Source organism: Cavia porcellus, unplaced genomic scaffold (assembly GCF_034190915.1).
Source record: "Cavia porcellus strain 051 isolate PalLab524CR breed Dunkin Hartley unplaced genomic scaffold, mCavPor4.1 scaffold_5, whole genome shotgun sequence".
NCBI lineage: Eukaryota > Metazoa > Chordata > Mammalia > Rodentia > Caviidae > Cavia > Cavia porcellus.
This window is the reverse complement of record NW_026947488.1, coordinates 40,050,242-40,178,444: the sequence shown is the minus strand read 5'-3', so window position 1 is coordinate 40,178,444 and position 128,203 is coordinate 40,050,242. Positions and strand designations below refer to the sequence as shown.

The following is a 128,203-nucleotide window of genomic DNA, read 5'->3' as shown; positions in this document are numbered from 1 at the left end:
TCTTTTGTTTTAGTTATTATATTTAGGGGGGTTATTACCTTCCCTTTGAATATGGGGACAGTAGTGACTCTTTCCAATAGATGAATGTGGAGGTGAGGTGGTATCTTCAAGACACAGCAGTAAAAGACATTGCTTCTTCCTTGCTCTTGTCTCAAGTCATTCACTCTAAAGAAAGCTACTTGTTGTATTGTAAGGCCACTAACTAGCTCTCTGGAGTAGTCCTAGGGATAAGGAAAGGTCTCTGGTCAAAAGTGATGTGGGGGAATCATCCTGAAAACCAATCCTCCAATCCCAGGGCAACTTTAGATGACTGAAGTCCCGGCCAACATTTGACCACCACTTCAGAGAGACCCTGAGCCAGATCCACAGAAAATGAGAAAGTAAATATCTGTTGTTCAAGTCAGCGCCAATTGAAATGTTACAGAAAATGAGACAATAATTGTTGCTTAATAGTTTTAGAATAGTTTGTTACAAAGAATGGACAACTAACACATTCTTTCTAGGAAAAGTTTAGTGCCCAGAGCATGTTGAGTTGTTACTATAGGAGTGAAACACTCACTAAAATTGGGTAAGATTAACAGATATCCCTTTAGGGGCTGGGGATTTAGCTCAGCGGCATAAGCGCCTGCCTTGCAAGCAGGCAGTCATGAGTTCGATCCCCGGTACCGATAAAAAGGAAAAAGACAAAAAAAAAAAAAAAGAAAACATCCCTTTGATTCATTACCAGAGAATATCATGTCTGAGATATTCTTGCCTGAAGGTTTGATTCCATGGTATCAGTAGAATTTAACTTCACAATGTATGGTTAGTAGGCTTCAAATTTCACTTCCTAGGACTGTTAGGATCAATATTCTGGAAGTGTGAATGTGGCTATTTCCAAAGTGAAAGTAGGCAATTTGGGAGGACTCTGACCTTAAGAATTCAGTGAGCTACACAGCTGCACATGGGCTCCTCAGTCAGTTCCTTTTTTCTTAGCTGTTGAGCTGCTGACAGCTTGTTATCAGGATGGCCTGTTGATGCAACATACTTGTTAACAGCTTCTCAAAGAGCACAGTGCTGTGGAAATAGTATGGGTTTTCAAAAGGGCAGGCTTGATTCTGTATGCCTAGTCATTGTTAAAACCAAGCAAAGGTTAGCTGCCTGCCCTTCCAAAGTGGCCAGTGTAACCAGCCTGTCTCCAGAATGTTCTTGCAGGAATTGTCTGTGTGTGTGTGTGTGTGTGTGTGTGTGTGTGTGTGTGTAGCCCCTTGCTAGTCTGTGAGAGCCAGCTAGGCAGACGAATCACCAGAAGCACCAGGTCTGATTGTGAGAGAGAGGGAGAAGATGCTACAAGATTTGCCCATTGTCACAAAGGACTGAAAGTGGAAGACAAGGCAGGGCTTAGGATTAGGATCCTGGTCCTGCTTGTTCTTAATATTTAGAAAATTTCATCTCTGACTAAAAGGTTTTAATCTATAAAATTAGAGGATCTGCCTTTTGTAGGACAAAACTTAAGAGCTTCCAGCCATTCTCTGTAGATCTTCTTCCCTGGCTGCTATAGAATGTCCCCAGAGGCCCACAGGTTGTGGGCTTGGTCCAGCTGTTGGGAAACTATAGAACCTTTGCAAGTTGGGACCTAGTGGAAGAAAGTTGGATCTTAGAGGATGTCCTATTTGAAGGGAATACTGGACCCTGCCCCTTTCTATTTCTCTGCTTTAGATGGTGAGCAGCTTCCCTTGCCTCTCAGTCTTTGTCATATGTTGGTGTCATTGGCCCAGAGGCAACAAGGCCATGCAGCAAAGGACTGAAATCTCTTTTGAAAGCTGATGAAAAGAAGCCTTTCATTCTTACAAGTTAATTCTGCAGGTTATCATTTCTGTTAGCCACAGTGACGGAAAGCTTTGCACACCCAGCCAGCAGTATATTAAAACCAATGAGATGGTTTTACCCCCTAACTCCAACACATACTTAGCCCAATCCCTACATAGCTGCCCTCCCTCCAAAGTCTTCTAGATGAGTCCTTTCCACTTAAAGGTTCAGCTCAAGTTCATTTTGCTTTTCTCAAAGCATCTTGAGCTTTCATTCCATCTCTTTAGCACTTATACATTGTTTCCTGGCCATGAATTTTACCTCTTCAGCCAATGTTCAGCTCCTTGAGCATTGGCACTTCCGCAGTCAGAGAAGTTCTAGATGGAGTCACAATGGTCTCTGAGCACAGAAAATAGAAGGGGCCTATCAGGACAGGGAGTAGGAAGCACAAGCACACTAAGTTTCAGGTTTCAAGGCTCAGCTCTTGGATTTCAGACGACAATCTTACATCAGAAATCTGGGGGCCACGGAAAATGAACATGGCCAGTGAAGGCAGAAGTACAGTTGCTGGGACTGAGAGGGCAGGATCTATCCCTAATAAACAAAAGTTGCACCATGATGTGAGGTGAAAGCAGAGTCTGAGATATCACTGAAACCAAGCTGGGTTCCAATTCCAGACAACATGGCTGGCTGTCATTAGAGTGGTAGTTCTAAAATCAGGCCTCCCCATTACAGCTCCTTTCTATCACTAATTGGGTTATTTTTTGTAAATTATTCAAATACTGTAAAGGAATCTTAAAAGCATTAATACAACACTTAGCAAAGAATAAGTATCAGACTACGCATAGAAACCAAGCTCATTAGTGTCTGGTGCAATAACTCGGTTACAGAATGTTAATAAGTTTTAACAAAGAGATGAGAATTGAAACAGCAGAGTTTGTAGGGGTAAATATGGTCAAGAATGCTGAGAATTAAGTAGATCTTCTTTCCTGTAAACTACTCAGAAACTAGTTTTAATTGGTTATCTCCCCTCCAAAGAGCCTATTTTAATGGCATTTGTGAGACTTTCTAGCCCAGTAACACTTTTATCAAGGGTCATCTTGTAAGACCTTGAACCTGTTTGGGGAAATACAATACTAGGTGATATAGAAGCTTGTTAAATAATATGAATAATTCTGAAAAAGTCAACATTAAGTTTACAGAATTTATTCACTTACAGAGTTGTTTATGAACTTTCTCAAGGTAGTCAGCACAGTGATTAAATCCTGGCTCAGTGACCTTGAGTAAGTTACTTGACCTCAGTTTCTTTTTCTGTAAAAGATGGATGATATTGTAATATTCTCTCAGGAAGTTGGTTGTGAAGATTAAGTGAGTAACAGTACATTGAATTAGAACAGTGCCAGGCACACAGTAACCATGATACATTCACTATTTATTCTAGACAGGACTTTAGAGAACCTTTCAAAAATAAATTGACTGCTTGTGTGATGTTAGCTTACCATCTGTCCCACATAAAATTGTCTCATTTTAGGTGACTGATAAACAGGTATTGTTTAAAAATCATTGTCCATTTTTGAAAAAGTAACTCACATGACCTCATCTATATTGCTTCTAGGCAAAATCCAAATAGAACTCTTAAGAGATTTAATGTAATGCTCTACTAGTTGAGAAAATGTTTCTTATTATAGAGGCATTTCGTCTTCACCTCAAAATTGTTTTCACTCTGGAAGATGGAGGCAGGAGTTTGATGGTTTGATTACAACTTCAAACCCAACCTGGGCAACTTAGTGAAACTTTAAAAAACAAAACAAAAATATGTTTTTTCCTGAATAATAAATTGCAAGTTAGAATAAATAATCTCACACAGGCACATATCACAAAATAGGAAGTAAATAATAGTGTAATGTGTTTATATCAAAAAGTACAAATTCAGCATCTCTGATAAGTCCTCTTACCATAATGTTCTGCCTTGCTGCATGGATTTCTATCATGGATTGAAATCTTTGAGACTGTGAGTTGAAATAAACTTATCCTTTTTACAAGTTACCTTGAGCATTTTGTTATAGTAACAGAAAACTAAGTATGTAGTAAGTACCTAATACATAAGCACACTGGACACCTGAAGTAAGAAGGACCTAATTGCTGTCTTCGCAGAGGTCAAAGCCCAGATGATTAGAGACCATGGTGAAGCTGACGTTGTGTCTGGAACTAAAACTACCTCAGTGGATGTTCTGGTTAGGGGTTGTGCAGAGAACAATTAGACTCAGGACATGAAGTTCATATATTTTTTATAATGGTCACCTGGAATTAACACAAGAAAATGCAGGAAATCTATCCACAACTCTAAGTTGCCCAGGCTGGTTTTGAAGTTGTAATCAAACAATCAAACTCTTGCTTCCATCTCCCAGAGTGAAAACAATTTCGAGGTAAAGACGAAATGCCTCTACAATAAGTCAAGAGCCTAAATCCCACAGCAATGTCCCACATGAGTCCAGATGAAGCTCTGGCTCATGACAATGACTCCTCAAGTCCAACTGGAGGTCCAGAACCCAAAAACAAGGACTCAGCCAGTCTTTTACGGATCCATGACGGGAAGGCCCAAAGATCAGCAGTGGAGCCAGCAAATCTATGCCAGCTAGGTGAAGGAGCTGTGCTCTTGGGATGAGGATTCTACGCTGGAGCTGAGAAGTCACATAACAAAGATCAGGGCTGTTCTGAAAAGCACCACAGCCATCCTCAGCGACATGGAGACCCCGAGCTCCTCCAACAAGCACAGTTGGGTACATGCCAGGAAGCCAATGTGATGAGTTCATCCTGGAGACCAAGCAGCACACGTCTTACCCTCCGGAGCCAGGAAGCAATGTTCAATGTGAGGACCAGAGCTTCACCAGGAGAACCAACAGCTCGAACAGCAACACATAGGAGAACCCACAATGCCTCCATGTAACAACGCCTTAAGACCTTAATGCCTCAACACCTCCCTTCTCCACCTATTTGTCCCGGCAACTTTCCTCAGGTGGAATATCTTTGCTCAATGCCATGCTGATGTAATCAAGCTGGCGTAAAGTTGACCACCAGTTCTTAATCCATAACAGTGGAGGTCCACTAACTGACGACTATGCAGGATAAACACATGGGGAACCCTAGATAAGACAGGCAGGAACCCTGTGCTTGTCTCAGAGACGTAAGGTAATACCATATTCAAAGTTAGAGTGACCAGGTGCCTAAGGAGAATAAAGGAGAGTGAATACTTGTGGTCTGTATGCAGTGCAGGGAATAGTTTCAGGGAAAGCTTACCCCTTTTTTTTTCATTCATTCTTCCCAGTCCCGAGCACCGCTTTACCCCAGGCACTGTGCCTTGTGCTATGAAGATGGAGGGCTGGCCAGTCAACCTTCATCAGGTGGAGTGGCACAACAATAAACAGCAGTATTTCTTAAATCTGTGTGCCTTTGATTTTGAGTTGTAACCAGATTTTGGAGATGTTCAAATTTGGGAAAAGATGTATTTTATAATGATTGACATAAAATAGTCATAGCTAGTCTAAGCACTGACAGTGCACTATCCTAGATGCTTACATGTATCGTTTATTTAATAAAAGGCAATTATATGCATTAAAATGTAGCTTGCTCTGAGTGGTTCCTAGGAAATATGGTGAATAAATGAGGTGAATAAATATGGTGAATAATATGAATGAATGAATCTTGGAAGGATAAATCCACCATCCTCTAGCCCTAGCCATCTGGAGAAGACTGTTCCTTGCCTAAAGATACGTACAAATGGTAATTTCAAAATCTTCATGTTGTCAAGGAAACCACTCAGAGATGGGTAGCTGGGGGATGAACTCATTTCTAGCAAGTCCTAAGAGCCAGAATTTTAAAAGATTTGGAGGGGAGGTGGAGAGAGAAGCAGCAAAGAATGGAAAAATCTATAACCCTTTTAAATTATTGCCCAGGGTGTTAATTTCTTTTTGAAAGGGGTTGGCATTGAAATTTGTGGGTAGCTTAGAAAAATATGACCCACTAATTACAGTTACAGTTTGATTATAGGGTCTGCAGATAATTGGAATTTTTTTTCTCCTTTTGAGAACGTCTCACTTTGTAGTTAGGCTGGGCTTGAACTCACTTTGTAGCCCAGGGTGGCCTCGATCTCGAAGGGAACCTCTTGCCTCAGCCTCTTCTGGAGTGCTGGAATTATGGGCATGCACCATCATGCCCGGCAGTAATTGGAATTCTTGTGGTGAAACCAAAATCCTTTTTCAAGAACAGCTCTGGGTGATCTCTTACCATATATTTTGAGAATTACTGTTTTAGACCTCTCTCTGAAAATAAAGAGTTCTATTTGCAGCACAGTAGTGGAGACCTATTAGGGACTGGGATTGAGGGCTCACACAGCTTTATGGGTTATGACTGCTAATCTTGTAAATTTGACTGGATTGAGAGGTACACTTCTGGGTGTGTCTGTGGTAATGGTTACAGAATAGATTAGCATGTGTGCCACAGAACTTTGGAGTGAACTCTGCTGTCATCATGGGTGACATCATGCAGTCGGCTTGCAGCCTGGATGGAATGGAAAAGGCAAAGAAGGAGGAAGTTAGCCGCCATTGTCTGTGGACACTGGACTCCAGCTTCCTCAGCCTTTTCATGATGAACTTGCATGAACTGCTCTTTAGGAGCCTTCCAAGTCTTCAGCCTCAGTCTGGGGCTACATCCCTGATTCCTACCATTGTGAGGCCTCCAACTTCTTATTTTATTTTTCCTTGAGACAAGTTTTAACTATGCGATTCGGGCTTGCCTTGAACTCACTTTGTAACCCAGGCTTGTCTTGAACTCTGCAAGGATCCTGTTGCCTCAGCTTCCTGAGTGTTGGGATTAGAGGAATGTGCCACTATGTCCATTTAGAGGCTTCTAACTTCTTGGATTGAGGACCTGCTGGGTCTTCTGGCTTGCTAGTGTGCAGCCATTGTAAACTATCCAGCCTCTGATCCTATAAGACAGTCTAATAAATCCCCTGCATAATTGTGGTGCTATAAAATTGAATATGCATGGATCACTGTAATGCAATGTCTTAACTGTTTGGGGAAGATACCTGGAAGGAGAAGAGTTGAGTAAACTGGAATTTCTAGTTTTATTTTATTTATTTATTTTGAAGAATCTCAGCACTAAATTCCAAGATGGTTGTACTAGTTTACATTCCCACCAACAATGCAGAAGGATTTCTTGTCCCACATGGCCTTGCTGGTATTTGTTATTTGATTTCTTGATGCTAACCATTCTTTCTGGAGGGAGATGGAGCCTCAGAATTTTAATTTGCATTTCTCTAATGGTGAGAGAGCTGAAGAGCTTTAATTAAAGTAATAGCATACAGTTTCTTTTTGAAGAAAGATCATTCTGCATGCAGTGTGGAATAGAAAAGAGTGGAGGAGATAGTAATAATTATGGTAGCATTAGCCTGTAATCCCAGCACTTAGAAGGCTGAATCAGGAAAAGCAAAAGTTCAAAGCCATTGGGTCTACATAGTGAGACCCTGTCTGAAACAAAAAAACACTCCCAAACTTCTAGGATTGAGGAAATGTAACCTTTATGATAGCAAGAGATCAAATGAGAGGCAGAGGCAGCGTGGACAGGGATGAGGACAGTGACTATGGATTTCACGGGAAAAAGTCAGTAGGACCTCATTATTAACTGTTTAACGTGCAGGTTGGGGGAGACTAGGGCGCACAGGATCCAACCATCCAAGGAAAATGTGGATAATAGGAAGACAGTGCAACGGAAGTGGTCTTCCGTCCTGTTAGAAATGGCCCTTGGAAGAGAGCTAGGACTTTTAAAAAAGCATGTTTCCTAAGCGTTCTTCTCTCATCCAGCACTGTTACTATGAAAGTTGTATATAATGGAGCAGAGTGTGGGTCAGTTGGTAAATCTCTTGCCAAGCATGTGTGCATCCTTGCATTCGATCCCAAACACCACACACACACACACACACACACACACACACACACACACACACGTACGTGTTTATTGTGCAAGTTTTGGAAAACAAATTTAACACTATAATCTTATACATTTCTATTAAGTTTCATTATATATCTCTCCAGTATTTTAGTAACAGCTACCTAAATAATAAAACCAATTTATATTACACACTATCTGGTATCCTGCTTTATTCACATAGTATTTTATTGTGGGCATTTTCCTGTTCTTTTAAAAAATTCTAATTATATTACAGTATTGGGAAGCAAACCCCAGGGCCTCTCACGTGCTTGTCAGCCACTGTACCACAAAGCTACACCTCTAGCTCCAAAATGTGATTTTATACTTGGTCTAGCCAAAAGGCTGAGAGTGATAAAAACATGATTTTTAACAGCAACATACTATGTGAAAGTACCATAATAATCTAAAGTTTTCTGTGGGTAGGATTTTGTCTTTTTCAACCTTCTTTTTCCTTTATAGATACTATGTAATGAATAGAATAAACTACAAAGAGTGAAAGTACTACTTGTATTTAGGGATTTTGATAATAAGTGCCAAAGTACACTGTAGAAGAACTATGTCCTACTAGTTGGGTAAGAGAGCTCCAGGAGGTTAGGAAGTTAGGTCTATGTTACTCATTGCCATTGCCCTGGCTCCTAGAGATGGTTATGATGGTTTGTGCTTTAAATGACCATCAGAGGTTCATGTGTTGAAGTGGTGGTCTCCACTTACAATGTTGTTGGAAGATAGAAGAATCTTTAGGAAGCAGGGCCTAATAAAAGGAAGTGAGGTCACTGGGGCCATGCCCTGGAAGAGGATGTTCCTGGCCCCTTCTGGTCTCTCTCTACTTCCTGGTCACCTGGTAAACAGCTTTGCCTCTTCCACACTCTTCCCAACATGATGTTTTGCCACTCCGTGGGCCCAAAAGCCACAAGAACTGCCCAAAGACTGAAACTTTTGAACCTGCACCAAAATAAAACTTTCTTTTAAGTTGGTTTTCTTGTGTATTTTGTCACAGTGACTGAAAGTTTATATATGTTCAATTATTTCCTTATAAATTATACTATTTCATATTATAATATGTAGCCAATTGTGACTGGCTTCTTTCATGTACACGATGATTTTAAGGTTTGTTGGTATTGTCATGTGTATCAATATTTTCCTTGTTTAACTGATGAATAATATTTCATTATATGGAGATATCACTTTTGTCTCTATCTTTGGACATTTAAGTTTTTATTTTTTGACTGTCATGGATAATTTTCCTATCAACATTTGTATATGAGTTTTTGTTTAAACATGTTTCTAATTTTTGTGGGAGTATACTAACAGTAGACTTACTGAGTCCAATGGTAACTTTATGTTTAATATGTTGAGAAACCACCAAAGTATTTTCTATACAGTGCATTCTGTTGTTGAACGGAATGTTTTATAGATACGTTGGTCTAGTTAGTTTGTGCTGTTATTCAAGTCTTCTATTTCCTACTGATCTTTTGAGTAGTTATTCTACCTACTATTGAAAATGAGATGTTGAACAATTATTATTGATAGATTTTCTATTTCTGTTTCTTCCTTCAGTGCTGCCAGTTTTGCTACTTGCATTTTTGTATTCCTTTGTTATGTGCATATGTATCTATAATTGTCCAGCCTTTCTGATGAATGGCCCGTTTTTGTTATAAAATGCTTTTCTTTTTCTCTAATAATAATTTTTGCTTTTAAGCTTATTTTATCTGATATTAGCATAGCCACTTTACTTTTTGGTTTATTTTAAAGTGCAAGGAATTGAACCCTGAGCCTTGTGCTTGCTAGGTAAGTACTTTACCACTGAGCTGCACAACAGGCCTGCTTTTACTCTTCTGGTTAGTATTTGCATGGAGTATCTTCTAACCTCTGACTTTATGTGTCTTTAAAGTGTTTATTTATTAAATAAATTTGATTTCTTATATTGAAATCTTTGCCTTTCTAGGATTTATTTTAATATAACTTGTGATGTAAGAATTTGATCCACCCCCTGGGAGGATACTCCATTCTACAGTACAAAAAGTTAGTTTTATTTTTAAATAGTTCAATCATTTCTGGAGGCTTTGTTCTATTAAGATTTATTTAAATGACTTATTATTGCTTTCTATTTTATTGGCTTATGTATTTCCTAAGTATTTATGTATTACTCTCCTTTGCCAAATTATCCTATTTGTGTTTAATTTGCCTTAAACATTTTGGAATCCACTGGCATAGTCTAAAATGTATTCTGTTGGTATTTTTATTCAAAATGTTGTTAGTCTGTTTCCTAGAATAACTATAATAAATTCTTGAGGGTAATTTGGGTAATTTGTAAAGCATAAAGAATTATTTAGTTTGTACTTCTGAGAACATGGCACCAGCTTCTGTTTAGCTGCAATGAGAGCTTCATGGCAAATGGCATCACGTGGGTGGGAGTATGTGGGAGAGCAAATGTATGGGAAGATAAGCCAGAAAGTAATCCAGGATGATGCCCCCAGGCTCTGATTCCTTCCACCAGACCAGTCTCTTAAGAGTGCCCACCTTCTCTTGTTACTACCATACTGGGGACCAAGGCTTTAACATATGAGCCTTTGAAGAACAAACCACATCCATGCAAGTTTATTCTACACTAACATCTCTCTATCTTGGCATTTTCCTACTTAAACACAAGATATGCATTTTTTAATTCAAAACTTACAGGTGATTATTTAAATTACTACTTCATGTGCCATATGTACCTGTTTGTTATTTGTGCCCAGTTCCTGACAGATACCTCCTAAAACCTGTGTAATTTCCTAAGTGATAAGAATGCTACAAGCATCTTTTGTTCTAATATTTGGTCTTTGACCTCTGAACTTGCTCCTGATATGGGGCTTCTAAATCTTCAAATAGGAATGTCTTTTTTTTTTTTTTTAATAAAGTGTCTTGTAATGGGTTTTCAGATAGCTGTAGGGTGGGGAGCTGACCACTAGAAAGGCCAAATCATGAGAAATTTTAGTTAACTCCCTCTACATCTTCCAGAAAGAGTAAAGGGGCCAGGGATTGAGTTAATAGTCAATCATACCTGATGTATCTTCCATAAAGAACCTCTTAAAGAAGTTTGACCTGTAAGTTAAACTGAGAGGCTGGGGCAGGAAGATCACAAGTGAGAGACCAGCCTGTGCAAATTAGCATGACCTTAAAGTTAAATAAAAATAAAAGGATATCTGGCTGAGGCTCTGGATTCAACCCCCTGAACCATGAAACAACAAACACACACACAACCACAAAAAATACCCTAAGAGATAGGGTTCAAAGATTTTTTTTTTGGACTGCTAAACACGTCTACATGCTGGGAGGATGACACCCCCCAGCTTTATTGGAAGAGAAGCTTCTGCATTTAGGACCCTTGCATCCTTTGCCGTATGTACCCCTGCTTCTGGCTGTTTCTTTAATTACATCCTTTAATAATTGGTAAATATAAATGTTTACCTGAGTTTTGTGAGCCATTATAGTGTGTGTGCTGGTTGGGGGATGGGTGGATAAGAATCTCTGATTTGAAGCCAAGATGAACAGAAGGGTAGGTAATTTGAGGATCTAGTATTTATGTCTGGTACCAGAAGGAGGGTGCAGTCTCGTAAACTAAGCCTTTGGTAAATAGTGCTAGAATTGAATTGGGTTGTAGAGCACCTAGTTAACATCCAGAGAGTTAAGAGAATTAGTTGCTGTGTGATCTGTGAGAGTAAAGAAAATGAGTTTTCCTTCTTTTTAAATTTTGGGCATTATTTAGATATCTTGTCATTTTAATATTAGAAAGCTATGAGTCTTGGTCTTTTTTTTTTACTGATTTATTCATTCACTTGCACATTTAAAAAGTATTTGAGACCACTTATGCATGGACACAGCTTTGGGTGCCGACAACACACGGATGTCAAATCAGAAACTGGCCCCTGATCCCAGAATGTATGATGCAGTGGGTATGTAAATAGACACTGCTTTTATTTGCAACTTGATTATCTGTGGTCCTCTGATATGTTTAACATGATCTTCTCTTAAACATGCTCTTGGTTTGAGCGCCTTTAGAACTATATCCTGAAACAAAGATTTGAGTACAAGCTAGTTTACTTGGTGATGAAATGGGAAGGTGAAGGAGTGAGGAAGTAGAATGAAAGAAAGCAATACAGTGTTTTAATGAGCAGATAGTACAGTGGACAGCTGGGCTCAGTCCTGCCAGGCACCTTCTGGGCAGCTCTATGGAATGTAGTGTGAATCAGCCTGTACTGAGGTACAAGGACATTTGGGAACCCATGTCCCTCCTTAGTGGATAGTTGTTCCTGGCAGATTTCTGTTCTGCATTTCTTGTGGTGAGCAGTACTCCTACAACCAGAAAGCCCCCTCACATGGAAGGGTGCAGGTGCTAAGCTAAGAAGCTAAATGTGACAGAAAGATACCAGGTATCTTAGTCACTTCATTTCTTGCTGGAATAAAAACCTGATACTCACAATTTAAAAAGGAGTCAAATTTTATTGTGGTTTATGGTTTCAGAAGTTTCAGTCCATGTTTAGCAGGGTCAAGCACTGAAAATGGCATGGTGGAAGGACTTGTGACCTACTTCCTCTGACTGGAGCCTGCCTTCTAATAGAGAGACAGCTTTGTGGCCACTCTGACTCAGTCACCTTCCAAAAGCCTTGCCTATGAGTGCACAAGGCTTGTATGGGACATTCCCTGCTATCTTTCCCTGAAAGTAATACCTCACCAGAAAATAATCCCTTGTGTGAGTTTTCATGGTGCTCACATTATAGGCTAAGCCCCAGTTAAGATTGTCGGCCAGAGGGATGCATTTAGTGAGTTGCAAAATGATGTAAGTATTAAATTATAAAATCATAATTTATAACTAAATATATTAATACCTAAAATAAACAATAGTATAAAGTATTTGAAATTAAACAAGTGGATATGTTTGGATGAGGGGTGAATACCTACGTAAACAGATGAACTCAGGACTTATGCCAAATAACCAGAGTACAGACACAACACATGAGTGATGTGTGCACTTGATAATCAATGAATGTGGTTGTGTTTAATATGAGTCTTCAGAATTCGAAATGTTTTGTGTGTAGTGGATGTACTTAATGCACTTGTGGGAAATTAAATGTTTTCTAAACTTTGGTGCTGTGTAATTTTTTGCTGCTTTTGTGTGGACCATCATTCTTAACTGTCATCATTTTTGTTGCCACTGTTGTTTCATAAGTTTTCAGTTAACACTTGATTTAATGTAAACTTTGTAAACCCTACCCTGCAAGAGGTGATGACTTAGGTACAGAATTCATGGGATAAAATCACTGACAGCTGTGTTGCCCATGTATAGTGTGAGCAGGCTGCATGTACAAAGAGTGCTCACTTAAGGAGAGTCCTATTGTTCCACATGAGAGATTGGTACCAATGATTCTATGTGAAATGGAATCATAAGAATTTCAGGCTAGGATTTGGGGTTTGGAGTGTTATGGTGATATTCCAAAAGAAAATGACTATATTTGAGTAAATGTAGTTTTTGTACATGAATAAATGTAGATTGTTGTATAAGAATAAATGTAGATGGTTGCACGTTAATAAAGTAAGGTATCCCCTGAAAATAAGCTCTATTGCATCTTTTGGAGTAAAAATTAGTATAAAACCCAGTCTTATTTTGGGAAAATACAGTATCTGAACCATAGCATTCTGCTCCAGGTCCCCAAAAGAGTTATATACATCTGTTTATATAAAATGCATTTAGTCTGTCTCTAAGAGTTGTCCAAAATCTTAAGTTTTAGCAGTACTGGAAACCCCAAGCCCAAAGTCTCCTAATACTGAAAGCAAACCCTTATCTGTGAGCCCCTATAAAAATAAAAAAGAAAGTTAGACACTGCTAATATATAATGACATGGGATAAATATTCCCTATCCAAAAGGAGATAGAAATGAAAAAAAAAGCAAGACTGAAAACCAGTAGGGAAAACATTAAATCTTGTGGTTCCATGGCCAGCACCTGGAGAGATGGAGAGATATGATCTGCAGAGGGTTTAGCTGGCACTGATATTACAGCATTGCCTATTGTAGCCTACATGCCTTCTCTCTTGAGCCTTTTTTCCCCACTGACTTTAGCTTTCTTCAGATGTTCAGTGTTCCTGGGTTCTCTAACTTCTGGAGTCTTGATTGCACTTTTAGCTTTTCATTCTCACAGCTTCACTCTCAGTCCATTCAGAGGCAAACAACATGGTCTCCTGAAATCTGGGTGGAAGTCTCCCTGACTGCACAACTCGTACATTTTATATGTTCATAAAAGTAGTATAATAAGGATGATGCCGGTGTCTGCTGCCAGCTTGGGCAGTAAGCAAACCCCATTAGATCATGGCTTTAGGGGCCTCTAAGTGCTGTGAATCAAATCCCAGGGAACCAATTCCCTGGGAAGTTCTCTTCAGCAGCACATCATGAGGCTTTTTCTCAAAACAAAGTATCTCACTTTTGAACCTGAAATAGGTGAGGTCTTGTATATTTCTGAAATGCCCTTAAGGCATCTTTTCTGTTTTCCTGATGCGAACTACTTGGCTTCTTTTTAATACTAATCATTTCAGCACCAAGCTCTTCTTGGCAAAAACTTTACAAGTGACAATATTACAGGCACTTCCTTTCTGGACACCAGCAAAAATTTTCAAATTATTCAGCTCCACTTTTTGCCCTACCTCTCAGGATAGATATGACTAAAAGCTTCCAGAAGTACTCATACCACAATCTCAACATTGGGCTGCCTTGAAATTTACTTTACCAGATTAATTAGGGTACCACTAGTCTCCTATAGTCTCAGGGCATCAAGAAAATGGAGAATAATTTTCTACCAGACCATTCTACACCTGGTCTCAGTTGCCAGTGGAGCCCTTATTTCCAACTGAAACTCCTTGAGACTGGCCTTTACTGTTTGCATGTCTTTTGCATTCTGGTCTTCTGAGCTTATAGGTGGCATCTCCAAACTTTTCTAAACTCCTCTTGCAAATCAGTTTCAAAGGTTTCTTAACCACAAGATTAAGTATAATCACATCAATGATTTTGCTTCTCTGGTACTAAAATCTGTCTTAGTCACTTCCCTATTCACTGGGACAAATATAAAATCCTACAATTTAAAGAAAAAAAGGTTTATTTTTGGCTCACAATTTCAGAATTTTCAGTCCATATGTGGCAGGCTCAAACACAGAAAATGGCACTGATGAAGGGTCTGTGCAGAGCAAACCTGCTCACATAATTGTGATCGCGAAACAGAGCAAAAGAAAAAGCCAAGGAAGGAGGTACAAAGTTACTCCTCCACTGACTCACTCCTAACCAAACCCTACCTCCTAATCAGTCACCTTCCAAAAAGCGCACAAGAACTTTAGGGGACATTCTTTATTTAATCCTTATTAGCGGTCTCAAAACTGCCCATTGAGCACATGGGTAGGGTGCTGATAGTACCCATAACACATACCATCCATCGGGAAAAGAGTTATCTTTGGAAAGCATATTTACACAGTGTAGTAGAAGGGAAGAAAATAGAGTGAAAATAATGTGGATTGTCAGTGACACAGGACAATGACTATAGTATTAGTCAATGGTATTGACTACAATCAATATTTTATATTTCATTCTGTGTTGTGGTGCCCAGCAGAACTGAATCGGAGTGGTGCTGACAGTGGATGGCATATCTGAGGATTGTTTCCAACAGCATAAAATAGAACTGGAGAGGAAGATGGTGTGCTGCTGATTCTTCTGGAGAAGCTTGTTAGGCTGGCTTTCTTGATATAAACTCAGCTGCTAGGGGCTGGGGGTTTAGCTCAGCGGCATAAGTGCCTGCCTTGAAAGCAGGCAGTCGTGAGTTCGATCCCTGGTACCGATAAAAAGGAAAAAGACAAAAACAAAACAAAACAAAACAAAAAAAACTCAGCTGCTCGCGGTGGAGGAGTTCAGGTCCTGGATGTCGCTGAAGATGGCTGCAGTTCTTTTTAGGGGATCTCTGGTTCTTACTTTGAGCATTGCTTCTTATGCCAGTGCAGATCCCTTAACCTGCTGGCCAGATCCTTCATCGTGCTAATGTAGACTGTCTTGCTTCCACCACTGACCTTTGTTCTTTCCCAGTATAGATCTTCGATACAGACTTTCATGAGACACTGTCATGGGCTTTTGGTATCCAATTGGATTCGTGGAGGTCATCAGATGGTCTTGTGCAGTACATTGCCATGGGATCCAGACCCTCAGCTGGATTTTTTGGATCTCTAGTATGTGGATGCACCACTCTCTTTCTTCTGCATTTGATTCTTTGGGCAAATATAAAATAATCCTATAAATTATGTGTCCTGTATTAAATCTTTTTCCCTTGTAAGTCCTGGCTATAGCAGTTGTTAATTAATCACATAGCAAAATTAATGACTTCATATATAGTAATATCTCATTTCATGAGCACCTCTGTTCACAAACAATTCAGTTCACAAACAGTAGTGTTTGGTGAAATTTTGCTTTGTGAGCTCTGCATTGGGTGATGAACTGTGGCTATCCCCTCATGAGCCCAAGAGCAGCCATCCTTTCTAGAGTCCTGGAATGAATTAAGATCATAAACTGAGATACTATTGTATTTTGTATGTTGGTCAGGTTTTTGCTATAATGCTGTGAAAAAAAGTTCTTAAAATAGAGATTTTTCCAAAGAAGTTTGAGACTTAATTTTCATCCATTTTAATACTTTTAATGGAAAAAAGTGAGAAATAATAGATATGACAGTAAAAACTATTTTTGACAATAAGATAGAAAAACATGGAGGAGAATAGAATTGAAGACAGAGCACTGATTTGGAGATTGATCCTGAGTTTGAATCCCAAATCTACTAAATAGCTATGTAGCCTTAGTCAGATCTGCTCTCTGAACTAGTGTGTGCTTATCTGGAAAATGTGACAACGCTGTATCAAATCATTTCGTTTTGGCTTCCCTAGCAGCAGACCTTGAGAGATGCTGTTGAAACTCAGGAGTTTTGATAATTTAAAGCTTGTTATAGTGTGATTCTAGAAATGCATAGTAAGCATGTGAGTGTTTTCCCTTGTTACCTTTAGTGGAATCACTATTTTTAGTTTTATGATCTTTCTTGTTAATAACAAACTGTTGTTTGAATGACATGATTATTTTTGCTGCAGGTTAGTATCTTTTCTTGTAAAAAGCATGTCTGAGAGGCAATGAAGAGTTTTTCTATATTCAACCTGTACAAGCAAAATACTCTAGGGAAAAAAATTTCATTCTGGCCAACTAAGGAATAAAGGAAAGACAGAATTGGTAGGGGAAACTCCCTATATGGAGCAAAATTTAATGTGAAATCCCGTTTAATTGTCCTTTTCCATCATCTTTTCATTTTTTTTTCTTTCCTTTTTTTGCTCCCTCTCTTCTTTTCCTCCTCTTTTGTCTGTCCTCTCATTGGTTACTTCTAATTTTTAAAAATTTGAGTTTCCTTTCTAATGCCTAAGATATTTTTAAGACTATATATAGAATTGGCAGTCAGTATTTTTATGAACCCATTACAAACTTACATGCAGATTTTTAGGCAGAGTACAAACATCTACTCTTTGGTTTTATGCAGACTTTTCTCTCCAACCTGTCTTGAATAAAGAGTCTCTTCTTAGTTCTGAAGTTGCACATATGTATGCTGTTTGCAGTTTTATGGCTTTGAAATTGTAGACTCACTCAACATTTCATTTTCCTAAGAGAAAGACTTGGGAAGCTGGAGAGAAGGGACCTTTGCCCCAGCATTGTTCTGGTACACCCAAGGTTGGAGCTACTCCTTGCTGCTTAGTCTAGAACACACACTTTCATAATGAAATTGTTAAGGCTTTCTGGACAATAAAATAGGAGTCTTTGAGCCTTGGTTTGGGCTAAAGCCAAAAGAGTCTGAGATTTTATAAGCCAGGAGCCTAGATGTTCTGACCCATTTGCCGATGAATAAAGATTTAAGGTAAGGTGTTTAGGGGTTGAAGTGGGAGGGCATAGGCAAAGTTTTCTTGAGAGTTTCTGACTTCTGTAGCATTTCCTACAGGGTAAAGAAAGATATAATTCTCCTTTCAACTTCAGCCAAAGGACCAGGGGTGGAGGGAGCCATTGTGGAGGACCTCATCCAAGGTCCCTGTTGTGGGTGGTGGTCATAATGATTGGGGTGTGACTAGTGGGAAGAGGTTGAGGTTACTTGTCTAAGGAGGGAATGAGAATTAAAGCAAGAAAAATTGGGCTGCACTTGGAGCTAGCCACACATCTACCAGCAGCAGGGACAAAAAATATATTTCTCAATGGCCAGATAATGGACTTAAGAAAAAGCCTGCCTAGAGATACCCAGGTAAGAGGTGACATGTTAGTTTTCTATTGTTGGTGTAAAAAATTATCATAAAATTGTGGATTAAGACAGCAGGCATTTATTCACTCACAGTTCTGGTCATCAGAAGTCTGATATTGAGGAGTCAGTAGGTTCATATGGAGGCTCTTGAAGAGAATCCATTCCTTGCATTTTCCAATCTCTACTAGTTGCTGATGTTCCTTGAATTGTGGCTCTATCACTCCTATCCCTGCTTCTGTGGTCACATTACCTTCTCTTCTGTCTTTGTCAAGTTTCCTTTTGCCTCTGTTTTCTAAAGACACTTGTGATTATACCTGGACAACCACAATAATCTCTTCATCTCAAAATTTATAAATGACTTCTTCAAAGTACTTTTTTTTGACTCATGGAGTCAACTACAGACTGCATCAGAGAGTTAATTGGATGGACCAATATATGCCAAGGGTATTGAAGCTCAGGAAGCCTCCCACATGAAGTGAAGGCTTAAATAACTCTGATTTCACCTATAGCTGCCAGAGACCCTCCCTGGAAGTGTTAGACAGCTGTGTCTAACACTAAAAGACAGCATGATCTTTTTTTCTGTCTCAGAGACTTGCCCAAAGCTCCTTTTCAGGAGCCTGAAGGAAGGAAGGTATAGTAATTTCATCCTAGGGTCAACCATCAAGTAACAGAAAAGGGATCAGCTTGCTGCCTTTCAACCAAACAGTTCTGAGAGGTGTGGTTAATTTTTCAGACCCTGCTAAAATGGAAGCCCCTTTGCTTACAGCATTGATCTCAATAATGCATCTTTTTTAAAAAATGACTTTTCAACTTTTCTTTCCCTTATATCTGAGTGTGGAGATCACCTTCCAAAGAGGCTACCAATGTTCAAATGCTTTGCTCAATATGCTTTGAGAGATGATAAAAACAGAAAGCTCTCAGAAGCCACAAAAATGCACCATAGAAGTCAATATACCCAGTGGTCATCTTCGCAGGATGACTTCTGTACTAGTTTAGTCAAATCTTTCCTTTTCCTTAAACCATGCTCACACCACACCCCATTCCCTTCAATCATGCAGAATCCAGAGCTAGGCAGAGCCGAGAAAGGAGAGAAAGCAGCACAGTTCACCATCTCCACACTACGTCCCCCTTACTCTTGGGGGTCTATGTTGAAGCAAGCCAACTGCCACTGACTTACTGTATCTGGTCCTTTGATATCCTACTTATTGTTTGTCAACCAATTTCCTTTGCTAGGTCCTCTTTTTTCCTAGAGGTAAAAACTGTTCATTAGCTGGCATCATAATACTATATTTCTGCTTCAAGTTCCCCTGCAAATGGTTATAGTACCAGAAGAAGTAACCAGAGCATTGAACTGCATGTCTAGAAAATAGGAGGAAGAATTCTGCACCCACAAAGTATCTGGGAAGATGAAATGAGCAGCCCTAGAAAATGACTGGAACATAGTGGATGCCCTAATAATGGGGTCTTCTCTCCTGATGCTCTATGGCTACTGGGACTGCATTGGGCTTATTTTTATTACCCAAATTCCTGGCTGAATGCCTGGGACATAGTAAATCCTCAGTGACTGGTGGGTGGAGAAACGAAGGATCTGGAAAGCACTCCTTAATCATGGCCCCAGATACTACAGGTGCCCTGCCCCTACCTCCTCAGGCCTTCCCAGAGCTGTTGGCAGGCAAAGCTACTAACTGAAAGCATCTGCATCTATTTGTCCAAGGGCTTTCTTTGCTGGTTCCCCCTGGGTATGTGTAGGTTGGAAGTGCAAAGAATGAGAGTATCAAATTATTGCCAAGAGTTGTGTGTACCAGCTTTCTTGTCCCTTGGGTGGAGTAACTATGAGGTACAAGTTCTATCTGCACTACAGAGACCCTCAACAAGGTTGAGCTATAGTGATCCCCAGGAGTAATGACCTTGCACTGGCTTTCTGCCTGCTTATACATCTTGAGATCCCTTACCAGATAAACTACTCACGCTCAATCCTTGTATTATGGCCAGCTTATAAAGGAAACTAAAAAAAAAATCACATAACTTACATTTAGAATGTTTGTGAGGCTCTCTGGAGTGAGGCCCTTTCCTTCCCTTTCCTCTTTCTCTTTGGTTCAGATTTTTTTAAATGAGTAAATTACTTGGTGTGACAGTTAAGCTTGGTTGTCAACTTGACCAGATTAAGAGATCCCTGGAGGGGAAACGGCGTGCTGTAGTCATTATGGATTAATCCATGGATGTTCATAGATGAATGTGCTATTAGAAGATGGGGTCCAGCTGGAAGTGGGTCACCAGAGGTTTGCCTTGGGAGGGACACCTCACACTAATGCTATCCCCTGTGCTCTGCTTCCTAGCCACCATGGAATTAACAACTTTACTCCATTATGCCTTTCTACCAAGACACTTCTGCCTTGCACCCTGAACTAAAACCTCTGAAACTATGAGCCTAATTAAACCTCCCCTTTTCTTGATCTTAGCCGAAAGGCTAAGAGAAAACCTGCAGCTGTTGGGTATTGTGTCCCTCTGTCAGGAAAGCTGACCAGTGTACTTGGCCTAACTCACATTCACAGTGGGCTGTACACTGTAGAGGAAGGGGAGGGAGAGGAGAGTGAGCCAGGACTGCAGTAGCCCGGTAGCTGCTGTAGGAATATGAGACTCTGTTTTCTTTTCATGGCTATGTCCTTAACTTGCTCAGAAGTCACTATCCTGGTCTGATTTGCCTGCTACTGCAAAAAAGCCACTAAATATTGTTACTTTTCTTTTTGTTTCTATTAGGAGTGAATCTCTTTGGGGACTGTCTGTACATTTGCTGTGGGTCAATGTGTTCTTTGCCAAATGATGTGGGGAACAGTACAAGATGGTATTTTGTCATAACCAGGACACATCAGTGGTTACAGGTAGGAGGCTCTTCCCACTTTTGTCACTCACCTCTAGCTGCTCTCATGATGAAAACTGCCACAGAGGAAGCACTGGATAAAAGGCCCAGAAATGGGCATTTTAATCACTGAAACCTCTGAAACCTTTCAAAACCTTTTAGGCTTTGAAACCTGCTTTCAAAGCCTAAAAATTCCTCCAAGGTCTTCCAGATTCTCTTGCTATATTTTACCATTCCCCACATCATTTTAAAAAATTAACACTTTACGTACTTAAGTTGGATTTTTAAGGAGGCAAATATGATCTTTTCCTACCAGATCACTCAGCATTTTAGTTGGAAAATTAACTTCAGGGCATAGAAGTCACACAGATTATCAGCCCAGTCATCCTCTCATTCCAACTGATGAGCATGAATTTTTAAAGGCTATTCAAAGCTACCAATTGTGATATTCATTCTGGGTGCCAGGCCCTGAACTACTCCCCTAATGGACATTATTTAATCTTCACATTAACTCTCTGAAATAGGTCTTGTTCTTCTGGGTTTTCAGCTCAACAAAACGAATTTGTAGAAATCAAATAGCTAGAAGTTTGTAGAGCTGGAATCCAGCCTGGCCCACAAGGTTAGGTCATGGCCCTCTTGCATGCACCTTGTCCATCGATCCACCCTTTATCCCCAACCTCTGATTTGGCTGTCAAGGGAACCAGAGAATCTAAACATTTTACCTTCTGTCTTAGGAGGCTGCTATCTTCTACCTCTCTCTGTGGGTTCTAAGGGAAATTTCCCAGAGCAGTAGGCTGCTGGTGAAGGATGGGGAAGGTTTACAGTACTGTGAAGACCCCAAATGGCTTTTTAAAGTACCTAGCAACTAAAGTACCTAGCTTCAGTACAAAGATCATCCTTGGTGAGGAGCCTGGATCAGTCCTGTTCCTTCATTTCCTGGCATGGCAAGCTGTGGTATGTTGCTGGTCACTAAGGATGAAGTATGCGTCACAGGATCTTTCCTAAAAGTTTTATTTGTGCAAATTCTGTTTGAATTTTTGTCCTTATGGTCTTCTGAGGGGTCCTGCCTACCCTAAATGCCCCTTTCTCCCCAGCTCCAATGTCTGTAGGAGCTAAAAAAATCCCAGTTCATCTTGAAAGGGGAACCTTTGGGAGAAGCCACCTTTATTAACTCAGGAATTGGTCACTATGATGACAAGTTTGTAACAAAGTTTGAGTGACCAGTCACCAGCATCTCCTATGTGGTCCCCTCAACTAAGCAGAAACTGTGAGATTGTTTTCTAGGACAGATCTGTAGCTTTGCCCACTTTCTATCACAGGCATAAGTGGAAAATCTGCAGCAGGCTCTTGATCTGGCTGAGGAAATTCTTTATTAAGTGAGGCTATCTTAGCATGAAACCACGAGCAGATTTTTCTGGTGATCAAGATCCTATCCATGGCGACTTTGAAGCAAGAAGATCAATATGGCAACAATTAGGCCAATCACAAGTAAATCCCAGTATGGCCCAAGGGTGCTCTCCAATTTCATCCATTTCCATCTTGTAAACTGCTGGCAAGAGAGATTTAGTTAGCCTCAGACTTCACTTAGAACTATTATCTCCTCCCAAACCTACACCACCAGCACCTGACAAAACCTTGCTTCCGTTAGGGGCTGGGGATTTAGCTCAGCGGCATAAGCGCCTGCCTTCAAGCAGGCAGTCGTGAGTTTGATCCCTGGTACCAATAAAAAAGACAAAAAAAAAAAAACTTGCTTCCCTCAGTCTTAGAAGATGCATTTTTTATGACTTAATGCTCTCACAAGGGCTACCACCTTGAGAATAACCTAAAAGATTTATAAAATTTTATTTCTACTTTTTTCAAAGTATAGCTCTTTGTCATACCACCTGCCATCTGCTTACTCGTCTCAGATTTTGATGGCAAGAACTATGTTTTTAACAAGTATATATAGCACATGTTACTTTGCTTAAGGCTTTGTACAAAGCATGTGCTGAAAATAATATCTGCCGAATGAATTCACTGGTTGTACTACAAAGTGTCAACACATACTCAATATAACCAGCAGAATTGCTGTGTACTTCTGTACTGTGTGATTGTACTAAGGCTTTGAATTCCACTTATCAAAAGAAAATCAGTCCACAGAAATATTTCCCTGGTGGATCTCATTACTTTGTTCCTAACAGTGACTCATTGGAATCTTCAGATTCAGGGCCTATTTGAGACAAACTTACATTAAAAAACAGGATCTCTCTGATCAGAAGCATAGTTTCCAATTTCATGAGGGCAAGGAACACAGGTACGTGAGCATCTGGACTCGTTTGAGCAGCCATGTCATACAATCTCCTGGCCAAGTGAATGTCCTAGAAACAGAAGAATGGTCCACTCTCATTAGGCACAGATCCTGAAGGAATGCATAGATAGAAATATCATAATTTACCCAATGACCTCACCATAAAGTGTCCATTCCCTGATCCCGAGAGCCTGGGACTATGTCATGCTATATACAAAGGGTACTTTGCAAACATAATAAAGTTCCAGACTTTGAAATAGATTATCCTGGACTCCCCATTTGAACTGGTATCATCATAAGAGCCTTGAACATGGGCCTAAAGTCAGATTAAAGTGAGAGACATGTGGCAGGAAGAGAAGTCAAAGAGATTCAAAGCATGCAAGGAACTCAACTTGCTGAGAAGGGCCCATGTATAATGAAGAGAAAGAATCCTGATGCTTGCAAGGAAGCAGGGACCACCACCCTACAACTTAAAGGACCTGAATTCACCCAACAACCTGAATGAGTCTGGAATGAATCTTCCTTAGAGCCTTCAATAAAGAACTTACCCTTGATTTTAGCCTGTGAAAAGGACCCAGGCAAGCCATCTGAAATTTTAACCATGAGATACAGAAACTATGAGATAAAAAAAAATGCATGTTGTTTTAAGGAATATGTTATGGTAGTCAGAGAAAACACAATTTTCAAAACCTATCACGGACCAGCTCATATCTGTGATTCCCATGAAAGGGGCAGAGACTAGATACTAAGTCCCCTAAAATACAGACGGTAAATAAAAATCATTATGATTATCTTCCAAATACTTGAAGTTAAAAAATTTGTTTATTCACTAGTCTGCCTCCAGACTTCTGAGGACAAGGCATTAAACTCTCTGTTTACCCTCATATTTCCAGGGTGAAGTAAGTGGCTACTACCGAATGAATGAATAAACTACTTTGGTTCTCAGGTTAGAATTTAATTCCTCAAGTGGCCGTACTACTATATTTTCAGGGACTGTCTTCATTAAGTTACACCGTGGCAGATAAATTTTATTTCTTTAATTTTTATCTACTTATGGCTTATTTTGTTTGCTTTATCCTTGCTTTGTTGCCCAAAGAGTAATGGAAAGGATAAGAAATATTACTTTCAAAGTATGAAGCGTCCCGAGCATATCCCAGAATTGTGTTTCGCTTGAGTGCCCATGGATTATTTTCAAAGAAAGGAAAGATGAAGAGAGACTTTTCAAAAAAAATTTCCATACAAATATATATATATATTATCTTTTCTGCTCTATCACCTAAGCTTCAGCAGTTGTGAATCCTTCAGGGCATTTGCTAAACCCGTTTCTTGGGAGGTGTCTTCTCTCAGCTGTGTTCTGCTTGTCACTACTTAAATTTTTCAAGGCCTTGAGATTCTTTGGAGAAAGAAGAATGTTCCTGCTTAAAATATTTAAAATTTGGGAGGTTGTTTGGAATGAATCTTCCTAGCAACACAGAAAATAGATGCTGCAGAAACTCTAATTTATGTCTCTGGTTCCAACTCCTTAGCCGGCGTTGCTATGATAGCACCCTGCAGATTGTGATGGCTGCATCAACACCACATGGGGATGGCATACTGACTAGAACAAGGTCATTTAGGGAAAAACAGGTTTTGTCAATAGCTCAGACATTCATTCTTAAATTAATAGTTACTAATTTATTTCTTGAAGCACAAATATCACCATCCAGTCACCTAGTTTATAATAAAAAGTAGCAAGAAGTACCATTAAAATGGGATGGGATATGAAAAATACTTCTTTAAAATTCTCAAAGAAAAAAATTCCTGAATGCTCCTGGCCAGCTAGGGCAGCTCGCAAAGAGAAGACTCTATAGCTAAGCTTCAGAGGAGATTCCTCGTTCTTTGACCCTATATAGTAAAAAACTCGAATCCATTCAACACAAAATTTCTTCTTGGTAAATAGGAAATGCTGTTTTGAGGAGGTCCAATTTCAGTAAATAAGAAGTCCAGGGGCTGGAGATTTAGCTCAGCGGCATAAGCGCCTGCCTTGCAAGCAGGCATTAGTGAGTTCGATCCCCGGTACTGATAAAAAGGAAAAAGACAAAAAAAAAAAAAAAAAGTCCACTGATAGCTAAACTACTTAGATATAATTTATCTGTGGTATATTTAAATTTATTTTGCTTTCAATTCAGTGTTTTAAGAGGTTGTGTAAACCAATTTGCAGACTTCTAAAATAACCTGTCTACCTGAAATGTCAGGAGTGCCACAGTTCTGCTTCATGTTCAGATGTTCACAACAGCTTCTTACAATTCACAGATGCATGATTTGCCAGCAATAAAGTGAGATACAGGATTTTCACAAGCCCAATTTCTTGGATGTCATAAAAAAGTCTTATACTTGGAGTGAACATGTGAATGGAAAGGTAATTATTTGAGCGACTTACTTTTTATTTTGCCATTTTTTCTATGCTGGTGACTGGAGTCAGGGTCTTGTACATGGCAGACAAGTGCTCTGTCTCAAGCTATACACCCCAACCCTATTTTCTAAGAATGTGTCATATGTTGATTAGAGAAGATTGAAGATACAGAACTGAACCAATAGGAAAAAAGGCTATCCGCAAGCCCATGTGTATACAGGAAACTACTGATAACATTTATACACATTCTTTATGTATATATGCTCGATATATATATATATATATATATATATATATCTCCTTTAATTTAGAAATTTTGAAATTCCACATAATATTTTATCTTCTGCCAATCTAACAATACATTTTAGAAATATGTCATGTTATAGTATGTCCTTCTAATGAATAGTATTTTTATTAACTATATGATATAATGACTAATATTCATTATGTACTATGTATAAATAAGTCACCAATATCTTTTAATCATTGTGGTAATTCTTTAGTGCAACTGATAGTAACAACTTCATTTTAAAGATGAATATACTGAGGCATAGAGAAATTAGGTCAGCTACCCAAATTCCTGACTTTTTGTGGAACTGAGATTCAAATCCAGAGAATCTGCTTGTAGCTTGCTCATTTAAACAATAGGCATAAAATGCGAACCATTGCATAATAATCTGTATAACATGTCTTCTATTTTGGAGCAGTTTGGTTTTAAAGTGTTTCCTGTTAAAAAAATCCCATATATATACATATATGAAATGTATGTATACATATAATTTTTCATATATTTTTTATTATTAGCTAATAGACATTTCTTTATGAAAGATTATGACTGATTCTATTAAGTATGTGCCCTACCCTGCCTCATTTGTGGATGACCATTTTAACTATATCATTTTAGCTTATTCTTTCTGCACAATAATATCATTTTAGTGCCTAAAACTTTAGCTGTAACATTCCATAGGTGGCCAGACTAGACAAATGGGAAATATAAAATCTTTGTGCCATAATTAATTTTTACTTTTGACACATCTATTTACAATGTATTAGAAGTGTAGTTTCATTTTCTCTGCAGGACTTGTCAAAAATATATTTTATCCAGTAGGTCTAAATACATATTTGAAATTCATCTCCAAACCCTCACTTTATGTCTTTCTTTACTCATACTCTATATCACAAAAATATTTTAGAGAATGACTTAAGAGTCCTAATTCCTTATCCTATGAAATGATTTTTTCCTCTTGTAAATGTTTATAGTTCTTACTTTTAATTCTTTTCGTGTGTATGTGTGTGTGTGTGTGTGTGTGTGTGTGTGTGTGTGTGTGTACCAGTTTGGTCTTTCACTATAGCTATGGACATATTTCTCCCATAGGATACTATAAAATCTTTGAAGACTGTCTTATTCTGCTCATGTCCCCAGTACAAAGCATAGTTCAAGTTAGTAAATGAAGGAATGAAAAGCAGAGCATAGTTTAATGGGAGTTTAGAAGTAGGTATTTTTTAGAATTTTTTAAAAGAAAACAAAATAAAGCAGAATAAAGCAAATCGGAACAGAACTATGCAAGCGATACAGAACTTCAAAACAAGACAACAGGAAATCAACAATGGTTACCATGTCTCTTGATGTCTTCAAAATAGCTGCCCATACCATCACATACAATAGACTAAAACAAAACAAAACAGAACAAAACTAATCAAAACAAAAGAATGAAAACATTACATAAGATAATAGGAAATGAACGATGAATAATGAAAATGAGGCATTATGGTAACCATTGTTGATTTTCTGTCATCCTGTTTTGAAGCCCTGTAATGCTTTCATTCTTTTGTTTTGATTGGTTTTAGTCTATTTGTATTCTTTGATTTTATAATGTGTGAAGGTATGGGTATAAGTAGATATACTTTAAATCTTGGGGTTCATTGAAAGATTCATAGAGGTGATGCCATTGGAGCTGTTTCTTGAGAAGTTTGCTGGTCTTTTATGGGAAATATCATAAATATGGGAAATCATCATTCCAACAAAAGGAATGATATGAGCCAGATGTGGTGGCATACACTCATAATCCCAGCCTTTGGAGGCTGAGGCAGGAGGGTTGCTATGAGTTCAAGGCCAGCCTGGGCTATGTAGTTCAAGGCCAGTCTAAACTGCTTAATGAGACCCTGTGTAAAAAAATAAAAATGATACAAAATGAAAGTCAAGAAAGCTCAGTTTAAGATCTTTGGAGGGAAGAAATGATGCATAGCTGAGAGAGTATAACAGGAGAAAAGTAGCATATTATTATTATTATCGTGATAGGTTAGGTCAAAGAAGGTTTTGAATTTGAAGAATTCCGGGCTTATGTCTCCAATAAGAATATAAAGCCAATATAATATAAATTGATAAATTACTATCAATTTATCTATATCTGTCATCTATCTATCTATCTATCTATCTATCTATTTATATTTTTGTTTCCTTCCTGCCTGCATAGGTAGACAGGATAACAGTACCAGAGTTGTATTTTGTCAAGAAACACATGGTAGTGCTTTGTTAGATGAATTATCTGTAAGGTAATGCTAATATCTGAAACAACCCCCCAGATTTCAATAGCCTAACTCCATAGAAGTCTGTTTCTCCCTCATTCAGCATTCCGACCTAGATGTTTCTGGTTGGTGATAAAGTTTTTACACAGCATAGAATGCTTTCCTAATCATCCTGTGTTTCTCAGACTGTTTCCACCGTGTGGTTCTGTAATTCCCTAAAGCCTCTGTGCCCTCTGCTGTGTGGAAGGGGAAAGAGATGAGGCAGGGGATCCATTTACTTTTTAGCGGCTTTCATCTACAAATGACATCCTCCTTTTTTTAAATTGCCATATCACTGCCAAGAACTAGGATGCAGAGTACTGGGAAATGTAGTCTTTGAGTAGGCTGGCACACGCCACCAACTATCTTAAGGATTGGCATTTCCAAACCTGGTGGGCAAAGCCATCTCTGTTACAGAGTTAAAGGAAGAACACTAGAACAGGAAACTCCAAAGTAGCATTTGCAACAAACCTTGGTGAGAAGAAATTGAAACCTGAAACAAGTTATACACAGAAGGAATGGCTAAGAAGGATGTGCAGCAAGTTCTCTTCATGGTTACATTTTTGAACTAATTCTGTAACAATGACGGATTAAAGAAGAATTTCACAAAAGTTTGTGAGTTGGACGCTGATAATTCTAAACTAGTCTATGTTGTCTCTTTTTTCCTCTCCAGGCGTTATTGTTTTGTGTTCCCAGAACAAGGATGCAGGCAGTAATGGTCCTCAGTTTAGGCTAAGCTGCTAACTGGGCTGAGATAATGCTTAGTGAAGTTATTCAGACTCATCCTCATCTTTAAGCCCTAGCTTTCTTTCTGTTTGTTTGTTTTTGGTCCTGGGGACTGAGCTCATGATCTCATGCTTACTAGGCAGGCACTTATGCTACTGAGCTATATTCCCAGCCCCTAGCTGTTTTTCTTAAAGATGGATGAGAACAACAGTGATCTGTATTTTTACATCGACTTATCAAGAGTTTCTTCTCCAGAGGTCTTAAATGCAGAGTTTATAAAGCATAATTTTACCAACCTTCTTTGATTTTTCAGAGAAACTCTAGTAATGATATGATGCTCATCATTCTCACTGGTGATTAACTGACAAGGATTGCTAAGTGCCTTGCTGAGGAAATGCTTACTTACACAATGACAAATGCTAGGAAAGTCTGTTGTCTTAACCTCTTTGCTCTTGTTGGAACAAGCTTTGGGATTTTAATTATCAGGATATTTATTTTAAGATTTAGAATCTCCTTGTTAATTTAAATGTGAGGTGGCAAGATTTTAATAAATTTTGCCCCTGGGCACTCATGATTATTTTTCTAATTGCCAAACAAAAGAAATTTGTGAAGACAAAAAACAATAGTCCTTCATTAGCTTAATCTGAAATGCTAATATCCATATCTGAGATTAAGAGCAGCCTCTGTTTTTTTTAATGTAGAGACTTTCTGTAGGAAAAAAAAATTTTGACCAAGAAGACTGATCAAAGTGAACTACCCATGATTTAACAGGAACCCTAGCAGAACAGAATAAAAAATGGCCAGAGGGAAACTTCAAAGATTTTTCTTCTGAATGTATGAAATGGAAGCCTTGACAGCTGCTATTTGATACTGTGAATAAAGTGTCTAGCAGAGAGGTGACATTAAGCAGGAAATCCAGAGCCTCTGACAGGACAGAGTCCCCTCTTTCACCATTTGCCCAGTGTTCTGAGAGGATGTCCCTTCCTGCCCTTGGCGACTCAGGGCAAAATGACCTCACTGTGGTGAGAATGTCACTGTTTTTTTGAATCACGCAGGTGGGAGAGCTAATTTGAATTAACATGGACTGTGGTTGTTTGTGTCCTTTCTACAAATGATTTTCCTTGCAGGTTATCATATTTTGCATAGGGAGTGATTAGTAAAAGCTTTTATCTTATTGAAGACAATTTTTCAGTTGCTCTAATTTCCTTCTGATTTAAATGACAGTCATTCCATACCCTGTTGAACTACAAAGCCCTTTCACACAGGTTTATTCATGTTACCTTGGAGCTGGGGGCAGACTAGGTATTATTAACCTTGTTTTAGTGGTGTGGATGACAGTGGGGAAGAGCGAGTCACCAAGTAACACTGAAAGAATCACTCAGTGTAGCTACTTGGTTTGGTCCAGGCTTCCTCGAGTTTTACAAACACGGATAGTTCATACCTGCTAGGAATGGGACAATGAGCTGAATTTCAATTTAACATACTTTCCACTGCATAAGGTAACAAAGCTGATGAAAAATGATCGGCCAAAAGGTAGGAGGACAAGACAGCAGGGATCTGTACTGCTGGTTGATAGGTACCTCAATAAGAAGCCTTTTGCTACCTGTGCACATTTTTCATCAGTTCTCAAGTAGATAATTTCCTACCAGTAATTCTCAATTACTAGCACAACTGGTAGGAAGAAGAGAGCATTAAGAAGCCGATAATCTCCATACTATTCAGCTCTAGAAATGCAGCCAGGAATATAAACAGAAAAGAGAAACACATGTTTGAGCACTCAGAATGACTCAGTATAGCCTCATCTGCTTAAGATCAGATAGGCCTGAACCAAAATTCTGGTTCTACCACTGATGAGCTTTGCAAGCTCGGCCAAGCAACTTAACCTCTTGCACTATGGTTTCCTGATGCACACATCGAGGAGAATTATAGGGTTAACTTCATCAAGTGGCTGTGATTTAAGAGTCATAGTGCACATAACACCTAATCCAACACCGGGCTGACTGGAGACCCAGTGCTGTCTTCTACCTGGTTATACTGGCTAAGGGCTGGGTGGGAAGGGAATATTTACAAATGTTTTGCCCACTAGCAAGCACATTGTAGTGATAACTCTTTTCATAATGCCTCAAAGCAAATGTAATCATAAATAGAAGACTAGGTCCATTCTCTCAGACCTTTCTGGAGTGTCCAGTACTGTGTATGGACACAATGTGTGCACAATTCATTAGACATTTGTGGATCAATGGCTTTGGTCTCCAGCATTAGAATCATTTCATTTTGTTTTTGTTACTGAAAGCTTGAGGATCAGTGAAAATTTCAATGGAAAAAAATAGAGGAAAAAATATGTACTAGAAAAAGAAGAAACACGTGAATCAAATTGGGCTAGATGGCTTTTCTTCTCAATAATTATTTCCTTGGAACAAATGAATAAAATAGTATAACCCTCACAGAATTCCTATTATGGTTAAATAATATGTGTTGGAGTATGGAAAGAACTCAGCAAACTCTACATCTTTCCCTTCCTCCCTCTCCATTGATGACATCAATGAATTTAAGAACATTTATAAATTTTCCCTTCCCACATAGCCCTCTCTACTAGGTTTGAATGAATGCAATTACCTTTACAATACCTAGGCCGTGTTCATACATATAGGCCAGATTGAACATGGCTTGTGCGTTGTGATATTTGTTGACTGCAATGCTGTAGTGCATGGCTGCGGTTTGATAATTTTTCTTAGTCCCATAGCCATAGTAATGGTAATCTCCAATTTTTACTCTAGCAAATGCATTACCTGGTAGAAATAGTAGAAAGAAAAAAAAATAAGTCCAGTGATCCCATGTGTAGTTTCCAGAAAGTCTAATAATCCTGAAGTATATATATACATACAAATTACGTATTATGTAAAATATATGCAATTCTCACTCAGAATATTGGAATCAGGATTAGATATACTCTATGGAATGCACTCAATGCTAGTTAGTTGTCTTCTTTGTATGATAATATAAATGTTCTTAAGAAACAATAAATAATTTTACCCTTTAAATTCATTTTTTGGAGGTAGATAAACTCTAGGGAAACTGAATCCCATCAGCATCATTCTCAGTTTTCCCTTTCTTCTTCCCTCTCTCCCTTCCTTTTTATTTTCTTTTTCTCTCTTTTCTTTTTCTTTTTTTCTGGGCTGGGATAACACCCAAGCACTCAGATACATTAGGCCTACTTCAGACTTCATTTCTGAAGTTCTATTCTCCTGAACTGAAACTCTGTCCCTCTGCCCCAGATAGGTCCCATCAGCCATTCACAGGGGCTCTGTATTGCTGATGAATAAAACCAGCCCTCTCTTTATCACACAGTGTTTCCTTCTAGCTACTGCCCCACTTCTCTGTTTCTCTGTACACTCAACATTTTCAGAAGTGTGCTTTACACCCACTATCTCCAGAGCTTCACCTCCCAGGTACGCGTCAACCCACTTGAATCTGGCTGTGATCTTTCCCCCATGGAAGTGCTAGTTTAAGGCAGCTGGTCGGCTCCAGGCAACCAAATCTATTGGCCACATCTTTGTCCTCGTTTTCCCAGAGCCCCAGGCAGCACAGGTGTCTCTGGACCCATCTGCTCAAGCACTTGCCTTTCTTGCCATATGCAACGTGGCATTCTCTTGATTCCACTGCCCCACAGACCTCTTTTTTCTGTCTCGTTCCTGAATTCTTGTTGCCTGTCTCCTCCTCTCCCCAATTTCTAATGCTGGCCTGCCCAGGGCTTATTCCGAACTCATTTTCCCTCTTCTTTGCTTTCTCTCCCTCTCTCACTCCTTTATCTCAGCTTCTTCAGCAGGTGACCTTATCTAATCTTGTGGCTTTCTCTATGTTAAATATTTTTACATTTATAACTATAGTAATATCTCACCCAGATGTTCATAATTGCCTTCTCAATTGTTTAGATATCAAATTTAAAATGTCCAGTTGAGATTTTGTAACACCTTATGCCCCCTCCTCCAAATAAAATCATTAGTGTCTTATTTCAGTAGGAGTAGCACCACGGTTCAGACTTTAAGTCTAGAGAAAGTATTTGTAGTTTTTCTTTTTCTCTCATTTCCATCATCCAATTATCATCATATCCTGTTGATTCTACCCCCAAAACACACTTCTCTCTTGACATCTCCATTTCATTAAGCCTAGCTTACTACAACAGCCTTCAAAATATTCTTCTATCTCTGCCTTTCAGTTCATTCTCCACACAAGATTCAGGGTCATCTTTTTAAAATGTGAAGTATAATGATGTTATTTCCCTGTGTAAAATCCTTCAATGGTTTTGCTTTGCATATGGAATAAATCTGACTCTTCGTCTGACCTGTAAGTCCCGCCTGGCCACCTCCTCTGACTGCCTGACTAAGCTTACTACATCACTTTCTCTGCTCAACACTCCTGGCCTTCTTTATTCTCCTTTGACATACCAAACTCCTTCTTGCCTCTGGATCCCTGAACAGGATCCCTGCATTCATATCCTGCAAGGTCCTTCTGCCTGGCATGTTTGGAACTCCTCCAGTTCTTCATGCAGTCTGTTTCCCCAGTCTTAGCACAAATGCGCTTCTGCACTGGAGGTTCTTTCTGTCTCCCCTGTCTATGTACGCCCTCGTTCCCCAGCATTCCTAGTTATTAATCCTGTCTCCACGCTTTACTGCCTTTACAGCACATATCACTGTGGTCTTCCTTGTTTCCTAGTTTATTTTCTTTCTGTCTCAAGGTATTGACTCCATGAGGGCAGGAAATACAAAACTCCTCCTCCTTAATATTGTCACAGGACCTAGAATGGTACTTAATAAATATTTAGGGAATGAATGGGTAGACATGGTGAGAAACTTTTTTTAGAAAAAATGTTTTAGTCAGAGGTGAATTTCAAATATTATGTTGCAAAACATATGTATATGTCAAGAATAAAATGTCATATGACTTTTAAAGATATATGACATCAGTTTTTTGAAGGCCACTTAGGGATGACTCCTAAGCGGGGAGTGGGTTCATCTTTTATTCCTGTAAAAATGTTGATTGAAAAGATGAAGGGAGGGGGGCTGGGGATTTATCTCAGCAGCATAAGTGCCTGCCTTGCAAGCAGTCAGTTGTGAGTTCGATCCCCGGTACCGAAAAAGACAGGAAAAAAAAAAAAAAAAAGAAAAGAAAAGATGAAGGGAAATACATCTGGGATATCTCTGTCAGTGTGATCAATACATGACATAGTTTAGGCTTATTTAGATAAAAAAGGAGTAGCCTGTATAGTATGGTTTATTGTGCATTATTAAGTGATATAAGACTCCTTCAAAAATTCCTTCCGAATTTGCTCTGGTTAAGTGTCTAAATCCTTTGAAACATATTCCTTTGCTTAACAAAGTTTCTTTAATCTTCTAAAATCTCCTATTAAAATGTAGATACCTTTAAAAGAAGTAATATCATGAACCACCCAGTTTTATCTGAATAGGGCTAGTATTATAAAATTCTTAAGCTAACAATGACATTAGTTATCAGGGTTTGCTTCAAAATGTATAGGTAACTGGGAGGCTTACAGGAATGGCACCCAGGCAAGAGCCATGGACAGATCTGGAGAGACCCATAGAGCCCTAAAGAGAAAAGCCTGCTCCATCTCTAAGTTTGTCCAAAAGCTACCTTCCTTTGACCCCAAGGCTCTGGCTGGGCCAGACCCTACAAAGGGATAGGACACTTCTGAGCTCATTCAAGTGTTACTAGCTGGAAGTAAGGTCACTACAGTCTCTGAGAATGGAAGGCAGTGAACAAGCTGGATTCTGAGGATTCAGCTCCACCCTAAAGAAGGGGGTGCACTGGGGACCTGTGGAGTCCTGACAGGCTCCTGGGGATCACTCAACAGTAGCAAGATTCCCACTTTAATTTCACATTTATAGGGTAGTTATTGAGTCTTGACTGCCGCCTTCTTCACATGAAACAACTGCTAGAAGAGGCATAACTAGTGACTAATAGGAAAATTTCATTATTAACATTCCAACCTCAACTGAACCACTCAGCACTGCATCTTTGGGGATATTTATCCCTGATTTTTCTTGTGACACATAATTATTTTTAACAGTTGACTTTTTCATATTGGGTGATTCTGTTTAATATTAATATCCTCTCATTTTCAGTGTTTCTTTTCCTTGGTCCAATTTCCACACCATTTTATGGCTTTGCATAAACTGTATTTATTACAACTGAGCAGATTTGCCATGGTTGAGAGATTGCCAGAGTTGTTATCCCACGCCAAATAAGGTCTTTATTGCATTTTAGAAGACACTGACTTTTTAAAAGGGAATTTCTCACTAAAATTGCATTGATGGCTTACTGCTGTGCTCCCAGCTCAACCAGCTCTGAGAAGGCATCACTGTGACTTTTTCTTTTGCCTCATACTAACATCAGCTAAGAATCATTTTTTATCCTATTCACTTCCTATAAATGAGATGATTTGGCTTTACCATGAGATGATTTTAAGAAACTTAATAGAAGCAAAATTGCTCTCTTATTGAAAGAGTTCCTCACATATCCAAATGCCAATTCTGACAGCTTCACAGTATCTCTTTGCTCTTAATAATGTAATTTTAGGAGAAAAAAATGGAGGATACATGGTGACACAAATTCTACCTGCTAGTGCTATTCCTAAACGGTATTTGATATTCTTTATCACTTGTGAAACCAATAAACAGGAGGGACATGAGATCTCCAGGTAAGAGGAGAGGATCTTCCCATTCATCTCTGCTTTGTTTTGCTTTAACATATTAATGGTTATAGTAAAGATCTGGAATTTTTAGTAATTATCTATACGATATTTTGGTAGCCAAATGAGTCCTTGATATATAATTAGTTTTGCTTATAAACTTATAGACAAATAGGTCAGATCTCTGATTATTTTAGTAGATAACAAATGAACGATTGAAGCTAGACGGAGAAAAGTGGTTTCTTGTATAAAATTACATGTTTCAAACAAACTGTTCTGGTGCCATGGAGACAGAGCTATAGAAAAATTCCTCGGGTTTGCTAAACAAAGGGACTTTGAGAATAATGAAAAAAATTCCTGAAAATGACCTGTGAAGTGCCCACTTACTTGATATTCTGTACCTTTCTGCTTATGCACTCAAGAACACAGCTGAATAAATCAGATGAATAAAAATGGACAGAGATCAGGTACACACTTATTTTTATCTAGGTTTTATACCTTGAACAGCAGCTCGATTCCATAAGAGTAGTGCCATTGGATACATCTTCTCTTTTTCTAGAATGTTAGCCTTTTCTAAAAAAAAAAAAATAAATAAACATGTATTAAGAAAATTTAAAATGTCTCTATAGTAAAGTAATATATGCATGTTTGGAGAATTTCAGAGAATTTTAACTTATCTTACTAGATTCCAAAATGAAGGCTGAATTGCTTTGAGCTACTTCATACCCCATTTCTGCAAGCAGTGCATACTGAACAAGAGACGAATCTATATCACCATCCTTATATGCAAAGTAAGCTGTCAGGAATCTCTCAGCCCAGTGGCCCAGCTCACAGACACCTTTATAGAGCTGCATATGGGAAGAGATCAAGTAGACTAGTTAATCAATATACTTCATTCCAGACAATTGATCGATAAATCAGTCTTCAGCGCCTGCTGGCTGGTCAGGCAAGAATTTGAGGTTTAACATGCATGGTTTTTGGTAATTATTTAGAGTGAAGAATTGATATATTTTATAGGCACAAAGATTACAAGTGTTTATTTTATTTTTATTTGTCTTGAGTTAAACTTCCTCAGGCTTATTTTAAATTTGTATCAAAAATTTTCTTGGCTTGGGGGCTATTTGGCAAGACAAGAATGTATCATCAATTTTGGGAGTTTCTTCCAAGGACCTTTCTGGACACTGCTGCTTTGTGTGGGCAAGGTACAAGGCCACAGCTGATGTGGAAAGGAGAGAATGAAGGAAAGCCAGTGCCTGCGGGTACAGGTGACACAACCGCAAGGAAGGAGTGCACATATCCGTGGGGACAAATGTCAACTTAGCTGAATAGCCCTTATGTAACCAAAAGAGGTTAGCCATACATAATTCATTAGGAAGTTGGCAAAGGAACAAATCTAAAAATAGATTATTAGCTGGCAGCTTTTGAAATGAATTTGAGGGACCAGATTGCAACATGGAGATATTTGTATTGGTATAGCAGACATATTTAATAAATCAATGAAGGGCATTAAAGTCCTAAAAGCATTCTCTTGAAAATACATTACTGGTTCAAGTTGAAAGAACTCACTTTCACAATTGACTTTTAAATCATCCAAAACCTATGGTCCCTGCTTTTTGGGTTATATTTTCTAGGCTAAATCCAGCCTTTCGTTTTCTGAGTAGTAATTCCCAGTCCCACTAGAAGTACCAAATTGCACTAGTGATCTGAAACACAGCTCCTTAACTGAATTCTAAGGCAATCTCTGAAAAACCAAATGCAAAGGAGGAGGGATCATTTCACTTTTGCCTTTCCCCAGTCTGAGTCACATCACTGTTTCTTCTCTCTGGCAAACATCAGTGTTTTAGTTGTCAATGAGAAGAAAACAGGTACAACCCGTAAACCCACATGCCCAACAATTTAAGGACAGTATCACCTCCTCTGTGTGTCAAATGAAAAGGAATTTAAAAACAGCTCAGTATTTACCTTCACAGCAGTTGTGCATGATCTTAACACCCCTGTTCCTGTTGCATACATCTCGGCCAGATAATAAATGGCAAGGGGCTGCCCACTCTGAGATGCCAAGTAAAAATATTTGAAGGCAATTTTATAATCCTTCCAAACTCCAGAGCCAGCTGAAAAATTAAGTTGCTTTAAGATACCACTCTTTTATTTATTTTTCATTATGCATTATAATCTGTCGGTATACATAATAGTCATAGTGATGCTTGTTAGCTTAAATAGGTAGAGAACACTTGACCAAAGGTCAAATTCCTTTAAATCTACTATTTAGGAGTGGGTGGGTAGAGAGTTTGATTATAAATAAGAATATGAAAATATAAGATCTTGGCCCATTTGGAAAACAAAGATCTATTTAGTCTCATTGGAGCATCTTAATATAGTGTAATGTGAACTAATGAAACAGAGACCAAGTGAAGAAGCTGCACCATGATCTTTTCATCATCCTTGTCATCCTTTCATGCCAGGACACCAGTATAGCTCTTACAGACATGGTAATAGAGCCTGGAGTAGTAATTCCCAGCTCCAGAAAGGTCTAATCCAACTCAGACTTAGAGAAAAGAGAGGCAACTGGGAGGGGGCAGAGAATCAGCAGATTTCCAGCAACAAGTAATTCTTGTCCTGGCAGTCACTCTATTTTTTGAGTTGAGTACATCTAGATATTTTACATGCAAACAGAAGGAGCTAACCCTAGAAGGTCTTTAAATTCCATTGTAGCTCTAACATTTCATGACCTTTATGGGCAGTGCCATGTAGCAATTAAAAACAAAAGCTCTGAAAGTAGATTTCTAAAATTTAATCCCACATCCACTACCCATGTGGTCTTTGATAAGATCTCTGAATTCACTATAGCTCAGTTTGCTCATCTGTAAACTGTGGGATACTCCCATACATGTTGAGTGGGTTAAATGAATTCAAACATACAAAATTTAATGTATCGTTGTTATTACTCATTCTAGAAGCTTGGAAAATCAGACAAATTTTAAGCTGAGGACTTGGAATGAACTAGGAACAAAGCCTCTATTTCACATAAAAAGGCAGGCCTCCTGCTGAGTTACCATGGAAGATGCCAGATGACCTCCTGGTCAGATTTGACCTCCTTGGTCATCACTGTCCTGGTTCCTCCATGACTTGAAGGGCTTGGTGGGGCTATGTGCAGATCTCCTGGTCCTTGTTCTCACCACCTCCTTTCTTGGTACCTCTAGGGTTTATAACAAACCTTTATGGCGTCTGAAAACCTTCTATCCAACCTCTCTGCCTCTTTTCCACGAGGCAATACTTTACCTCCTACGTGGGAGAAAACTTTCCTCACTTGCCTCTCCTTCCCTCCCCATATTTACGTCATGTCTGTGCCTTCCTCGTTTCAATCTTTAAGGATGAGAAATTCCACTTCTCTGTCAAGGTGAAAGAGGCCTCCACCAACCTGGATCCTAATACCATTGGTTTTTTCCTAGGATTTCATTTCTTCAATTATAATTATGTCTGAGCCTTTCATTGTCTAAAACCAAGGCACACTTCTTGCAAGATTTTTTTTTTTTTTTGGTACTAAGGATTGAAGTTAGGCCATTGCATTGAGCTTCATTCCCATGTCTTCTTGAGACAGAGTTTTTCTAAGTTGCCAAGTGTGGGTCTGAACGTGTGTCCTCCTGCCTTAACCTCTAGGGGGGCTGAGATTACAGCTCTCGTAGGGATATTTTCACTCTCTACTTCCTCACCTTCCATTCACACACTAACTCATTGTCACCTGACTTCCACCCCCACCAGTCCAGTAATATCAATCAACATTATCGGTATTGCCAAGTCTCTTTTTTTTCTAACTCATCCTCCTACTTCTTTTTCTTCAAATAAGACTTCTCTCTGTACCTCCCAGGGCTGCTATTCATTAATTTATTCTTTCTGGAAAGTTCTTCCCTTTAACTCCCTTTTATATCAGTTTTTCTCTGTTCCTCTGGCCATGCATTTGTGGTTCTTCTTGGTGCTGTTTCCCTCTCCCTATCCTTGCAGAATGGTACAGAAGGGCGCCAGAATTCTGACCATTGCCATTTCTTCTTTTCCTCACTCTTTTTTTTTTAATCTCAGCTACCTTTCACTCACACCTGTAGGGTGATATCTTCAAAATATTTCTCTCTAATTTTGACATTTCTTCAGAGTTGCATGCTTGTTTCTTTTTTTTTTTTTTTTTTTTTTTTTTTTTTTTTTTTTTTTGTCTTTTTCATTTTTATCGGTACCGGGGATTGAACTCGCGACTGCCTGCTTGCAAGGCAGGCGCTTATGCCGCTGAGCTAAATCCCCAGCCCCATGCTTGTTTCTAGATATATGTGCTGGCTATCACAAGAACCTCAAACTTAACAACATTGAAGATGAACTTCCCGAATCTATATTTCCTTGCCACCTCCCCAACCGATGTTCTTTCTTTTAGTCTTCCTTGAGTTTGATTGAACTGTTGCCTGAATATTATTTTTTAAACCATTCATGTTACCTTTAATTTTTGTTATAAGAGAGGCAGGTTTACTAAGATGCACATCATTCTAAATAAAGCAGACATAGCTGTAGTACCTACAGTAGTACATGAAGCCGAGCTGGAACTGTGCATTGGGCCATCCTTTCTCTGCAGCTTTCTGAAAGTACTTAAGTGCTTCAGCATAATTCTGGAAGATAATTACACTCTTATTCATAGCTATATGCATAACTGCATGGTAACAATTGCCTTTTATGTTTTTTTTTAGAGTACAATCAGTGCTTTATGTGAGTTAGGCTAATTAGAATAGTATCAGACATATAATGTTTTATTTTATTATGTAAGATACTACTAGGAAAGAATTATTTTTTTGTGAATTATATAGTTTTGTACATTGACAAGTTTTGTTAAATATCGAGAAAAGGTCATTTGAAAGACAGATAAAGCAGATAAATTTCTCTATCAAAATAATCTTCAAGAGACAGCTATTTCCAAGGCTATTTAGAATCTATGATTCTAAGATATTATTAGAGCTGCCATTCTTGTCACCAAGCTTGTTCTTTTATATCTCTGTGGCAAACAAAGGTTTTACTGAATTATTTTATTCTCTATTATCAGATATAATAGTTTGGCCAATCAGGTAATAGAGACTCATTCCTACAAATTAATGAACAATCATGAATTTTATCCTATAAATTGCCAGAAGCATGTTGAAAAGCTAATAAAATTATTTGACTTACCACTGGAACTCCTTTTCCGTAAAAATAAAGGAGACCAAGTCCATGAAGACCAATGGCATTGCCCTAGAAGAATTTTAAAATCCCAGTCAAGTCCCAGAGAATTCATGATAAGGAAAATTACTTCAAAAGCATTTACAATATTTGAAATGACCCTAATCAGGCAGGTTAATCAGGCAGTTGACAGATTATTTTGATCCTCTCTAGTTTATCATTCCACACTTATAGTCCCCTGTGACAAGAAAAGGGAAAGGGAAATGAAAGTCAAATCTTTGCTTGATTCTTTCAGTCCGCACTCATTTAGTGTTTGCTTTGTGTATGATTCCATAATAGGCCTCGAGCTGAAGTAAGAGAGGTGAATGGTGAATGAGCCAGCAAACAAGTGGGCTCTGAGCCACATTAAAGGGTGGTCAGATTTCTTCAAGCCATGTCAAATGTGCTAAATCTTAAAATGAAGTAGGGCACACAATCACTTGGTTGAGGCTAGGAAAGGAACAGAACTGTAAGGACATTAGACTAGCTGGGACAAATTGTTTTCCTTTTGTGAGAAAGTCCCTGGGAAACCAGAAGCTCATTGGAGTGGTCATCAACAGTTGAAAACCCAGAATACCTGTTCACTTTCATGTAACTCCAGAAGCCAGGCCAGTAATATAGGTCCAGAGATGGAGAAAGAGGTAGAGGCCAAGACAAACCAGAGTGCACCTATCCTGTCTAAACACAGCAGAGCTTCCAACTCCAGCCACTTGTTGCCATGTGAATGACAGTCCTATGTGGTCAGCTTTTGCCATTTTCCAAGAAAAGCAGAATGCACATTTTTTCCCCATGTGAAGTTTTACACTGTGGCATGAAACACCCAGTCGTCACACCAAAGAACCAAGAAAAGATCTGAATGTTCACATCTTGCTGTGAAGTTTTCTGAGCCAAATACAACATATGTTTAGGAAGCCCCCAGTGTGTAGCTTCCACTCTAAGGCTTAATGGTCTTCCTTAGGCTGATGGAAGTCTGAGAGCAGTACTTATTTGCCAAATATTTAAATGAGCTCAACTGTTGACTAGGAACTTGTCCTCCTTGAAATGAGGAAACTTGGGACCAGACAGTAGGAATAAAGTCAGAAAGCAGAAGGCTGTGGAATAGTGAATATGGCAAATTTAGAAGGAAGCCACTATGTTACCCAAAGCCGGTAGGGTGGCTTTGTGGGGAAAGAGGACATAAGACTGAGCTTTACTCTGGTGCTGAGTAGAGAGTTTCAACTGTGGGACTCTTGAAGATATAACAAATGTGTGGGAAAAGGATTGGGTCTGATGTGTTCAGAGCTGTGAGATAGAGAACCAGAGGAATATGATCTAAGATGGGCTCAATATTACACAAATATTTTGGTTTTACATACATTTTTTTTACATAGACTTTTTTTTTTACTTAAATGTTTGTAAGTAATAAGGGGTCTGGGGATATAACTCAGTAGCATAAGCACCTGCGTGGTGAGTCCAAGGTCCTAAGTTCAATTCCCGGTACCAAAAAAAAAAAAAGTTTGTAAGTAATAAGACAAAAGAGGTTATAAAATTGGTAATTTTGTATCCTGATACTGGAATAAATGTCACACAAAATTGAAAAGCAGGAGTCTATGTCTATGCCTGCCTCATGCCATTCAAAATAATTAAGTACAATTTTAGATTTCCTTTGTTAAAATAGTAAGCTCAGATTTAGAACACGTATAACCCAGATCAATGCTAGTTACTAAGGCCTGAGTATTTCTGACACCCAACTTCTGACATTCTTTTGGACTGACAAATCAACATTATTTGCCAGATTAGAAGAGATTTTCTTAGATACCTCTTTTTTTGGTCTGTTCTTCTTGGTTCTCCTACTCTATTGGAACTCCAAATAATTTTTTTGCTGAGCAATAGTTTTGCATCAATTACAGGGGGAGGCAGTATTAGCCTTCCCAGTAATTTATATCACAAGAGCAACTCTGAGGTTCCACTCGTTTATAAACAGGCTTCTAAATAGCATGTAGGCTTCTAAAAACTAAGAACAGATGAAAATATTCCTCAATTTGAAAACATTTTTACTACAAGTGTTGAACTCCAAAATTCTAAGAGAACAAAATGCTTCCCTATTCTTGGGGATAGAAAACATATCAAGGCCAGCTGCCAAAACCTAGTTGATGAGATGTTGGGATGAGAATGTTGTTTAGGCATTAAAAGGGTTCAGAGTAGTTTATTACATTTTATCTGATACCAGCCTCAAAGGAAAATATTTTAACACAGGGAAAAGATTTTAACAGGGTATATAAGGGGCCATGGCCAGCACTCCTCACATAACCAAATTCTCAAATGTTCAAGTCCCTTATATAATATTACATTGTATTTGTATGTCATCTACACATATTTTCCTGTATTATTTTATTTTTTTGTCTTTTTGAGACAGAGTTTCACTATGTGGTTCAGGTTGGCCTTGAGCTCACTTTGTAGCCCAGGCTGGTCTTGAACTTGCAACGATTCTCCTGCCTCAGCCTGCCAAGTGCTGGAATTACAGGTGTATGCCACAATGTTTGGGGCATTTCTTTATTCTTGAAACAATCTGTCAATATAAAGGCTGTATAAATAGTTGTTATATGCAATCATTTAGGAAATAAAGACAAGAAAAAGTCGGCAGGTGTTCAGTACAGATGTACTGTTTTATTAAACTTTTTGATTCATAGTTGGTTGAACCCATGGAGGTAGAGCCTTGGGTATGGAGGGCTGACTCTTACACCATTTCTGTACTCACTCATAGTTTCAACCCTTTCTGCCTTGCATCTGTTTTGATGCTCAGTCCACCTTAAATCCAGGCAACATCATAGCCAAATCTTATATTCTCACTTGATAGATGGAGAAAATGAGGCACAGAAAGGCTAAGTATCCATGTCAGGTAGGCAGGTGATTGTAGAGCTGGCATTTAATCCCGGGATTCTGTCCCCAGGACCTTGTTTTTAATCCCCTTGCCTTGGCCAACTGCCTTACCTCCTGCCTGGGCCAAGTGGAACTCAGATATGACTGGAGAAAACCAGACATTTCTTTGTGGTCTTTGTCCTGAGCTGATTGCCATTAGTTTTCCATTCTTCTCTTTTGTTTCCTGTTCCTAAGCTATATGGCTTCCACCACTGCACAGGAGAGAGGCAAACTGAGTTGCTGCCTGGCCTCCTGCTGGCTCTGCTAGGGCAACACACATCACTGCCCTTCTTTCTTTATCAGGAACACGTGATCACATCTCCCTCCCTTTTAACTCTGTGGTTTATTGTCAAAGATCCTGTATTTCTCTATGACATAGAAATCCTTCTAGGTCCATTATTTAGGCTTGGGACTTTGAATCTGCATGTAAAAGCCAATTATTTTTATGTGTTCATAGTAGTGGGTTGAGGTCATACCTTATTGGCTGCCATGGAAAAGTATTTGAAGGCAGTAGCGTTATTTTGTGGTGCAGCAGCATTCCCCTCCAAGTACATCTAGAAAAAATGATGAAAGGGGAGTGTGAAAAACAGAAAAATCTGGGGCAGATGGAAGTATTCTAAAGCTAAATAGAACCATTGTAGATGCACACCACTGTAGATGTAATAAACAATAAATGCCAAAAGTATACATTTAAAAATAGTAAATTTTAAGTTATTTGACTTTTATCTCAAAAAACCAAAAACAGCTAACGATGAAATATACGTATATTCTGAACTGACTTGCAGATGGACAAAGAAGTGGACCATATTTGGGTTTTCTCCTGTTTCTTGAATCTAAATTACTATTTGTGGCACTTCCAGAAGCAAGGCACTAAACGTCATGGTTGCTGGAATGCACTGGCTCCAGGGAGTCATGGACCTCAGCAGGAAGTGGGCAGGCAGTGGTCTTTACAGGAGAAAGAGCATCCTTCGCTGGAGGAATCTTCTACAAGGCTGCTCAGCAGTCACAGGGGACTTCCTATCAAAAGTGGTGTAAGGGTGGACCTTGGTCAACCTTAGAGCTGGTTCTCATTCCTGGGTACAGGAAAGAGGCACCTGACTGGCCTGGGGACTGTACCAGTTGTCAGTGCACCTGGCTCTCCTGTTAGCTGTGGAGACTGTGGGGGAGCTCGGGGCTCGTCGACACACACCAGAGGAGCCTGTGCAGTGCTTTTTTAAGGCTGTTTTTGATGCCTCACAGTAATGCATGTTGTGTGGTGTTCCTTCCTGACCTGTTAAATCAAGAATACTACCCTCAGTGGCAGACAAATGCCTCTCCGGTTGCTTCCATGAAAGAGATCTCCAGTCTTGTCACCCTGAATTCAGTTAACTGGTGCTGTTCATTTCCTTTCCTTCCTCCTTCTTCCCTTCCTTTTTTCCTTCCCTCTTCCTTTTGTTCCTTTTTCCCTTTGTTTCTTCCTTTCTCCCTCCCTTCTCCTTCCTTCTCTGCTTCTCTCCTCTCTCTCCCCCCACTTCTTCTTTCTTTTTTCCTATCCTGAGGATTAAACTTATGCCCTTGTGCACACCAGGCTAGCGCTGTAACATTGATCTACATCCCACCTCATTTCTTAGATTTTTAAGAAATAAAAAATATAAATCAATTTGAAGCATGTACCTTTCCTATAAATGCCATGGCATTTGCACTCCCAGCCTTTGCTGCCTTTAAAAAGTAGTGTAATGCTTTCTGGAGAGAAAAGGAACAGTGTTATTGCCAGTCAAAAATAAATCCCACAAAATGGCTTTTTGAATCAAACTTCTTTGTTCATTAAATATGCATTTGAAAATATCTATGAAATGCCCACTTTGTTCAAGGCACTATTCCAAGTGCTATTTCAATCATAAATCTAAAGACTGGTAGACTATATATATCTGTATCTATATCTATAGGTCTATATATATCTTAAAAGTGTAAGATATAGTTATATATTTGTATCTCTCAATATATCACATATATAATTTTAGAATGTGAAGACTTGTTTCTCATATTTGGAAAGGCATGATAGGCATTTGGCTTTGTAGGGAGAGATAAATCTCTGCTATATAGCTAAATAGTCCATTATTTTGAAAAGGTTGGTTTCTCTGTTAACATTTTGTACTTATTTCTGAAGAGTTTGTACTTCACTTGGCAGAATCTTGATGTTTGGAAGAGAGAGTAAGACCAGACACACCTGGAAGCCTGCTGAGACTCCAGAACAATTTCTTCTAAATAAAATTGAAGGAGGCAGTAAAGCCTCTGATTTCCTCTCGGTCATAAAGTTGAATAAAATGTTGAGTCTCGAATGCAAAAAAAGCTGACTTGTGCCTTGCTGCCATATTCTATAGGTTTTATCCCAAACTTCTAGAAAATCTCTCAGAAATCACATGGAGTAATAAGAGATGAACTATGAAGATTCTCTCCAAATTGTTTTATTAGGATACAAATCTTGTAATCTTTAAAAAGTGCTAACTAGGTTGATGTGCATGGGTCTGTTCCTACCCAGAAAGAAGAGAATGTTTAAGGCATTTCTTTTATATGGAAATTTGCTCAAGAAATGTTGCCAACTTAAGTGAGGGTCACATGCTTCTTGCTAAAATCAGCCTGCCTATGGACATAAGTGCAAATACCACCTTTGCTGAACTGCATCCACTGTGTAAATATTGATTTATTTTTTTCCTATCTTTATATATCCTTTCAAAAACTTAACTGAACTATGATGTATGTATGATGATATATTAAGTATTTGTGACAGTTAAGCTTAATTGTCAACTCAATTGGCTTAGATTTGCCTAGGAGATGAGAAAAGCACATTTATGGATGTGTGTGTATGAATTTTGAAGGAATGGCCTTGGAGCCTACATCTGGTCCTTTGCCCCTTTCTTTCTGGTACTGTTTCCTTCTGTGCTTGGCTACCATGAAGTGGGCAATATTCCTGCACCAAGTCCTCCATCGTGACATTCTTGTCTTTGACCTAGCTGACTGGGGACCGAATCCCCTGAAATAATGAGCTAAATAAACCATTTCCTCTTTTAAGTTGTGAGTTGGTATTTGTTCCTAGAAACAGGAAACCTCACAATTACAGAAAATTGGTACCAGGGAAGTGGGGTTGTTGCTGTAACTTCACCTGACCATGTGATTCAGTGGCCTTTGAACTGATTTTGGGAGGAGTTCAGAAATTTTGTAGTTATGGGTTTAGAAAAGCCCTAAAATGTTGAAATAGACAGATGTGTGATGCTAGTCAGAGGTCAGAAGACCAAAATGCCAATAGAAATGTATGCAATAAAGGCCCATGAGATTTCAGATGGGAACTATATTGGAAAATGAACAAGAGGTTATACATGTTACATTCTGGCAAAGAATTTGTCAACATTGAGTCCATGTCCTGGGACTTGCAGAATCTTGAATTTAAAAGCTATGAACAAATTGATCTAGTGAAGAAAGTTTCGACTTTCAGGCTTTGGTATAGGTACTGAGAGCTGCTTTTAGCTAGATTTATAGTGGAAAAAGAGCAAAAAGCAGAACAAAAATATCTGAAAAACAGAAGATTTTGGTTTAAAGCTGTGGTTGCTGTCTTGGTTACTTTTTTCTTGTTGCTGGGACAAAATACTTGACAACTAGAATTAAAAGAAGAAAGGTTTATTTTGCTCACAGTTTGTGGAGGCTCCAGATCTCAAACAGCCGGCTCCAAGGCAGGGTGGAATGGCACAAGGGCAACAGTTCAAGGCAGCAGAAGACAGCAAAAGCAACAAGAGCAAAAGGGGTAGAGCAAGCCTCTTTTCCTCCCTTATACTGTACACAGGCTGCCCACCCTCAGGTGGATGTAGTACTCACACCATCTCCATGCCTTACTCTTGCACAGGCTAAGGATGTTTACAAAGTAAGGACTCTGGCCCCTTGCTGATTCACTTAAACTTCTAAACTTCTCAAGTTGACACAATGAACAGCTTCCTACAGCAGTTAGGGCATGTCCTCCATGTCCTAGGATGTGGAACTTCAGAGTTAGTTAAGTTTCTAGACCTCTCAAGTAGACACAATGTATCAACTATTACAGTTGAAGAGATTAGTGCTATTAAAAAATTACCAGGAATTTTGAAACAAGACAAGAAGAAAGATGCCTTGAGGTTATCTCAGGAGTCAGTAAAACCCCTGTGCCACTATTATCACCACCACAGACTCAAGGGTATAAAAGTGTAAGCCTTTGAGAAGAGTCTCTTTGGACCTCCAGCTTGAAAAGGGCCACCTAGGGATTTGGTTGCCCTGCATTCATTTCATCATATTCCACCATCAAGGCATTCCAAGACCACTAGAGTCATGGTTCAAATGAGCCTGGCTGCTGTGTGAGTGGGCAGTGGACAATAGTTTCATTCACATAATGCAAGTTACTCAGATATGAATGAACTTTGGAATGCAGGAGTTTTGGGGTCATGGAGGATTCTATCCAGATTTCAGATAAAAGTCCTGATGGGCCAGGCAATGTGCCCCTAAGAAGATGATAGATAAATCTGTGGGACAGAACTGAATGTGTAGTGGAGAGTGGAGGAAATTGGAAATGCCAGAAATGTGCATCTGCTGAGGAATGCTTCAGGCTGAAAGTGGAATCAGCCAAAGACAGAAGATATGTAGGCTGCAACCAGTGATGTCATAAAGCTGGGATCCCCCAAGTTCTTTGGAACTCAACTCTCACCACCATCTGTACCAATGCTACATGTGGAGATACAGAGCCTAAATGTTTGCCCTGTTGAGTTTCAATCTTATTTTGTCCAATTGTTTTCCATTCCAATTTTTCCCTTTTGGAATGGGAATGTTTTACCTTGTGCTGTTGTATCTTATGATTAAGTAATTTGTTTTTGGAGTTTTACAGAAATTTACAGCTAAGGGCTTGCCTTGAGTCTTAGAGGAGATGATAACTTACACATTAGAGAAATGCTGGAATCTTTGAGACACTTGGAAAGGATGAGTGCATTTTTCATTGATAGTTGTGTCATGATGAGTGGAATTTTAAACTTATTTATTTGGATGTTAAGTATGGTTTAAGGAGATTTATATGACTCTCAAGTTGACAAGAGGTGAACCGTAGTTAAGTTTGTCAATTTGATTGGTTTAGGAATCATGCAGTCGATTAATAAAACACACTTCTGAACCTGTCTGGGTAGGTCAAGGCATAACGTTGGAACCTACATCTAGCCTCTGGCCCCTTCTTCTTTAGCATTATTTCTCTGCTCTGCTTCCTGACCACTAAGAGATGAATAGCATTTCTATGCTAGGCCTCTCTGCCATCATGTTCCTGCCTTGGATCTAGCTTACCATGGATGGGAATTCCCTGAAACCATGAGCTAAAGCAACCATTTCCTCCTTCAAGTCATGGGTACAAGGTATACAATCCCAGCAACAAGAAAATTAACCAGTGCAGTATTATAGGTGACTCACAGATGCATAGTCCCTACATTTTCTGCCTAGAAGTGATATTGAAGGAAGTATGTTAATAGTAATAATGTTATAAAAGAAGTAGGTGATAAATGGGATGAAAGGATTGCCAAAAAGAGAAGAGTATAACATAACTCAATAATAGAAATTGTACTCGGTTTTCTAATAAGTGCTTACAAGTCTTTGCTTTCCTAATCTTCACAATGTCACTATAAAAATGTCTTGTTAATATCTGATCTCATTTAATGATACTCAGAGTCATGCACTAGTACTTAAGTCCCATAAACTGCCTGAATGTAATTCCCATGTACTTGGCATTCAGCCTCCACATTATGAAGAGGAAGATTAAAATGATAGAGGCCTCACAAAAGATGGACATGGTCAATGGACAGGTCACTGCAGGCTAAGGGAGTACAACAAGCCAGGAAACAGCAATGGGAACGTCTAAAGTATGTGTGGCAAACAGTAATCACTTCAGTATGGCTGACTTAGAACACTCAAAAGTTAAGATTTACCAAAGTAAGGGGACTTTATCCTTGAATACCAGGCTAAGGACTTTTATGTTATCTGGCAGAAAATAGATGCTACTAGATATTTATAACCATTAGGGAATTTTGACAAAGAAATATCTCGAAAAATCTGAGTGTATGATTTGCCAAATTAGAGGATATTACTATCAAAACTACTTACTATGAATATCCATGAATCAGACCTAAATATGTCCCCAAGTAAGTGTGTAATGTATGCAAACCACATTATCCCCAGAATCATTTAGATTCTCCTCTGTGATCTCAGGGAACCCAATCTGTCCCTGTGCACTAACTCATCTGCTAATTTAATTGTCTGCTCCAATGTTGTATATTTTGTACTTAGCATGGTGTCTACCAGGTTAAGCACTCAGAAAATATTTCAAGAATGAGTTAATGGATAAATATTTATGCATCTCTAAAACAAGAGAGCTGGACCTTAATCTTCATGGAATCTTGTAGCTCCATTGTCATGCTTCTACGACATCATTTTTAAAGTGTAGTTTGATAATTTGACACTTGATTACCTTGCAACACATAGTTCTGAAAAAGTTCACTCTGGAGAGAAAGATTTGAACTATTAAAAGAAAGGAGTCTATTCTCCAGAAAGAAATAAAACTCCTGGAATTTCCTCTGCCCTTGACTGTCATAATCATATAAAGATAAAAAAAATTATACCTCTCTCTCACTTTGTTCTATTGTCCCAGTTTACTTGGCATTCCAATTCTCTATTCTTTTTTTTAAAAAGTTACCTGCCCTTAATGTTGTTACTTCAATTGAATAAATGCATATTAAACATCACTGAAAGTACCATGCAAGCTACTTTGATAGATAGATAGATGTGTCAGTCTAAGTTTTTGCTGATTCTAAATCAGACTCCCTTTCTTTGCTCCCTCTTTCTTTTCTCCTTTCCTGTATTTACTGAGACTGTTATCATACATTTCATTAATGCTAAGATATACACCTCTAGCAACTGCATTGTAATCAGCACATTTCTTACTATCAATGACATAGTATAATTTATATTGGCAGGTTTTCTTCTTTCTCGGCAGAATATAAAATAATGTCTTAAATTAATGTCTTAGGATGAAAGATAGTATGTCCTAGCAATTATGTTCAGTGAAATTTTATTGTTTGAACTCATCTCTCTCTCTCTGTTTTAAAGATGAATATGACTCTTATTTTCTTTAAGAAAATTTGTTTTAATAAATTTGTACTATTTTCCCTAAAATGAAATACCAAGAATATGTATTATTTTAAAAACATTTATGAACAATGCTCTTATCCTGGGTTCTATAAATCAGTGTGAAAAAGGGTTATATTAGCTCCTTTTTAAAAAAAATAGGTGACAAGGTAGATAAAACAGTTATTTATCTTTGATATTATTTTATATTTGATATAGTCCTCTGCCAAGTTTAATTATACTTTATACACTTCAATAATATGCACCAAACCCCTTGCTTTCATAATGCAATTCATTGTGAGTGTGCATATATTTAGGTATGCAAATGATATTAAAATTTATATGTAGAAAATTAAAGATAATGTCATCAAGACTTGCATATACAATACTTTTCAATTATAAGAATTTGATCAGGGGAAGGATGAAAATGCTGCGTGTGATGACAACTCATGAGAGACATTAATTTAAAGGTAAAGTTCTTATTTCTGGGTATTGTGATATTATATTGCTTGGTAATAAATCGAGGCATCACATTTTGAAAGAGCCTTCTACTAATAATTTCTTTGGTGGACTAAAATGGTATACTGGTGGACTAAAACCAAGTGGTGGTTTTCAGGCTGAAAAACAGCCTACAATATCTAGGATGCTAGCATTCATTCATTCAGTAAATATTTACTGGGTACCTCATGTGTACCATTATGAATACAAGATACACAGTGGTAAGCACGACAGAAAAGAAGATATACTCCATTGTGGGGACACAGACAATAATAAAGATCAGTATAATTTATGTTCCATGAGGAAAATAAACACAATATAATAAATAAATAATGAAAGAATACAGTTGGTCAAAAAAATCACCTCTGAAAAAGGTGCAACTTGAAGGATGAAGTTAGGCATGTGAAGAGATGTAGTAACAGCCTTTTGAAAATCAGGTTTAGCCTCTTATCTTGCCTTTTACTTGTGGGTTGCCCCTGCCATTCCAAGTTGATCTTGGTGCAACTTTAAGTTATGCGAAGTCACAAAAATGACCACAGTGTTCTCCAACTGTGAGAGGCAGAAACTTTGACAGGAAATATTCTGTCCATGGAATTTCCCTAACAATTCTATTTTGCTTGGCTTGTCACTTTCTTTGGTCAAAATATTGAGGCAGAAGTGACTTATGAATTCTCAGGTGAGGCCTTGAAGAGACTTCTGCTCTTGTGTTTTTAGAACCTTTCAGTGTTTTGTGAAATTCTACGGCCATTTGGCCGGAAGATAAACCACAAGAAGAGTGGCCCCATCATCCTAGCTGCAAAAGCCATCATGAACCAGCTAGCTCTGGATAGTACTCCCTAATTACAGATACATGAGTAAACCTGGTTTAAATTAGCTTAGACTGGCTCAGACCAGAATTACTCAGTTGAGCCTAGTCAAAATTGCTGGCATGCTAAATCAAGAATTAAATAAATTGTTTAAATCCATTTAAGCTTGGAAGTGGTTTGCTACATAGACTAAGTGAAATCAGTCTTAGGGTTTGAGATTTTGACGGAGGCTTTTCATCAAGTTCAGGTTCATTAGGTTGAGGGTGACACTTGCCCCAGAGTCAGTCCTCAGCTGCTGAAATTGTTAAACTTGCCCTCTTGGGATGTCTAGATGGAAAGCTGGAGGCCAAACCAGCTGTCAGAAAGGTGGATATGAAGAACCTAGTGATCATGTCCTTCCCTCTTTTTCCTTAACGAATGGTTAAAATGATCTTTAAAGCTGTAGTTTTGGGGAGGATAAGGGTCAAAATGAAATAAAAGTTAATAGAGTGCAAGTTTTGAGTGCTGAAGGCCTGAGCTCAAATTCTACTTAGCCTTACTTCCAAGCTGTGAACCTTGTAGCAATTTATTTCTGCAGCCTCAGATACTTTATAAAATCCATATAATAAAATGTTCTATGAGTGAGCCTGCTGGAGAACCTGACTGAGCCGCTGCCACTATGGTCTTGAATTCCTTCAGGGCTGGCCCTGGACTTGTACTTGATCTTCACCTTCCCCGGCTAACACCTGGTGTTCATGGTGACTGAGCCTCACTGGAAGTACATAATTTTGTGGAGCATTATTATACTTTGCAAAGATTGGTGTGTCATTCTTACAGCTAAGGTTTGAGTGCCTTGACACCTAGTCAAAGTTCATGTTTATAGAAAATGAGAAATTCTTCCCAGTTATGCATCCTATGATTAACATGAGAAATTCACTGCGGGCTGAAATCTGACATTGGAGTGATATTATGAATTCAGAATTTTCCAGCAAAGCAGCTAAAACTTGCTTATTATTAGGTTAAAAAAATCTGAAAACCTTCAGTTGAGCTGTCTTGGGATTTGTATGCTTATTTAAATTGCTACCTTTTTATCACATCTCATGAAATTAACTTTGACATTTACCTGATGTTTACTGTACCTCATATAAATACAAAATATGGTACAAAAAGCATATTCATGGAATAAGAATACAAGAAAGTGGAAAGTAATGGCATCGTTCTTTTATGTAACATCCTTATAAAAGAGTAATTTCCATCACTTAGCTATTGTGATTATGTCGAAATAGAGTTTGAGACAATAAGTGCATGGCTACTACAAAATGACAAGAGCTAGAAAATTATCTTTTAAAAAGAATCCCAGTTCGTTCTCCAGGTCTGTGCTGATTAGAGCCTGGAAACAACAATCAGAGTATAGACAAAAACTCATGGGGCTGGCATCTTACAGAGGAAGATCCTTCCTAGGGAGTTTTATTGGCTCTTTTCTTTTCTTCTGCTATATAGTTTAGTGGTTAATTAATACCCTAAGCACACTGTGATATGGAAAGGTTAAGCAAAATCACTAAAAGGAGTTTTGCAAATGTATAGATGAGTTTAATGTCTTTTTAGTTTTATTAAAAATCAGTCTGCCCTCTGATCTAACTAAATGGAGATGAACTTGGTCCACAGGCTCTTTAGAAGGAACTTCCCAGGTGGACTTTTGACAGCTGATCTTAGAGGAAGGGAGCTGCTCAAGGCCTGCGTGTGGGGATATTCTCCTGGCCTAACCCAGCCCCACAGTGTATGAGGGCGGGAAGGTGCTGGGTTCTGTTGGGTATGTAGGCACTGCCTTTCCCAGCTATTCCTCAGATGTTCCTACCTCTTTATACACAAAGGCAGGCAGGAAAATGCTTCCTCTGGTGAGCTTTGTTTTTTCTCAGAAGCTAGGAAGCAGATCTGAGCAAGGAAGGAACCGTGGGCTTTTCCTAGAAACTCCTCAGCTCTCCAGCCTTCCTCACCAAGACCCTTCCCCCCCATATGACTGAGGTGTAAGAGTGACTTACATAGTAATCCCGATCTAGACCTTTCCTCCCAATTAGATGTAACTGTCCAAGAGATACCTAGGAATGATAATTTTTAAAAATGATTTTAGCAGTAATATTGACATAAAGAGAAGAAAGCATTTACTTGATGATTTTATTATAGCATGTTGATTTAGTATGATGCAGTTGGCATGCTTTGAAAGAAGCAGGGAAACATTTAAGACTATATATTTTATTGGGTAATTAGTTGCTATTGGGCATCTGGCTTCCTCAATGACAGGAAGTCTGCCAGATGATACACAGCAACACCCTGGCAGAGGAAAATAGGGGCTTTAACTCTTAGCTCACAAAGATCACACAAATGCTGTCTCCTCTTAGGATCCTTGTAGGAGTTCATCTGTATTAAAACCAGCAGTAGATATTGCATTTTTTCTGTAATTAAAGTCTAAGGTTTTAAAAAATTAATGTCTCAGAAAGAAATTCAAAAATAAACCTTGCCATTACTATGGTAACTAGCTCTTCAATAAGCTGGAGGAGCTGTAGGTGATGGGACAAAACAGGAGGAGGGCAAAAAGGAAAGAATGTTTCTTCCTTTTCCCATTCAAGGTGGGGGGCATTGTTAATCTCTCTTGCACTCAGAAAGAACCAATTCCCTTGTAACTTGCATGCTTTAATAATTCAGTCCCATCTGTATACATTACTTGTATCTGAACATCTCCTCTTTCTGCCAAAAATTTATAGTATTGGTATAAGTCCCAATCCAAAATCTCACTGTTAGAACTCAAATTTTCAGGTCTCTCGGTTAGTCTCACTTTTTCCACTGGAATGCCTTCATTTTTTTCCAGTTTGTCAGCAACTGTGAACAGAAACAAACCAGAAAACTAGAAAGCACAGGCTGCAAGAGGTAGCAGTTAACTTAGAAGAAACATTATTATCAGCTTAAATCTGCAGAAATCTAGTAACAGAGAGGGAAGACCCATGGGGAATAGAAATTTGTGATTTTTGTTTATTTGGTTCTGAGAAAAGTGCAAGGAACCCAGTTATTCTTTGCAACTCATATACATATTATTCATATCTAGCAGACTTCTCAATATCTTGGCCAAGGAGATTAATGAAAAGAGACTGTAGAAGCTGACAACTGACCTCCTTATCACTGACTTTTTCTAGGACTGAAACTACAACATAAGAATAAGTACTCCTTGGTTATTCTTATAACCTAAAAATAAATATGCTTGAATTTTCCTTAAAAAATAGACTTAATAATTCCAGATGCTTTAAGGACATGAAATGATCTTGTGAGACATTTTAAATTCAAAAGTAGTTTTTTCTTCCTCCTTTTCTCAAATTCCCATAGCTCCCCAGGTGCTGATGTTATTCTGATTACAGAAATTAAACAAGTTGACTTTATTCACTGGTTGGAAGATCTTTTGAAAAGCTCTATTACATAATCTTCAATGATGTTGTAGTATGAGATGTTACGTATGACTTTTAGAATGATCTTAGGAATAGTTTTTAGCCTTCTGCTCTACTTTTTGTAGGTAAATGATACGGTAATAGAATAATGATTGCCTGGATTGTTCTCAAGTGCATTAATAGATCTTTGCAGTATAAATACCCTGTATTCATTTCACTAGAAAATGTAATGAACCATCTTATATTTTAAATGTTAAATTTATGGAAACTAATATTTATTTATTTATTTATTCAGAAATGAACATTGCAAGAACAAGTAAAACAGAAATATTTGGAATATATAGCAAGAAAAAAGATGAACATAAGATTTAAAATTTTTCAAAAAATAACTTAAATAGGGGCAGGGGATTTAGCTCAGTGGCTTAAGTGCCTGCCTGGCAAGTGCGAAGTTATGAGTTCAATCCCTGGCACACACACCAAAAAAAAAACTTAAATAGAAGCTCTACATTGTATTATAATAAATATTAAAAGTGGAGACTTACTATTCTCATAAGTTTATTTAAAATCTAGTATTGATTTTTTAAAAGTGCAATCAAGGCTTTTTTTTTTTGGCCATTTGTATTTTTGGCTATACTGAAGATTGAACCCAGAGTTCTGCACATGCTAGACAAATACTCTATCACTGGACTATTCACTCCCATACCAATGTCTGTTTATCTTAAAATAAATTATGAAGATGACTCACTATAATCTGCCACTTTCTTGTAGTGATTTAGAGCAATTTCACAATCCTGTAGCACGTTGATTCCTGACAAATATCTGTACCCCTAAAACACAAGTATATATATATATTCTTAATATTCAAATAATGCTTTTGTATAATATACTTGTTATGGTGGAAGAATATTTAATTTACAAACCAAAATCATCTGAGACATCATACTTCCTCCAGCACTTCCAAAGCTATAATATATCAGTGCCTAAAATTTAAAAAAATTATTTTGGTTATCCAGATTGGAAAGATTAGCCAACTATTGCTTTTTTTGCCTCTACCCCATCAATGAAGCTTACTTTATTTTGTTAGTACACAGAATTGCAGTATGTAATGATTATTTTCATCCATGGTGATTGGTATATGTCCATAACACATCTTAATCCTTTCCTTTTCATCTCTTTTCTTCTCTCTTCCCCTCCCTCCCTCCATCTCTTGATCCCATTCTCTTTTGCAAAAAGATCTATCTCTTGTTTTATCTTTTGTTTTGCTCTATATTTATATCTTTGGTTTCTCACATATGAAAAATCATGTATTTTGTTTGGTTTTGTTTTTGAGACAGGTTCTCACTGTAGTTCAGGCTGGCCTTGAACTCACTACATAGCCCAGGTTGGCCTTGAACTCAAGATATCTTCCTGTGTCCACCTCCAGAGGGCTTGAATTCCATGTGTACACCACTGTACGTGGCTATCATGTCATATTTAAGCTTGTGTGTCTAATTCATTTCACTTAACATTATGATGTCAAGATGTATATATTTTGCTACAGGTGACTCAGGTGTATCCTCCTTTATGGCAGAGCAGTACTCCATTGAGTACAAATAACACATATTCTTTATCCCTTCATCAGTTTATGAACATACAGTTCACTTCTAAGATTTAGCTATTATGAGTTGCAGTAAACACAGACATGCGTGGATCAATGTACTATGATGTCTTTAACTCTTTTGGGAAGAGACCTAGAAGTGTAATAACCCAGCAGTGAATATTAAAACACTCCAAAATAAACTCCAAATTTTACTATGTTCTTTTAAGAAAGCTGCCTCCTAAAGTTATCAGACTGTGAAAAGTTAATTGCATATAATATTTTATCACCATAAAATCTCTGTAAGATAGGTATTACCTACTTTCAATTAAGAATCTGAAATATGACACTTTAAGAAACCAAAGGTAGAAGAATGCTAAATTTGTGTTGAATTGGTACTTTTAATCACCATGGTAGAGTAAGTCCTTAACTTAAAGAATAGGTTTTACTCAATGTCATTTTAAAAGAAACTACAGAAAATAGAATTGACCTTACCTTGGCTTGATTATAATCCATTCCTATTCCATAAGAAGACAAAAATCCTAATGCCTAAAGAGTGAAAGAAAAAAGTGAAGCTAAAATCAATTTATTTCTCAATTTTTCTTATCTGTAGTGATAAGTGACATTTTAAATGTCTGTTCTATGATAATTTGCAATGCTAATTTATTTATTATACCATAACAAAGTGCTTTTGTTAAGAGTTTAGGAGAGGTCACAGTAGTGAGAGAATTATATATGTGAATATATATATATATATATATAGGTTGATTTTTATTCTAGAAAAAATTTAAAATATAGTATCATAAATCAGTGATTATCATGTGTTTTTCTCTCTTGGAAATAAAAGATTTTTCCTCATTATTTCATGATTTTTTTTCTTTCTTTCTTTTTTTTTTGAGACAGGGTCTTGCTATGCAGTTTAGGCTGGCCTTGAGCTCACTTTGTAGCCCAGGCTGGTCCTGGACTTGCAATGATCCTCTTGCTTCAACCTCCCAAGTACTAGGATAACATGCACACACCACCTTGCCCAGTTGAATTTGCATTTTTTAAATTCACACTTTCAGAAATAAAACAAAATTGATACAAAAAATTCAAGGTAAGAAATCTATTGAATAAAAAGTGGAAGCTGGGGTCACAAGAGTGAGATGGCAGAACAGGAAGCCCCAGACTCATGTGCCCAGAGACATGATATGGATCCAAAAGATCTTTTAGAGAATTGCAAAAACAAGGCAAGAAATCAGCACATCCAGGTGAAGCCACAGAGAACAGAAATATTAAAGTCTAAATAGAGGTTCTAAACATATAATGATTCAATCTATGAATTTCCAGTTTTCTGGTGGTGTGAAAGCAATATGCATTTGGTAGAAAGTGCATTTTGAATTTTGATCTTTTCCTTGGCCAGCAATATGTGCTACAAAATTTTCTTGGGAAGCTGAGCAGTGGCAGGCAGCCATGGCTCCCAGCCAGCCATGTGAGCACAAGAGTAAATAATTACCATGCTTGGGCTGTGTTGAGAAGCTATGATTTCAGTAAATGATGTACATTAAATCCACTTTTCAGTTTTTAATATTTTCCACTTTTCATGAGTTTATTGGGATGTACTGCCTTTCAAAGTTATTTCTTTCAGCACCTTTCTGCTGTGAGTTGCTCTCAATTCTTATCTGAACTCTTACAATACTCTCCAGGCTCGTTTCCCTTCTGTCCAGTTTTCATCCTCCCATTACCTTTACTCCTTCCGTCTACCATTATCAAGCCATTACATTTTTCATCTAGTTCCTGTGAAGATGTGAGACTTTGTCAAATGTTTAAAATCAAATCAAAGTATATCAAGCACTGACAATTCAATCAACTCAGCAAATGAGTAATTTCTGAAACTTTTATTTATAATTATAAAGCCAAAGAACTGTGTCTCATTGCAAGTCCACTTTTTAAATTAGGAAATTAACTGCAGAATTTTCCCATCCCAAAATCATAATAGTTATAACTTTGGATTTAAGTATAATTTGTATCATTTGCATCTTATCTAAACTAATCCACCTACTGAGAAGACACTTTTTTGATCCTGCAAATTTTTCTTTTGTTTGAAAGGTTGCCTTTTTAGAAGAGTTAACCATAAAGACTGTTATTAGAAATGGAAGGTGCCTGCAGTCCTGGTACTCCTCTAATTTGTGTAATGTACTGTATATTTAAAATGGCTAAATTGGCTCTTTTTAAGGACATCGCTAGCCAAGATTAATTATTTTTTTTTTCTTGCAAATCTTGGCAATTTTTCATCCTGCTGAATTTCTGGTTCAGTTATGCAGAAACTCTGACAGTAAATAAATACACTGACCTTTATTTAACAAAGTAAAGGTACTGTTCTATTCACTTGGGCTTACACTTTATGATATTTTAACCAATACTGTATCATTTTGTATGAAACCTAGCACACTTTTTGATCTGATTCTTCTGGAAAAATATGTGAGCCTATGGAGTTATGAAATGGATTGTGGGAATTAAAGTTCCATTAAACTGGGACCAAAATGTTCCTCTGTATAAAACTCACTGTAAAGAGTAAGATTAAACTTATGATTTTTTTCTACTAGCTCTGAATAACAGTCATATTTCATCTTTCTTTAGCAGAGAAACAACAATGAGTGGTTTTGAATTAATTCACTAACGAACTCAACTTTCACTTTATTTTCATTTTTTTATCCTGCTTAAAGCATGCAAAGCCACTAGATGAAGTCAAAAGGTGTTAGTTAAGGTCTGCCATGCAGTAAAATGTGTGGATTGTTGTCAGCACCTTCTGATTCCTTTACACTTGGCCACTGCCATCTAACATCTTATACAATCATCAATTTTTAGTGTTCAGTCTTTTCATGAGTTAAGGATATGATAAAACGAGATGGATTATGGAATGATTAAATTTTAATGCATTAAAGAGAAATGTTGTGTGTCAAAAAGAGAATTTACAAAAAAGTGATGACATCAGTGACACTTTTGGTGGTTTTAAAGGCCAAGGTTTGTAACTGAATTGTTTTTAAGACTTTTTCTGAACTCAGCCATTGTGTCAGGGTTTTAAAGAAAGCATTTTAGGAGCTAGATTTGAATAAAAAGATCTAAGAATTTTTATTCTAGGTAAATTACTGAGATTCCACAATAGTAATTTAAAAGTTAAATATTCCTCCTTTTGCTTTTTATACTAGAAATTATTAAAAGAGAAAAAATATTAAATAATTTCCTTTAATTACTGTATGAGACTTGAAAGTGCCTGAAATCATTACTTTTCACTCAAATTGCATACCAAACAAAACTGTGAATTAACCCTAATGAGCAACTCAGATATTGTCTGTACTCCTACTACAAAGAGGGAATTGGTACAAGAAGAAATGCCCCACACAAGTAGTCCTAGAATTATCCAAGTGACCATTAGGTTGATATTAAAAGTTATTTTTTCAATAGTAATATAGTGCTAATAACTATAGTCCTTCTATCAAATGCTTTAATGATTCAAATTTGAAATAAAGAATATGTGGAAGCCAGGCATGGTGGCATATGCCTGTAATCCCAGCACTTTAGGAGGCTGAGGCAGAAAGCAAGTACAAGCCCAGCTGGGGCAACTTAGGGATTCAGTGAGACCCTGTATCAAAATAAAAAGTAAAAGAAGGGCTGGAGATATATCAAAGCACAAAATATGGACTCCTTGCCTTTCAGTATTATTTTAGAATCGTGAAACATGGTAAAATACACAGTCATTCATATCTCTTTTACATGTCAATTATGGTTATTTTGCATGATAGAATGGGTTTTCTTACAACCCATAGTAACCCATAATATTTTGAACTATTTAACCAAAGAAATGCATATATCAAAATTAAATGCTTTTATAGCAATGGCCAACACATACTTAATGAAGATTTTGAGGAAACCCCTCCCCAAAATATGTAAAAAAAATTACACAAAATATTATCAGAGACCAACATGAATTGTAATTGTAAATTACAATTGTAAATCTTACAATTGTAAATATTAAGGGGAATACATTCTTGATCTAAAGCAAATGAGAGTGGATCCTATTTTCCTGTTTGTTGTAGTCAGGGGTTGCAAGGAGAACAATTACAAACAGGACATAGAATTTATAATATTATTTTATGATGGTGGTCGCCCAGAGTTAAATACAAGAAGGTGCAGGAAATATGTCCACAACACTAAAGACCTCCAAAAACCAGCCAAGAGCTCCATGACAATGTCCAGCAGGAGTCCAGCCCATGACAATACCTCCCATGAGTCCAGCTGGAGGCCTAGCGCCCACGACAAGAATTCATGTTGGTCTGTTTTATGGATCTGCACTGGGAAGACCCAAAGGTTAGTGGTGGAAGCTAGAAAGTCGTAAGCGAGTGGGATGAATGGTCTGTGCTAGTAGGTTGACACGTCTATACTGGATTCAAGAAGCAATGCTCAAAATAAGAATCAGGGCCAACTGAAAAGTACCACAGCCATTTTCAGGGACATTGAGGTCTCGAGCTTCTCCAACGATAACAATCAAGTACATGTCTGGAAGTCAGCATGACAAGCTTCTCCTGGAGATTAAACAGTACACATCTTCCCCTCCAGAGCCAGGAAGCGATGCTCAAGTTAGGGACCAGAGCTCCCCCAAAGTGAACCACAGCCACTGTCACCAACAAGGTTCGGAACTGCTGGTATGATAATGGCCGAATTCATATTGGGGAAACTAGTCACAACAAGCTCCTCCAGGAGAACAAATGGCTTCAAACCATTGGCACTTAAGACGACCCACAGTGCCCCACTCTTCCTCTCCACATCTCCTTTTATGCTGGAAACTTTCCTCAAGTGGGCCTTCTACACTCAGCACCATGTTGATTTAATTCAGCTGGTGTTAAGTTGACCACAAGTTTTTCAATAACACTGTTTATCAGAGTAACAAATTCCCTGTTTAGATCAGTTAATCTCAAGAAAAGAGTGAATCTACTTCTGAATAACTCCTTGTGAGAATCAGAAATAAAAATATATAACTTCTCTACTTTCACCTTGGTAAAACACAATATCTTACAGGATGTCTTCTAGGGGACAACCATTTGAACTTTTCCATAATTTCCACCATTTTGGGCAAGGTTAATAATAGTTCTCACTATTTAGAAGGTATAGATTCTTAGAAAATGTATTTGATGAACTGTTTTCATAACCTTAAATGCTTTTGTTGCCCTTATGAGGATTCCTTTCAGTTTATTTGGATTTTTTGCAAGGTGAAGCATTCAAAGTACATGAAATAATTATCTGCTTTCCTCCATCCAGCTTGCCTTTGTAAATACAGTGAAATTGTATTGCTTCCCATCCCCTTGGTGCCAAGACATAAAATGGATTCTTACCTTTTTTTGTTTTTCTTTGTTAATTTGGCCCTCTAGGTTCCCCCATTGTATTTTAGTACTTCTGATTGTTCTTCCCTTTCCCCCATCTCTCTTTCTTCCTCCTTCCTCTTCTCTTTCTCTTTCCTTTCTTCCCCCCCTCTCCCTTGCCATCATTCATTCTTTTCTATTACTATTGTGACATTTCTAGCTTTTTTAGCTACATTTTTGTTGCAAGAGTGTCCTCATAGTTCCCAGAAGTATTTCTAACAGGCAAGATTGCTCTATCAGACTGGCATAATAGCAGGAGAAGAAAGATCTGGCCAGCCCTTTCAGAGAGCTGGGTTCTGTATGTACTGTGGCCAGCCTGAACTCAATAGTCAACCACTGAACTAAGCATTATTTGTTGCATTAAGTCTCTTTAGCTAATTTTTTTGAATAAATAAATAAACCAACCATAAGAGGTCTTGCAACTGGAAACAGATTTTCCTACCTTGTTTACTGGGGTCATAGTTAAATGTAGATTTGAATTCAGCTGTACACTGGAGCAGAGGCAACTATTCATCCAGATGTTAACACTATGTCATGAGTAGGGAATGTTGTGGAAAGGGAGTCTGAGGAATACAGGGTCCAGGATGTGACAGAAAACAGAATAGGGAGTTTGTCAGAGGGTTTTTATCAACCAATATCATAGCATTTCAGTGTATCAACAAATATGATGGCTGAATTGTGCATGTCAGATCAATGGTAGCCTTTTGGATTGTAAGTTTGTTCTCATCCACATTTTGTCTTCTGATTCTCCAAACTCATATACATACAGCTGTTCCTATTTTACAGATGAAGAAGTTGAGACTCAGGACAAGTCACAGAGGGCCAGTGTTGGAGCTGAAATGTAGAGTAGGGACTGACAGAGTTGTTGAGACTGAAGTTGTTACACAGCAGTCTTCATTAATGTCCTTTAACATTTTATATGGGCTCTTAAAGATATTATTCAGTTCTTACAATTCTTTTGGAAAAATGGAGGGCATTATTATCCATACTTTTTTGATTTTGGGGAATCTGAGGTTTGAAAAAACTTCTTCAGAGATACTGACATAATGAACAAAAGCTGGACAAGCTGGTGGTTTGTGACCTGGAGTCACATTGCATGGTCAAACTTTCTCTTTTGGAACAGCTCACTGTTCTTTGTTACCATCCCATTTTGAAGCCTGTAACTAGAATTTTCCTAGAACATTCCCAACAATGCCCGCTTTTCTCCAAAAAAGTGATGATGACAATACATGGCTAGTGACTATACATTGAGAGTTGTTCTTTCTGACATTAGGTTAGTACTCATCCAATTATATTCTTCCATCTCATTCTCCTTAAAACCAGTAGCAAGAGATTGGATTAGAGAGTTGCCTGAGGCTCTCCACTAATCATGATAACTAAAGATATACTGACTAAAAATAACTATATTGACTAAAGTAACTAGGAGTATTATCCACATGAAGTAGAGTTAAACTTTGACTTCAGTCTAAATCCATGTGTTTTACATACTACTGACATTAATTTAAAATTTCTTTTCTGAGGCTAATGTTTTGATTTTATAGCAAATACTTTAGATACAGACAAATCACATCTTTGGTATTGCCTTTATCCAATATTCTAGACTAAAAACAAATGTCACTTTTTCCCTTGATGCATTCTCTACTTGTTCAAGTCAGAATTAGTCAGACTCTTTTCTATGCCTATATGAGTTAATTTTTGTGTTGCTGAGACAAAATATCCAAAACTCAAAGTTAAAGCAGGAAAGGTTTATTTTGGCTTGTGCTTTGTAAGGATTTCAGTCCATAGTTGGCTGGCTCTAAGGCAGCATGGCAAGGCAGAGGAGCATTGCAGAGGAAATAAATTCATGGTAGGCAGAAAGAGCATGGCAGAAAAGTAGCAAAGAAACAGCATCAGTCCTCTTTCTGTCCCTTATATTCCATGCTACCTAGTCTAAACATCACACAATTTAATCCTAGCATCACATACCCTAGAAACAGACACTTGTGAAAAGCCCCAGCTATGACCACATAAGACTGTGAGGGGGCATCTAGGTACAAGCCATAACAGTTCACGCCAGCCTGCCAAAGACTCATGCACATCCCTTTATGAAAAAGTCATTTAGTCCATCTCTAAGACTTGCCAAATTCCTAACAGTTTCAGTATTGCTAAAAAGTCCACATTCAAAGTTTCCTCTAAGATTTAAGGCAAACTCTTAGCTGGGAGTCCCTGTATACATGAAAGTTAAACACTTCCAACATATAATGGCATGCGATAAATATTAGCATTCCAAAAGGTACAAATAGAGGGATAGAAAGGAACAGCAAGTCCAAAATCCAGCCCAAGAAAGCATTAAGTCCTGTGGTTGCATATCTAGCATCTAGAGCAATTTGTGGAAAGATGTGAACTCCAAAGGATTTGGGTGGCTCTGCCCCTATGGCACTGCTGGTGCATAGCTCCCATGGCTTCTCTCTTGCTCAGGCTCTGCTCTCTCTGCAGTTTTCCTCAGATGATCCATGTTCCCAGCTTCTTCAACTTTCCAGGGTTTCCACTGCACCTTTGGCCTAGTCTGCAGCCTTCAATCTCAGTTTCAAGTAGTCTCTGGACAAGAGCAAAATGAGGGCAAATTTTCTGTTCGAATATAACACACATGATCGATAGTCCAACAGTCAATGCAGTCCTTCTTTACAACAGAAACCTCTTCTGCTTGGTTTTTCTGAGCAGCAATTCTGTCTCCTACCAAGTACAGTTTCAAGCATTCTAGGGCTCTTCTTCAGCTGGCATCTCGAAAAATCTTCCCACTAGGCACTCCCAAGGGCTTCTGAAACAAATGGTCAGGTGCAGGTGCCATCACAGGAATAGCCCCATTTCTCAGTTCCAAAATCTGTCTTAAAATACTCTTCTCATCACTAAGACAAAATATTTAACACCCAAAGTTAAATGAGGAAAGGTTTATTCTGGCTTACACTTAATAGAAGTTTCAGTCCATAGTTGGTTGGCTCTAAGGCAGGATGACACAGCAGAGGGACACTGCAGAGGATAGACAGTTCATGGAATAGCAAGCAGAAGACTGCAGCAGCAAGGAGCAAAACAGAAACAGCAGCAAACCTTCTTTCTAACCCTTGTATTCCATCCACGTTACCTGCCTTTTGGTTGGGTAGCACTTATACCCAGGGTGGGACACCCTAAATACTAGCATCACATCCTTAATCTCAGCATCACACATCCTAGTTCCAACCACCTCTGAAAGACCCCATGTATGACCACATGAAGCTTTGTGGGGTATGCCTAGATATGAGCCATATCTAGTCGTAACCCTACAAAGAAGAGTTAAACTTTGACTTCAACTCTAAATCCATGTGTTTTATGGATATTTGTATTAATTTGGAATTTCTCTGAGAGTAATGCTTTGACTTTGAAACAAATGCTTTATTTAGATACAGATGAGTAATATCTTTGGTGTTATCTTTATCCAATATTCTATACTGAACATAAATGTCATTTTTTCTTTGAAGTGGTCTTTACTTGCTCTAGGCAGAACTAGTCAGACTCTCTTCTGTGCCTAGCACTTTATACATGCCTTAACTGAAGTGTAGTGGATATTGGTTTAATTAATTTATATACCAACTGAAAAATAAAGTATAACTGTCTGGTTTGAGAAGGAATTAGGTGATATCATTTTCAATGGTTGAAACAATGACGTTTCTTAGAAGTTTGATATCTTGGAACTTTATAGTTTGGTTACCCAAATACAGGAACTAAAGGCTTAACGTTTCTCATATTCTATCATAACATTTATAAATCAGCTTACTGAGTTATAGCACATGTAACTGCAAGAAAAATTTCCTGGAGTAAAAGGGCATTCAACAACTTAAGTTAATTAAGGCTGTATGGATCTTTAAGTTGACAGTGTTGATCTATATATATTTACATGGAAAGATAGTTATGATAATTTAAATAAAGAACAAGTCATGGAGTAGCAAATAAGTGTCTCATTTTTATAAAAAAATAATTCTATAAACTCATAGAAAAATTCTAGAATAATAGTGGGTGTGTGGTAACAATAATATTTATATCTTCCTTCTGACTGAAACTTTTTATCCTTCCCCATTCCCATCCTTCCCACCATTGTCCTTTTATTATATAATGGATTACCATGCTACAGGTAATGAAACTGAGTGCCTCATACATTGTTTTAGTTCTCGCAATAACTTCATTATGGCATTCATCATTAATTAATACTTTGTCTAATGTGTATTTCTTGTACCAGATACTGTGGTAAATATTAGAGATATACCAGTGAACCAGGCACAGTGCCCAGTATTTTACCATTATCTTCACTTTTACAGATGATGGTTAGAGAGCCTTCCCACCCATCAAGGTTGACTGAACCAATATTTTGTGGTTCAACTCAAAATACTGATTCACAGAGAGTGCATTTGTCTCTATTCTATCAGGTGGCTCAGGCACAGGAGCCATGGTCCTACAGGGCAGCATCAGCCTTTCTTTCAGTGGGAGTCCTTAGAGCAGGTCACACAGTCCTCCAGGAGCCACTGTCTTAGAGCTCTCAGAAGGTGACTTGGATGCATACGAGGGGATGCGAATGCCTCCCTTATGTAAAAGCCTCATTTCCCCATGCAACAACTTCATACTCAAGTACATAGAGCCCCTGCAGGAAGTACTGTCTCCCTGGGGTTTTACAGTTCATCACGAAGGCAAGTTGCCAATCAACAGCCATTTCTACCACAAGCAATACTAGCTAAAAACATAGCATTTTATTCTCATCAGATTACCTGGAAAGAGAGCTAGAGAGTGAGCCAAAGGCCAAATTCTCATACAAAGGAAGGGAAAATGTTTTGTTAAGTAGCTTGTGCAACAAGAAAATGTCACAGTGGATTCCAAGTTAGTCTTTTCTGATTCCAAAGTCTAGTCTTTATACTGTATTGAAAAGTAACAAAAAAAGATCTCTATGTAGAAAGCTTTGAGTTAGCTTCCTTTTTTACATTTTCAAAATTCTCAGGTTTTTTTTTTTTTTTTTTTTTTTTTGGTTAATGGGCATGAATTTCTTTCGTAATAATTTTTTTCATAAAAAGACTATAATAACAGTAAAACATGCTTTTGTTACAACATTCAGTAGAAGTAGCCAGAAACAAAATGATATATGCACTTGAGTTGTAATTAGGATGATATAAAGAGAGACATACAGAGAAGGAAGCCAAGTGAAAATACAAAGCAGACCTCAGACTAGCTGAGTCAGAATGATTGGCTTGTGAAGGGCTTTTTTTCTCTGTTTTCCAGATTTTCTATGAAATGGTTGTTATTCATGGAATAAAATGAAACACATTTATTGAAATAGAAAGAGGAATATATTTAGGTATGTGATACTTGAAATATAAAAATCAGACAAACCTAACCCCCAAAGATAATAGATTAATTTCACATATCTTTTTATAGGTGAATACATTCTATACAAATTTAACTGTTAGGGACTAAAAGGTCTCAAATGATCTCAACACACATATATGGATATGAAAGATAGGCAGGTGGATTAGACAGCAGTTCTGTTCTGCTCCTGAAAGTCACCCACAGAGCTAGAACAATTCACCAGGGCTCGTGCTGGGTTCCTACCCTGACACTACAATTTCCATGCATTATGGTAACCTGCCTGGGTCTGGGTCCATGCAGTAGAGTGTGAATACTATTGCTCAGTTCTTTTTTATACTTATTTTTCTGTAGTTATTTCAGGTTATAGCTATTTAAGGTTGTATTTTCTTTTGCAACTCACGTTTTGGGCTTTATGTGATCCTTCCTTAGCCAAGAACTCATATAATTGGATAGCTGCTGTTATGTTTTGCAGGCCAAAATTTCCAAATAGCAAAGCATCAGCCATCTTCTCCATAGCTTTCAAGTTTCCCATGCCAGCTGCTTTGGCAAAAATCATGTAGGCTCTGTTTCAAGAATATAAAGTCAGAAGGTTGATTTTCAAAAGTAAATTTTCCTGCTCCTTTCTTCATATGACTCCTCCCCCTTAGAAGTCCAACCCAGGTGTCATTGAAGTTTAACTGAAGCCCAAGACATCTCTGAGCTAGTGTATTTCTTTCATCTCTACATCAGCCTAAGGTTATAATTTCAAAAACCTAACAGATAATGAAATCACTAAAAAGGGAAAATATACGATGTACTATGCTGTAAGGCTGTATCCCAAGTAAAGTAAAAGATTTCGACAGTCTTAAAATAGGGAACTCTCTCATGTCCATCCTCATCATTTACAAATACTTATTTAATAAAAATGAATTCTGAAAAATATAATAATCAAAATTGCAATGCCACATCTAGGAAGTTTTTATCATGAGAATGATGATATACTCATACTCCAAAATAATTTTCTAAAACAGATCATACATACTGTTTAGAAAATGAAAAACTGAACAAACCTTTAATGGCTAGGGCTCTAGATTCTGGTCCCCTGGATTCAAACCCTGGCTCCACCACATAGTCAGTCAAGTTATTTAACCTCTCTGTGCTCTTTCAGCTATAAAATGGAAATAATAGTAGCACCTACTTGATGGATTTCTGTGATGATTAAATGAGATAATCCCTGTGAGGTACTTGACAGAGCCCTTGGTACAGATCAAATGCTCAGTAAATCGAGCTGTTACCATTGGAGCCAATATATTGATTCTACAGTTTTATAGTGTATACTAATTGTTCTGAAATTAGGTGGTAAATGGTGTGAAAATTTGGTGCTTATAAATATAGATGTTGTAGGGTACCTTACACTGTACTTTTTTAGTCCAAATCAAAATTCACCTAGATCTGCTCAAGGTAACAAAGTAGTGATGGAGAATTTCACAAGGTCAAAATATGTGCCAGAGACAAAAAGTACTTTGGGGATTTATTTTTACTTTTAGAACTTGCTTTTTTGACAGTGACAAGAAAGAATCAACCTCTATCTATGACCTTGATTCAGGTACTCAAATACAGAAAAATACACATGCATTTGCCATTGCTTCCAATGCAGAATGATCAGGAGATTCAATTTAATATAGAGCTTATCCATACTGATGCTAAAAGAAGCTGCTTTTGAGCAAAGGTTGGAGTGGTGTAGACCAGGCAAGAAAGGTTTCAGATAAAGACGTAGGCATTAGAGTCCTGGATGTCAATACAGACTCCAATGGAACAAAAAGAGATAGAAAACAGAAATGTAGGAGGTCAAAAAGAAATGAACCATGGTCAATGCAAACTGATTTGGGAGGCCAAAAGGCAACGTCTGGCACTCAGGTTAGGCATTAGGAAGAGAGCCTGGCATTAGACACAGAGTCCCTTAAACTCTTCTATCACATAGATAGTGGCTGCTACAACTGTCTAATCCACTGGGATGAGAAGGGTACCAAGGACCAAGCTACAGAAGCTTGAGATGGGCTGTGGGGGCTCTCCACGTTGCAGACAGTATATCTAGTCTGCTCCTGGAGGGCAGCAATAGGCTACCAAAAAACCCTTGTAAGTGTGTTTGGTTCCACAGGCAGGATGTGCACATGGCTTTCCTGTAAGGGGAGTCCAAGGTGAGGAAAGGGATCCTATAAGCAGAATCCAGGGCTGAAGAAAGTTGTGTCTGGTTAGGCAAGGTTAAAATCTTGGATGAAATCCTCGAGAGGCAAAAAAGTGGGAGAAACTGGGCAACAGGGCCAGATCACATACAATTTATCTTGCTCTCTAGATCATCTCTAAAGGAGCTGGCACTGGATACTAATGTGGGTAGAAGGTGGGTATATCAAGGCTGGGAGAGGTCAAGCTAAATGTCTTTCCAGAACATCAGTAACTTGGAGTGGAGCAGTAGTTGATCTCCAAACCTTCTGTGCTTGTAGTGAATGACTTGAACGAAGAACCAACCATGGCTGTCATCAAGGTTTCCTGACTACCTCAAATAGGTTGGTGCTAAATGATTGCAAAATATTTTTAACAGCACTGGTTTATTCAACAATGCTCCCATTCATATATAAGAATATATGTGAATATAGATATTCACATATGAATGCCCATATATATGAATATATCATCTCTATATATCCATATATATGAATATAGGTATCATATATATGAATATATCATCTATATATCCATATAAGAATATATATCCATATATATAAGTAAAATAAGTGAATATATAAGTAAAATAAATGAATTAACTAATTGGTCCAGAATGTGGATGTGGGTGAACCAAAAGGACTAGTATTCCTTCCCAAGCCATCTCATCTTAGAAACTAGCAAAGCAAGGAGGTAGGATAGAGGGACAAGCGAGAATGAAATGATTCCCCTTCAATCAGAAGGACATGCATTTACTTTTCTCTCCACCCTCCCGAATCTTAGATGTGACTATACAGGTGTGACCAGCTTAAGGCAAGAACAAGGTATCCTAACAGCACGAAGGGCTTTGCCCAACTTCCCCACAAACTCTTGGAATGTCTTGATATGAGCAGATTTGGTTTCATTTCTCCATGACTACAAACTCACAGGATTCAGAAGCTTTAGCTACTCCTACCCATGGACATATCTATGCTGAGTAAAGACAGCAGCTGTCACTCTTGGGCACGGACTGGATCAGGAAGGTCTGGCTAAGAATAGCCTCGCAAAGTGGTCCCCACACTGACAGATGATTTACATTAGGATTGTTTTGTTTGTTTTTTTCCAGTTTCCTCCTTGTTCTTTAAGGCAAATAGGAAAACTTCCTTGTTAAGCAGACAGTTACTTGGGAACTTCTAAGAGTTATTTTGTGGGTTAGGCTGAAGCTAGCCAGAGTTTCACTGGACTGCATGGGATGCACTAGCTGGCTTCTCCTTTCCTTAAGCTTTTCTCCTAGAGGCAGAGCTTGTCTGAAACCCCAGGGGCTATCTTCTCAGAACTTCATAGTTCTCATCAAGCTCCACTAAGCTGAAGATTCTCTATTTTTACTCATGAGTTCAGTGAATGCATTATGAGAGGACTTTCTCAAAAGATATTTTGGTGTTTGATTTTACTCCATCTCATCATGACCAAGACTGTTTAGTGAGATGCCTGGGTTTTGCTGGACTTATTTCTTTTGTTCTGGCAAATAGCTGTGGATTCAACTTTCCCTGGAGAAAATCTGCCTCAATGTTTTCTTCTTAATTGGCCCTTGGACAAATAATTGACACAAAGTAGTGAATAACAGAAGTTGATGTTTTAACCAGGATCACAGTTGTGCACTCCTCTTCCTTTATGCTTCTGCTGAAGGTTTTAGGAGAGGATTTACAGATTCTGCTGTTCTGTTTAGGACTGGCCACCACAGTTTTGGGATGCTTGCTTGGGGCTGTTGTCCCTGTTTTGTATGATAAGAAGAGACGTTGTCTTATTGGAACTTGGGGCCTGTCTCTTCTAGGTACTACAGTTCAAAAACATACTTGCTGGGTTGGGGATTTAGCTCAGTGGCATAAGCGCCTGTCTGGCAAGCATGAGGTCATGAGTTTGATCCCCAGTACTGGAAAAAAAACCCAAACAAACAAACAAACAAACAAACAAAAAACACACTTGGTATCTTTGTCTCCATTAGAGATACAAACAACAAACACATTGCCTGATAATTAGGTGCACACATTGTTCTAAGAGCTTGGTTGTACAACATTATTGAGGGCACAAATATGCTTAGAAACTTTCCCAGGACCATACAGCCAGTGAATGAGAGTTAGAATTTGATCCCAAGGTCTTAGCTAGAGCCTTAAAGGGTAACCACAAGTTGTGCCCCTCCACTGGGGGAAGTGGAGAAGGAGTATTTCTGTCTCTCTCTAGACAAGGTAGACAAATGGAAAGAGAAAGAATGGGCGTGGAGTAAGACCATGTAGTCACAGCTTGGGCATCTCCCAAATGTATTCTGTAGTCAAATCACTTTAAAATCTCAGTTTTTGTTCCCAATATTTTAAAGGAAGAAAATGAAGTACTTCTTTCCTCTTAAGATTGATCTGGGGATAAAATGGAATCACACACATGAAAGTGTTTTGAAAACCATAAGGTATTGGACCAATGCTCAGTTAGACAAAATAAAACATGCTAAAACAGCAACAGCTCTAATTCAAATAACACATTTTACTTTGTTTGAAATATTCACTAAATTAAAGCCAAATGAATACTTTTGCTTGAACACTCAGAACGGTGCCTTAATTTTGCATTTCACTTAATGTAAAGGATCCCTAATCTCACATGCGATTCTCTTGTTTAGGACAATAATTTAAATTACCCTTTGATCCTTTAAAAAACAAAAGCTTATAAGAGAATACGCTTATTTGCCATCCCAATAAGTTTTTAATGATAAATTAGATTTGTTTTTTTTTTTTTTTTTTTTTTGAAACAAGGTCTTGTTATGTAGTTCAGACCGGCTTCAAATTTAGAAGACTATCTGTAAGTCTGACTGTTCTTCCAACTAGCTTTTTCCATTGATAACTTTTCTTCCAACTAGCTTTCCCCATGTGATGCTCCTGTCTCAGCCTCTCAAGTGCTGGGATTATAGGCATGTACCACCATACCTAGTTTTAAAATTTTTTCTTAACCTGGAAATAAAATTTGACAAAGGTAACTAGATCAAGACTTACTCTGCTTTTTGTTTTTGGCTTTTAGATTCCTGGAGAATCTTGATGCCCATTTTAAGCAGTTCATCTCCTTCATCTGTGAAATTTTCCTTTACTTGTTCTTTTACTATGTGTGAAAAAATAAAGACAAATTTAAAAATTATTTCTGTTTTATATTTTTAAAGCGTGTAGATATTCTACTGGCATTATTAGAGTTTTGTGATTCTCATTTTGTTTTGTTCTGTTTTGTTTTAAGATCTGCATTTCAAAAGGATCCTTTGGTATTACTCTCTAGCTCTGGGGCATTTGCAGTGCAGAAGGCAGAAGGTGCCTTAAAAAAGTAAATTCTACTGTATGAGATGTCTGTGGAGTGCAAGGCAGAGAGATAATTCTAAGTGGGAAGGAGAGATGTTCTCAGCCTCCGGCATCCTGCAAACAGAAGGCAAGGCTATACCTTAGATCCCAAATGTCCCCCAAAAACTCATGTTCAGAGGTTAGGCTTTTGGAAGTGATTGGGTTATGCAGGTACTATACTCATAATGGATTAATCCAGTGAGGAGTTCAGAGTGGAATATATTGTTAGGAGGATGGGCCTGGTTGGATGGGGCTGGTCACTGGGACTGTGACCTGGAAGAGTGTACTCTGCTTCTTTGTCTGCTTCTTAACTGCCGTGATTTGAAGACCTTTCCTGCCATTTTTGCCTTGCTTCCAGCCTACAATTCAGATGCACTGAAACTATGAGCCAAAATAAAGTTCTCCTTTTAGTGGCAGGTGTAAGAAATTTCCTCCCAGAGATGGGAAAGTGACTAATTTATCTGTTGTACTCTAGAAGCAAGATATTAGACACAAGGTGCTCAGTCCTGGCTATCAATGCTCCTTGTCTGAGCACGGCCCATAAATCTCAGTGTCATAAAGTTCCAAAAGAACCTGAGGACATGGGTAAGAGGCCTCTCCAAGATGAAAGGTGAGCACCTAGCAGTGGAGGAGGCATTCTTTAAAATTTTCCTCTGCTTAGGACTTCTTGCCAGACTTCCTCACATTTTAGTGAAGATACATAGCCTGCCAATAATAACTGGCTTTGTGGGGTAGAGGGCTCAGAGTCCACTTTTTAGTTTTTAAAAGGGGAAATATAATAAAATGAAATTTTTCTTGCTACAATAAGGGTATTTCTGAAGCATTTATATAACATTTTGCAAATAGTAAGACATTGTTATCGGTTTATCAATGGGGAAAGCTAGTTGGAAGAAAAGTCAGACTTGCAGATAGTCTTCTCAGCAAACACACTCACACACACACACACACACACACACACACACACACACACACTACCTTTCAAGATATCACAGTGCCTCTTGAAGTTCATTACAACACTCAGTGAAATCTCTGATTAGGAGAACAGCGCCTGAAGTTATTTCAAAGGAAAGGCATTCGGGGTTTGATGCCTCATTAACAAGACCATATAGAACTTCAAGCAGTTCTTATTGTTTTCCTGACAGGCTATCAGAGTGTCTGCTTGCTTTTGTAAATTAAAACATTTTAATGTAAAAGCCAATTTAAAATTATTTTCAATGTTTCAAATTATATGACCAATTTAGAAACACCAGACATTTTAGCATCTAATCTCTGCTTTAGTTATATGTTATATATACTCATGATTAAAAGGGGAAAAATAATGGAAAAAAAACTACTAATCTGTGTGTGGAATAGCACTTGCTCCGATTATCATGCTTTCAGAAGTGTGAAAATAAATTTTGAAAATTTGACTCTCCATGAATATACATATGAAAAATGATTTACCATTGCAAATTCCTAACCATGGTTTTACTTTTATACATTTTTTTTTCTTTTTTCTTTTTTTGGCTTCCCAAATAAGTTAGATTACAATTTTTTTTTTTTTTTTTTTTTTTACTATAAGGAAACTCAATTGCCAGATGAAGTTATCTTGATGATTCTTTACTTACTTTGGTACAGTTGAACAATTTCCAAATTTGGGGAAGTAGTCAGGAAATCTATTGAAATCATTCTGGATTTGACAGAAAGGCCCTTTGTGAGTCTAGAGTTCTCTGAAGGATCAGCCACTGAGTCCTTGTTCTGCTTGAGAGGAGCTGGGGCCTTACTTGAGGAAAGTATAGGGGAAGGAGTCTTAGGAATGAAACTGAGGGATGATTGTACCAGGTATCTACTCAAGACAGCAGCAAGCACAGAAATGCTCCAATGAGATGAGTTTATATTTCACGTTTGTCAGTGATTTCATTTGTAGATAGTTTTTAATGTTTTCTGACCTCCTCATCATTACTGTCTTGCTTGCATGCTATTATGGCCTAAACTGCGTTCCCCCAAAACTCATTACGTTAAAGTTCTAATCCTAATCTTAGAATATAATCTTATTTGGAGATAAGGTCTTTAAACAGCTGATTGCCATGCAAGATGGCTTATAGGGGGCCCACCCTCCTTGACAGTGGAATTTTGCCTGAATAAATTCTTGTCTTTATTTTTATCCTTGCCTCAGTCACTTTCCTCATCACTGAGTCACAATACCTGACACTCACAATTTAAAAGAGGAGTGGTCTATTTTGTCTTATGGTTATAGTCCCTAGTTGGCTGGATCCAAGGCAAAAACAACATGGTGAAGGAGAAGCTGCTCACTTCTTGGCAGCCAAGACACAGAGTGAAAGGAGGAAGTGGGGAGGAAGAGAAACCAACCTCTCCAGGTCACGTGGCCAGCGACCCAGCTTTCACCAGGCCTCATTGCTATAAGCACATTCCATGGTGAACTCATTCAGAAATGAATCCAATCACTTCCTAACAGCCTTGCCTCAGAGCAGAAGAGAGTTCTGAGGGACATTCAGAGCCTAAATCCTAACACCTAGTAAATTATTTTTGACATGAGCAGAGATTAAGTTAAAAATGAGGCCTTTAGGATGGGCCTCTAATCTAATATTACTGGTATCTGTGTAAGAAGAGGAGGATGCTGAGGAAAGCCATGGGAGAATGTGGGCTTTGTGAAGGTCCAACACCTTGATCTTCGACTTTTGGGCTTCAGAGCTGTAAGAAGATAAATGATTTCTGTCAACTCATTCAATGTATGATACTTTGCTGTGACATCTGTAGGATACCAATTGAGATGCTTGCTCTGGAATTTATGGGGAAAAAAATCTGCCTCTTCTTTCTATGGGAACGGATACACCAAACTCAGCCTTCTATTAGATCAAAAGCTGCCTTCTAAATGCTTCTAGAAAGGACTTGAATTTCCCATGGCCTTGTCAGACAGCTGGATGTCCAAGTAGGCCGCCCCTGATAGTGCTTGTTTGTCATGATTATGCTCTAAGTAGGCAGGATAGCAGGTAGACTTTCAATGTGTCTAGCAAGCCCTGGATGCAGTTCATCTTTCTGTGAGATGATGGGAACCTACGACTTCTCTTACTGAACCATTGCTTGTGAATTTCCCTAATGAAGTGTATTTCTTCATTCATACTACTGCCATGGTGGAATTAAGTATTTTCCTGTTCATTAACCACTTACCAGTCCAATTATTTGAATACAAATATGTGCTCCCGTGTGGCACATGGAGCAAACTACTAAGACATTAACATCTAGAAGCAAATCTTTGAAACAAAAGGATACGCTTGCTTCTTTCAGACATTAACAAGGAAGAGAGTACAGAAGACAACCTTTCCTTTTTTCATGTATTTATTCATCAGTTATGTGTTGAACACCTACAGTGGTTAGACACAGTTCTGGGTATTATGATTAGCAAGGTGATGGGGACACTGCCTCAGCCTATTTGGGGAAGACAGGTTTCTTTATATAATATTGCAGTGCTGTGTTTTAGCAACATTCAAGCACAAAAGGACTCTTTGCAAACAAGAGAAACATTGTCTGATTCATTTAAGCAAAAGAAACTTATTGGGAGACGAATGTTATAGAATCAAAGGGCAGAGGTGAGTCCAAGGCATTTACAGAGGCAGAGAGGCAGATGCATCTATGGAATGGACTGGAACTCAGTCCTTTCAGGACCTCCTCTTCTCAGCCACAGACTCCACACAGTAAGTCTGATGAGTTAAATAAGGATAATAGAGGTTCTCAATAATTCCTACAAGGTCTCAAAAGGGAATTTGGATAGTGATAAAGGTAAAAAGGAAATGGGAATCCTCCCATAATAAAAACCCCTGCAGTCTCCTTCTCCTGGTTGTGTGAAATGAAGATCTCTACTAGATGAAGTGACATTCTAGATAGCTCTTCGAAGGAAATTAGGTTGTCAAGCCAAGATGAAACTGGTATTCTACTAGGTAGACAGAAATGGTGTATGTAAACTAACTGAGGACAGGAAAGGGTGAAGACAGGGCGGACTGAATGGAGGTGAGTGCTTAAGCCCTGGGGTTGGTCACATGGTCCAGGCTGGGTGGAAGTGATGAGAGGAATAAACTGAGGCATGCAGAAGGCATGGAGGGAGGACAGAAGTCACTGTGAAGATAGGAGAAAGAAAAGGAGCAAAGTGGTAGAAAGTTGACTCAGACCACAGAAAATTATTTTAGAGTTTGAAATCATGCTGGGGAAATAGCCTTGCCTGTCTGGTAAGTAACTGGGGAAAGTAGAAACAAAGATGATGGATTGAGAAGGTGTAGGGGAAAAAGGTGAGGTCTTCAACAGGCTACTTAACCCCAGGATTGCTAGTGGTGGCCTGTAGCCATTCATTAACCCATGTGGGGCTCTAAGGGTCCAGCCTCCTTGCCTATGGCAGGGAACATTCCTCTGTTGCATTTTCTACTACAAAAACTGTTAATTTCTCCTAAAAGCCCAGCAGTTGTTTTTTTTTTTTTTTGTTTTGTTTTTTGTTTTTTTTTCCCTATCCTGCATTCTTTGCACACACGTACCCTACCTGTTCCCTTTGCAGTACTGGAGATTGAGTCCAGGGGTGCTCTACTACGGAACTGTACCTCCAGGCATTTTTATTTTGAGACAGAGTCTTATTAGATTACCAGGGTGGGCTCAGACTTATGATCCTTCTGTCTCAGCTTTCCTAAGATTATAGGCATGAGCCACCACACACAGGTTGCTCATCCCCTTTTAATGTTTCACCACAAAATCTGAAACCGTAACTTTCAAATTAAAAATAAATACATGCTCTCTAAATCAGCTATTCAATAAGAGCAAAAAGAACAATGAATTCACTATTTTGAATCTTGTTATACCATACACTATACAAAGGATCATTGCAAACTGAAGGAATTAACAAATGAGCCAAGAGATGGATATCTTTGAGTCTGACTAAAACTCAGGTGCATTCAGAAAATAATACAAAAAAATAAAAATGGAAATTTCTTTTCCCCTGCAGCAATCTTGCCTATACAGATTATTGTCTCCTTTTTCACCGTAATTTCAGTCGTATTTAATATAAACCACCTTCAGCTTCTGATTTTCAGAATATTGCCTCAAAAGAATAGTTCACATTTGCCCTTACAAGTGCCAGAAAGATATAACACTGGATAGGGAGGAAGGGTAATGATCCATTACTAAAAATAACATTCCATCGAATGACTCAGCAAAGGGTTTAGTCAGATAAAGATACGATCAAGTCAGATACTCCTGAATAGGAGCACAGATATTTGCAATAATGAAGTTTATTTCCTCTGACTCCAGATCATTATTGTCAAACATAAATCTCTCTTGTGGTACTGCTAGGAAACGGTGTGTTATAAGTAGAAAAAAATTCCCTCTTCAAATACCTACCTGAGCAAAACTTGAAATAAAAGGAATTCTGACTTACAAAGATTTAATTTTCAGTATAAAACTCTCATCAAAAATTTTTTTGTAAAGCAAATGAAGAACCAGTAGCAGTGTGCACTATGTGATATATGTATATAGTAGGAGCAAGGGCATTTACAAAGCACGTAGGTGCCAACGAGTATTCAGTGTTTATACTGAGTTGTCTGACTGAGTATAACAAGAAAGGACTACCATCATTTCCGTTTGATAAATAAGGTGATGTGGCCACAGAGAGGTTACGTAACCTGCATAAGGTCTCCCTGTGTTACGTAACCTGCATAAAGTCTCCCTGTGTAGTACAGGCTGGCCTTGAACTCACTATGTAGCCCAAATTGGCCTTGAACTGGTGCCTTGGCCTCCTGAGTGCTAGGATTGCAGGTATACATCACTGCACACAGCACTGCAAAAACAATCTTAATGGTCACTTTGGGCATTGCTGATTTTAAAATATTAGTGGGATCTCCAACTTTGTAATTTATTGCCTTCTCCATTTACTCAGTCATCATCTTTCTGTCTCCTCATTTTTACTCACTTCCTATTTCTTGTCTTATTCTTTACTTTCATTTTTTCAAAAACAAAATGACTAAATTCTTCTCCCTAGTTTTATTTATTTCTACACTTAAAAACTTGACATGGGCTGAGACAAGGCTGGGCTGGGAGCTGGGAGATCAGGAGGCAGCATTTATCTATTTCTGTCCACAGATGTTTATTAAGGTAGTTTCCCAAATGAAAGCATGCAAACTGCAACAGTAAATAAAAATTTCATGACCTCATGTTCCATTTGTTTGATCCATAGGTAAATACAATTCTAGTGGTTTATTGTGAGCCTTAGGCTCTAAAGTTGACCCCATTCTGCTAACTTCTCTAAGAGGAAGTTGAACAAATATTGTAAGCAGTGAATTGGTTGAAGAATAAAAAGTTTGGAATAAAAGTCTAAAATGAGTGCACTGAATTTTTTGTTTTTGCAGTAATGGAGATCAAACCTATGGCCTTGTGCATGCTAAGTGTGTGCTCTACCATTGAGCTAATTGCAACCTATGTAGATTAAAACACTTAGATGGGGCCTGGTGATGTAGCTTAGTGGTAGAACATTTGCCTAGCATGTACAAGGCCTTGGGTTAGCTCCCATGCATTGAAGCCCTCCTCCTTTCTCCTGGAAAAGAAAAACAGAAATCTTAGGTGAACATGTAAGGTTCAGGAGATACATGGCTCAATGATCAATTTTATGTATCACTCTGGCTTGGCTACATTCTTCAATCAGTAAAACACTAATCTAATTGTTATTCTGAAGGTAATTTGTACATGTGATTAAAATCTATAATGGAAAAGATATTATAATCTGAGCTGGCCTGATTCAGTCATTTCAAGGCCTCAAGAATGGAATTGAGCTTGGGGAAGGGAGTGTACAGTGGACAATAGTTGTAGTGGACAGTAGTGGACAGTAGTTTCAAGTCATGCTGAGGCCTCCAGTCTGCTCTTCCTGACAGCTTGCCCTACAGATCTGGGATCTTCCTGGCCAGTCACAACCATGTAAACCAATACTGTCTCCCCAGTAAACCCTTTAATACATAACTATCTCCTACTGTAACAGATCTGCTTCCTAGGGGGAAAAAAAAAAACATTTTAAACAGAACTCCCTCTCTTCCTAATCTCCTGACTCCCTTCCTTCTTAGTCTTTTTTAACGGTCTATCACCTTTGGCATTCTAATGTCAAAAGGGAAGCCTCTGTAAAAGCTCACTCTTGTCTTCAGCTCATATTAATGAACATGCAGACATTAGGATCTGTCACAAATATAAAGGTAGCTGTGTAAAAGAACATGCAGGTCTGGCTCCACAAGGTGTAGATCCAGTTTTCTTTGGAGATAGAGTGGGGAGCCAACAGTAGCTCTGAAGAGGAAAGCAGCACTTTGGAGGAGACCCCTCCCCAGCACACTATCTCATCCTATGCTGCTTTCTTCCCATGAGAGCTCTCTGCACCCCTGAGCACAAAGACAGGGACATCTTTGTCTTCTTCAGAGCCAGGTTTCAATAAACCTCTTTCCTTCCATCAAATTCTGTCTCCCAAGTCTTTTGGGTAGTAGGAAGTGGTACAAATGTTGAGGTCCAGTAATACTATTGGTTCTTTTTATTACCTATGATGAACCCTGACTTACACACTGGTTTAGTGCCTTTCAGAGAGAAGTTTGCCTTGAATTCATTCTTCTCATGATTTGGTGCCCAAAGTAGCAAGATCTTAAAGACATTATGGTCAAGCTACAGTGCTCACTGAGGCAGGCAATAGTGGCACCATATACTGCACGGGGCAGTCCATGGCAGCACTGTCATGTCCAGCACCAGCTACCACAATTTAACATGACTAATACCAAGATCACTGTTGGGAGTGATTTTGGTTCAGTGTAAGCTTATGAGAAAGAAGTGTCTTGAAGAATATCACAGGCTGCCTTGTATGAGACTGTGAGCTCACTGACAGGTATTAAAATGGGAGCTGGTGTCATCTCCAATGAAAATCTGATGAAAGTTCATTAGACTAGATGACCTCTAATGTTCCCATTTTCCCCCAAGATTCTTTAATTTTACTTCTAGTAATTGCATTTCTATTGTTTGTCTGAAAAAGTTCTTCATTGTCTTAGTCCCCAACTTTTGATCTGCCCTGTCTGGGAAGCCAATTTGTTGAGTGTCTCCTGGTTGCTTTTCCAGATTCTTCCCATCCTGGTCCATTTCCTGGGACTCAAAGTGCTGTGGGGATGCATCACTAGATTTTCTTCCCCTGCAGCTTCTTGGCTGAAAGGCACCAGCAGGTGGCAGGAAGGGTAGACAGAGTGTGACAGTGGGGTATTCATTTCCTGGCTCCCCAGTCAGGGTCTCCGCACCTGCCATTGTTCTTTGATCTAAGGTCACAGTGCTTTGCTGGTGTCCTCTTCACATACTTCTTGCTTCCTTTCTCAGCATTCCAGTAGCCACTACTGCTCTGCTGTCCTTCAGGACCTTGAGGGTGATGACGCCCTTCTTATTACTAGGATGGGGCAACTTTGTGGTTTCCTTACATCCTGTCTACATCTTTTAAAAGACTCCTCTTTTAAACTTTTCTCAAAAGAGTCCATTTAAATGTGTCATTTATTTCCTGCCAAAACCCTCCTCATACTTCAATTAGTCAATATTTCTAAGCTCTATCTAGAGCCAACTCTTCCACTGAGCAATGAACCAACCTTTTAGGGTAAATATAGGAGACTGCAAAATTAGATTTAAAAAACTTACAGGAGCGGTCTCAGAAAAAGCAAATAGAGGCTAGGATCAATAAGTGCCCTTCCAGCCTGTTAAAGCAATCTCTCCCTTTATAATCCCATAGTTCTTATCCACAGTGATCACTTTTCTATGTTCATTTCTGTCTGAAGGACATGTTTTCTAATTTATGTCTTTTTTTTTTTAGTACCAAGGATTGAACTCATGACTCTTTGCACTTGCCAGGCAGGTGCTTACACCACTGAGCTAAATCCTTGGCCCTAATTTATGTAAGTCTTGATGAATTGGTCTTATGAGTTATAGGACAAGGATTCTCAAATGTCTTTGAAGTACATTTAATAGCAGTGATGAATGTGTGTACAATCCCTAAAGTTCTGGAAGACAGCAAGACATTTGTTTGAAATCTTAAATTTGACAATTAAACATGTGAATTTTGAAAGCCACTGTATATATTATAACTGTTAGTTTTAAAATAAAAATGTCAGTTTTAAAATAAAAATGTCCTCAATCTCTTGCCATCATGTATTTTCTCTTTTTTTTTTTTTGTCTTTTTCCTTTTTATTGGTACCGGGGATCAAACTCATGACTGCCTGCTTGCAAGGCAGGCGCTTATGCCGCTGAGCTAAACCTCCAGCCCCTATGTATTTTCTCTTAAAACCTTCAAATGCTTTCGGTGTTCAAGAAGTTACAATGTGTTTATCCCATAGTTCAGCATTTTTCAAAAATTCTTTGAGAACAATGGAACTATGGTTTCTTCATAATGCCAGCTTATTTTTGTGAGGCACATACAACATAGTGGCTAGGAGGTAGAGGGCAGTAATTCCAGAAGCTCCGAGTTTCCATTCCCGTTTCCCTAGAAAACAGCTTTGCAATGTCGTGCACATTACCTGAGTTCTCTGTACTTCTGGTTTCTCATCTATGGGATACAGACCACAGCAACCTGTCTGAAGTTGGATAAACGCTAAACACAGAAAATGGTCGATTACAGTTGTCTTATTACTACACATGGTATTATATATGGTTTTTAGAGCACAACCACTTCCATGTAAGGGAAAGAGATCTCATTTGAAGGATGACATTTTTTACTTTTAAAATAGAGAATCTTGCTCAAACACCCTCTACCTACCTTATTTGCCAAATTAACCATGGCTCTTCATTTTTTCTGTCCCATCTGTTTATTGGTGTCCATCCACAACACATGGAAAGCTTGCAGCTAGTTGGGCATGCATTAGAACATGTGTGTATTGTTTCCACCCCTTGCACACTTACAAAGGGTCAGGAGGACTTGTTCCCAAATCTGTTTATACCAGCTTCACTGTTACTATAATTACAGAATTTAATTGAGCAAAACGTAAACTGATTACATATAAGTACAAAAAGAATATATGACTGTAATGTAACTGAAATACTATGGGAAAATTTGATTTAAAAAGAGCCACTAAAATTATCCAGGTAATTGTGAGTGAGATGTTTTTCCTTGGGGAGAAAGTCTATAAAAATCTGGCAGGATTCTGCACAAGATTTTCCCAGTGTCTTTGGCTCCTCACTCTATTAGAATCTTGAGTTGGGAAACCAAAGAGGATACAGTTCGGGTGTGGTTTACACTCAAAAAGCCAATCCACAGGACTATGTTAAACAACAGGGAGGCCATGTTTTGATATCAAAGAATTCCCAAATAAAAGTTTCATTGTGTATGATTTAGATTTAAAATGAATTTAGATATGCCCATTTTATAATACTATTGAAACTGATATTCTTTCTTAATATCTTTGCCAAAGAAGTTTCTCTCTCTAGGAAATCAACAAAATTTATACTTATCTATTAGGAAAGAAATTTTCCTACTTTAAGGGTAAATCAAATATTGAAAATGATTCTTAGATTACATAATTGAGCACCAATTAAATTTTGCACACAGACTTTTTGGAGACATTATATTTTCTGGAATCTTTTTACTTGTAGAGAAATCTAACAACTAATCAAGTGTGTTTTTATTAGGGAAAGTCTTAGACTGCTAGACTAGAAAAAGAGTACCCTATATTCATTTTGGTTTTCTTTAAAGTCTTAGGGTTTTTATTAGCATAAAAACTGATAAATGTTTTATCTGCATAATTTTGGAGTATTTTTTTCCCCATGAAACATGATTAGTAACCTTGCTTGTTATCATTAGTGCAAATTTGAAATCTAATTGGGGCCAGAAGCTGACATAATATAATGCTTTTTTGGGTATAAATATTTGACTATATCCTAAGACTTCTTGTAAAGCAGCTATAAAATGTACTTTTAGGTTGCCTTAAGTCATTTTAAATTTACATGTGAGAGAGTAGTAGTCTACTTACAGTGATTTGTATTTCTCTCTGGGAGGTCTCTATTTTCAATTCTTTTTATTTTTAATTTGAGTTTCTTCTTGATTTCTAAGAGATTTTTTGTTTTGATTATTTCACTCAATTTTCTTTGTTCTAATATATGTGATAAAACTTGTTTGTCTTCATTCATTGATACCTGCAAAAAAGAAAAAAAGTTTTTGTTCATTTATAAGTTTTTTTTTTTGCCTTTTTGAGACAGGGTCTCACTATGCAGTTCAGGCTGGTCTTGAGCTCACTTTGTAGCCCAGGCTGGTCTTGAACTCACAACAATCCTCAGCCTCAGCCTCCTGAGTGCTGAGATTATAGGCATGTACCACCACGCCTAGCTCCCATGTGTAACTTTTAAAAAATGAAAGTAAACATTTATTCATGTTTGTAAAAAATATATACTTAATATAGTTACTCTAATTCTTGCTTTTTTCAAATATAAATGACATATGGCCCACTTCTCTTTTGGAATCCATGTATTTTATGAGTAAAAACCCTTTAAACCTATTAAATGCCATCTGAACTGCAGAGTCAACTGTCAAAAGCTAAATGTTATAAATAAAATAATAACAGAGTTTAATCAATTTACTCTTCCACTAGTTAGTTGTCATGGTAATCTCAACTGTGTGAGCTAAAGAGAAAAAGGAAGATGTTCACAGTGCCTTACACATTACAACAAATTTATAATTAATTGTGACTGTCTATTTTAAAAATGTAAAAACATACTTTGTTGAAGTATTTTTCAGAATCTAGATAATTAATCTATTATAATTAGGGTGATGCATTTGAAAGTTGTTTCTGAGTAGTAGAAAATAAAGGAGATCTTAAGAGAGGAAACTAGAAAGCTTTGTGAAGGTAAAGATTCACAACTTTCAAATATACATAATTTACACATTTTGAAAGATAAACTTTTTCTTTGTCAGTTAGTATTGCTGAAGTGTCAAGGCATTTTCCTCCTCCTTTTTCTCAACATCCTTCTTTCTATCATCAGTTTCTGGAATACTCCAGTCCTTCCTACACAGCCCCAAAGACAACAGATCAGTGACACAGGGCCAGAGCTTGTGGAGACTTCTTGTCATGTAACAACTTTTTAAAAAAGGTTTTGAGGTATAATTCATATATGTTGGGAGCCGCGGCCGAGCCCGGTCGCCTTACTTGGCGGACGTGAGGCCTGTAGGAAAGAGCAAAGCCTGAGCTAGATTACCCCTCCCATCGAGTGTGCTAAGATGGCGCTTATTTCCTGCTTGGTAAACAACCCGCCCTGTAAGATCTCCTGCTTCCTGCTTGGTAAACAACCCGCCCTGTAAGATCTCCTGCTTCCTGCTTGGTAAACAACCCGCCCTGTAAGATCTCCTGCTTCCTGCTTGGTAAACAACCCGCCCTGTAAGATCTCCTGCTTCCTGCTTGGTAAACAACCCGCCCTGTAAGATCTCCTGCTTCCTGCTTGGTAAACAACCCGCCCTGTAAGATCTCCTGCTTCCTGCTTGGTAAACAACCCACCCTGTAAGATCTCCTGCTTCACAACCCGCGCTGTAAGATAGTCTGCCTAGCAACAACTGATGTTAGCCAATCAGCCCGCATCGCGCGCTTTGAACTGATTGGCCACTGTAACCCTATAAAAGTGAGTGCCTCTCCCGCCACGAAAGAAGAAGCAGAAGAAGCACGCAAGGAGCCGCGGAGAGTGGACCGGTAGAGGCTTCGGGACAGACTGTAGGGAGAAGCACGCAAGGAGCCGCGGAGAGCGGACCGGTAGAGGCTTCGGGACAGACTGTAGAGAAGAAGCACGCAAGGAGCCGCGGAGAGCAGACCAACAGAGGCTTCGGCCGGGAGGATTTCCGGGGCAGGCTGTACGGAGAAGGAAAATAAAAGAAAAGGTTGTCCACTGCCAGACTTTGTTGTGTGTCCTTCCTGCCGGCCGGGAGTGACACCGACACATATACCATAAATTAACGCACTTAACATGTACAATTCAAAGTGGTCTTTGTAACATTCACTGATGTGTGCAACCATCACCACAGTCGATTTTAGAACATTCTTGAAATCTCAAAAAGAAATCACAAATCTTTCACCCATTACCTACCCTATTTCCCCATCCCTCTAGTCTCTGCCCCAAGCATCCTTTAAGCTAAGCCAAGTTCTGCCTTTACAGATTCCCTGCTCTGCACTTTCAGAGGAATGGAATCTTACAATATCTTCTCTCCTTTCGCTTCTCCCCTTTCCTTCCCTTTCCTCTATTTCCCTTTCCTCCCCTTCCCTTCCCTTCCCTTCCCTCACCTTTCCTTCTCTTCCCCTCCCCTTCTCCTTTCCTCTCCCTTCCTCACCACCTTCTTCCTCCTCCTCCTCCTCCTCCTCTTTTCTCCTCCCATCCTCACTCCTCTCTCTCTCCTCTCTCTCTCTCTCTCTCTTCCCTAGCTTTTTCACTTTTTTCAGGGTTAACTCATGTTCCAGCATGTATTAAGTCTGTAATTCTTTTTACGGTGAAATAATATTTCTTATATGTATAAATTGCGTTTTATTCATCCATTCATCCAATAGCAGAGATGTGGTTCTTTCCACCTTTTGACTATTGCAAGCAGTGCTGCTATAAGCATTCATATGTGGACATGTAAAATATGATTTTTATTTTGGAGGCCAGAGAGAGTAGGCAAATAAAAATATAAAATTCCCAGTTAATTTGACTTTGAGATAAGCTAGGATTCTTTTTAGTATTATGTCTTATATGTGGCGTGTGAACAGATAAGAACAGCATGTATAATGTGTCCAATTAAGTCATTGACAGCTTTGCCGCATGCTGTCATAAATGTGCCAGCCTCCAGGTGTAGATTCCAAGGTCTCCCAGAGCCCTAATATCTTTCAGAAAGAGAGGGAAAAAGCACAGAGCACATGTAGGAAAGGTTCTTGTTTTATTTTATTTGGTTTGTTTCTCCTTCCTTTCTTTAATGGGTCAGACCTGGGCATGGCACGTAACTCTTTCAGCCACTTATCTTTGATAGAAGCTTAAGTTAAGTCCCATGCCCCATCTAAGTATGAGGTAGCTGGGAAACATTAATCTACCTTCGCTTCAGGACGAACAGAGCGTGAAATTTGATGAGCTTTCTACATGCTCTAGTATATTGGGATTATTATACTATTGCCATTAAAAGAATTGTGCTTAATTTCCAAGTTCAGAAACAAAATAGTATCTGAGTTGAGGAGGCAGTAAAGCTTGTAAAAATGCCTGTCATTGTCTAGTGTACCTATGTCATTTTTCTACGGGGGCCAATATTTCCTAAATTTCATTTTCTTTTTCACTCGTTGGAGGTGGGCAGAACAGCCAGAGGAACAAATATCAGGGAGTCTTTGAAGACAGAAGCTTTCTTTGAGTCTTAAAGGCATCCAAACACTTAGAGTTCAGCAACAAATATTTATTAAGCATCTATCTCAGGTTTTGTTCTAAGAGTTAAGGATGTCATGAATAAAATGTCTCTGTCCTCCTAATATCAATTCTCAACTGATAAAATGAAAGTGATTTAAAATTAGTGTTACTGGATATAGGATGGTTAGAGACATATTCTCCCACAACATTTGAGGAGATGTCTATGGAGGGAGAGGGTCAGTCCTGTGCATCCCTCAGGAAAGAGAGACCTAGCAGAGCGAGCAGCAAATGCAAAGGCTTTGAAGCAAGAGCACACAGGTTGCAAGATCTTTTTAACAGCAGAGCCATGAAACAGCTGGAAGGCTGTCAGGTGGGGCTCAGGATTATGAGTGATGCTCCTTGTGAATGGGAGATGGTTTTGGAGGGTCCTGAGCAGGAGCGACAGTGATTGACTGCCTTTGATTTTGAAATGGTCACCCTGGCTGCTGTATTGAGAATAGCACACGTTGGAAGAAGGGTGGGAAGAGGAGGAAATCAGCTGAAAAGACCACCTCTAGAGGAGAGTGGACACTGATGGCGACTTAAGAAGATGGCAGGAGGGGAAGCAGTGGAATTGGTTGGTTCCGTGATATATTTTGGAAGTATTCCCAGCAGGCTGGAAAGATTTATAATGTGTATTTTGGTTTCTAAACACAAAACCCAAAGGGAATATTTTGGTGAAGTATGTTTTAAAACTCTCAAAGTCCATTTGGTCAGAGATTGTTGCTGTGTTGCAATAGTCTCTCACTTGTTCACTTGCCCTCCTGTCCCTTCCCCAAAATTTCAAGATTCATGCTGGATGAATAGTTTCCCAACTACCCCTGTGAACCTATCACTGCCCAATCACTTCCGTCCTCAGTGACAACAGGGTACAATCCAACTCCTTTGCATGAAACTAAGACTCCTCACAGTGTGCCCTGAAATGTCACAGTGACTTGTGTCTTACTACTCCCACACCTAAGTGAACATCTGCCAGCCAAACTCCTTTCGCTCTTCCCAGCAGTGTGGGTTCTTGCCTCGTTCCCTGCCCTGGCTTCTGCAGTTCTCATTGCCCCTCCTCGTGATGCCAGCTATTATCTCTGTTCTGATGCTCAACTCAATTCTTCCTCCCTGGGTGCCTCCTATATCACTGTCACCCACAGTCCTCCCTTTCTCTGCACTGCTGGTTTCCTTCCTTCTTGGTTACCAGTTGTTACCTGCTCCACAGTCTCTAAGGTCACATCATTTTTGTATATTTCCTGATTTACCTACTCAATTATTATATTTTGTAAATTTTTTAGTATCTTTTTCATTTAAAGTTGGGTGCCTTGAATAGAGAGGAGTCTAAAGAATGTGCAGATTTCTTTATTTGGGGAAAATTCCTTATTTCCTTAAAGCACAGTAATCATAGAAAGATCCTCTGATAAGACCAACTGAAAGATCAGTAGTCCTAGGAGAAAAGAGGTTAGAATTTATCTTGTATATTTAATCCTAATTTATTTGTAACTAAATCTTGTGTTTGGTTTTTGTTTGTGTGCCTTGACACATTTCCAAAGTAGAATCTACTCCAATAGTATTTTACTTGAAGTCAAAAATAAGCACACAAACAAAGCCTGCACTAGTATATAACAAAGTTTCTAGAAAAATAGTGAGACTCTGCCTCAAAATTTAAAATTTGTAGAAAAAAAAAAAGAGGTCTGGAAAAGTAGCTCACTGTGAAGGCCATGGGTTTAATCCCTTGTACTGGAAAAAAGGAGACAAAAACAAGACATGTGACTTTTTACATTATATTGTCTGAATAATATTTAACTATTTTTATTTTGAAAACAATACACAATTTTACTTTTTAAACAGAAGAAATTCAAGTTCTTGTTAACATATAAACAGATATATTATTCTTAATTGCCTATCTTAATTGCTCTTGCCTCAGAATAAATGTGCTAAAGAATTTTAAAATTTCATTTATATTCTCTTTAGAGTATTTTCTGTTCACCACATATTGTTTGTGTCTAACAGTGGGTGAGTTAATTAATCTCTGTGACTCCCCTCAGCTGAATAGAGGTCATAATACTGCCTATCTCATTAAGGTTTGTGAGGATCAAGTAAGTTAACTCATGTGAAGAACCTTGCATATGGTAAAGAGTCAATAAATACTGGCTATTTTTATTGTTATTATTGTTATGTTGACTCTATATTTTCTGTGTAAATGAATGTTTCTGTTTGGAATCTTAAACTTCTAGGATTAGGTCCTATAACTGTTCAATTTGCTCTGTTTACCAGTGAACTCAGATGTCTTGATCATGGGAAACCAGTACACATTATTTTTTTTAATGCAGTTTAAAAGTCTCTTAAGCAAAGATATATAAGTCATTTTACTTTTAGAAAATGCTAACATTCCATACATTTTTCTACTAATTTTATTCAAAGACACTAAACAGCAATTTCAGCATATCCTAGGTTTCTGTTGCTACCTGGGCTTTACTTGATGCTGAATATAAATTAACCCTCAAATCCCATACTTATTTTTTTTTTGAGATGGAGGTCTTTCTATGTAGTTCAGGCCAGGCTTAAAGTCACTGTATAGCTCAGACTCGCCTCAAAGTCAGCAATGATCCTTCTACCTTGATATACTTACTATTTTTTTTTAAAAAAATTTTATTTAAAGGAAAAAAGAAAAAAAAACAGTATAAGGATACAAGTAATACAGAATTACAAAAAACAAAACGGTAAGAAATCACTAGTTAATAGATTACATATTGTCATCTTAGAAATAGTTGTTCAAGTTACAGGATTAAAGCATACAAAGTGGACATTCAAACAGTGAGACTGCAAATAGTTGTGTTCAACGATCCAACAAAAACTCAGTAATATGGTCATCTATCTTAACACACCTAAACACACTTGCAGTTGTATCCTTTAGAGCACTTTTATCCTCTCTTTTTTACTAAAAATTTTCATATTTTGGGTTTTATTACTCCCATAGTTCTTATTACTTTTTTTGGGAAGAGAATAAAACCAAATATGACAAAACAAAGCAGTCAGTCAAAACAAAGGATTGACATAGCACATGATGTAAAAACAGAATACAAGGTTATCAACAATGGTTACCATAATGCCTCTTGCTTCCTTCAAAAGAATTGCCCATATCATTAGGTATAATAAAATTGAATGAAACAGTACAGAACAAGACCAATAAAACCTAAATATTGGAAACATTACAGGACTTCAAAAGAAGATAATAGTCAAACCAGAATGGGCATCATAATGAATCTTACTGCCTTCAAAGTAGTTGCCTATACCCTCAAACTTGATACTGTCAAACAGAATGGAACAGTCTAATCAGTCAAAACAAGACAGTGAGAGTAATACAGGTCTTCAAATCAAGTTAATAGGAAAACAAAAAAGTTACTATAATATATCCTGCTAATTTTTTTTTACTTTTTCCCTTAATTAAAAAAAAATAAAATAAAAAATAAATAATTTTTTTAATGAAAAAGGGGCAGATTGAGATAAAAGAGGACATAACAACATAACAATACAGGTCAAAGCATGACAATTTCAGCAAACTAGTGCTTTACCACCAAATAACCCGACTTAATAGCAGTTACCATAGTGTCTCTTTCCTTGAAATATTTGAATATAACTTCGTATACTATAGCATCAAATATATCAAGACAGTGTGAAACCATTCAAGAGGATGAAAGTATTACAGGGTATTTAGAACCAGCTAACGGAAAACGAACAATGGTTTCGATATTATCTCTTAGCCTATAAAAGTTTTTGTTTATACTATCACATATAATAAAATCCAGCGAGATACAACATGATAAAACCAATAGAGACAGAAGAGCATAGTTTGGTGGGACTTCAAAACAAGATGATGTTAAATCAGCACTAGCTATTATGATGTCTTGTTTTCTTGAAAATAGCTGTTCATTTCATCACAGGCAATAATATCAAGCAGCTGAGAATAAAGCCATTCCAATTAATGACTGAAAACTTTATAAGGCTTCAAAGCCACATAATGGGGAATCATGATTACCACGTACTTTTATATATTTGAATCATTTCATACACTAGGGAAACTATTCGGTATTCATATATGTGAGTTTGATTTATTTCACTTATGAGTATGGTCTCAAGCTATACCCATTTATCAATAAATATCTCAATGTGATCCTTCTTTATAGCTGAGTAGTACCCCACTGTATAAAAATACCACAGCTTTTTTTATCCATTCCTCAGTTGATGGACACTTGAGTTGTTTCCAAGATCTGGTGATTACAAATTGTGCTGCTATAAACATAGGTGCACATATATCACTGTGGTATGATGCTTTCAGTTCTTCTGGGAATAGGCCTAGAAGCGGAATAGCTGGAACAAATGGGACTTCCAATCCCAGCTTTTTGAGAAAATCTCCAGACTGACCTCCACAATGGTTGCACCAGTCTACACTCCCACCAAGAGTGTAAGAAGAGTTCCTTTTTCCCCACAGCCTCTCCAGCATTCGTTGCTGTTGGTTTTCTTGATCCTGGCCATTCTTTCAGGAATGAGATGGAATCTCAGTGTGGTTTTAATTTGCATTTCTCTAATGACTAATGATGATGAATATTTTTTCATCTATTTATTTGCCATTTGTATTTCTTAATCTGAGAAGTGTGTCTTCATCTCAGATGCCTATTTTTGGATTGGATCTTTGAATTTTGGGGGTCTGATTTTTTAAAATTCTTTATATGTTTTAGACAGAAGTCCCTTGTATGAGGGAGAGTTCATAAGATTTTTCCCAGTTTGTGGGTTTTCTTTTCATTATGCTGCATATTTCTTTTGATATGCAGAAACTTTTTAATAAGAGATGGTCCCAGTTATTGATTCTGGGAAGTATTTCCTGTGCGGTTTGAGTCCTGTTCATGAATTCTCTACTTACCCCTATGTCTTCAAGATTTCTACCCAATTTGTCTTCCAATAGATTTAGTGTTTCTGTTTTAATATTCAGATCTTTGATCCTTTTAGATTTTAATTTAGTACATGGTGATAGGCATGGGTCTAGTTTTAGTTTTCGGCAAATGGAGAGCCAGTTTTTCCAGCACCATTTATTAAAGAGACTGTTGTTCTTCCAGTGAACCTGTTTGGCTCCTTTATCAAAGATAAGGTGTTTGAGTGTGTTTGTAGTTGTGATTGTATCTTCTAATCTATTCCATTGATCTTTGGCTCTGTTTTGATTCTAGTACCATATTGATTTTACTATGGTTGATTTGTAGTATAACTTCAAGTCAGGGATTGTGGTGTCTCCTGCCTTGCCTTAGAACTGTCTTTGCTATTCTAGGTCTCTTCTGGTTCCATATGAATTTTAGGAGTGATTTCTCTAGATCCATGAGGTATGTTGATGGTATTTTTATTGGGATTGCATTGAATCTGTATAAGAGTTTTGGGAGAATGGCCATTTTCACAATATGTATTCTTCCTATCCATGAGTAAGAGATGTCTTTCCATTTTCTGAGATCATCTTCAATTTCCTTTTTCAGTGTATTGTAATTTTCCCTGTATAGGTCTTTCATTTCTTTTGTAAGAGTAATTCCTACATATTTTACTTTTTTAGTTGCTAGTGTGAAGGGTGTAGTTTCTCTTATTTCTCTCTCTGTGATTTTGTTGTTAGTGTATAGAAATGCCGTTGATTTTTGAGTATTGATTTTGTATCCAGCTACATTACTGAATTTATTTATTACATCTAAGAGTCTTTCAATGGAGTTTAGGGGGGTCTTCTAGGTAGACTATCATGTCATCTGCTAACAATGATAATTTAACTTCTTCTTTTCCTATCTTTATCCATTTTATTTCTCTCTTATCTAATTGCTCTGGCTAGTATTTCCAGTACTATATTAAATAGGAGTGGTGACAGGGGACATCCTTGTCTTGTGCCTGATTTTAAAGTAAAGGCCTTCAATTTTTGGCCATTTAGTATGATACTGGCTGTTGGTTTGTCATAGATAGCCTTTATTATATTGAGGTAAAGGCCATTTATTCCAATTTTCTGTAAAGTTCTTACATGAATTTATTGTTGGACCTTATCGAAAGCTTTTTTTGCGTCTATAGAAATGATCATGTAATTCTTACTTTTGGCTTTATTGATATGGTGGATTACATTTATTGATTTACAAATGTTGTACCATCCCTGCATGCCTGGGATGAATTCACTTGGTCATGGTGTATAATCTTCTTGATGATTTGCTGTATCCTATTTGTCAATATTTTATTGAAGATTTTTGCATCTGTGTTTATTAGGGAGATTGGTCTATAGTTCTCTATTTTAGCTGGGTCTTTCTCAGGTTTTGATACTAGAGTAGTATTTGCTTCCAGGAATGACTTAGGAAGGATTGCTTCCCTTTCAATTTCACTGAAGAGTTTGAGGAGTGTCAGGATAGGTCTTCTTTGTATTTCTTGTAGAATTCTGTGCTGAATCCGTCTGAGCCTGGGCTCTTCTTTGTAGGTAAGGACTTAATTACATTTTCAATTTCATTAATAGAGATTGGGTTATTCAACAGTTTTACATCCTCTTGACTTCCCCTAGCTTTGGTACTTCACATGTTTCTAGAAATCTGTCTATTTCTTCTGTGTTATCAAACCTTTGAGAGTAGAGGTTTTTGAAATAGGTGTTGATGATCTTCTGTATTTCTAAAGAGTCTGTAGTGATTTCACCTTTTTCATTTCTTATTGCATGAATTTGAGCTTTTTCTTCCCTTTTTAAAATAAGGTTGGCTAGGGTCTTATCAATTTTATTTATTCTTTCAAAGAACCAACTCTTTGATTCTTTGATTCTTCAGATTGTTTTTTTAGACTCTATTGCATTGGTTTCTGCTCTGATTTTCACATTTTCCTATCTTTCTTTTGGCTTTGGGCTTGACTTGCTCTTCTTTTTATAGATGTTTGAGGTGTAGCATCAGGTTATTTATTTATATTCATTCTGTTTTCCTGATGTGGGAACTCAGTGCATTAAATTTTCCTCTGAGGACAGCTTTCATTGCATCCTACAGATTCTGATAAGTTGTATTTGTATTTTCATTTTCTTGCAGGTATTATTTAATGTCTTCTTTAATTTCCCCTGTGATCCACTGGTTACTCAAAAGTGTGTTATTCAATTTGCATGTGTTTGTGGGATTTTTGCAGTATCTTTTATCATTAATTTCTAATTTCAGAGCGCTATGATCCGATAATATGCAAGGGATGATTTCAACTCTTTTGCATTTGTTTAAATATGTTCTGTGAGCTAATATATGGTCTATTTTAGAGAATGATCCATGTACTGCTGAGAAGAATGTGTATTCTGATATTGTTGGATGGAACACTCTGTATATATCTATCAAGTCCATTTGTTCACAGGTGTGATTCAGTTCTGCTATTTCTTTGCTGATTTTTTGTTTGGTTGATCTGTCCCTTAGTGTCAATGGTGTGTTAAGGTCTTCTGTTACAATTGTGTTACTGATAATTTGATTTTTAATTTCTGTTAATACTTGTTTTATATAACTGGGTGCTCTGGAATTGCATATATATTTAAGATAGTTATCTTTTTCTCTTGGAGTTTTCCCCTAATGAGTATGTAGTGACCTTCTTGGTGTCTTCTTTTCATTATTGGTTTAAAGTTCACATTGTCTGTACACAGAATGACTACTCCTGCTTTTTTTTGGATTCCTGTTGCATGAAGTATTGTTTTCCATCCTTTGACTTTCAGTCTGTGAGTATCCTTCTGGGTTAGATGGGTTTCCTGTAAACAGCATATGGTTGGATTTTGTTTCTTGATTCATTCTGACAGTCTGTTTCTTTTAATTGGTGCATTGAAACCATTTACATTAATGGTTATAACTGTTATATGTTGGTTTATTGTTGACATGTTATCTTTTGGCAGCTGCATTTTTATCTTTCTGTTCTGTTTAATTACTTAAGGATAATAGGTGTCAGGGCTGGGGATTTAGTTCAGTGACATAAGTGACATAAGTGCCTGCCTGGCAAGCAGGAGGTCATCAGTTTGATCCCCAGTACCACAAAAAAAAAAAAAAAAAAAAAAAAAAAAAAAAAAAAAAGAAAAATAATAGGTGTCAGTAAAAAGCAGAGGTCAACACAAATGACATTAAGATTTTGTTTACAGAAGTACTAGCAGAAAACTTCCCAAACATGGCAAAAGGATGTGACATTCATAAGAGTGAGGCATGTAGAAATCCTGTGAGCCATAATCAAAACAAATCTATACCTAGACATATAATAATCAAGATCCTAGAAAGTCAATACAAGAACAGAATGTTAAAAGCTTTTAGAGAAAAGAAACAGATCACCTATAAATGAAAATCCATCAGAATCATGAAAATTCTCAACACAAAACAATCAAGAAAATGCTGAAGTATTTCAAGTCCTAAAAAGAAAACAACCCAGACTGATGTACTCTGAAAACTATCTTTCAAAATTAATGGTTATTTGGTGGTGAAGCACTAGGTTGCTAAAATTGTCATGCTTTGACCTGCATTGTTATGTTGTTATGTCCTCTTTTATCTCAATCTCCCCCTTTTTCATTAAAAAAATTATTTATTTTTTATTATTTTTTAATTAAGGAAAAAATAAAAAAAAGCAGGATATATTATAGTAACTTTTTTGATTTCCTATTAACTTGATTTGAAGCCCTGTATTACTCCCACTATCTTGTTTTCACTGATTAGACTCTGTTCCGTTCTGTTTGATAGTATCAAGTTTGAGGGTGTAGGCAACTGCTTTGAAGGCAATAAGATTCACTATGATGCCCATTCTGGTTTGACTATTATCTTCTTTTGAAGTCCTGTAATGTTTCCAATATTTAGGTTTTATTGGTCTTGTTCTGTACTGTTTCATTCAATTTTATTATACCTAATGATATGGGCAATTCTTTTTAAGAAAGCAAGAGGCATTATGGTAACCATTGTTGATAACCTTGTATTCTGTTTCTACATCATGTGCTATGTCAATCCTTTGTTTTGACTGACTGCTTTGTTTTGTCATATTTGGTTTTATTCTCTCCCCCCCTAAAAAAAGTATTAAGAACTATGGGAGTAATAAAACCCAAAATATGTAAATTTTTAGTAAAAAAGAGAGGAAAAAAAGTGCTCTAAAGAATACAGCTGCAAGTGTGTTTAGGTGTGTTAAGATAGATGACCATATTACTGAGTTTTGTTGGATCGTTGAACACAACTGTTTGCATTCTCACTGTTTGAATGTCCACTTTGTATGCTTTAATCCTGTAACTTGAACAACTATTTCTAAGATGACAATATGTAATCTATCAACTAGTGATTTATTTTTTTTCCACTTTTTTATTTAAAGAAAAGGAAACAAAAAATACATGGAGATAAAAAAGGGTAGAAATAATACAAAATTACAGAAAAATAAACGGTAAGAAATCGCTGGTTGATAAGTTACATATTGTCATCTTAGAAATAGCAGTTCAGGTTACAAAATTAATGTATTTAAAATGACATTCAAAAAGTGACACTGCAAACAGTTCTGCTCAGGATCCAACAAAAACTCAGTGATATGGTTATCAGTCCTACACACTTGTTTTATATCTCAAAGAGGGTAAGATTAAACATATCAAAACAGAACAAAACAGTTTAAAAACAATTTAAATAATACAAATTTCAAAGCAAGTCCACTGAAGATCTTCACTGTCTATCTAACTGTTTCTAGTTTCTTACAAATAGTTTTCCCCATCTTCACCCACATTATATACATATTGTATATTATAGAACTAATCAAATCATTACAGGATGATGATGGCTTTTTAGGTCTTCAAGATCTAACATTGGGGAAGACAATAATAACTACTATCACTTTTCACATTCTCTTCATGGTAACCGTCCCCATCTTTACATATGCTGAAATTGAGCTTAAGAGACTAGACTAATATCATTCTGATCAGTAAATAATGGTATTGCTAGAATTTATATCATAATGCTACAAAATTAGCATTAGGTTTCTTAGTGTCTCTTCTTCAGAGTATCTGTTCATTACATCTTGTATTATATAATCTGTTCCCATAAATAATTTTTTTTAAAAAATCTCATGTGTGAATTTCTACATATATATCTATCCTCTCTGTATTATAAGGAAAAAATCATAACAAGACAGCAAAACAAATTTCTAGAAAAACATGCAATGGATAAAACATATAAGACCACAATATAAGTGATCTTCCATAGTTACTATGTTTTATCTTGTTATTTTCAATAGATTTGTCCACATTATTGGCTTAATATAGTTAAACATAGTATTACCTATTTTTATAAAAACACAACTTTGAAAGCATTGTAGGATTTGAGAGCTGTTAATAATGGATATCCTTTATATCTTGTCATCTTCAGAGTAGTTGCCTCTACTTTTAGGGTTGATACTAACAAGCATACCAAATTCAAATAAAATCAGCCAAGGCAAACCCGTGGTCTTATGAATTGGATTCAATTAAGATCAGTCATAGTAACACAATGTAAGTAATACAGGATTTAAGTTTAAGTTAATAGGAAAGTAAGGATAGTTACCATGATATAACCTGCTATTTTGGGGTCAGATGTCTGTGCCCTCAAATCTGACATGAGTGGACAGACCAGAACAAATTAAATTCAAACTAAATATGAAGATAAGTCTACTGTGTCTTTTAAATCATGATACACTATTAACAATGACCTCTGCCTTTTTTTTATGGTGTTTCAGAGCTGTCTAAAGACTATAGCTTACCATCTCTGCCTCATGTCTGCTACTCCACTTTTCTGCTATAATTTGTCCACCTTATTCCCTCATTCCACTGTCTGCCCCGTTCATTGAGGCCTCTCTGCCACTGTTGCTGGAATCTTGGTATCCCTTTCTCTCTTTCACTGTCTATCTAACTGTCTCTAGTTTCTTGAATGTCCTTCAGCACTCTCTGTAGGGTAGGATTGCTGGCCACGAATTCCCACAGTTCCTCTTTGTCTTGGAAGCATCTTATTTCTCCATTAATTTTGAGAGAGTTTTGATAGGTATATGAGTCTTGGTTGCATATTATTTTCTTTCAGGACTTGGAATATTTCTCTCCATTCCCTTCTTGACTTAAGAGTTTGTGTTGATAAGTCTGTTGTTATTTTGATAATTTTCCCATTGTAGGTAATCTGCTTCTTTTCTCTGGCTCCTTTTAATATTATGTTCTTTTGGTGAATTTCTGTAATCTTGATTATTATATGTCTAGGCATAGATCTGTTTTGGTTGTAGGTAGCTGGTGTTCTGTATGCCTCTTTTATCTGGATATCATTTCTTTTTGGTATACATGGGAAATTTTGCTTTAATATATCTGTGAATATTCTTTGTATTTCATTTTTGGTTGATCCTGCTTCCTCACTCACATTATTTATTCTTAAGTTATGTATCCTTTTGTCATCTTCTAGCTTTTGAATTGTTTCTTTCTGGTTCCTTGTTATTTTTAAGAGGGTTTTTCTTTCACAATCATATGTCATAAATCTCTCTTCAAGTTTCATAAGGCTGGCTTTAGTTTCTGTCAGGGCATTTTGTCAGTGTTTAATGGAGTTTTTAGTTTCCTGGTAATCTCTTTGGTTCTGTTTCATGTATTCTAAGTTATGTTTAAATTCTTCTTCAGAAATTTCTCTTTTCTGATTTCCTCAGTTCTTCCATCTGTGTTCTCTTGGGCAGGGCTTTTCATTTCTTTAATTAATCTCTTTATATCTTGCCTCACTTGGATCAGGAGTACAGCTTTAAATTCATCTATGAGGTCATGGAGGCATTTTTTAATTTTGGCTGATGCTGTGTCCAGTATTGGATGGTTACTGTGCTTGTTCTCTTCAGTGTTTACTTCTTCTGGGCTTATTTTCTCATGCTGGGCAGCTGGAGACTTTTAAAAATTTTTATCTCTTGTCATGTTTCTGGTTTCTTTCAGACTGGAGTGTCCTGGGGGTCTATGGCCCTCTCTGTATTGCTTAGGGCCTTTCAGAAGCGTGCTGACTTGAGTTTTTGCTGTCTTCCCCAATTTGCTGTTATCTGAGGTAGGCAGGGATGCAGGGATGGTGCAGGCTAGCCTCCAGCCTCTGTGCCAGTGAATCGTAAATTAGGCTATACTTTGTGGATGTCACAGAGTTGTGACTATTTTGTATCTGCTTATTGGGCTCCAAGCAGAGGCTTGGTTCAGCCCCAGCAGATCCTGCCAGTTCTCTCTGTGCCAGAAGCAGCTGACTAATGTCACTGTGGCACAGGGTTCTGCCCCAATCCCAGCTGTCCTCTTCCAGTCCTCTCTGTACCAGGAGCACCAGGACAGCAGGTCTGCCCAATTCCAAGATGTCTTCCACTAGTTTTCTGTATGATGTTGCAGCCAATATGGCGCCAGGCTCTGCCCAATTTCAAGATGTCCTCCACCAGGCCTCTCTCCGCCAGGGGCGACTCAGTGATGTCACCGAGCCGCACAGTCTGCCCAACTCTAAGATGTCTTCCACCAGACTCTGTGTTATTGATGTTGGTGTGGTGGCGGGCTCTGCCCAATTCCAAGATGTCCTCTGGCCAACCATAGCAGCCACGGGACCCCATCCCTAGTACTCACCAGGGCTCAGTGCTGGTCTTCCTCTTGAGTCTACTGCACACTATGCCGCTTGCCTTCATTGTGTTCCTGGCACAGTATGGAATGGTCTGAAAACTGCACAGCGTTCAGCTTCGGACCTCCAGAGCTTTTCACAATCTCCTCTGGTGCAGCGGGGCAGTCCTGGCTGCTTCGCGGGGTCCCGGGTCTCAATTTCCAGCAGTCACCAAAAGCCAACACAGCTTTTCCTGTTGGGTCCACTGGTCAGTTTGCCGCATGAAAGGCCCGGGATTTGCAGCCTCCCGTTATCAGCCTTCACAGTCTCAGCACGACTTTAAATCCTCCAGCCGCGCTCTCTGGGTTAATAAGAATTGTTATCCATTCGTCTGGCCCTCTAACTAGTGATTTCTTACAGTTTTTTTTTTTTTTGTAATTCTGTATTACTTGTACCCTTATACTGTTTGTTTTCTTTTTTTCCTTTTAAATAAAAAAAATTAATGGAGAAACAAGATGCATCCTTGAAAAGAACAACTAAAGGAATTCATGACTACCAAACCAACCTTATGAAGTGTCCTGAATAATATTCTAGAGAGAGATAAAGATGACCATGGTTCCAGGAACAGAGGCGGAGGAGGATCATCAAGCAGTAAAGACAAATGAATGGTGGGGAAAAGTAGGAAGCCAATGGGAGGAAAATAGCATGGCAGAGATGAACCAATGCCTGTTGGCCATAACCATTAATGTAGATGATCTCAATTCACCAATAAAAGGAAACACAGGCAGAGTGGATCAGGAGATTGGATTCATCAATATACTTTATACAAGAAACTCATTTAACTAGAAGGAAAATTCATAGGCTGAAAGTCAAAGGAGAGAAAACAATACCCCTGCCAGAAACAAGCAAGGATAGCTTGCTCATGAACTGCCGAATGAGTAAGAAAGACATGGCATTTTTATACTATGGAAAGTACTCAACTATAAAGAAAGGTAACCTTGAGGCCCTTGTAGGTAAATGGATGCAACCTGAGATCATTCTCATGGATGAAATGGTTCAGAGTCACCTGGGAGAACATCATGTTGTCTCCCTAGTTTAAAAAACTAAAGGATTCAGTGGGATCTAAAATGCATAATAGATATTGTGAAAGTGAAAGGCAAATAATTGTCTAAAAAGGGAAGGCAGTGGCCATTGCTAATCTATTATTATGTTTTAAAACCCATATCGTTTTCATTGTTCTGTTTAGTTTGGTCTAATTCTGTTTTGTCTGATTTTATTATATTTGATGGCATAGATAGCTATTTCAAAGATAACAAAATATATTTGTTTTCCTATTATCTTGTTCTGAAACCCTATATTGCTTTCATTGCTTTGTTTTGATGGATTTTATTCTATTTTGTTTTCTTTGATTGTATTATGACTGATGATATTGGCAACTACTTTGAAAATAACAAGAAGCATTATGATAGCCATTATTGATTTCCTTTTATCTTGTTCTGAAGTCCTGTACCATGTTCATTGCTTTGTTTTGATTATTCTGTTTTATTTCATTTGATTTTATTCTCTTCAAAATAATATAATAATAAAAGAAATCTAGATTTCCCAGTGTGTGGCCCCAAGAATAAGTACATCAGCATTACACAACAATTTGTGAGAAACGCAGATTCTTGGCTGTATCTCAGGTCTACAGAACAAGAAACTCTGCGGTTTAAGCCCAGTAATTTGTGGCATTTCTATCTTTCTTTCTTTTTCTCTCTCTCTCTCTTTCTCTTTCTGTTTTGAAAGTGAGTCTCACTATGTAGCCTAGTCTGGCCTTGATATCATGGAACTCCTCCTGCCTCAGCCTCTGAGTTCTGGATTTACATATGTACCCCTCAACACCAAGCTACAATCATGTTTTGACAAGTCTCCCAGGTGAGTCTGCTGCTTGCTAAACTTGACAGCCCTTGCCTTAGTAATATGGAAAAAGATAGGCAGCAAATGAAAGTGAATTGAAGAACACAAATAAAATGATATAAAAATTTGTATCACTTGTCAGACAGTAAGGAAATGTGAACATATAGCAAAGATTCACAGAGTAGCAGATGTTGTTTGAATTATGGTTTTCAATCAGGAATTTAAAGTATATCAGATTGCTAGCTCTCTAGGTCTTAAAAAATGTATACAGCATATGTTTGGAAAAGCAGAGAACTGGCAATTTTGAACTTTAAAATCTTTCTGTTTTACAAGATTTTCTCCATTCAAGTAAGGGTGTATCTATGAGATGCTTAAATAGAGGCAAAAGTGTTTTTGGTAATCATCTTAGTGTTTTTCATTTTTATAGACTATTTTAAATTAAGAATAGAAGACAACTTTAGGACGCATTTTCCTAACATATCTAAGATTTTTTGAAACACAGTAACTATGTTAAATGCAATAGCTACTCCTATGTTACTCATTCATCATTAAAATGCTTATTCCTCTTGGCAAACTCATTGCAGATTATCTTATTGTGTATTTGAACATCTACTTTCTAATGCGTCCAAAAAACAGTGATAAATACGTATCCAGGAATAACATAAAATGTGACAAATGGTAAAGTAGCAAGGAAGAAGGGAAACATTAAATAGCATGAATGCTACTATTACTATGGCACTCACATAGAATCTCTGTTAATTCCCAAGTGTATTGCATTACAAGGGCAGAGAACATAAAATAATGACACATGTTAGAGTTAGAATTTGTATTAATATATAAGTAGCAGAAATTATAGTTAAGCATATAACCTTATTAAGTATTCATCATTTCTTTTTTGGCAGGTACTGGGAATCGAACTCAGGACCCCATGCTTGGTAGGCAGGCACTGTGCCATTGAGCTTTAGTCCTGGTTCCAGCACCTCTTTCCTAAATTTTATTAGAGATAGTGATAGTTTCTGTTTTATTCCTGATGCAAATATTACTAAATAATGACATTATTTCATTCATGTTCCATTTCACATAGCTAGTCCTCTTCTGGGTATCTTCCTGAAAGAATCGAAACATCATATTATAGTGATATATGCATACTCATGTTTATGGCAGGAGAATTCATAATAGCTAAATCTTGGAAGCAGTTTATCTGCCCATCCACAGATGAATGGATAAAGAAAATGTGGTATTTACACACAATGGAGCACTTCTCTGCCATCAAGAAAGAGAAACTTGAGTCATTTGTGGGAAAATGGATTCATTTTGACATAATGTTAAGTGAAACAAGTCAGACACCTCAACTTAATTATTGCATGGTTTCTCTTACATAAGACACTCAAAATATAAATAAAGAATGATATAAAAGACTGCTAGTAGGGAGCTAGGTCTTTCTCAAAGGGGAAGGGCAGGGTTCAAGCAATGGAGGGAAGAGGATAGAGAGGAGGAAAAGGAGAGGAAAAAAGGAATTAAGCTGTGTTTGTACATGTACCAACTCCACATAAACATGTGATGCAAATATCTCCTAATACAAAATATTTATCAAGCGCTTAGTAAATTTTAGACACTAACCAAGAGATAACATATATCTAAGATTTATACAAAAAAGTCAAGAGCCTTTGCTCCAGTGAAAGAATCAGATAATAAACATTATCTAGGGACCTAATTACACATGGTGACAAAATATATGAAGAGCCTGAACATTATCAGGATACAGAATTACATATAGTGATAAAACATATGAAGACTCCATTAGGTAATGGAGCTTGAAAGTGAATGAATGTTCTAAATTATCTAAAAAAATTTATGGAAAACACATATGAATAAATATGCAAATAATTGCATGTCAAGAAGAATAAGCCATGTGATTGTCTGCTAGAGAAGTCCTGGCAAAGGGGATGATAGGCACAAAGGCTCTGATGATGGGATATATTTGGGTCCCCAGGACATTGAAACCAAGGCAAGTAACAGGCAAATGGCCAAAGTCCAAATAAAGGGCAAAGCAACAGGTCATCTAAAAACCTGTGGGACTTGATAAAAGAGTGTGGATTTTGTTTACATAGAGCAGAGTATACACTATAAGGTGAGTAGACTGCAGTAGGGGAAAAGTGTGTGTAGGACAGAGTCCAAATGGGGGATGCTGGTGGCCAAGCCATGAAGTCATTAAAAAGGACTGGATTCATTTCATATGTTAAAGACCAAGATTTCTGGGCTGTGGGTATTATAGAAAAAAATGGATGGTAACTTAAGGAAATTTTTGCCCTAAGTATGAAAGAGACTTTACTGGCAGGGAAGACACTTAGGAAGAAATAGATTCGAGGTTTAGGAAAATCAAGAATTCAGTAGCCGAATAATCACACTTCAGACGCCCTCCAAGCATCCTAGTGGAGCCTCTCAAGTGGTTTGTGTCTGGTGTTGTGACACTGTGTGTGGTGATAGATGCTAGTAGGTTAAGAGAGCTGTTTGTGAGTGGATGTGAAACTGCTCTTCAAAATGTTTCTAGTTTTTTTCAGTGAGAAAAATAAAAACAAATTACAGGAAGGTTGCCAGCTAAAAGTGAGGGATAAATGTATTGGAAGTTTGAGACAAAAAACGATGGTATGAAACTGTAAGCTCAGAGATGTGGAATACTAAATTTGATGAGGAGATGTTCAAGTTTCCTGGAAAACTCTACAGGCCCACTTGCTAATGAGCTGGGTTGCCAACTGTGTTTATTCACTGCCATGTTCAGCTGCCCTAATGCAGGAGTTTAGACAGAGAACTGCATTTCATCACGGTTGGTATTTTAATTCTAAGTTGAATGGAGCACAAGAAGAGTGACTAATTGGATGGCCTATATAAAAAAGTGATTGTTCAAAGAAGTGATTTCAGAGTACCTCAAAACCTTGTCTGCAGCCTCGAGTCAAGAAAATATCTGAACAGTGAAAGTTTTTTATGTATTTGGTCCTCAAATTTACTTGGTGGGAAAATCTGAGCTATTTAAGTGTGAGATTACTTATATTCTTTATTTATTTCACTTTATCTGAATATTCATATATATTGCTATATAAAAATTAATGTACTTAAAATAATGTATTCTTGTTTCTGCTGAAATAGTGCATAACAGTGATGGTGAACCTACAGCACAGGTACCTCAGTAGGCTGTTTGTATCACTGAAAGCTCTAAAAAGTTTGGAACCACTGGTCTATACTATATAAGATGTATACATATAGATGTATCTTTTTACTTCTCTGCCTTTGTCCATTTTAACTTTTTGTCCTTTGTTTTACATTATTTACATATACACTTTGTTAGATATTTTTACATGTTATATATAGTATATTTGCTTATTTTTTTATATTTCTAAATTTAAAAGAGGCTGGGTGGTGACACGCACTTGTAATCCTAGCACTCAGGATTGCTGTGAGTTCAAGACCAGCTTGGGCTACAAAGTGAGCTCAAGGCCAGTCTGAACTACATAGTGAAACTCTATCTCAAAAAGACAAACAAACCACCGCCAGCAACAAAACCCTTCAAAGATACCTGAACTTTGCCTCAAAACCTTCTAAAAAATTTGAAGAGGAGAGAGCACTTCCAGCTCATTTTGTGAGTTCAGCATTATCCTGATAAACAAAGTCAGACAAGCATATTACAAGGAAATACAACTACAGGAATTGATGAATATGGATGCAAAAATCCTTGACAAAATATTAAATTCAGCAGCATGCTAAAAGGATTATATACCATAACTATGAGTGACTTATTCTTGGAATGGAAGGATAGTTTAAATTAATATCCTTGAAAATTAATCAATGTAAAATATTACATTTATAGAACAAAGGGGAAAAACTCATGTGATCATGTCAAATGATACATAAAAATATTTTTCAGTATACTTTCATGGTAAAACACTCAACAACTAAGGAATAGAAGGAAATTCCTTCAATAAAATAAAGATAAGAAAAACCTAGAAGTAAAAGATCAAAAGTGTTTCCCTTCAGATCAGGATTAAGACAAGGATGCTCAATATTACCACTTTTATTTCACATAGTTGTAAAAGTCCTAACCAGAGCAACTGATCAAGAAAATGAAATGAAAGTCATCGAAACAGGAAGGCAGAATTAAAATATTCTGTTCACAGAAAACATGATCTTATATATGGAAATCATAATATATTCCACAAAGTACACTAGACTAAAAAAAGTTCAGCAAAGGTGCAGACACAGTATCAACACATGAAACAATTGCATTTCTACATGCCAGCGGTTACAAACCTATGGCATGTGTGCTTGCACACAGTGGACATGCAAAGCCCTCTCTGTTGGGGCGCACACCACTTCAACCCATAACAGTTGGTTCTTCTAAAATAAAACCTCGGTATTCAGGTTTAATTGCAATGTTGGCACTTTGCAATAAATAAGTGGGTTTGGGGTTGCAGTTTGGATACTCAGTCTGTAAATGATTCGCCATTACTGCTATCTACTGATAATGAACAGCTAAAGGAAATTAAGAAAACAAATCCATTTACAATAGCATCAAAAAATAAAATTCTCAGAAATAAATTTACTCAAGAAGGCAAAGACTTATACAAAGAAAATTATAAAACATTACTGAAAGAAATTAAAGAAGACACTAATACAGGAAAAAACATTGCATGTTCATGGGCTAGAAGTAGTAATACTGTTAAGATGCTGATAGTACCCTAAATGGCCTACAGAATTAATGTAATTCCCACAAAAAAGTCCATGTTATTTTTTTTTTTTTTTTTTTTTTTTACTAAACATAGAAAAGTCCATCCTAAAACTGAAATGGATTCCCAAGGAACTCTGCTTAGCCCAAACAACCTTGAAAATGAAGAGCGAAGTTTGGTACTTTTCCCTACCAAAACTTTGCAATAATCAAGACACTGTGGTATGTACTTGTTGAAGCCCTAGGTTCAATCCTCAGCACCACAACTTGCTCTCCCCTAAAAAAGTAACAACAACATGAGACTCTCATCTATGGTATTTGACAAAATCCCTCATCTATGGTATTTGACAAAAGAACCAAGCCCATTTAGTGGGAAATGACAGTCTTCAGTAAGTATGCTGGAAACATTGGAGATCTGCATGCAAAAGAATTGTATCACATACAAAAGTTAATTCAAAGTAGACCAAGAAACTACACATAAGATCTGAAACTACAAAACTCTTAAGAAGAAAACAGAGGTTAAAGCTTTATGACACTGGACTTGGTAATGACACTTGAAACATGACCCAAAAATCATATTCAATAAAAGTAAAGTTGTACAACTTTTTATAACTAAAACTCCTATCTATGAAAGAATACTACTGACATTGAAAAGGCAACCCAAAGAATGAGGGAAAATATGTGCAAACAGGTACAGTGTTAATATAAAAACTAAATGGAGGACTAATACAACTTGGCAAGAAAAAACAATCTGATTAGGGCCGAGGCTTTAGCTCAGCATTTCAAGCTCTTACCTGGGAAGTGTGAGGTGGTGAGTTCAATCCCTGATACCAAAATGAAAACAAAACAAAACAAAACAAAACAAAACAAAAAGCCCAATCTGAATAAATTTAACCTGTAAAGAATTTGAATAGGCATTTCTCCAAATAGGATACACATATGTCCAAAAAGCTCATGAAATGATCTCAGCATCACTATTCATTAGAGAAATACAAATAAAAGCCAGAATACAAGTGTGTTTTAGTTAAAATGAAGGTAAAGGTAACATTTGACCCAAAGATAGGGAATCAGAAAGACGATAAATCAGAAAGAAGATAAATGCCCAGGGATTTTTATAATTGAGTCTTGAATAAACAGTAGCATATTTAACTAAATCTACACATCTTTAATGTTATCAAATACATGTGAAACATCAAACTAAAAAAGGTGAAAAAACACTATTTTATACATGAGAAGTTCACAGTCATGCTTAAGCAATATCAAATACGGGTTTCCAAAAGCTTAAAACAACATTTAGAACCTTTTGAAAATTCTAAATTCTTGTGACTATATCGTACATAATAGACATGGAACTAATAAAAATACTAAAGACTTATCATATTAAGATCTTTTAATATTTTAACTTTAGTGGGCCTGGCTATTCTAATTTGCAAAATGGTGCTAATAACTAACCATTTACAAAAAATAAAAACAAACCATTTATGAATCCTCCACAAAGATGTTAGAAGAAATGAATAGTAGAAGTAAAGAAGTTTAAAATGTTGCATAATTATAAGGACATGGTTCTAAATATAAATTCTGGATATAATATCATAATCCATGGGACCAGAATTGTAAAAAGTGTAATTATCTATTAGACCAACATGTCAGTCTCAAACTAAGATGAACGGGCCTGTTTAGGTGGAGTGGAGAATGGAATTTGAGCTCCCTGAAACTGTTTAGCAATGACAGTGACGCCACTTCTTCCTTGTTTTTGGTTTCCTTAGTTACTCTGTGGGTGATAAAATCCCATCATTGTTATGATGGCCCATCAGCCGTACACCTGACTTGCTTCCTTAGCGCCTCAGTTATTCCCTCCTAGTACATTAAATTCCAGGTGGTTATTACCTCTGTGATCACAATCATTCCTCACTACTGAAGAAGTAATACATGGGTCTTCTGAATATATTAGATTCTTAACAATAAACTGTCCTTAAATAGTTAAAAGATGTGATGGAGGATTGTGCTGTAGGTGGCACGCGTGCGTGCGTGCGTGTGTGTGAGTGGCTGTGCATGCGTTGTAGTTTTTAACCCGAAAAAGACAAAGTAGGAAAAACAAAAACAGTTCTACTTACGTGAGTTTTTAAAAAATTATAATGTACATAGTAATTATTATGAAAGATAACCAGAATTTTAAAATTGCCCACATCTGCAACGAGGATAGACAGGAGGAGAGAATGCTTTCAGTCAGATAGTGTGCGCTGCATTGCTAGGAAGTCATGAAACACTATGGTAAGTTCACTGAACTCAGCGTTCATTGTTCCGGCTATGGCATCGGTTAGATATACAGGAACTTTCCATTACAGCTCTTTGTCGTGTTTGGTCTTTTCACTTCTGCAGTCTATGGTCTTGGGAGGTTTGTGCTAAAGAAGTTTTACAAAGCAGATACTGGGGGCTGGGGATTTAGCTCAGCGGGATAAGTGCCTGCCTTGCAAGCTCGCAGTCGGTACGATCCTCCAACCAAAAAACAAACAAACAAACAAAAAAACCCAGATACTGCAAGGAATGGCATGCGACTTTGCGATACATAGTCTGGCTATACTTATTCACCGTATTTACTCTGTAGGCCTCATCAGCTAATGAAAGGGCATGTGGATGGGTCCGAGCAACACCCTTGATCTCAAGCAGTTCTGAGATTCCCAAGGAGGAGGTCAAGTGTTATCAGGCACACACCAAGGCACACATCACAATACCAAGGGCCCACAAGAAAACCGGATGGCCACGATGAAACTGGAATCTGTGTCCCTTCAGCCACTACCTACCCAAGGGCGCGCTGCCTTCCACTTTTGCTGACAGTAATCCCACTGCTAATTATGGGATGTGGCAGTTAAAGTGATGTGAGAAGAGTCACATTTGGCAGGGTTTAGTAAGTGTTGAAACGTACACAGAAATTTGTATTTTATGTAAACTTTCCCTACATTTTACTGCTTCAATTAGATTGATTTATTCATTACTTCAATAAACATTTATTGAGTGCTGATACATGCCAGGCAGTATAACAGGACTAAACACAAAAATTCCTGCCCTTTTGGAAATTATATTATAGTGGAGGAGTGTCAGAAAACATATAAAAACTGTATGTGACATGGTGATAATTTTGAGAGGAAAAATGCAGCAGGGCAGAGATCAAGAAAATACTGTGATAGGATTTGCAAGGATTGATTGTAAAATTGGTGTCCAGGGAAGGGCCCTCTGAAAAGATGACCTTTGGACAAAAACTTGGGGGAACCATATGAATATCCAGGTATATGAGCATTGCAAACAGGGAAAACAAAAACAGGATACAGGTGCGATGTGTCAGTTAGGTGATATTAGATAAAACAGAGGCCAGACCTCTGAGCCCAATAAGCAAGCCATTACAATGACTGGTTTTATTTTGAGCACAATGGGAATCGACTAAAGAGTTCAAACACAGGAGAAACTTAAATTGTATTTACAGGATTATGTTGGCTGCTAGGTGGAGAACAGACTAAAAATTTGAATCCCTTACTTTCAAGATGTCAGAAGACAGCATGAGGTTTTAATAAAGTTTAATAACCATCTGTAACTCTATAAGCCAAACTTGCCTCTGCTCTTCCTATCTTAATACTTAGGATCTCAGGCAAACTAGAAGGCAGAGGCCTGAAAACAGTTGTATACTCTTACAGTAGACTGAGAAAATTGTTTACAGAACGATTAAAGGAATAATATTGGGAGTTTTAAAAATATATATATAAACAATAGCTAATTACTTGTTAAGGAATTATGAACTTACCGAATAAATACTACTTAATAGTACTTACAGCCTAAATTTCTATTGAAAAAATATGACTTAACATAATATTTACCTGTGTGGTGACATTCGTTTCTTTTTGTCTTTTAATATGTTTTTCTGCTTCAACACTTGCACCTGCAATATGAATCAGTTTTATAAAATTTGAAAATATTTTCTTATTAAATTTTCTCTAGACAGATTCTTGTTAAAAAACTTTCAGACTTGAAAATAATTTACAATTTGGAGTTATTAGTAAATGTGTTAAAAATAATTCTTTCGGTCATTATTTGTAAAGATGTAAAAACACCAGAGTTATTCTAAATACTTTAATCAAGCATTCTAAAATAGAGTTCACATCAAAGAATTCTACAAATAAAAGCACTAATTACAATATTAGAAAAATTTCTGAGCTGCAATTTAACTAAACTGTATCTATATAAATAAATGTCACCTATTAGTAGAAAATATTTACACACAGAGAGTATAATTTTTTAACAAGAGTCTTATAGATTCATCCATAGGTCAGAGAGATTCTAAAAATTGAGTGACATTAAGTATTTTCATGTATGTCTACTAGCATAATCACATCACACTTTGAAAGTTGAGAAAATTTTCAATGAATCATTTAATGAATTGTTCAATAAAGAACATACCTCACATAAAATCTGTAGTAGTCATCGATGCACTTGATTTTTGTATAGTGCTTGAAGTTTGTTAACTGTCATATTTAGGAAAGAAATCTTTGAAACTTTGATGTCACAAGGTAACACACCACTATATGTCAGCTTTATTGCAGTATTATGATTGGTAATTTTCAATTACTATATACTGATGCATTATAAAAATGTTCCTACAGGTTTTGAGAAGCAAAATATGTATATATGGATATTTTCTGTATGTATTATATCTTGGAGATTAACAATTTGGCTCAGGATAAATATGGGATAGTCAAAGTTTTGTGTTTCCAAAAAGCCATGGAATTTTACTTTAAGAGTAGATAAACAATTTTCTACTGTTATCTCTTAACATTGTACTTATCAATTTGACATATTTTATTCTTTCTTTCACTGGTGAACTTTATTTTTGATTTTTCCCCAGTGTAAACTATTCAAAAATTTAAAATTTTTACTTATTTATTTCTTGGTTGGCCTATAATAAGGTAAGATATATTTTGAATGTGGCCTCAAATTCTGTTTTGTTTACTTTCCAGATTTTATAGAACTTGGTCCCAGATTGCAATCTTCTGCCAAATAAGACAGTTTGCAAATTCTAAATTAAAATTCAATAATTTCATAGTTACAAATATATTAATAAAACATATAAAATTATGTTGAAAATCATATATGGTTGGTATACTTATGTATATTTGGATTGTTCTTTAGGTTCAGAATGTGAAATAAATTATACTAAAATAAAAATATTATTACAAATGGAACTTTGTCTCAAGTTTGCCATGAAATCATTTTGGGATCAAAATTACTTATTATTGGAGTCAAGACAGCATTATGATCCATCACAGTCTTTGAGTCAAAATTACTTCCTGACTTCTAATGTTGCTTTTGTTGCTATTTTGTTGTTATGATAGAAAAATGAGATAATCTGTGTATTCACCATAATACTTAGTATATATTGGTGTTTAATAAATATTAGTTATGAAGTAATAATACTACCTACTCCTTTAAAGGATTTATCAAATCATCAAAATGTTACATATAAATTAATAATATAAAGGGAGTATAGCATATAAAGCCTTATTAGAGACTACATATGTTTATAGAATTTGTTAATGATTTGCCTATAATGTAACTTTTCTCTCAGAGTTAGAGCTTTATCTTCAAAACAAATTACTTAGTCTAATTATATTTGTGTTTTACAAATCATACACCATTGCTGATATTATAGTAAATGTCTAGTGATTTTTAAGCTCCATTATCACAACTAGAAGAAACAAACTGGAAAAACAATGTAATTTGGTAGATGCCCATTATTGCTTCCCCAAGGCACACAGAGTAAAATTAGAGCTCAAATGCACAAAGTACAGACACAGAATAAAAAGTGCTGTACAAAGTGTCATGTGTATTTAAGCAAGAGCAGAAAATTATGGATATTAAATGCAATAAGGTTATACACTAGACCAGCTGTCAGTGGTCAGAGAGCAACATGAAAAGTACAGGGCTGAAAGCAGTCATCAAAAGTGGGTAAATGCTGAGAAAGGAATTAGTGAAATGGGCATGAGGCGTAAGAATATGACTGAAAGAAGTGACTAGTCACTACCCAAAAGCATAAAAAAGAAGATATAAGCAGTTGAATGAAGTTTATGTCAGAAAATAAGCAACAGTTTTCTGAATAAAGTGTAGCATAAATTGATACTTGTGCCTGCATTCGTATGATACCTTCCTAGTAGATTTAATCATAATTGTTCTAATTTTAATCTAATTTATATCTATAGTCAGAAGAATTGTCCCTAAATATAGTTTCAACTAAGACACACATCTGCCTAAAACCCAAAGGGTTTTACTGTATGAAAACTAAATTCCCCTATTGAATTTCATTTCCTCCATAACCAAGATTAACTCACATTCACAGCTATTTTCCAAATCTAAATAATCTCTACTTTGGTAATAGGCTATTTAGTTACATAAATTTGTACAGTGGAATAGTATAGGTTTTAAGGCTTCAGTATTTGGAAAAGGTGAGTATTTTATAGCCTTCTGTTCTCTTCTTCTTTTCTTTCTTTCTTTTTATTACTTTTATTTCTCCCTCTTGTTTGATTGCTCTGGCTAATATTTCCAGAAGTATATTGGGTAGGAGTGATGATAGTGGACATTCTTGTCTTGTTCCTGATTTTAGAGTGAAAACTTTTGGTTTTGTCCATTTAGTATAATGTTGGCTGTTGGTTTGTCATAGATGGCCTTTATGAAATTGAAGTATGTACCATCTATTCTGAATTTCCGTAGGGTTTTTATCATGAGAAGGTGTTGGACTTTATCAAAAGCTTTTTTGTGTCTATTGAGATGACCATGTGATTTTTATTTTTGGCTCTGTTATGTGGTATATTACATTTATTGATTTGCATATGTTGAATCATCCCTGCATTCCTGTAATAAATCCCACTTGATTGTGGTGTATAATCTTTCTGGTAATTTGCTGCATTCTATTTGCCAATATTTTATTGAGAATCTTTGCATCAATGTTCATTAGTAAGATTAGTCTATAGTTCTCCTTTTTGGTTGGGTCTTTCTCTGGTTTTGATATCAGAATAATACTTGCCTCCAAGAATGAACTGAGGGAGGACTGCTTCTCTTTCAATTTCATTGAAAAGTTTAAGGAGTATTGGCATTAAATCTTCTTTAAATTTCTTATAGAATTCAGCTGTGAATCCATCAAGACTTGGGCTCTTCTTTGTTTGTAAGTTTTTAATCACATTTTCGATTTGAATAGCTGATACTGGGTGATTCAAAATTGCTATATCTTCTTGACTGAGCTTTGGTAGTTCATATATTCCTAGAAATCTGTCAATTTCCTCCATGTTTTCCACCCTATGTGAGTAGAGATTTTCAAAGTAGGTGTTCATGATCTTTTGAGTTTCCATCGGATCTTTTGTAATTTTCTTCTTTTCAATCCTCATTGCATGGATTTGAGTTTTTTCTTGATAAGGTTGGCCAGGGGTTTATAAATTTTGTTTATTCTCTCAAAAAAACCCCAGATCTTTGATTCATTAATTCTTTTTAGAATTAAAGATTCATTAATTCTTTTCATTAATTTGTTTTTTAGCTTCAATTGCATTAATTTCTGCTCTAATCTTTACAATTTCCTCTCTTCTATGAGCTTTGGGTTTGACTTGCTCTTCCTTTTCTAGAAGCTTGAGATATAGCATTAGATTTTTTATTTGCATTCGTTCCATTTTTTTTAGTGACTATTTATTGCTATATATTTCCCTCTTAGGACTGCTTTCATTGTGTCTCATAGATTATCGTATGTTGTATTTTCATTTTCATTGTATTTTAGGTATTGTTTTATTTCTTCTTTAATTTCATCTATAACCCATGGTTATTCAGAAGGTTGTTATTTAAGTTCCATGTACTTGTGCAGGTTTTGCAGGGCTTTTTGACACTGATTTCCAATTTTAGTGTGCTATGATCAGATATTATATATAGGATCATTTTGCTCCCTTTGCATTTAGTTAAGAATGTTTTATGGGTTAATATATGGTCTATTTTGGAGAATGTCCCACGTTCAGCTGAGAAGAATGTATATTCTGATGTGGCTGGGTGGAACACTCTGTAAATAGCCACTAAATCCTTCGCTCACAGGTATGATTCAGTTCTGTTATTTCTTTGCTGACTTTTTGGCTAGTTGACCTATCTCTTTGTGACAGTGGGGTGTTAAGGTCTCCTATTACAATTATGTTCTTGTGTACTTGGTTTTTCACATCTATTAGTATTTGTCTTATTTAGTTGGGTGCTCCTATATTTGGTGCATATATATTTATAATTGTTAGTTCTTCCTCTTACAAGTATATAGTGGCCTTCTTTTATCTCTTTTAATCCTTTTAGATTTGAAGTTCACTTTGTCTGCAAACAGAATCGCTACTCCCGCTTTTTTCTGGGTTCCTGTTGCATGGAATACTGTTTTCTATCCTTTGATTTTTAATCTATGAGTTTCTTTTTGAGTCAGATGTGTTTCTTGTACACAGCATGTTGTAAAATCCTATTTCTTGATCCATTCTGTCTTTTGATAGGTAAATTGAGTCCATTTACATTTGTGGGTATCACTGATATGTACTGGCTTGACTTTGTCATGTTGTGTTCCTACTGTTGGTTTCCTGCTTTTCTCCCTTTCTTCTTTTCATGTTCAGCCTGGTGGTTTCTTTCTGTTGTTGTTCTGGAGATTGTGGTGATTTTAATTCCTATCTAGCATGTCTTTCAGTACTCTTTCTAGGGTTGATTTGGTGGACATGAATTCCTTTAGTTGTTCTTTGTCATGAAAGTATCTTGTTTCTCCATTAAATTTGAAAGACAGTTTTTCTGGGTACATCAGTCTGGGTTGAAAGTTGTTTTCTTTTAGGGCTTGAAATACATCACTCCAGGATTGTCTTAACTTGAAGGTTTGTGCTGAAAAGTCTGCCGTGATTCTAATAGGCTTTCCTTGGTAGGTGAGCTGTGTCTTTTCTCTAACAGCTTTTAGTATTCTGTTTGTATGCTGTATGTCTGGGATCTTAATTATTATATGTCTGGGTGTAGATTTGTGTTGGTTGTGACTGTTTGGCATTCTGTATGCTTCACTTATTTGTATATCAGGTTTTTTCCCTATGTGTGGGAAATTTTCTGCTATTGCTTCTGTGAATAGTTTAGTTATGTCATTTGCATTGACTCCTGCCTCTTCTCTGATACCTGTTAGTCTTATATTGTTACTCTTGGCATCATCTTGAAGCTTCTGGATTGTCATTTCATGCTGCTTTGTTGTTTTTATAAGTTCTACCCTTTCATGATTGCTGTGATCCTGTCTTCAAGGTCTGAAATTCTATCCTCAGCTTCATTTAAGTAGTTTTGCTAGCTTTCAGTAGAGTTTTTGTTTCTTTCCTTCCTGGCTTCACTAATGGACTTCATACACACCACTTCAACATCAGAGCATGACAAATTTGGAAATGCACTCAGTGGTTTTAGGATGGTTTTAAGTGTTATGTGTATTTATATATGTGTGACTGAAAGTTTGAACTAAGAGAAATAGTTGACTTTTGGCAACCTGATATGGACAATTTGCCTTGAGTGTTACAAGAACCGGTTTCAAATCACGTTTAGAACTTTGGATCTCCTAGCCCTTATGTCCTTTCATTATCAGTGTGTGTCTCTTTAAGAGTAAAGAAATATGGATTATGTTAGTAAAACATGGTAACAAGATTCTGAACTCTTAAATTCTGTTTTTAGTTTCCTTTGCAAATGGCTGTACAAAAACACAGGCTTTCCTTGTCTTGTCTTCCCCGGTTATCTAAATGACCATGTCTTCATGTGGTATCATTAGATATTAGCACAGCACACAGTGATTAAAAGTATTTCTTAAACAATTGATACAATGGGAATTAAAATTGACAGAAGTTTAAAGATAGATATTTTATCTGGTACCACTACATTTATCAACATAAGGAAAAACTGAAGAATTCTTAATTTTTTGTTTTTTATGATATTTTGCTGTATTTTTACACAAATCCATAATATGTAATATTATATATGTGACCTTAAGAAATACATAGTTACCTTGGTACTACAGTCAAATATACACAATCACTTTGTGTGTATTTTTTTCAAGAAGACTGTTTACCAAGTATTTGAATAGTTATTTTCTTGTATTTCCTTATAAGTATTGGTATAGTTATACTTTTCATATTTTACTGTTTATATTAATCTGCTTGCATCTTTTTTTTTGTTATTTTAAAACAGAGTATCATTAAGTTGGTAAGTTCCCTGGGCTTTTTTTTTTATATGAATGAAAATTTAATAGCATTCTTTATTGTCCATCTCTTATTCATTGAATTGAAGAAGCCTCTTCTAATTACTAAATTCCTTTTTGGATATTGGTCTACCTTTGAACTCTGCTTTACTTCTTGATACATTTGTCTATGTTCTCCCAATATGCTAACTACTGTAAATTTATAATTCCATATTTACTATCTGATTGTGAAAGAACTACACACACACACACACACACACATTTAGTGTTATTTTTGAAATTTAATTTCAAAATTCTAACGTAATGAATTATTTTCTAGATGAATTTTAGAATTAAATTCAATTAAAAATTAATTCATTGATATTTTGATTATTATTGCATAAATTTGTGTGTTAGTTTACAAAGATCTGGAATATTTCTATTGATATTCATTCGGGTGTGAACCCTTAATTTATTCAGGTGTTCTGCTTAGTGCTCTGTAGAAATACTCTTACCACTGCCAGTGACCCATGGAGACAGCAGAAAGTACAATATGGGTGTGACAGGACTTAGTTTCCTGGGAATGGGATTCTTGAATGTACTAGTCATCTTCAGCAATACTTTGTATATTTGGCCTAAATATCTACCCCAAATTCTCCCACTTAGCACTTCTTTTTTGCCTTTGTGTATAGTTATCCCTCAGCATCTGTGACATCATCTCTTACATGAGGTGTAGTATGTACCTCTGAAGTTGGATTCTATCCTCATTGGCTTGTGGAATCACTGAAAATAAAACCTATCCTCGTCTGGTTGGGCAGGGGGATGCTTTGATGCTCAGGTGTTGGGGCAAGGACTGGCAGGCCGCCAGTCTGGGACCTACTCTGGTGTTCATTGCTTACTTCCCGGATTCTAGCTTTTCCTTGGATTGTTAGCTGGTAGTTCTTTAACATCTTCTCTACTGTAATGAATTTTAAAAGTTTGTTGATAGGTGTAGTAGTAGTGTGGCTCATAATCTTAACTACTTCAGAGATAAGGGTAAAAGGGTCCTTGAGTCAGGGGTGCTCAAGGCCTCAAGGGTACTCAAGGGGCCATAGCGCAAGACTCCATCACCAAACCAAACCAAACTAAACCAAACCTAAAAATAAAATTACCATATGATCCAGAACTATAAACTCTATGTACATGTCAAAAGGAATTGAAATCTTGTATGTTGAAGAAACATCTACACTCCCATGTTTATTACAAATTATTCACAACATCCAAGACATGAAAGTCTTGCAAAGGATGCATAAAGAAAATGTGGTATATATACAAAACAGAATAGCATTCATCTTTGTACTAGTTGATTGATCATGTCAACTTGAGTAGTTTAGGAGCATAACTAAATCAGCCTAGCAATTTTATACCTTAGGATGTAGAAGACCCACCCTAGGGTGCCTCATTGCCTGATAAAAAACAAATGAGGAAGGACAGACAGGGTTCCATTCTTCAAAGGAACTCCAGTTTTTGTTTTCATCTTGGACATTGTTTACTAGCTTCTAGCACGGGATCTGCTTCTGGCTTGGATCCTTTAGCCTTCTGGTGTAGACTATTCAGCTTTCTGTCACAGATCTATTAGCCTTCTGATATGGACTTGCACGGGACACTGCAGTGAACTCCACAGCTTGGATTGAACCCTTCAGCCTCCAGCATGCAGATGCTCTCTGCAGGTTTGCTCATCGGACATTGTAGGTGACCATTGTAAGCCAATCTTATAGTTTCTTAAGCATTCATGTATCTTGTGTTATATCTATTCCTCTAGTAAAACTGAATAATGCCATCCTTTAAAAAAAAAGCAAGGAATTCTGACATTGCAACAGCCTGGATGAACTTTGGAGGAAATCATGCTATGTGAAATAAACTAAGCACAAAGAGAAACATTGTATCATGTCATTCATATGTGGAATCTAAAAAGTCAAACTCATAAAAGTAGAGAGTAGAATGTTGATTATCAGACACTGGGGAGGAGGAATGGGGAAAGGGGTTTATTGGTCAAAATGTATAAGTATCAGTTAGACAAGAGAAATAAGTTTTAGATATTTATTGCACAGCATGATGACTATAGTAAGTAGTAACATATTTTCTATTTCAAAATTGTTAGAAGAGTACCTTTCGATGTTCTCACCACAAGAAAAACAAAGATAGGTGAGATGGACATGTTTCAGGGTTTATGTTTGTGGCCCCCAGGCCTCATGAGTTTGCACTGTACATTTGTGATGGTTCATTGTCTAATGCTTGGATTGATGGTGTCAGTGCTACACCCACATAGGGGTGGAGCCAGGATGTAATGTAATGGCAGGAAGAAGATGTGTCTTGCTCTTTGCTGGTTCCTGCTTGCTCTTTGCAGCCGCCATGAACTGCAGCCCAGCCATGCCCCCCTGCCTTGGAGCCAAATGTGTGTGCTGAAGCCTCCAAAAACTGTAAGAAATAAACCTTTCCTTTTTTCAACTTGGACTTCAGGTATTTTGTCTCAGCAACAAGTAAAAAGTAACTAAGACAACATGTTAGATTATTTTTAGCATTCCACAATGTATGCATATGTCAGAATATCACATTGTGTCCCACAAATACACAACTGACAATTAAAAAGTACCATGAAAATATAAAACTGTTCAGATGAATCTAAGAGGTGAACATAAGAAAAACCCTGTATCGTTCAGAAAATTTACAAATGGGAAGTACACTTTGTTTTAGTGAACCCTTATGTAATACAGCAATCAAATTTTTCTCTAGAAGTTTCTCATACTGTCTGCTTTCTTTTACTTCTTTAAAGTGAAAGATGTTCCAAATACTTGCAGCTTATTCTTTCCCTGTTTAGACTTATAACAAAAGTACTTAATGGAAGCAAAGATAACTTAGAACGTAGAAGTTATTCAAAGTGGCCCTGAAAATAGTAAGGATATTTCTGAAACAGTAGGGCATTGACTGTTGTACTGCTATGCTCAGGCTCTTTCATATGGGTCCAGAGTGTGGTTTTTATGTACCTGCTTTTTTAACAAGACAGGAAGATAGGTGTGATTGCTAGGCTATTGCTTTTTGATCTCATAAAAATGAGTTATCTTTTTAAATTGGCATAGAGAGATTCTGGATAGGTTAGTGGCAGAGTGTGTGCTTTTTGTTTTCTTTCTCTTTCTCTCTCTCTCTTTCTTTCTTTTTTTCTTTCCTTTTCTCCTAACTGCAGCAGTGCATAGTAATGAGGGGGTACTACCAGAAAAAGAAAAAATACAGGAAATCTTGAATCCTAGGTGATCTAGAACTACAGATACTGCCTTATTTACATACCTTATACTACTTTAAATCAGCAGCTGGTTTGGTAGGGTGGTATTATCGATGTGTTTTCATTTTCTGACCCACACACTTTGGGATACAGTGCTCATTGTTTCCATTATCATTAACTATTTTTATTCTGAGGGGTTATCAACTGGGGAGAAACAGTCTCAGTAATTATTTTAGAATTTTTCCTAGGTGAATGTAGTCAGGGGAATACACATAGTTATGGCACACCCTTCTCTCTATATCTTCACATAGATGAACCCAAAGTACAGTGAGTATCAAGTGGAAAATGTAGTAAAGGGCAGTGTGAAAGCCTGCAAGATGTGGGAGAGTGAGAAAGGACAGATCTGGAGGGTGGAGGACAGAGGTGTAGGGAGAGGAAAAATGTGAGGGCAAAGGCTGATTTCATGTACAAATGTTGGGTCTTTTTATACTAGCTTGAGAAGCAACTGCCTTTTCCCCTACTGCTTCCCCCAGTAAACCTGGAATCAATAAATGACCTGCTGAAACCCATTCTGTCCCTACAAAGCACCACAATCCAGGAAAATCTCCTGTAATCATCTTTACTTTCTCTGCTTTCTCCACTAAAACTATGTTAGAGGCACAAAGATTTCTGAGACATGAAATTCAATCATCGTTTGTTGGCCCTTGTCTCCCCATTCTCTCTCGCACTTGTCATTATTGGTTATTCCCATCTCCTAGCAGGCACAACTTGGTTTCCGTGAGACTATTTTCTCTAGCTTTGCTGTCTATGCCCTCCTGCCAGGGCCTGCTGCAATTGCTGTAGCTTAAATCCTCATTGTTTCTTGTTTGGATCATTCCATAGTTACCTGCTTGTTACACTGTCACCAGAGTTATCAGCTAGAAGCCATCCAGTCTTCTATTGCAAAGGTCATTTTTCTAAAGTGTGTTTCTATGAGTGAGCCCTTAAATGACTTGCTGATAGTCACGGGAGACAACTCAAACTTCATAGCTTATCACAGAGTCTCAGCCTACCACTTTGGCCCTATCAGTCATTGTGTTCCTTCTTATATCTTATACTACAGGACTCTGATATACTTCGTAGACCATGCTCTTTTATTGCTTTGTGTCTTTGTACCCTTTATCTGGCCTGAAATCTTCTTGTTCTCCTTTGCCTGCTTGATCACTTGCTAGTTTTTCAAATTTCAGTTTATGTAATTTCCTTTGTGAGTCTCTTCTGACCGCTCCACCTACCAGTAGTAGAACTGTTCTCTCCCATATTTGTGCCTTATATTACCCTGCAAATGCTTCTATTTTAATGTCTACAGCACTTTACAATATATTTACTTTTGATTTTCCTTTCAAGATCTTAAGCTATTCAAGGGTAAGGTCTGTGTCTCAAATATTTTTGTCTCTCCAATCCTTCTGGCACATAATATACAAATACTTATAGTTCTAAAAAAGAAGACAAAAATAAATCCATTTCAAAGCAAGATAATAGGAAAGTAAAAATAATACATTGTATTGTTATCTTCAGAGTAGTTACTCAGGTAAACATATAGGTATAAGATATTGTCCAAACAATATTAATACAAACCTTTCTTTTCTTAGAGAAACTAGCAGTATAACTATCTTAGCTATCTTGTATATTTTCCTTTTCTCCTTCCTTTCCCTTTCCCCAATCACAATTTCTCTTTTCATTTGAACAATCTCTTTGCAATGCACAGTATCTATTGTACATTTTCAGTCTTACTTACTAGTTCAGAAAACATTTTTTTCTCTTCCTATAATCAGTATCCTTGAGGATATTCTCACACTTGTGCAATCAGTACCCAAATCAGTTTCAGAATAATTTTATTATCCTCAAAAAAGTCCTGTATTCATTAGCTGTCATTTTTCTGATTTTCCCGTATCTCCCAACCCTAGCTAACCAAGCATTTCTGGACATTTCATATATGTGAAAAATTGTGCAATATGTGGTCTTACGTGTTTAGGTTCTCTAGTGTAAAGTTTTCAAGGTTCGACCATATTGTGCTTTCTTTGCTTTTGTTAAATAATATTCTATTGTATCGCTAGAACACTGTACATTTATCAGTGGAGGCACGTTTTGGTCATTTCTGCTGCTGGATCATCATGAATAATGCTGCCCTTCAAATGCAAGTTTTGGTGTAGAATAACATCCACAGTTCTCTGAGGTTGGTGTCTTAGAGTAGAACTGCTGGATCATATGCTAACTATGTTTAGCATTTCAAAGAACTAACTTTTTCAATGTTGTACAGTTTTTAAAAAATTGAGGTGAAATTCATAGAACATATAATTATCCATCTTAAAATGCACAGTTACATTTAGAACATTAAAAATATTGTGCAACCACCACTTCTCTCCAGTTTCAATGCTTGCCCACCAGCCCAGCAGTACACCCGGTACCCATTAAGTAGTCTCTCCACACTCTTCCTTCCCCCATCCACTGACAAACGCTAAGCTGCTTTCCATCTCTGGATTTGCCTATTTCAGCTATTCTATAAATAGCAATCATACAATAGTCAGATTCTTTCACATAGCATAACATTTTGTATGTGTTAGTACCTCATTTCTTTTCATGGCTGAGTAACTTTCTGTTGTACATCTATACTATACTTTGTTTATTTATTTATCCATTATCAATATTTGAGTTGTTTCTATTGTTTTTTCTGTAGTGAATAATGACCTTAAAAGCATTCATGCACAAATTTTTGTGTGGACATATATTTCTCATTTCCCTTGCATATATATTTAGTAGTGGAATTAATGCATCATATGATTTCCACAATGACTGTACCATTTTATATTTCTACCAGCATAGTATGAGAGTTTTTATTTCTCCACATCTTTGCTGAAAGAAATCATTTCTTTTTCTCTCTCCCTGTCTCCTTTTGGGTTTTTGTTTCTGTGTTTTTGCAGTGCTAGAGATGGAACTCAGGGCTGCATGTGGTCTAGGCAGATGCTTTCCCACAAGCTACCTTTATGCTATTTCTTTTGTTTTAAACTTTATTTTATATACCATCAGGATTTTGATCATTAGGTGAGAGTTTTGGGTAATTCTTTCCAGGAAGCTCACTTTTTCCTATATAATACAGCATAAATTTTTCCTGTACTGATGAAACATTGGTGGCATGTGTTGAGGCCGTATTTCTGAATCAAATATGCAGGTCTGGATAGTTGAAGCATGAGTACAAACTGGCTGAAATGTCACAGCTAGCTCCACTAGTGCTGTTGGTGACCCATCTTCCTTTCAGGAGTGCAGTGACACAGTGCTCTGTTTGTTGATTATAGCCATTCTTATCAATATGATATAATTTATCATTCTGGTTTTGGTTTTCATTTCTTTAATGTCCAGTGATGTTGAATATCTTCCATGTGCTAGGCTACTTGTACATTTTTGCATTCTGTTCAGTTCCTTTGTCTACTGGATTTCATTCCTTTGTCCATTGTCAAATTGGGATGTCATTTTGTTGATGAATTCTAAGACTCCTTGTGTATTCTGAATGCTAAATGTTTGCTGCATAGAACTTACAAAATTTGCCTCCCCTGCCCCGCTATTTTGTGGTGATATGTTTTGGACACGAAGGTTTTAATTATGATTTTCAGTTTGTCTGGCTTTTTTCTTTTTGTTTGTGCTTTTGGTGGCATAGCTAAGAAATCACCTAATCCAAGGTCAAGATTTATTTTCTTATATTTAAAAAATTCAAAAGCTTAAGTTTATATGTAGGTCTTTGATTCAATTTGAATCAGTTTGAGTATATGACATAAGATTGTTGTCCAAATATTCTTTTTCATGTGACAATCCAGTTGTCCCAGCACCATTTATTGAATAGAGTATTCTCCCCATGCCTGCACAACACAACATTGAGTTATCCTGGCAGGCTTATTGGAGCAAACAAACAACTGTGAGGATCTGTTTATCTGTGATCTGTATGTCTATCTTCATGCCAATAGCACACTTTTGTAGAGGGCTGTAGCAGGGATTGAAACCAGGGCCTTTTATTGAGTTATGTCCCCACCATCTCTTCTTTTTTTCAAATTAAAAAAAAAATTCAGACAAAGTCTTGCAAAATTGCCCAGGCTGGCCTTGAACTTGTGATTTTCTTGTTTTGCTTGCCTCAGCCTCCTGAGTAGCTAGAGTTACAGGCATGTTACACCACATTCATTTCAGACTTCCTTGATTATTGTAACTTTACAGTAAGTCTCCCAACCTTTCTTTATTCCCTTTGGTATTACTGAAATTTTTAAAAATTTAATTTTAGATTTTCTTATTGCTACTCTATAGAAATAGAATTAATTTTTGTACATTAATCTTTTATCCTGCAACCTTGCCAAATTTATTTATGTATTTAAAATGGACCTTTTGCTGAGCTACACCCTTAGCTCTTTTTAAAATTTTTTATTTCGAAACAGGGTCATGCTAAGCCACTAAACTGCGCAAGCTAGGCTCAAACTTGTGACCTGCCTATCTTAGCCTTACACAGTGCTGGGTTTACAGGAACACAGCCTTATACCTGGCTTGTTTATTAATTCTAATAGTTTCGTAATAAGTAATTTGGAATTGTCTGTATAAAAAGCCGTGTCATCTATGAATAGCAATAATGATTTTGCTTCTTCCTTTCCAATCTTGATATCTCTTCTTTCTTTGTTTTTCTTTCTTCTTCTTCTAGTTCTTCTTCTTCTTCTTCTTTTTCTTCTTCTTCTTCTTCTTCTCCTTCTTCTTCCTTTTGGCTGATTTTCATGGCTGGAATTCTAGTACAATAGCATCCTTATCTTATTCCCGATCTTAGGGGGAATGCATTTTTTCCTTCATTAAATAAGTACAGTTGCATTTTTGAGGCTGTATGGTTTTTACTATTTTAGGAAAGTTTCTTTTAGTATATTGGGTGTTTTTATTATTTTGTTTATCTTATCAGTTTTTTTGGATTGACTGAATCATGCATTCTTGCCTTTTAATTTGTTGATATGGTGTGCTACATTGGTTAATTTTCAGCTGGTAAACAAACTCTGGACTTCCTGGACTAAATCCAAATAAATGTTCTTTAAATTGAATATGTATTGGTAACCAAATTTTTATTTTACTAACTAGATTATGTGAGGATTAGGTGAAAATAACTCAGGAAGTAAAAAGGGAAAAAGGCTGGAAAATAATTACCTTTTTTCAGGTAGTAACTATTCAGGAAACATTAAAACTTTGGAAGTAAAGTTGTTATTGTATGAGGTTTTAAAAGCAATATAAATTCTGCCAGGCATAGTGTTTTGTATCAATACTCCCAGCAACTAGAGAGTCTAAGGCAGGAGGATTCCAAATCAGAGGCCAGCCTGGCCAATTTTTTTGAGACTTGTCTCAAAAAAAAAAATTGGTTATAGAATTTTTTCACATTTTAAGTTTTTTTTTTTTTTTTTGTAGTACTGGGGATTGAACTCATGACCTCATGCTTGCCAGGCAGGCACTTATACCACAGCTAAATCCCACCCCCTACATTTTAAGTTTTATACTTTTCCTTTAAGATCATGGAAAATCTTTTGTAACACTTAACAACCTCTCTCAAATAGTCCTATTTTATTAAAATTACTGTAATGCATTCCTCACAGATTTTTCTGTCTCTCCCACATAAACACTAATCATCGTCAAGTATTGCCCCAAAAAGAGTAACTGTACAAAAATGGTGTTAATTGGGAGAACAGTGAAGTTACTGTTGATTTTTTAAATTGGCTTAAGGCCTTTAGTGCTGTTAAAGCAGAAAAAGACCCCCATAGAGAAATATAAATACGGAAAAACTTACTTGTAATTGTGACCCCAAGAATTATCAGTATCTCTGTTAACCAGTTCAAGAGCTTCATCTCCTAAGCAGATCCTCTTCACTGTAACACAGGCAGAACTAGGTGGCTGGACCCCCAAGCTTCTCAGGTCTGAGGGGTTAGGACATAGTTGCTAAGTAACCATTCTCTTTCTCCTGAGCCAATGGGCTTTTGGGAAATTCTTTTCAAGCTAGAGGCACCTACTGGAGATAGTAGGCTGTGAGAAAGAACCATATCTAATCTGCTATCCCTTGGGATGTACAGAAAATTTAAGCTTGAAAGTTTAGGTAGACATTACTCTGATACAGAAGAAAAGGACTAGAAGTTTAATTTGTGTAAGTCTGCATTAATGTTCAACTGTGTTCAGGGTTGCTGGGAGTTCTTATTTTCATGTTATCTCCAGAGAGCTACACTATTCACTTTTTACTAAAAGTTACTAAAATGAGATATATCTGATGTGGAGTCATCTCATAAAAAGGATATTTATTTTCCCTCATAGTCCTAGCGAAGCAAAGCCAAGGAACCACATTTAAGTGATGGCATTCTGTTTGACAGAGTCCAGAAGTGGCACAAGATGTATCACATCATGCACTTGTGTATGTTTCCTCTTGTCTCTCCCTTTTCTTTTTTTATTTTAAAGAGATTAAGACAATATAGGACATAACAGAGAAGATCAGAACAGAACAATGTAAGCAACACAGTATTTCACCAGAAGACAACCCATAATTAACAGAAACTACCAAGATGTTTCTTTCTTTGAAATAGTTGCATATAACTTCATATACAATAGTATCAAACATAACAAAATAGTATAAAAACATTCAAGAGAATGAGAGTATTACAGGGCATTCAGAACCAAATGAACAGAAAACAAACGATGGCTACTATATTATCTCATTTACATAGAAAATTTGTTTATACTTTCAAACGTAATACAATCAAATAAGGTACAGCATGAGAGAGCCAATGGAAACAGAAGAGCAAGAGCATGGTAGGACTTTAGAGTAAGATGATACTAAATCAGCACTGGCTATTATAATGACTTGTTTCCCTCAAATTAGTTGTTCATACCATCACAGATAATAAAATAAAGAAAGCAGGACAAACACATTATAACTGCAATCTCTCCATTTTCTTATAAAGCCACCAGGATTCAGTCACGGGGTCTCCACCTTAACGACATCATGTAATTCTAATCGTCTCCCAAATGTCCCACCTCTAAATGCCATAGCTGGAATAAATTTCCACTCTTTTAATACTCCATAATGGAGATTAAATTTCAACATATGAACCTGTGAGTTATACACAATATTCAAACCACAACAAGGTATAAGCTGCACTTAGGTAAACACAAAACTAAAATACTTGTGCTGACATTCTTTAATGGCAGACAGAAAACATATGGTCCAAGTCTGCTTTGCTGTAAAGCTGGATGAAAATGTTTATCTTCCTTTTAAATTAGGGACTGCAGAAGTTTTACTAGGAGAAAAATAAGCAAAGACTGTTAAGACTACATTCTTTATAACTTCAATCAATGGGGACATTTCATAGGTGAGTAACTTCAAATCTATCAGAAAGCAAAATGAATACTTAGGGAAAAGCATGGAATTAATAAAAATATCCAATGAATGGAGGAATTTAAAAATTATTTCTAAAATATATCCAACTTTTACACAGTGCTTAAGTAATTACTTCAGAAACATTTTATTGTCATGAATTTACAGGTTTACTCGGTTAGTTTCCCATTGTTGTGATAACAAGTCAACACAAATTTAGTGGGTTAAAACAACAGAAATTTATCATTACAGTTCTGGAGGCCAGACATCCAGAAAAATTCTTACAAGGCTGAAGTTAAA

At 37.2% G+C, this 128,203-nt stretch overlaps 2 protein-coding genes across 2 annotated transcripts; both read right to left on the bottom strand.

Annotated features, from left to right (window-relative positions):
* Positions 1 to 22,304: 22,304 nt before the first annotated feature.
* On the bottom strand, positions 22,305 to 68,503 carry LOC100728453 (SEL1L2 adaptor subunit of SYVN1 ubiquitin ligase). Its single transcript, XM_003476386.3, has 16 exons — positions 68,347 to 68,503; positions 57,685 to 57,738; positions 56,534 to 56,593; positions 56,359 to 56,440; positions 54,902 to 55,056; positions 54,222 to 54,278; positions 45,404 to 45,472; positions 44,227 to 44,304; positions 40,823 to 40,885; positions 40,185 to 40,272; positions 37,592 to 37,740; positions 36,312 to 36,477; positions 36,128 to 36,202; positions 31,540 to 31,712; positions 23,182 to 23,310; positions 22,305 to 22,502 (listed from the first exon to the last, which is right to left on the bottom strand). The coding sequence occupies exons 1-16, from the start codon at positions 68,500 to 68,502 to the stop codon at positions 22,383 to 22,385; spliced, it is 1,674 nt and encodes a 557-aa protein (XP_003476434.3). The 5' UTR covers position 68,503; the 3' UTR covers positions 22,305 to 22,382.
* Positions 68,504 to 82,896: 14,393 nt separating this feature from the next.
* On the bottom strand, positions 82,897 to 126,470 carry Sel1l2 (SEL1L2 adaptor subunit of SYVN1 ubiquitin ligase). Its single transcript, XM_063249473.1, has 4 exons — positions 126,332 to 126,470; positions 110,899 to 110,960; positions 84,478 to 84,640; positions 82,897 to 83,102 (listed from the first exon to the last, which is right to left on the bottom strand). The coding sequence occupies exons 1-4, from the start codon at positions 126,387 to 126,389 to the stop codon at positions 82,897 to 82,899; spliced, it is 489 nt and encodes a 162-aa protein (XP_063105543.1). The 5' UTR covers positions 126,390 to 126,470.
* Between the last annotated feature and the right edge of the window lie 1,733 nt (positions 126,471 to 128,203).

Coding starts and splice junctions, on each gene's coding strand:
- LOC100728453 (XM_003476386.3), bottom strand. CDS start 68,502: ATGATTTTTGCCAAAGCAGCTGGCATGGGAAACTTGAAAGCTATGGAG. Junction 56,441..56,533: donor TGATGTCTCAGATGATTTTG/GTTTGTAAATTA, acceptor CTTGTGTTTTAG/GGGTACAGATATTTGTCAGG. Junction 40,886..44,226: donor TTTCCATGGCAGCCAATAAG/GTATGACCTCAA, acceptor AAATTCTTCTAG/GGCAATGCCATTGGTCTTCA.
- Sel1l2 (XM_063249473.1), bottom strand. CDS start 126,389: ATGAAGCTCTTGAACTGGTTAACAGAGATACTGATAATTCTTGGGGTC. Junction 84,641..110,898: donor AAACGAATGTCACCACACAG/GTAAATATTATG, acceptor TCTTTTTTGCAG/GTATCAATGAATGAAGACAA. Junction 83,103..84,477: donor AGAGAGAAATACAAATCACT/GTAAGTAGACTA, acceptor TTCTGTGTTTAG/CGTTTATCCAACTTCAGACA.